This window comes from Desmodus rotundus, chromosome 13 (genome assembly GCF_022682495.2).
Source record: "Desmodus rotundus isolate HL8 chromosome 13, HLdesRot8A.1, whole genome shotgun sequence".
NCBI classification, from domain to species: Eukaryota; Metazoa; Chordata; class Mammalia; order Chiroptera; family Phyllostomidae; genus Desmodus; species Desmodus rotundus.
Genome location: NC_071399.1, coordinates 48847510 through 48966635, shown reverse-complemented (window position 1 = coordinate 48966635; position 119126 = coordinate 48847510). Strand labels below are relative to the sequence as shown.

General features: G+C 42.3%; 1 protein-coding gene across 1 annotated transcript; it reads right to left on the bottom strand.

The window, feature by feature from the left end:
- Nucleotides 1-1561: 1561 nt before the first annotated feature.
- ERICH6B (glutamate rich 6B) lies at nucleotides 1562-82089 on the bottom strand. The gene is made up of 10 exons (XM_053916366.1): nucleotides 81722-82089; nucleotides 60921-61105; nucleotides 40780-40868; nucleotides 27123-27259; nucleotides 24832-24893; nucleotides 19189-19358; nucleotides 10068-10153; nucleotides 9772-9924; nucleotides 4351-4576; nucleotides 1562-1816 (listed from the first exon to the last, which is right to left on the bottom strand). The coding sequence occupies exons 1-10, from the start codon at nucleotides 82087-82089 to the stop codon at nucleotides 1562-1564; spliced, it is 1731 nt and encodes a 576-aa protein (XP_053772341.1).
- Between the last annotated feature and the right edge of the window lie 37037 nt (nucleotides 82090-119126).

Sequence of the window (119126 nt, the reverse complement as noted above, 5' to 3'; positions counted from 1 at the left end):
ATTTGTTTGTTGCCAAGTGTGACTCAGGAGCTTTGTCTCTAGTCCTGGTGAGGAAAGAGGATTCTGTGCATACTGAGCAGAGGTGCAGAGCGAACAAGACACACTAATCCTGAGGTCAGCCTGTACAGGTACACTTCTCCAGTGGTCATTTGTCCCAATTATCTTCAGTGACGTGGCAGGAAAAGGTGCTTCTAGAAATGAAAACGAACTAAGTTGGGCTGTTTATCAATTCTAATCTGCACTTTTAGCTGATGATACTACTCACCAACAAAGTGTGAGAGTCAGAGAGGGGAAGTGACTGTGTAACACCCTTCTGGGCCTTACCACCCTAGTCCCACCTCAGCTGCTCAGCCTCATGGTCTGGAGTGATGACAAAGCATCAGAGGCAGGCAGTTTGAGGTCAGCAGGAGAGTAGGTCCAGGAAGGTGGGCTTGGGCGTTACTGTTCACAGCAGGGAAGGGCTAATTGTGAGAAGGGGTTTTCTGTCTCAGTTTAGGCTGTGGTTGAGATCACCCTGGGAAATTTGCTGTGTCCAAGGGATTGAAAAGGCACACTGTCCAGCTCCTGAGCTCTCCTTTTCTGGAAACCACCACCCCTCCCCATGCTCAGGCACCAACTAGGACCTATGTTTACAAGATACAACCCCACCCTCCCTTACCAGCCTGCATTGTACCTGATCAGCCAGGCCAATCAGAGACCACTGAGGTGTTTTGAGACAGATTAGGAGACAAAGTCATGTGAAATGAGGTATGTAGAAAACATGTCTCCAGAACAAGATAAGAGTGTCATAGAGATGGGAATTAAAGTCTCCTGGCTTTTGGAGACCCTTCCATCCTCCAGTCCTTTCTGAGACCCATTGTATCTTACATCCAGATTGCACAGTTCCCACTTTGTTTTACCTACTTGAGTGGGTGGCTATGACCAGTGACCAAAATGGTTCCAGCTCTTGGAGGCGGGTTACTGTGGGTCCTTTTGGGCTTCAGTTGCCTCCTGCTTTGGGGGACCTGCTGAAGGCTGCTGTTGGTTTGCTGTCTAGGTTTCCCTCTTCCCTGGTTGCAGGGAGAGGAGGGGGTTGTGATGAGGTCAGGGTTAGTGAGAGCTACTATTTCTAGACCCATTTTACAGACAAGGAAACTGAGGCATAAAGCTACTTGCCCAAGGTTCACACAGCAGGCACTCAGTAGAGCTAGACTTTGAGACAGTCTATGTCTAAGTCATCCCAAGTACAGGAAGGTCACAAAAAGAACTTCTGCATTCCAGCGACCGGTAGAAGCGAGCAGGACCGGTGTGGACATATATTGCCTATTGAAATAATTTGCTTCTAATGCTGTCATGTCAGGGCTGAATATTAAGTCTTTTCTGTCCCCAGCCACAGATTCTGTCAGAACCTCAAAACACTTTTCTTTTTCAAACCAGGTTGCTATGACAGGCCCCAAATTATAAAACAACTCTCAAAAGACATAAACAAGACTTTGGGTCTTCCTTGGCACTCCTGACAACTTCACTTCCCAGTGACACTGAGCAGGTGCTGGAGAAGCCCTGGGACAGTGTGGTGACTGCCTTAGTCTGGGATGGAAGATGTTTCCCTCAGACCCATGTCGTCCAGCAGATCCAGCGTAGGTAAGAAGGTTGGGACTTCATCATTTGGCAAGATCTTGGTGCCCTCTAAGAAGTTTTCCAAATCACAGATGGTCAGGAAATTCAGGATCCTGCTCATTTTCCGCAGAAGGATCTGGATTTTCCGAGCTGTTGAACTGAATTCTACCTCCAGGATCGCTTTCTTCTTCATTTCACTCAGCATCTCTGGGAGTATGAGCTGTGGGAATTCATGGAAGGCTAGGTGAGGATGTATGTGCCAGCACCATGCTCTCCCCACCCCAGGATTAGGGCCCCCTGACCAGAACTGAGTCTTACCCAGAAACCTCACTCTTCAGGGCAAATCTGTGCTCTAAGCCCTGCCAGCAGCAACCTTTCTGCTGCTTCCCAAGCACACTCACTGAGCCTGTGCCAGTGGGCACACCCCAGCCTGAACCCAGACCAAAGGATACCAGCTTCTGAGCCCTGGTGTGACCTGCCTTCCAAAGATTGTGCCCTCCTGGGGGCATCTGGCTTCTCCACATGGATTCCCTACCACACAGGCACTGCCAGAGCCAGGAGATTGTCCAAAGCATCAGCAGATGAGCCCCACTTCCACTTGGGCTCCCTTGGAGTGTGTCTGGGTTGTGCTGGGATGAGGCAGCACCCAGTGAGGCCACCTCTGCTCCAGCTCTGCCTTAGTTTGTAACTATGGAAGGCCGAGCAAAAGGTGCCCTGGAGTTGGGGGGGGAATAATAAAGGATCATACCAATATGTTCTATTTCTATGAAGTATCCAGTTTAAAAAATGCTTTCACATAAAGCATCTTATTGAAGCCTTACAACAATGTTTTCATTTTATAAATGGCAACAGGCTCAGAAAGAGCAAGAGGTCTGCCTGGTGTCACACAGGAAGAGGAGGGCCTGGCATGTTCTCAGGGAACACTGCTGTCAGGTCCGGGTGGCCCCTGCCAATGAGTTACATTTGTTTCATTTGGGGTCCACCCTCCACTGGCACCAGACTGACCACATCAGTCATTCATCTCCCTTTTGGACATTGATTTCCTTTGCTGCCCCTGCTCCTTCAGTGGAATGCCACTGTTTTTTGAAGGCCAGTGGCCCAAGTCATCATACCTTCTCCACTCCAGCTGCCCCCTCTTAGCTAGTCACCACTGTGCAGGGGCAAATGGAAAACTTGGTGTAGACTATGAGAATTCATCATCTCTTTCCTGGGTTGGCTGCTCTGGGAAACCCAGGGAAGGTAAGAAGGTTGAGACTTCATTATTTATCTTGTAAAATAGCAGGCCTTCCCAGGAAAGGGTATCTAGGGTGACCAGCTATCTGGATCTGCTTGGAACTGTCTCAGTTTTAGCTTTCACAGTCTCACGACCTGGAAAACCTCTTAGTCCTGGGAAAACTGGGTTGGCTGATCACCCTATGCCTACCATGTTCCCTCTTCTCATTTCAAATAATATTCATAGAGCTTAATTTTGCTTGAGTCTACTGTTTGCCTCTTTCTTCCTTCAACCCACTTCTCTGTCTGGCTCACTTCCTGAGAGACATGTCCATTTGTCTGTCTCCCAGGCAGTCCTGCCTTTGGGGGTCTTAAATGCCTCTCTGGTGGGTCTGTAAACAGCCTTCTGTGGAATAGGGGAGGGGAGCCGGCCCAGTGACGGGGTCTTAGTGGATCTCAGTGGGTGGCTAAGGAGATAGACTGGACACGGGGTATATGGACATAGAGGTTCATATCCCAGCCTTCTGTGGTTTGCCTTATTTTCTCCTTGAGTCTGGTCCCCGGGAAGGGTCTCAGTAGTCCATCTTCTTGCCCTCTCACAGTGAGCACTCTACGGTCTGGGATCACCATTTGTAGTGGGTTGAATTGTGGCCCCCAAAAGGCATGTTCAAGTCTCAATCCCCAGTAACCCATGAACATAACCATATTTGGAAATAGACTTTTTGCAGATGTAATTAAGAATCTTGTATAAGGACTTAGGGTAGGCCCTAAACCCAATCAATGTCTGGTATCCTTATAAGAGAAAGGAGAGGGAGATTTGGTACACAGAGTCGCAGAGGAGAAGGCCATGTTAAGATAGAGGCAGAGGTTGGAGTGACGCTTCTGCTGGCTGAGGAATGCCTAGAGCCACCAGAAGCTGGGAGAGACAAGGAAGGAGTGACTCTCCCTGAGAGCCTTGAGAAGGAGCGTGGTCTTGCTGACACTTTGATTTTAAATTTCTAGCCTCCAGAACTGTGAGAGAATAAATTTCTGTTGTTTTAAGCCCCTAGTTTGTGATAATTTATTATAGCAGCCTGAGGAAACTTACAGTCTTTTGTGACATCTTGCCTGGCCTAGGCAGAGGACCTTGAACTTCCAGGCAGTCATTTGCTTTGAGATGAGCAAGTTTGGGGAGGAGAGAAGAAGACACCAGCAGCAGGGTTGGTGACATAGATTTCCCCTTTGTTTCTGGCCCTGCCATTTCACACGATTGTAGTTAAGTGTCAGGCAAGATAACTCATGTTACCTTTTTTGGGGGTGGATGGGATCTGGCTTATGACTAAGCAATTTGAGGCTGTCAGTTTCCTCAGAGCAAAATGTCATGGTGTTGGGAAGAGAAATTAATGCCTCTGTGTGCATTAAGCAGCAGGTTAATGGAGGCGCCCTTGTTTTCTGTGGGTTGGAGTCATGCAGTAGAGGGCCCAGGGGCTCATGGCTTGGACCAGTCCAAGTAGCAGTGGCCTGTGTGCAGGTGGGCAGAGGTGTGGGGTGCTGAGATCTTACCTTGTACTTGGTGCCCAGGTTTAAGCGAATGTGCTTTGTTTGGTGGATGAAGTGGAAGATGATCTTATCTTGGCTCCTGATTTGTACCTTGATGTACTGGTTGATATTTAAGGAGATAGACTGGACAGGGGGTGCGTGGACATGAAGGTTCAGATTCCACCAGTTCCAGGCCTTCTGGGGTTTGCCTTTGGCAAAGTAGTAGCCCAGGTTTTGGCTCAGGTTCAACCTGGATTAAGAAGTCCCATCAGGTAATCAGAGCATCTCATTCTGGGACGACTGTCACAGCCTCTCCTGTGGCAACACAGGCCTGCTCCCTCCCTCCCTCCCTCCCTCTCTTTCCCTTTCTTGTTTCAACCTTTGCCCACAAACAGGCCACAGGTTCCCACAGGTCTTGGCAGATTGAAGAAATTCTGCCCAGGAAGGAAGCCCAAGATTAGGTGCCGCTCTTCAGCCCTGCTGTGTGGGACTGTGCCCGGCCCCTCACTCCCACTCTCTCCTTTCAGTCCCAGGGGCGTGTGTACTTGTCACCTTGTCAGGGCTTTGCCATATTGCTTCCTCAGACCCCCCACCCTCCTTGGTGGCATGGCTGGCTCCTGCTTATCTTTCATGTCTCAGCTCCAGTATCACCTACTCAGAGAGACCCTGTCCTGACCAGCCCTCTGGTCCCTATATCACTCTCCATCTTTGCCCCTTGTTAGTTTCCTCCATGTAATTTACTAACACATACAGTTGATTCTTGTTATTTGTGGTATGTAGTTAGGGTCTATAAAAGGCCTTGAATGCTTAGTGAATACTGAACCCATTGTTCCTAGGAGAAATTATATATATATATAATTTCACAGAGATATATATATATATATCTCACAGAGATAATCTTAAATCTAAAAGCAAACCCATCCTGGTAGATTCTACCTGGCCCCAGAGCTGAGGCTTCCTGTGCTACAGTGCCCTGCCCTCCTGTTCACACCCTCTGGGAGGCAGAGTCACCTTGTTCAGCCTCAGCTGGAAATGTGTGCATCAGATACCTCCACTTTTCACCCCCTGCTCATGTTCGTGACTCTATGTGAAAAACACACACATGCACTTCCCCCAGGAGCAGTGAGTTGTGTTCACTAATTCAGTGTTCATGGAAACTTTACAGTACAGAACTATCTTGAGTAATGAGAATCAACTGTACTTGTTTATCATGTTTTTCCTTACTAAAATGTAAATGTAAAACGTGGTCTTGGAGGGCAAAGGCCACGCGCCATCTGGTTGCCTGATGAGTTCCTGCTGCTCAGCACTGTGGCCAGCGCCCACATAAATAGGTGCTGGATGAGTGAGGGGTGGATGGCCTTCTCCCTCACCCAGCCCAGGCCCTACTCATTTATGAGCCATCCTTTCTTGCCTTTTAAACCCATTGTATCCCTCTGTCCCTGGCTTCTGCTTTTTGAATCCCGTCAGGGCTGTCCCTGGAATCTGTGCTGTTGGGGGAGCACCTTCTCTTGAGGACTGAATACAGAAGGAAGAGATCTGAGACCTGGGTTAATCAGAAGGATGTAGGGTTTGGGGGAGCCTGGATTACTCAGACTACCTGCCAGGTCTCTTCTGGGCTGTCCAGGGCCCTTGTAGGTCGGCTCAGAGAGGGAGGCCAGCTAAGTGCTGCCTTGTTCACCTCCAGCAGGAGCACTCCTAGTCACTCCCAATCTTAGTTTCTCCTGTTGCTTCCCATTGTTCATCAAGGAAAGTGCAGAAGTCCTAAGGCCCTCACCAGCAGGCCCCAGCCTGGCCAACCTCATTTCTCTTTACTTAGAAAAGAGGCTGTATGCCCGTGAGGAATTAAAAATGTGGGCGCTGGAGCCAGAGTCTACAGGTTCAAAGCCTGGATCTGCCACTTGCAAGCTGTGTGATCTTGAGCCAGATACTTAACTTCTTTATGCCTCAATTTCAACTGCCAAATGCAGATAATAATAGTACTTTACTCATAGGGTTGTTGTGAGGATTATATGCTTATATGTAGCAATAACTCCATCAATGTTACAATTTCCTTATTATCATTGATGGAGAGGGCAGAGAGGGGAGTTTTCTTTTGCCCTGTGGGGGAGCAGATCCTTCAGCTCTAACACTTTTGATGGCTCCTCTCAGAGTTCTCTCACTAGGCCTTTCCCGCTCCCTGGGGTTATAGATCTGCCATTGTGTGGGGGCACCCAGCTGTGGGCTAAGGTTTCCTCAGGAAAATGGGATCTAGAACACTCAGAGCTATCTGAATCTGGAGGTTCCTCTCAGAGGGTGTAAAGACCTCTCCAAAGAACCCTGAGTTTAGGCAGGTCTGGGGCCCCTTGCTGTATGGGCCCTGAAGCCTGGTGGGAGGTCAGGTCTGAGATTCCTCAAGTCCCAAGCCTGGAGGTTGGGGGTGATGCTGAGGTTTAGTTTCCTCCCAACCCCAGCAAAATACAAGTATGCGGTCTACCTTTCCCCGAGGAGACAAAAATGAAAAATGACCCAAGAAATATTTAGTTCTTAAAACAGTGTGTCTCTAAGTCCTTCCCAGTGCCTGGGGTGCAGCAGAGGATCTCTCTGTCGGCACCAGCATCAGCACTGAATGTGGAGATGGGGCTGCAACCTGGGGAGCAGCTGTGGAAATTTCTAGCAATTATTAGAGTCAGTGGGCCCTGACTGAGCAGGAGGGTCTTTTCCACAAAACTTTTCTCTCTGTGACAGTGGGACTGTGGTTCTAATGATGAATTTATTTGGGGACCTTTCCCTGGGATCACAGTTTAATTTGGTGCTGCTGCCCCTGGGGAGGGAAACAGCTTGGCCCATTCTGCCCTGTGGTATGACCTTTTGGGGGTGATGTGTGTGTGGGGGATATACAAGGACAGTTCTTTCATTCAGGTCTCTGCCTGAAGTGCCTGCTGCTTTGCTTTAGGTTAAGCCAAACTAGAGTATGACCCAGATAAGACGCAGTTGCTTTGTGGGGAGATAGGACACAAAGGTTGAGCACCTGCGTACAGCTGAGTGAGAGGAGGTGAGCAGTGAACCAGTTGTGTGCAGGGAGTCCCGGACATGCTGAGGAGAGAAAGGGGTGGTATCTTTGCCCTTTCTCTATTGCTTGCTCCTCCAGCACCAAAAAGGAAGGACAAGAAAAACGACAGTGATACTATGGGGGTGGGGCGTGCTGTCCTGCTGTGGGGGCAGCTAGGGAGCAAGGAGAGAAAGGCAGGGGTTGCAGAAGGTGGGTGGGCAGAGGGGCCAGGCCAGGTTGAGGACGAGTGGAGGCCCCTTGGGGTCTCCTGGGCCTTGGCCCCATTGGCAGGATGCTGCACAGCCATTTGCAGAGATTTACGAGGCCCACTGTGAGCCTAAGTGATCAGCTTTCACTGACAGCTCCCCATTTTCTCCAGCAGAGGAGGAGCTCAGGGTTAGAAGGGAAAGCAGCCAGTGTATCTCCCACTCTTGAGAACCCAAATATGGTGAGGTGGTTAGCAGTTTCAGAAAAACTTCAAGACAAGAAGATAGCAGGTCTCAAGGAAAGAGATGGGAAATGAGAAGTTCGGGACTCTTAGACTCTGAAATAGCTATGAGGCTAGTGCCTGGAAGCAAGGCAGAAAGATTGAACCACTGGCCAGTGCTGTCCCTCAGGGCAGGACCTTGGGTCCATTTTCTCATGAGGTTGGGGCTGACCTGGAGTCCCAGCAACAGTCTGAGGAGTCAGCACAATAGCCATCCACTCCTGACCTGAGGGGAGGACCAGAGGTGGCTCCTGTTGATTTTGATGAGAAGATGGAAGTATTTCCTTCAGGGTCCCTGTCTTTGTATTGTGGTCCTCCAGGGGGCCACGCCTGGCAGATGGGGCAGTGATGGGCCATTGCAGCTAGTTCATGGGCCTTTGCTGCTTTCTGAAGCCTTGAAGGCCCAGTGGAGGGCATACGGGCCTGGGTCCCACACTAGCTGACCTGGTGAAGACCTCCAGCCCCATGCCAACCTGACAATCAGAATCTGGAGTGTGGGGGTTCAGCCTTTCTCCAGTTCTAAGCACCATCCTTCCCCTGGGGTTTTTTAAAAAGATTTTATTTATTTATTTCTAGACAGAGGGAATGGGAGGGAGAAAGGGAGGGAGAGGAACATCAATGTGTGGTTGCCTGTTGCGGCCCCCACTGGGGACCCCACCCAAAACCCAGGCATGTGCCCTGACTGGGTATCGAACCAGGGACCCTTTGGTTCACAGCCTGGTGCTCCACTGAGCCAAACCAGCCAGGGCTCCCTTGGTTTTTGTTGGGCTGAGATTCAGAGATAAGATGTGATTTCTCTTATGAACCTTATTTAATAATTTTAAAAAATGCTTAATTTTAGCCTGAGTCAAAAATGTATGAAACTTCTTCCCAGTAATTTTATGTATGGTTCAGGGCAAATAACCTATTGGCTTCTCTGAGCCTCAGTTTTCTCATCAAGAAAGTGAAAGTAGATTTCCCCAAGGTCTCTTTTGGCCCTAAAAATATGTGTCATTACGGAGAAGAGGCCCACTTATATGTAGTCAGATGCCTTTTGGGATAATTGACTGAGTTTCTTGCCTCTACAACTCCGCACTTCTTGTATCCAGTGTATTTTCCCACCAGTTTCCAAAAACTTTCAGACATCAGTTTTTATATAAAGGGCCCTCTGGAGAGGGCAGACATCTCTGAGAACAAAGTAGTCAGGTAGGAAAAGGTGTTGAAATAACCCATAGCAGAGAAAATATTCTTAAAAACCAAGGCCTGGAGAGTGAAAATCCCCCTTTTTTAAAATTAAAAAGAAAAAGTTTGGCTTTGACACTAAGAAAGAAAGTATACATTGATGCAAGATAACATGCACTTCCCACTATAGGTCCACCTGGAATGCAAGGGGAACAGTGAATCCTGGAGAAATACAGTACTTACCCCAAAGAGATGGGGAAAAATTCTGAAGTGGCTGAATTACCTTAAATTGGTAAGATGAAGTTTTCCATCATCACTAGAAATGGGAACCTAAGAACTAAGTTCAGTTACAATGAAATATTTATAAGTTACAGTTTCGAATACAATACACATGCCTCCAGAGTGCTCGCCACACGCTCCTCTCTGAGGCCTCCAGGACAGAGGAGAATTATCCTATTTGTAGTTTGTAGTTTGTAGAGTCATGAAGTTTGACTCTCAAGAGATGTAGAGGAGATGAAGCCAATAGAGGTGGTTGCATTGAGTCTGTATTTGCTATTTCACCATAGGGAAAGCATTGCTCCTTGTCTGAGGTCAGGGACCTGTCTTAATGGTCCATCATGATACCCATGTCTGCATTCCAATATGTGTGAGTCAGATGAATGAATTCACAAATGAAGAAAGAGAGAGAGAGAGAAAGAATCAAGCCTTAACCATACTGCTTCTGCTTCTCCATGGGGAAAAGTGTTTGGGACTCATGTCTCAAGCTTACCAGATTTCTCTGTTTTCATCATAGAAGGTGGCATGGCCAGAGTTATTGATAAGGGCCTGAATACACATTTCTTCACTGTCTTCCAGAATGATATATGTGAACTTGCTCTCTTTCGTACTGAGGATGAGCATAGCCAGGTTTCCTGATGGATAACTGGGAGATGGTTAAGGCACAAGCAGTCCCTTGGGATCCCCTTGAAGAAGCCCAGCCCTGCCAAGGGTGCAGGCCTTAGTAGAACCCATGCCCCAGCCCTGAATCACAGACTTTTTAGGTGCCATATGTGCTCCAGTGGATACTGTATCTGGCCTGATCCATCAGGAAAGAGAATTTGGAAGATACTCTCATTGGGGTAGAGAATTAATTTTATATCTCCTTGAGGCACCTGGGAAGAAAAGACATGGCCGTGAAAAGTGCACAGGGGCTGATCTAATTTAGAGCATGGAGTTGTCACTAGAGTGCTTGGGACCTATCCGCTAACTCTGGATGCCCATCCCACCCATCACTACCTCCAACCAGCTAGGGAATCTGTACAAGAAACCTCACAGAGTATCAGTTTACTTGTCCATGTGATGAGGAGGCTAAAATGGATCATTCTGTGTGTGTGTGTGTATGTGTGCCCGTGTGCATGCAAATTTTAAACTGCCATTTCAATCACTCTAGTGGTTATTGCTTGTATTTGTTTCCTAGGGCTTCCATAACAAAGTGCTATAAACTGGGAAATTTGAGAATACAGGAATTTGTTCTCTCACAGCTGTGGAGGCCAGATTCCAAAATCGAGATGTCAGCAAGGTTGGTTTCTTCTGGAGGCTCTAAGGTAAAATTTCTTCAGGCCTCTCTCCTAGCTTCTGGTGATGGCTGAAGATCCTTCTTTTCCTTGACTTGTACTGCGCCTTTCCAATCTCTGCCTCCCTCTTCTTGTGGGCTTCTCCCCCTATGTCTCTGTGTCTTCAGGTGGCTATTTTCTTGTAAGGATACCAGTCGTATTGTATTAGGGTCCCACCCTACTCCTGTATGACCTCATCTTAAGAAATTATATCCGAAGAGACCAATATTCCAAATAGGGTCACATTCTAAGGCTCTGGGAGTTAGGATTTAAACAAATCTTTTTTAGGAGAATATTCAGGATTTTTATTGTTTCTTGAATCTGTTTGAGTGAATTATATATTTCTTGGAAATTGTACATTTTATGTAAATTTTCAAATTTATTATTATAAACATTTAAAATATAATGTGTCCCCTCCCCCATCCCCTCTGGCTATTGTTAGATTGTTCTTAACTTCAATGCCTCTGGTTATATTTTGTTTGCTTTTTTCTTTTGTTGATTATGTTCCAGTTAAAGGTGAGATCATATGGTATTTGTCCCTCACCGCCTGTCTTGTTTCACTTAGCATAATGCTCTCCAGTTCCATCCATGCTGTCACAAAGGGTATGAGCTCCTTCCTTCCTTCTCTCTGCTGCATAGAATTCCATTGTGTGGTGGGGGGAGGGGAGGGGAGAAAATACAGACAACTGTAATTGAAAAAACAATAAAATAATTAAAAATAAATAAATAAAATATAATGTTTAAAAAAACCTCTACTGCTTCTGTAGTTATGTCTTTGTCTTCATTCTTTATATTATTGGTATCTTCTCTCTTCTTTTTTTTTAGATCAGCCTTGCCTGAAGATTTGCCCATTTTATTAGTCTTTTTAGAGAACCAGTTTTGGTTTGTTTATTCTTTTATTTCTTTGGTTTCTGTTGTAATCAATTTCTGCTCTTATAATTATGATTTATATACTTCTAGTTTCTGTGGGTTTTCTATTTTACTATGGTTTATTTTTCTAATTCCTTGAGCTCATTTGAATATTGAGTTCATTGATTTTCATCTTTCTTCTTCTTGGTCTCCCTCCACCTCCTCCTCCTTCTTTAATACAAACATTTAACTATAACATTTCTCTCAAAACACTGTGTTAGCTGCTTCCCATGAGTGTAGATGTTTACCTTTCATTCCATTCTAAACATTTTCAAATTTTCAATATGATTTCTTCTTTGACACACAAGTTACTTACAAGTGCATTTTTAAATTTACAACTTACCAGTTGCTTTTGTTTCCATTATCATTACTAATTAAGGTGCACTGGGGTAAGAGACATAGTCTATATATCAACCCTTTAGTGTTTGCTGATTTTCATTTTGTGGCTTAGTGTGTGATCAATTGTTGTAGCTGTTTCACATGTGCTTGAAAAGGATGCACGTCCTCCAGTTATCTCATGTTCTTATCCTGCGTTGGAACCCAGGATAATTCTGGATTATTGGGATGCACTTTTTGCCTGCTCCTACCCCTCCCTTTCCCATCATACACCCCCACCTCACTCACGCTTGTTCACACTCTCACTATGCTGCTTTTTCAGTGTCTTTCTATTTCTGGTATTATTTTCCTTACTGTCTCTCTTACATATGCTGCTCTGCATTTAAAGGAATGCTTTTTTACATTTCATCTAAATTTCCTAAATGTTTGGAGACAGCTTTTTACATCATATAGGATTCCATATTACTTTAACTGGAAGTCAGACCAGTGATTTTCAAACTATTGTTTTAAACAGTTAAAGAGTCCTTTGTTCAGGAAAGCTTGCAGCCAATATCTAAGAAAATAAAAGAAAGAAATGCAGCTGTTTGAGGAGTTGCTGTGGCTTTCTCTCTAGGTCACAGCCTTTAATTTTTTTTAATTTACTGATTTTTTGTTTTTAGAGAGAGAGTAAGGGAGGGAGATGGGAGGGGGGGTGAAGAGAGAAACAAGCATTGATTTGTTGTTCCACTTATTTATACATTTACTGGTTGATTCATGTATGTGCCCTGACCAGGGATCAAACCCTCAACCTTGGCTTATCAGGATGACATTCTAACCAACCAGGAACCTTGGCCTGTGTCTACCTGGCCAAGGTGGACACAGCCTTTAAATGCCCAGGAACCTGGGCATTTGGATGAAAACCACTACAGGACATGAGAAGATCCTATAAATGACTATCCCCACACCCAGCACTAAACTGAACACTTTAGTGCCACAACACAGTGACCCAACAAAATAGGCACTGTCATTGTCCCTATTTAAAAGAGGCTTAATGATGTACACAGAGTTACCAGTGAGAGAAGAGCTAGACTCCTGCAATCCGCCCCATCCCCAACCTGTAGGCTTGTCAGTGGAGAAACATGCTACCTCTCACCATTAAGCTCCCAGTCACCTCACACATTTAGTTTACAAATCACTGCTCTTTTATTTTTAACCTAAAAAAGTGCCCTGTAAGAACATCTGTGGTTGGTTTGTTCCTGATGGTCTGTAAAAAGCCTCTAGACATTGCTCATGGAAGAGGATACTTGTATTTTTGGTCTTATTTTCAAAAGCTGCCTGGAAGCCAGACTTTCTCAAGAGGTTTTCTGCTTGTCAAATTCACTTGTCATGTAATGAGATTTTCCTAATGAGGAGGACCCCATGGGGAAAGCAAAATCTGACACAGAGATGAAGTCATTACATTTTTCTCTCACTGGGAATTTATAGGCAGGTGCCACTTAATGACAGACATGGAAATAGTGTCTTTTGGCCATTGTGGGAACACCTTGAAGTGCATGCACACAGCCCTGGAGGGCACAGCCCATTACTGTGCTGTGCGTGCTGTGCTTTCACAGGGCTGGCAGTGCAGTAGGTTTGTTCACACCAGCCTCACCACACACATATGGCGTAACATGCATGCACGATGTATAATAAATGGCGTATCTAAAAGCCTAAATTTCATTACCATTTGCTTGGGGACAGAGTAAGAGACTAAGACCTAAAAGCTAAGAGAGAAGGGACTACATCTCTGGCCCTTCAATTCCACTAGAGAAAAAAACAGTGCCTCACTGGTAGGACCCTGCACTGTGAGACAGCTGCTGTCTGTCTGTGAGCTTGCTCTGCTGCCATCCGTCTGTCCATGAACTCTACCTGGCTGCCATGGAGCTGCTGTCTCCTGGGCTGGCCAGGTTGGATGCTGCCTCAACATCAGTACACGCTTGTAAGCCGTGCTCCACATGACTCAGAAGACTACTCAAAATTTATTGCCCATTTGTAAAAACAAAAACCAACCAAATGTCCCACTCCTCATGGATGGTTTAGGTGGTCTGATGTGAATGGTGGGTTAGGAAGGATCCTCTGCTTAGAAATCTTGGTGAGAAACTTCCTCTTGGCTTCAGGGACAGCACTGAAGATTAGTTGAGGGACAGAGGCTTCAGGAGCAACAGCTTCAAGGTGGGACTGGCAGGGAGTTTACTAGCCTGGTTGGAGAATGAAACCAAGAAAGGTTTCATTAATAGACTGGAGCTGAGGCCAGGGAGATGAGGAAACTGAAGGTCTTCTCTTAGGCTTCCAACACCCTCTCTTATTCGTTACAATCTGAAGAGTCCCCCCCCCCGCTCCAACTTAATTCCTCTGTAAGAGTTCTGACTGGTCCCACTGACTTCCCTCCTATGCACAGGCCCAAGAAATGAAGGGATACTGAACTTCCCATTCCTACTCTGAGGCCAGAAGGGCCCACACCTTAGTTGACAGCGTCAGTTTCTAGCTCTTACATTTTTGCCACAAGTGAGGCCATCCTCATCACTTTAAGATGTTTGATTGCTTTTCCTCTTAGTGCACACTATCCTCATTTTTTTTTTCTGGACACACAGCTGGAGTACATTTCTCAGCCCTCTTGCATCTGGGTGGGGCCTTGAGACTCGTTTTGGCTAATGGAATTTAAGCCTGGATCTTGGCTTCACTTCTTGTGCATGCAACTGGACACAAAGAACTCCAAGATGGTGATGGATCTGTGATGAAAGGGTCCAGATCCCTCAGAGCCAGCCTCGAGGAGAGACACTCAGAGAGTTGCAAGACTCAATTCAGATGTGATGTGAGTAAGAAACTCAAATCTGGTTGTTAAACCACTTAACTTTGGGAATCACATGTTTCGGTAGCACAGGCTCTGTGTCCTGACACAGTCATGCATGCTTTTCTGGGTCTCACTTTCTTCAACTGTAAAGTGAGGATGATAATAACACACTTATGGCACAGGAATTGTTGGGAAAAGCTACATTTACATTATATGTGGAAGTGCTTTACAAACTGCATGGTGTTACATAAATGTTAGTTTCCATTAGTCTCCTTGTGTTCTCCAATTTAATAAATGATAACATAGCATTTATTCAGTTGCTCATGCCAAAATTCTTAGATTCACTCTTTTGTCTTCTTTTTCTCTCACACCCCACTTCCAATTCAACAGGAAGTCCTCTTGATTCTCCCTTCAAAAAATATCCCAAATCAAACTGCTTTTGCCTCCTCTACTGCTACCACTTAGTAGAGATGACCATCACCTCTCTCCTGAATTTATGCCTGGCTTCCAGCTGGACTTTCTGCCTTTATTTTTTCCCCTTAAACCTATTCTCTGTACAGCAGCAAGAAAGACTCTTCTAGAGCATATGTCAGATGATGTTTGTCCCCTGCTCTAGACTTTCTAATGGGTTCTCCTCATTCTTAGGATAAACTCCAGAGTCTTACTATGGCCCACAAGGCTCTACCTGATCTGGGCACCCAAACTCATTTGTTATTGCTCTCTCACTTACAGCCATCCTTGAGATAGAGGCCTCAGGGCCTTTGCACTTGTAGATACCTGCCTAGAATGCCCTTCCACCAAGTATATACACAGCTCATGCCATCATTTCATGCATGCCTAGGCTCAAATGGCACTTCCAAGATTGCTCTATGGGTATTAGAGCAAATCCTCTCTCAGCTCAACACCTCAAGAGCTCCTTAAGTTGCCTTGACCCCTGTGGCACCTAATACCTGGCATAGAACTGAATGGTATTTTCGTATATTGGCTGTCTCCTCAACTGAAACATAAGTTCTCTAGAAACAGGGGCTTTGTTTTCTTTACCTTTGTATCTCCAGCACCTAGACGAGGGCCTGGCAAGGTATATTCTCAAAAAATATATTTACAGAAGACATAAAATCTATCACATTTTTCTAATTCCTACTTTAATGCCTCCCCTTTGAGCTACAGACATGATTATTAACTCATTCTGAATAACTTTAATATTTTGAGACTAATTTTCACTTATAACTTCATGGTATACATCATAAATATTAGCATGTGATTGATTTTTTAAATAGACTTCACTTTTTAGAGCAGGTCACGGAAAAGTTGAGCAGAAAGTAGAGTTCCCCTATACCTCCAGTCCCACCACAAAGACACAGTCTCCACCACTCTTAACCGCTCCACACCACATGCACATTATACAGCCAATGAACTGACACTGGCACATTCTTATCACTCAAAGTCTGTAGTTTACATGTGGGTTCACTCATGGTGTTGTACATTCTATGGGTTTAGACAAATGTCTAATGATATGTATTCACTTGTAGTATCATGCAGAGTATTTTTACTGCCTTAAAAATTCTCTGGGCTCCATTTATTCATTCCTGTCTCCACCCAAGCCCCTGGCAACCACTGATCTTTTTACTGCCTCCATAGTTTTGCCTTTCCCAGAATGTCACACAGTTGATCTTTGAACAACAGGTTTGAACTGTGCAGGTCCACTTAGCTGCGTATGAGTAGACCTGTGCAATTCAGACTCACATTGTTCAGGGGTCCACTGTATTTTTGATCTGCAGTTGGGAATCTGTATATGTGGAGGGATGACTTAAGTTATACTTGATTTTGGACTGTGACTTTTGGACTGTGATTTCGGTGTTGTCCCTATTCCCCGCCTTGTTCAAGAATCAACATACTGTGTAGTAGAAATTTTACAGTATGTAGTCTTTCATATTGGTTTCCTTAATTTGGTAATGCAAATTTAAGGCTCCTCCATATCTTTCCATGGCTTGATAACTAATTTCTTTTTAGTACTGAATAATATTCCACTGCATGAATGTACAAAAATGTATTTGTCCATTTACCGTGAAATTATTTTTTTTAAAGATTTTATTTTTTTATTTTTAGAGATAGAGGAAGGGAGGGAGAAAGAGAAGAAGCAAAACATCAATGTGTGGTTGCCTCTCATGTGGCCCCCCACTGGGGACCTGGCCTGCAACCCAGGCATGTGCCCTGACTGGGAATCAAACCAGTGACCCTTTGGTTTGCAGCCTGTGCTCAATCCACTGAGCCCACCAGCCAGGGCTAATTATTTTTTTAAAATATATTTTATGGATTGTGGTATTTCAGTTGTCTGATTTACTCTCCTTATTCCCCTCCACCCTGCACCCCCACTCCCACCAGTGTTCCCCTCAACCTTAATTAATGTCCATGGATTGTACATATAAGTTCTTTGGCTTCTCCATTTCTTATACTATTAACTTCCCCCTGTCTATTTTGTACTTACCATTTATGTTTCTTATTCCCTCTACCTTTTCCCCCTCCTGCCCCTTCTGATCCTCCTCCTGCCCCCTCCCCACTGATAACCCTCCATGTGATATCCATTTCTGAGATTCCATTCCTGTTTTACTTGTTTGCTTAATCTTTTTTTTTTTTTTAGGTTCAGTTGTTGATAGTTGTGAGTTTGTTGTCATTTTACTGTTCATATTTTTGATCATCTTCTCTTTCTTAGATAAGTCCCTTTAACATTTCGTATAATACGGGCTTGGTGATGATGAACTCCTTTAACTTGACCTTATCTGGGAAACACTTTATCTGCACTTCCATTCTAAATGATAGCTTTGCTGGATAGAGTAATCTTGGATGTAGGTCCTTGCTTTTCATGACTAGGAATACTTCTTTCCAGCCTCTTCTTGCCTATAAGGTTCCTTTTGAGAATTCAGCTGACTGTCTTATGGGAACTCCTTTGTAGGTAACTGTCTCTTTTTGCTGCTTTTAAGATTCTCTCCTTATCTTTAATCTTGGCTAATGTAATTATGAGGTGCCTTGCTGTGTGCTTCCTTGGGTACAACTTCTTTGGAACTCTCTGAGCTTCCTGGACTTCCTGGAAGTCTATGTCCTTTGCCAGATTGGGGAAGTTCTCCTTCATTATTTTTTCAAATAAGGGTTCAATTTCTTGCTCTTCCTCTTCTCCTTCTGGCACCGCTATGATTCAGATGTTGGAATATTTAAAGTTGTCCTGGAAGTTCCTAAGCCTCTCTCATTTTTTTGAATTCTTGTTTCTTCATTCTGTTCTGGTTGAGTGTTTATTTCTTCCTTCTGCTCCAAACCATTAGATTTGAGTCCTGGTTTCCTTCCCTTCTCTGTTGGTTCCCTATATATTTTCCTTTAACTCACTTTGCATAGCCTTCACTTCTTCCTCTATTTTGTGACCACACTCAACCATTTCTGTGAGCATCCTGATTACCAGTGTTTTGAACTCTGCATCTGATATATTGTCCTAGTTGCTTAGTTCTTTTTCTGGAGTTTTGATCTGTTCTTTCATTTGGGCCATATTTCCTTGTCTAGTCCCTGTTACATTGTAAGGGGCAGAGCCTTACGTATTCATGAGGGTGGGGTAACCCACCTTGCTGTGGTTTGGTGGAAGAGGTGAGAGAGGGAACAATGCCACTTGCTTGGCTCTCATCTGGGTTTCAGTCACTTCCCCCGATACCAACAAGCCAACTGGGTCATTATGATGCTGATCCCTGGTGGGCTTGTGTATGTTCTAGGACCCTGTGGGTCTCTCCAACACACTCTCTTGTGAGTCTGGGAGTTTCTGATGCTGTTGCAACACCCACAGATTTTTACAGCCAGAGGTTTTTGTGGCTTTATGTCCCCATGTCGGAGCACTGGGTTGCGTGGTCTGTCTTGCCCCCCAGTTTTTCCTCCTGGTTTATCCACATGCAAATGTGGGACTGCCCAGTCCACCAGCCACTGCCTCGCCTACCCTGGTCCTCCAGCCTCTACCTTGCTGTGCATCCTCTCTGCCCTAGCTGCCCATATCCACCCCTCCTACCAGTCTGAATGAATGTTGCTTTAACTCCTTGGTTGTCGGACTTCCATACAGTTCGATTTTCTGCCACTTCTGGTTATTTTTTGTTTTTAAATTTGTTGTTGTCCTTCTTTTGGTTGTTTGAAGAGGCAGTGTATCTACCTACACCTACCTGGATGGAAGTTCTCAAAAGAACCTATGTAATTAATTTTTAATGTAGATTTAAAATTTATTAAGGAAGGGACCTATTTTTATGACATATATTTTCTTTACTCCCCTCCTAACCACATCCAGTTGCCAAATACAGGCCCTTCAGGGAGAAGAGTCTCAATGAACCTGAATAAAAGTCCTAGTGAATCAGTAATAACCCATACACTCACATGTGCCTCTATATATCGAACACATTTTTCTTGTTGGTATTCACATTGTGTATTGGTTTTGACAACTCCCTGATGGTGTGCGTGTCCCACCTGAGCCAGAAAAGAAAGCTTACACTAAGTAAAAATGCCAATGCACTTCCACACTCACCTCAACATTGTTCTTTGTCCACTCTGTATCTACTTCTAATTTCTTCTTATGATGAACAATATGATGAGGTTTTTTGGCTTCTTCTATCTCAGGCTTCTTGATTTGAGATGATTGATTCCATAAACACAATGAGTAAGTACGTGTCTCTGGAATCTTGGGATTGAGTAAGTCTTTGGTAGAAAAAAGAAAGAAAACTTACATCTATGTCTCTGAAGGCACCAACGAGAGTTTGGGGGTTTGGGACGTGGGCCATATTTCCCCAAGTAAGGAAGGCTGCCAGGAAAGAGCAAGTCCTTGAAGAGAGAAATGTAGAGGTTGAATTTACAGCTCTCATTTTGTATTCATTCATTCAACACATATTTCTCAGGGGCCTATGATGTGCCAACCCAGTGCTAGCTGCCGGATACCATGATGAAGACCACCCAGTCCAGACTTGGGAATGTGAGAAGTGACACACCAGCCACATGCCAATAATTAGCTAATTCAGTTAATTGAAAAAATAGGCTACAGTGGGGAGTCATTAAAAAAATAAAATATACCTTAACCATATTATTTGAACTTAAAACATAAATGTCTATTAACATATCACCTTAAGTGTAGGACAAGTCTTTCCTTAGTGTGTGGGCCTGATGATGGGCTCTGTGATCATTTTTGCTCAAATCACATTCATAATTTATTATCTATAATTTTCAGTTTGGGCAACTTCTACATAGTTTGAGCATAGAATTATAGTTTTAAAAATTTCTACATATACCCCAATCTTTTATGTATGTTTGGTACACATCTAGTTACAAACACTTTTTTTAAAAAACCTATTTTTTTACTGGGTCTTCTTCAAGCATGCAAAGCATCATTTAAATTCTTATGGCATTGGTTTTCTTAGCAACAAGTTTCTTTTTATTTTCATTTTTGTCTACTTTTTTAAACTGAAAACTGGAATTAAACTAAGGACAACTGAAGAACAATCCCCACTCCAAGTGATGCTGGGTTGATGTCTGACAACTGCTGGGAGCAGCAGTGACCAGAACACTAGGGCAGAGCTTCTAGCATCCTATCAGTTGGGAAGCTCTTCACTGGAAGGGGTGGCCCAGGTTCCCTGGCAACTAGGTTAAGAGGAAGTTGGTTAAGAGAACTTAGTTATCCCTTGGGGTCAATACAGTGTTGCAGGAGGTCATCAAGAGGACATGACTGCTGGCTGACCTGGGAGCTGGACCAGTGCAATCAGAGGACCCTCCCCTCTCTCCTTGGAATGTACTCTCTGACCATTGTTACCACAGCTGGAGCTGTTTTCAAGGATGCAGCCTTGAGAGAGCAATGTGCTGTGAGACCATCTGGGCGGAATAGTGACTGAACAAAGATGAGGCTTCTATATAAACTTTAAGATTCTCATGGGCAGAGATCTGGAGATAAAATTGTCTTACTACTGCCTAATACAAGCCTTGTAAGTAAGTTCTCTCACTCATTCAATCTGCCATTTAGCAATCCAAAGTGGCCTGCCTTTTTCTTCAGTCTCTTCTTGCTTTCTGTATACTGGGACCAGTTTCTAATTTCCCCTACGAAGCTCCCAAGTTTTCAAACCAACGAACAAAATGCCAGAAGAGCTCCCCAGAGGGAACTTTACCTGGCTTTGACTTCTGGTAAAAGTTAAGTCTTTAGCATGGGAAGGGGAATTCCCAGCATCGGCACTGTATGGTAGCAGGTTAGAGCGGGAATGGGGGAGTGGTGACTGATGACATAGGAGAGGCAGGGAGGGCTAGATCATTCCTTTATTCACTCACTCAGTGAAGAGCTATTGTGCTCTTCACCAAGAACTTTCCTAGTATCAGGGATGCCATAGTCCCTGCTGTCCATGCTAGCAGGGGAGATGGATAAAATGTAGTGTGCCACCCTGGCCAGTGTGGCTCAGTTGCTTGGAGCATTGTCCTGCAAACTGAAAGGTCACAGGTTTGATACCTGGTCAGGGCCCATACCTAGCTTGTGGGTTCAGTCCCAGGTTGGGGTGAGTATGAGAAGCAATCAATCGATGCTTCTTTCTCATGTTGATGTTTCTCTCTCTCTCCACCCCCACCCTTTCCCTTCTCTCTAAAATCAGTAAGCATGTCCTCAGGTGAGGATTAAAAAAACCCAAAATATGTAATATGCCAGATGGCTAGGAGTGCTCCAAAGTAAAATTAAGCAGGGCAAGAAGGATGGAAAATGATGTGAGTGTGTGTGCATGTATGTGTGCACATGCACAGGCTGGTTTTCATCGGCTGCCAAGGACCTTACTTCTGAGGTCACATTTAAGCAGAGGGAGCAGCCAAGGAATACCGGAGTAAAGCTCTGGACAGAGGAACAGCAAGTACAAAGACCCTATGGCCGGGATATTTGGCCCATTCAACTACTAACAAAAAGCCATTGTGTCTGGAGAGGAGAAGTGATGGTGTTCTAAGCCACATGAGGAATGTGGGCATTGTCCTGGAGGTGATGGAAGGCCAGTAAAGAGTTTTTAAAAGATTATACTGAAAACAGTGTGAAGAAAGGACTGAGAAGAGAGAAGACAGGAGTCAGGGAGACCAGAGAGATCTCCCAGGGGAGAGACGTGGGTGTCTGAGGTAGCATCCGTGAGAACGGAGACAGTGTGGGATGGAGCGCGGGGGGAGAATCAAGGGCCAGCGCACATCTGAATTAATCAAGAGGCCACTAATTAGAGTTCAGAGAGGGAGATCTTTCCTCAGGGAAATGAGAAGAGGAGTGGGCAGGGCAAGGTCACCTGGAGATCTTTGTAAGAAGTTTGCAATTGGGTCTCAGTTTCCCTCTCAAGAGCACTTTTTCCAGTGCTTGCTGACAGAATGGTAATGATCATCAGAGCGCAAAAACTGAAGTGAGCCCAGCTACTGTTCCTGAGTATCAGTTAGAAATTAATAGAAAGCACTTCTGAAATGGTAATGATAAAAAAGGACATTTATATACTCATTTTTTCCCTGTCGGAATGCCAAAATCATGAACATTCTGGCTTGTGCTATACACCCGGCTCTGCCTTTATTAGGTAAAGCTTTAGTATAGGGAAATGTTCCATGCGTGGGAAATGTAGCACAGCTCTCACTCGGAAAAGCCAGTGGGGAGCTAGTCGGCACACAGGAACCCAGCCCACGGATGGGTTCTCCTCTGGGTAATCAGGCCTGCATTGTACCTAGGCTGCTATGAGACTTGCTTTTGCTAAAACTCCCTCACCCTGGATTGAGGCAGCAAATGTTTGCTGAGTATCTTTAACTTCCTAAAGGCTGTGCTAAACCTCCCAAGTATGGAGTGTAACCAGTTCAACCACTTTCCCCCCTGATCTGTAACACCCTTCTCTTTGAAGTAATTAGCAGCATTCTCTCCTTTGTTGTCTGTAAAAGGTAATCACTTACAGTGAACCTGTGCATAGTAAATGAGGACCATCCTTGATGTAATGTGGCCAGAAAAGCAATAAAAGCCTGTCCAGGCAGGGGTCGGGCTCTCTTGGGCTCTCTCTAGCCCTCTCTCCCTCTCTCTCACTTAGAGAGTGGCCATGCTGTCCCTTTTTCTCCACAGGATTTCTGTAGTCCATGTGAATTTGTCCATTGCTGCCATAACACACGGATCCTGCAGGCTGGGATCCGCATCACTTTAGGCCACCTTTCTGAGCCTCAGTTTCCTTAAAGTGGTAAAGTGCTGCCTACAGTGACTTGTGGGGTTTCTGTGAAATAACACCTGCACCATACCTGCCTCCTATTGGTGTCATTTGCACAGGAACTTTGAATTTTGATGGTTCGTGATTCAAGCTGTGTAATGTTCTCTCACTTTCCATCAGACTAGATAGCTCTAACAGGAAAGGCTATACAATTTGAGGGGCCCTGTGTTCAATGAAAATGTAGTGATCCTTGTTCTAAAATTATAAGAAGTTAAGACAGTGAGAGCAGAGCCTTAAATCCAGTGCAGGGCCCTTATATGTGTGAGGGCCTGTGTGACTGCAGAGATCGCATATCCCTGAAGCCAGCCTTCTCTTGAAAATCAGTGTTTAGAGATATGGGGCTGTGTGCCTATAATATGTAATAATGGGCTGGACACTGGAAGTCCGTGAGTTTTCATCTCAAAGGAGACTGGGAGATTTCTTTAGGACATGCAACCAGAACATGGAAGGGATGTCTCTTATCAATGAAAAATATTGCTTTTCTGTATAAAAAGCTGAAACATTCTAGGCTTTATTTGTCCAGAGAAGCAGGGAATGGGATGGGTGGTGGTGAGGTACTATGGGGAACGTGACCATTTGCATTATATCAAATTTCAATCCCCAATTGGAAGTTCTACCCTGGGTATGTGACAATATAGTGTCTTGAAAGCCCTTAATTTCCCAAAAGGAGCACAAAATCATGCAAGCCTGTATTTGTTCAAGAACCACTTACTGAGTGCTGATTGTGTGCCTTGCCAAGGTACCAAGGAGTGGAAGACACAGGTATCTGTGGCCCAGAGGACACAGAAGTATAAAGAGAATACAGGTATAGTGAACTGAGTGTAATAGACATTTGTTATGTTCCTGGCTGCTGAGCATCTGAATCCCCTGCTTTGTTTGGGGCCACCCCATTGTGTGAGTCTTGGTGGGAAGCAGGGCCCTCTAACTGTAAAAGCTGAATGAGGGTGGTGATTCCTTCTTCTCCCTGCCTCTTAACTCCACTGAGGACATAAAACCTAGACTTAGAACTTTGTCTTTTCCAGACACATTGAATATGCCAAGAGGATAAGCCATGGGTTTGGCCTGAGAGGTTTTGGACAAGAGTTTGGCTCATGCTCACACAATGACTAGGTGATCTCAAGCAAGTAACTTAGCCTCTCTGAGACTTACTCTCTTTATGCTACTTCACATGGTTATGAAAATTAATTTGAATAGCATATGTGAAAATGCCTAGCCCATAACAATTATTTTGTAAGAGTTAGGTCAGGGGCGTAAATTGGTATTGGGGGACAGGAGTACTTCCTTTAGAGAGAATCTGAGGGTATGTCCTGGCTTGCAAGAAAAAGATTATGCTTGATTAGTTATGTCTGCCATTGTTATCATTGCCATTTCTATGTTAGTTGGATCTAGTAATCTGAGAGATACTCTATATCATGGTTTTGAGTTTCTGAATTAAGCAGCTTGATAACTTAGGCCCTTGGCTTAAGCTTTCTATGATGAGACCCAAAAAACTGGCAAGGTCTATGATTGGCAAATCTTAATAGCTGGACATCAAATGGTCTTCAGTATCTGGTAAAGGGGCTATTTCTTTCCCAGACTTTATGTTAATAATGACTTCTTGGAGTTCCCCAAATCTAGGTTAGATCTCTTTCTGTGTGGTCCCATAGCATCCCCTTCTCACCCTATCACTTAACCATTCCGTATGCTAAATCCTTGCTTTCTTGTCTATCCTCACCACCCCCACCAACCTGCCCCACTACCACAAAGCATAATCCCATTGAGATCCCAGACTGTGTCCATCTTACTCCATATTTTGTCCCTGGCAGCTAGGACCTTACTAAACCAGTAGGTGCTCAAGTGAGGGAGTGAGCATTTCTGCCTCCTGTTCAGACATGGCAGGGGGTGAGAGGCAGAGTGAGATGAACACAGGAGAACCAGTCACAGATAGATGAAAATAGAGTGGTCCTTACTTTCACGTTTCTTCATAATCCATTGGATCTTTCCCTTGTACTCTTCAAAATTTGTCTTCATCCTAAAAGGAATGTGGATAATCTTTAAAAACAGGTTAAATTCATGTTTATATGTCTTACTACACAGCGTAGACAGTGCTAGAACCTGCTGAGCCTTTATGGGTGGAAAGTTGAGCTGATTGCTCTTGCGGACTCACCTTTTCTTCCAGTCAGAGCTCAGTAGTAAAGGGACAGCACATGGCGTTGACTCAGTGCTTCCCTCCTGGCCTCTAACTGGCCTTCAACCTGGACTCCTGGACTAACCTCCAAATTTTTAAAAATAAATTTAACAAGGGTCATCTTGGGGGCTAGGACAGGGCTAAAAGGTCCAAATGCAAGGCTGGCTTTATGAGTTAAGATCAGTCAGCTTGATTTTTCTGTGGCTTGTGTGTATCCCACAGATACACACAAAAATAGCTTGGAAAAGCAACATTGTTTGTGAACTGGACACAGTCATTTGAAACCCTTTTGCATTTAGGAGGAAATTTTTCAATAATCCCATTCAGAATGACTCACCATGAAAGCCATGCCAAAGCACAGCTTTTTGAAATAATCGAGCCCTTAAAACCCTCTCATGTCTATACACAAAGCAAGTCATCCTGGCATTTCAATGGCTTGGACTGTTGTTCTTCCAAATTAAGATGGTCTCCAGGGGGAGTTGTGTTTCCTTGTTCTCAGATCAGAACACTTTTGAAAGGGAATGTGCCAGAAGGAGTGAGCTTCCCAGCTTCATTGGATCTGAGAAGAAGGCTTTTGACATGACAGGTTTTAAGTTCTCAGTTCAGATTCCTTAAAGAGGGTATAATAATTCAACCCCAAGCAATCCCAGAAGCAAATATTTTTTGCTGGAAAGGGCTGAATTGGTTCACCTGGCAGAAAGCCAAAGTTTACTATCTGTGCTTTAGAAGCAGTAACAGAACTTGAGAATGAGCTCTTCATGGCCCATTTGTACCAAATGTTATTTATTTTATTTGCTATCGCTTTGAATGGAATGGAAGCAGTCACCTAACTTACCACTACCTGTGAAAGAATGAGGACCAAGGAATAGGTGTGGTGATGCTTGTCCCACATGTCGAGAAAGTGTGCCAAATACATTCAAGGGTTAAGACAACTCTTAACTAAGAGTTAAGTCCAGCCAGAGGTACCCAGTGCCCTTTTGGGAAGGTTTTTCCCTTTGGTCCTTTGCCTACCTTACAAGGTAGCTCCTCAATGGCAGACTGGGGGGGTACTGAATAGATCAGCACACAGTAAATGCTCAGGAAATATTTGTTGAGTACAATTAGTTTAGAATGAGTCTCAGTAATAGGCTCAAATGGGAGGAATGGAGCAGAGGCAATATTTTATATGAGGCAGAATAACTTACTGGGGTGTTTTCTGGCATTTGTTTTTGCAGTTGTATAAGGATCAGAAAGCTTGGATATTTGCCTTCCCCTTTCCTAGAGAAACCTCAGGGGTCTCTGGTCCCAGGACACTGCTGAACCCAAAGCTGAAGTTGCTGGTAGTCAAGCTCTCTTAGTGATTTCTGTGAAAGTCTCAACTCACGAAGGAGATTATGCAGGAAACCCCATCCCCCATAGCCTGTTCCTTGGCCCCACAGCCAGAGAGTTTGTGATAGACTCACAGAAGTTGTCAAAACGCACCTTTCTCACCAAGTTTTTTGACAGCAGGATGAATGCAAATGCATTCACAGGGTGGATGTACACATGGGGTTTGGGAACATTTTGTGACTGGGGTCATGCCAACTAGAAAGGCTTGCTGCCAGCCACAGTCTGGAATAACTTTATCATTCTCCACTCCAAATAGGGCCTCTGGCCATGACTTCCAGGTCAGTGAAGCTCAAGGGTTTCCCTGTCCAAGAAGCATGAAAAAGCATTAGCTTAGCCTAGGATATGGCCAGGAAATTTCTTGGGCAGCTGCCCAGGATCTGGATTCCCCCACTGGCCGTTCTCTTAAAAGGCCCAGGGTTTTGAGCCCTGTTCCCCAAACTATTGTTCATGCTCATGGTTCCTTCAAGACTTTTCTTGCCCTGGATTTCCAACTTCCATCATTACCTGCCTTTGATCCTATCCTGGATCTCCCACGCTTATCGATTTCTTGCTCCTGTGCCTGGCTTGTGCCTGCTCTTTTGTCTGGGTGCCTGCCTGGCCCTGGCCTTGCTCTTTTCTCTGGTGGCCCAATTTACATTTTTCCTGCTGCTACCTCTGACCTACCTCAACCCACTGATGAATACCTCGATCTCTCCAGTCACTTACAGAATTCCCAGTTTCCTTCTGGTTTCACTTTCCAGATGGCCAGTCAGGGGAATGTCAATATCCTCTTCCAGTTCATTGCGAGCAGCCATTTCTTTGATCATGGTCCTAAATACTGAGTGATATGAGCTCTTAAAAAGCTAAAAAAGGATCGCAGAATAAGATATCCAGAAAACTGGAATTAACAATTTACTGATTAATCACTTTTCTGAATCCCAAATGTGCCAGGTGAGATTTCAACATATTATTCAAAAGCCACAAATAGTGGGTACAGTAGGGTGGCTAGCAAGATTTGTTTTAAAGAATATTTCCATTATTATCATACCTTCTTCCCAATTTCCTCAATATCTTTTTTTAACTGCAGCGTACCAAAAAATCTTTTGAGAGCATAAAATTGTGCTCTTTTCCCAAATGTGGAGATGGCTATAGAAAGTAAAAATGGCCCTGGCTGGTGTGGCTCAGTAGATTGAGTGCCGGCCTGCGAACCAGAGTTGCTGGTTTGATTCCCAGTCAGGACACATACCTGGGTTGCGGGCCAAGTCCCCATTTGGGGGCATGTGAGAGGCAAACACACAGTGATGTTTCTCTCCCTCTCTTTCTCCCTCCCTTCCCTCTCTCTAAAAATAAATAAATACAATATTAAAAAAAAGATACAGAGCTGAAGATAGTTTTAAAAAAAGAAAGTAAAAACGGATTCATGCTTTAAGAGTTTAACAAGCTTTCTGAGTTCCAGGAATGGCCAACATCTCAGTGGTTGCTCATTTGTTCAGTGTGAAGAATGACTGTCTTCAGGACAGCAGTGCAGCACCTGAATGAATTCTTTCCCTACTGGTCCAGACTAGTGGCTCTAATTTCCTGTGTTAGACCTCTAAGACAACTCCAGGTTTAAAGATTCTTCCAAAGTAATGACATTGCGAGCTGCCTTTTTTATTTTGTAAAGTTGATTGTTCTAGCCCAAGTTCATGATGCTAACCAGGACTGACCCATAGGTGGGTCCTCCCAAGAGTTTCTTTTTTTGGATCCCTTTCAATAGAAGATGGAAGTTGGCTTGCTAGTGAGGAAACCCATGGATCTGTCACACTGCACTACCTACACCTACAAGCTGAGGTCATCATTATTGTTGTCCAGCATCCCATAATGTATAGCATGCCATTAACTTATTGGTTTTTAATAGCAAGCAGAAGACCAACATATTTAGAGTTACATGTCACCTGGGACAGATATAAGAAGAAACTGTGTTTGGACAATTTTTCTAGGTTGTGGGGAAAGCTGAGGTGTCTCAGGTCTAGCTTGTCTGATTCCCAGCCTTTGCTCTGCTCCTCTGCCCTGTTTCTTTGCCCATTGCTGATGTTAAATTAACTAAACAAAGAAGTCATTATCCCAGGGTAGGTCTGAGGCTGTGGTGGCCTACATAAACAGACCGAAATCTAAGCCTGTCAATGCCTCAAGGTTACAAAATCAAACCCTAAGGACAACCAATCACAAGCAGCCAGCTTTTGGTTTGATGATGACCAGTTAGAATTGGTACATGCTCAAATAAACTCTTAAAATGTTTAATATACCTCAGTTTATCTTTTAACACTGGAATCAGTGTTTCAGGCCAGGTTGAATTAAGGCCTGTGGTGTCTTGTCTCTAAATTCCTCATTATTGACAATCCTATTCTTGGGTGGAGCAACTTCCTATTTGCCTAGGCTAGTGATCTCTCACCATCTGCTTTGGATTCTATTTTGTTCTGCAGAAAATGCAGTGCCTACTGTAGTACACCAGACAATAGACCCACTGAGTAGGCTGAGTTGAAGTTCTCATCCCATCTAGACTGTGCCACCCCACTCAATTTAGCCAGTGCATACACCACCTCATGAGGTTGGTCCCATTTGCTTCCCCAGCCTATAAAGTAGAACTATTCTCATCGTCATAGTAGGTGTATTGAGCACCCTAGGGCCAGAGACTCCTCCTGGGTGAATCTCTGGTTCTTATAACCAAAAGAGTTTGCATAGCAGGGTTTGTGATGCATGGATTTGTAATAGAAATAAAGTAAGCAAAATGAACTAAAAACAGCAAAGGAATCGAACTGTCTGAATAACCAAAGTATTGATTGATAGCTCCTATCCAAATGGGAGGATTTTACATCCTGCTCCCTAGTTTATATCCCAGTGGTTTCTGGTATTCCCCACAAAGGGGCTTCACAAGTCTTTCAGCTGTAGGTAGCCTGTGGCATTCATTCCATTCATCTTGTCCTCTTCTGGCCCCACTTGTCTACATCTACTGCTGATGATCTAGCTTGGAGAAGTACTGTTTTGCCTAGCTGTATAGCTGTCTATCACGAGAATGTCAGTAGCTGGGACGTGGATGCTGCCTGAGTGTCCTTCTAAGCTCCTGATCCTTGGAGGTAGAGTGATATAGACAGCAAGGGGGACGCATCTATGCGTACTTTGTCACCTGAGATGATGAGGCAAGGTGCTTGTGATTGGAGCTCGCCTGCACAGCCCACCTGTCCCAGGGCTCCTCCCAATGTGCTGTGCTCATCCAGAAGCTTACACAGCTGCACGGGAGATGTCTCATTTCTGTCTGTGACTGCAGCTTAGCCCAATACAGTAAAACCCCAGCTGACAGGCATGCTGAAGGTTTCTGAATAATTCAAGTTTCTAATTTAAAAAATTCCTTTAAATTTCAACTCTTGCTGAAAAATCTTTCTAAAAAGGCCGAATTTACTATCCTGTCTTAGTAAATCCAATGCAGTTGAATCTAAACTCAAGCAATCTTTCTTTTTCCTTGGGTGTGGTATTTCAGTATTTGAAAAGCAGATTCTTACTAATATACAGGGCTTGGCAGAAGTAGGTTTACAGTTGTGAGTATGCAAAACACAAGAGTTCATTCTTGTATTATTATTTATAATTATTGTATTATTTTCCATATGAACAAAAGTAAACGTACTTTTGCCCCACCCTGTTATATATGTAGAAGATAAGTGTGGAAAGTAAGGAATTTAGGGCCAAATATGAACTGAGACCAGAAAATTTCCCAATAAAAAAAAGACAAAAATAATTACCTAGGGGGTTCTTTTTGTGCCCTTTTGGGGGGTAAGTTTGGAAAAGTATATCTGCTTTATATTGAGTTCCAGGAACACACAATTTCAGTCTTATGATTGTAGTTAGTACCTATAGCCCTGAGAAAGTTTCTTAGCCATACTAGAGAGGATGCATAATAATGCTTCCACTTGGATCAACATCTGTTGTAAGTCTTAGAGGTCGGACACAGGAAATTAGAGCCACTAGGCTGTACCAGCAGGAAAAGAATTCATGCAGTAAAGACAACACCATACACCAGAGATGTGAGGCTTATTCAAACTATTATGACTTCCTATCTTATTTCTGGTTACTGGATACAGCTGGGAAAAGGGTGCCTCCCCAGGGATGGTTCCAGGCCCCCTGAAAGGGTGGTGTTAGCAGAACTGCAGACCTGGGGAAGTAGTTCAATGCTTTTTCTTGTGATGTTTGCTTATAGAGGTGATTGTGTAAAGTTTCTATGTTGCTAGACTGCCTCATTCCTGGTCCTTTGCTTAGAGACAGCTAGCCTTTCTTGGGGGTGTTGTTGTCTGTGCTTGTTGGGGTTTCTGGGTTGCTGTCTGTTCTAGCACCCAGTCAGGGACAAAAGGAGCAAAAAGAAAACTCAGGAAACTCACTGCCACGTTGTTCATTAACTCACCAGGTCCCTGCTTGGCCTGCCTTCTTCTTTCTGCCTTTCAAAAGTTTCTCATGTTTATTTTATATATAATGTCTAGCGTTTAAAGCTGTACTTAGTGGGAGAAATACATCTAGTTCATGTTTCCAGAATCTAACTTCATTTGACCTGGAGACTCACACAGAATGATTTTCCTTGACATCTGCATGACTTGCGTGTTTTGTTTTGGGCTTTCTTATCTTCAACAGCAATCTGGAGGGTGTTCGTTCATATTGCCAGCAGGGCGCTCTGAAACTAGGGTCTTGGAGTGCCGTATTTGGCTTTCTATGACTCTCTTTGATTGAATGTATGTCATTTAAATTTATATTTGTCCTAAGAAAAGCTCATTTGGGCTGTGCTAACAACAGAGTGAAGCTATCAATCCCATGACTCATGAGGAAGTTACCAGCTGGTGTTGGGCCACTTGCCCTAACATATGAAGCAAAGTGGTCTTATTTTTTTTTTTAATTCCTTTTTGGGGGTTGGGAAGATGGCAGCAAGATAGGTGGGAGCAGAGTCCACTTCCCCTCGGCACCAGTGAAACACCTTGCTGATCTGAGGAACAGAGTGAACAGCCAACAGTATTCCAGCATATATGAAGATCGGAGACCAAAGACTGTAGAGGAGATTGAAAGGTCAGATGGTAAGAAGAGTGCTTAAGGAAAATAAGGTCCTTGGGACCAGTGCAGGGGCACAGGGTTTGCTGCAGGATTCTTGGGAGAGAGCCAGGCTGGGCTGTGTGAGAGCCAGGTGCTTGTCTGGATGAGGGGGAAGGGGGATGCAGCTTGAATAGGAGGAATTTCTCGAAAAGAAAAAGAAAATAGAGACACTCAGTGGCTGTTTAGAGAACTCTCCGCAGCAACCATGGCCTCTTGCGTCCCCACCCCCTCAGCGCCTGGACTGTGAACACTGGATAAGCAGCCCCAGCACACCCCTGAAGCTGGGTTGGTGCAGATCCGATCAGCGGCCTGGGTACCCACACCTGAAACCCCGGTGGGTGCGCACCCTTATCAGTAGTCTGGGTGCCCACACCTGAAACCCCAGGTGGGCGTGCACTCTGATGAGCGGCCCAGCTGCCCCAGGTGCATAGGCCCAAAGCTGGGGATCAGTATGCACCCAGATTAGCGGCCCGGCTGCCTGGGCACACAGGTGCAAAGCCCCCGGGTGGGTACGTACCCCAATCAGCGGCCTGGGTGCCCACACCTGAAACCTCGGGTGTGTACACACTCTGATAAGCAGCTAGGCTTCCCCAGGCGTACAGACCCAAAGCCTGGGATTGGTGCGCAACCTGATCAACGGGCCTGGGTCCCACAGGCGACCACACCTGAAGCATCAGGGACTGAACACATCTCACCTAGCCCCTGCACACAGAGTCCTGCAGGGCCTACTCACTCTCTAGAAGGAAGGCAGAATGCCCAGCAGAGGGGAGCTGCAGGGCTAGGGGAGACTGCATTCTGTGGAAAGATGTGACCTAGTAGGGGGCTGAACCTGAAGGAGCACCAAGAGCCCCTAGCATCTAGGACAGCAAATAGCAAGAAGGTAGAGTGTGAGTTGCCCCTAATTGGTGCACCTCAAGGACAGTACAACTGGTGGACTAAAGGCTTAGGAGGGAGCAGAAGGACCCTGAGGACCTGGATTGGAGGCTGGACAACAGTGAAGAGTGTGGCTCAGGAAGGGAGAAAAGTGAAACCAGCCCTTCCAATCTCCCCCCTCCCATTTCACAGACAGGAAGACCAGCAGAACTGACCAGACCAGTTTAAAGCCAGCAGACTTTTTTTTTCTTTCTCCCTAGATTCCCTCTTCCTTTCTGTCCTTCTTTCTATTTTTATTCTGTCTTCCTTCCTTCCTTTACTTTTTAATTCCTTCTTCCTGCCATCTATTATTTATTTTTTTATTTTAATTTTTGTTAAAATTCCTTCTGATCTTTCCTCTGATCTTTTCTTATTTCTTCTTCCTTCCTTCCTCCTTTCCTTTCCATTTCTATTCTTTTATCCTTCCTTTCCTTCTCTTTTTTTTCCCTTCTCCTTTTCCCACCACTGAGACAATAAAACCTAGAGCTCTGAAAAGACCAGAGGTAGACCCTGTTAGACCCATAAACATCAGCTCAAGACCAGTGACTTCAGGAGATTAAGGGGACGGCACCATGGAATCCCACTGGCATTCTATCATAGAAGTTCATACCAGAAACCCAGGGAGTCAGAACAGATCAATTTAAGAAGCAGAGGCTAACAAGAAGAGTCTCACAAACAACGGGCAGACAAAGAAACAATCCCCAAATGAAAGTAAAGGAGGGAGCCTCAGAAGGAATGCTAAATGAAATAGAGGCAAGTGAACTATCAGATACTCAGTTCAAAGCAATGGTTATCAGGAAGCTCACTGAGCTCACAGAGAATTACCAGAAATGACAGGGAAACTACAATGAACTCACTGCAAACTATATCAACATGAAAAAGGAAATAGAAACTATCAACAAGGGCCAAGAGGCAATGAAGAATGCAATTTCTGAACTGAAGAACACAGTAGAAGACATCAAAAGCAGACTTGATGAAGCAGAGGATTGGATCAGCGAGCTGGGGGACAAAGTAGAAAAAAACACCCAGAAAGAGCAAGAAAAGGAAAAGAGGCTCAGAAAGAATGAAGAGGGATTAAGGGAAATGCAGGACAACATGAATATAATAATATCTGTATAATAGGGATACCAGAAGTAGAAGAAGAGGAAGGGTTAGAAAATCTGTTTGAAAAAGTAATGATGGAAAATTTCCCTAATCTGATGAGAGAAAAAGTCACCCAAATCCAAGAAACACAGAGAGTCCCAATCAAGAGGAACCCAAAGAGGACCACCGCAAGACACATCATAATTAAAATGGCAAAATTCCAAGACAAAGAGAGGATCTTAAAGGCAGCAAGGGAGAAACAGGAAGTAACATACAAGGGATAAGGATAGCATATCGCTTCTTAATGGAAATGCTCCAAGCCAGAAGAAAATAGCAAAAAAAATATTCCAAGTAATGAGAACCAGAGGCCTACAACCAAGGCTACTTTACCCAGCAAGGCTCTCAATCAAGACACAAGGTCAAATCAAGAGCTTCTCAGACAAAAGAAGTCTAAAAGAATACACCTCCATGAAACCAGCTCTGCAAGAGATGCTAAAGGGACTGCTTTAAGTAAAAGAAGGAAAACAGAAAGAGAGACGAACACAGGTATGAAAAAATGGCAATGAATAACTACCTATCGATAATAACCTTAAAAGTAAATGGATTAAATGCTCCAATCAAAAGACATCGAATAGCTGAATGGATAAGAAAGCATGACCCACACTTATGCTGCCTACCAGAGACCCACCTCAGGACAAAAGACCTACACAGACTGAAAGTGAAGGCTGGAAACAAATTTTCCAAGCAAACAGGCAGGAAAAAAAAAAAAAAGCCAGGGTAGCAATACTCACATCAGACAAAATAGACTTCAAAAGAAGGGCCATTATGCACCCCTGTGTTAATAGCAGTATTATTTACAAGAACCAAGCTCTGGAAACAGCCTACATGCTATAAATAGGTGAGTGGATAGAAAAACTGTGGTACATTTACACAATGGAATGCTACCAGACTGTAAAAAAGAAGGAAATCTTCCCCTTTGCAACAGCACGGAAGGACTTAGAGACTATCATACGAAGTGAAATAAGCCCGTCAGAGAAAGACAGATACCGTATGATTTTGCTTGCATATGGAATCTAATGAACAAAATAAACTGACAAACAAAATGGAAACAGAAGCATAGATACACGGAACAGACTGACAGCTGTTGGAGGGGAGAGTGGAAGCTGAGTAGAGGTGGGCAAAGGGAGAAAAAGCAGGGACAATTGTAATAGCATGAACAATAAAATGTAATTAAAAATAAAAACATGAAAAAAAAAAAAAGAAGGTCCATAAGGAGAGTCCCAGAAGGTCACTTCATAATACTCAAAGGAAGAATCCACCAAGAAGACACAAACGTTGTAAATATAAATGCACCCAATATAGGAGCACCCAAATACATAAAGAAAATCTTGGAGGAGTTCAAGAAAGATATTGACAGCAACACAATTATATCAGGGGATTTTAACACCCCACTGTCAAAAATGGACAGATCTTCCAAACAAAATATCAACAAGGATATTGTGTCACTGAACAATACCCTAGATGAAATGGACTTAACTGATATAGAGAGAGCTTTCATCCCAGAGAAGCAAAAAACACATTCTTTTCAAGTGTACTTGGAACATTTTCAAAGATAGACCACATGATAGGACACAAAGCAAGCCTTAACAAATTCAAGAAAATTGAAATCATATCAAGCATTTTCTGTGACCACAAGGGACTGAAACTAGAAACCAACCCCAAAGGAAAAAACCCCAAACACTCAAAATCATGGAGACTGAATAGCATGCTATAAAACAATGAATGGGTCAAGAACAAGATTAGGGAAGAAATCAAAAACTTTCTGGAAACAAATAAAAACGAACTCACAAGAACCCAATACTTATGGGACACAGCAAAGGCAGTTCTGAGAGGGCAGTTCATAGCAATACAGGCCTACCTTAAAAAGATAGAAACATTTCAAAAAAACAACCTAAATCTACTCCTACAAGAACTCGAGGAACAACAAAGACAGCCCAGAGCAAGCAGAAGGAAGGAAATAACCAAGACCAGAGCAGAGTTAAATGACATAGAGACTAAAAGGACAATCCTAAGGATCAATGAATCCAGGAGCTGGTTCTTTCAAAAGATGAACAAAATCAACAAGACTTTAAGTAGGCTCATCAAGAAAAAAAAAAGAGGATCCAAATAAACACAATTAGAAATGAAAGACAAGAGATTACAACTGATACCACAGAAATACAAAGGATTGTAAGAAATTACTACAAAGCACTGTATGCCAAGAAATTTGAAAACCTAGGTGAAATGGACACATTTCTAGGAAAATATAATCTTCCAAAACTTGGTGAAGAAGAAGGAGAAAGCCTGAACAGGCCAACAACAGCAGACGAAATTGAAGCAGTCATCAAAAAACTCCCAACACACAAAAGCCCTGGACCACATGGTTTCCCAGGAGAATTCTACACAGCATTTAAGGAAGAGCTAACCCCTATCTTTCACAGACTATTCAAAAAAATCCAAAAAGATGGAAGGGTACCAAACTCGTTTTATGAAGCCAGCATCATCCTAATCCCAAAACCAGATAAAGACACAACGAAGAAAGAAAACTTCAGGTCTATATCGCTGATGAACATAGATGCTAAAATCCTCAACAAAATATTGGCAAACCGCATCCAGCAATACATTAAACAGATAATGCACCATAACCAAGTGGGATTCATCCCAGGGATGCAAGGATGGTACAATATTCACAAATCAATAAGCAGAATACATCACATAAACAATAGCAAAGACAAAAACCCCTTGATCATATCAATAGATGCGGAAAAAGCATTTGATAAGATACAGCACCCATTTCTGATGAAAACACTCAGCAAAGTGGGAATAGAGGAAGCATTCCTCAACATCATAAAGGCCATATATGAGAGACCTACAGCCAACATCATACTCAATGGACAAAAACTTAGAGCTTTCCCACTAAGATCAGGAACAAGACAAGGATGCCCTCTCTCACCACTCCCATTCAACATAGTATTGGAAGTCTTAGCCACAGCAATCACACAAGAAAAAGAAGTAAAGGGCATCCAAATTAGAAAGGAAGAAATGAAACTGTCACTGTTTGCAGACGACATGATAGTGTACATGGAAAATCCTATAGACTCCACCAAAAAACTACTTGACCTAATAAACGAACTTGGCAAAACAGCTGGATACAAAGTCAATACTCAGAAATCTAAGGCATTCCTGTACACCAACAACGAAACTGCAGAAACAGAAATCAGGAAAAAATCCCATTTGATATAGCAACAAGAAAAATCAAGTACCTAGGAATAAATCTAACCAAGGAGGTAGAAGACCTTACTCAGAAAACTACACAACACTGAAGAAAGAAATTAAGGAAGACACAAACAAATGGAAGCATGTACCATGCTCATGGATTGGAAGAATTAACATTATCAAAATGGCCATACTACCCAAAGCAATTTATAGATTCAATGCAATCCCTATTAGAGTACCCATGACATATTTCACAGATATAGAACAAACATTTCAGAAATTTATATGGAACCATAAATGACCCCAAATAGCTGCAGCAATTTTGAGAAAGAAGAAGAAAGCAGGAGGGATCACAATACCTGATATCAAACTGTATTACAAGGCCACTGTAATCAAAACAGCCTGGTACTGGCATAAAAACAGGCATATAGACCAATGGAACAGAACAGAGAGCCCAGAAATAAACCCAAGTCTTTATAGTCAATTGATATTTGACAAAGGAGGCAGGAGCATAAAATGGAGCAAAAATAGCCTCTTCAACAGATGGTGTTGGGAGATCTGGACAGCTATGTGCAAAAAAATGAAACTCGATGAAGAACCAAGATGGCGGCGTAGGTAGACACACTGCGCCTCCTGGTCCAACCAGAACTGACCGAAAATCGAATGACAAGGAAGTCCGAAACCATGGAAAGAAAAGTAAACATTGATCCAGACTGGTAGGAGGGGCAGAGATGGGCAGCCGGGGCAGAGACGACTTGCGTTGCCGTGGCGGGACTGAGACTGGTGGAGTGTGGGACAAACGGGGCCGGCAGTCTGACCACTGGCAGACCATGTGGCCCCACATTTGAGCAGATAAACCGAGAGGGCCGGACTCAGAGTGGCAGAGAACGGGGCAGGCAGAGCGGTGGGTAGCACCCCCCGACCCCACATTCGCGCACAGATTAACCGGACAAACGGCGGGGAGCAAAGCAAACCGCACAACCCAGGGCTCCAGTGCGGGGAAATAATGCCTCAAACCTCTGAGTGAAAACGCCCGTGGGGGTTGGGGCGGCAGCAGGAGAGACCCCCTGCCTCACAGGAGATGTCATTGGAGAGACCCACAGGGGCCAAGGGCGTGCACAAGCCCACCCACTCAGGAACCAGCACCAGAGGGGCCCAGTTGGATTGTGGGTAGCTGAGTGAAAGACTGAGATCCGGTGGAGACGGGAGCAGGCGCCAGTGCTCCCTCTCAGCCCCTCCCCCACGTACAGTGTCACAGCTCAGGGACCAGCATTACCCCGCCTCGGGGAACACCTAAGGCTCCGCCCCTTAAAGTAACAATCGCGCCAAAGGAAAAAAAATGGCCCAAATGACAGAACACTTCAAAGCTCCAGAAAAAATACTACTAAGCGAGGAAGAGATAGCCCACGTATCAGATGCACAGTTCAAAACACTGGTTATCAAGACGCTTACAGAATTCGTTGAATTTGTTCGAAAAGTAGATGAAAAAATGAAGCCTATGCTAAGAGAAACAAAGGAAAATGTACAGGGAACCAATAGTGATGCGAAGGAAACTGGGACTCAAATCAATGGTGTGGACCAGAAGGAAGAAAGAAACATCCAACCAGAAAAAAAATGAAGAAACAAGAATTCAGAAAAATGAGGAGAGGCTTAGGAACCTCCAGGACATCTTGAAATGTTCCAACATCCGAATTATAGGGGTGCCAGAAGGAGAAGAGGAAGAACAAAAACTTGAAAACTTACTTGAACAAATAATGAAGGAGAACTTCCCTCATCTGGCAAAGGAAATAGACTTCCAGGAAGTCCCGGAAGCTCAGAGAGTCCCAAAGAAGCTGGACCTAAGGAGGAACACACTAAGGCACATCATCATTCCATTCCCCAAGATTAAAGAGAAGGAGAGAATCTTAGAAGCAGCAAGACAAACGGACACAGTTGCCGACAAAGGACTTCCCATAAGACTGTCAGCTGATTTCTCCAAAGAGATCTTACAGGCAAGAAGGGGCTGGCAAGAAGTATTCCAAGTCATGAAAGGCAAGGACCTACATCCAAGATTACTATATCCAGCAAAGCTATCATTTAGAATGGAAGGGAAGATAAAGTGCTTCTCAGACAAGGTCAAGTTAAAGAAGTTCATCATCACCAAGCCCTTATTATATGAAATGTTAAAGGGATTTATCTAAGAAAAAGAAGATAAAAAATATGAACTGTAAAAATGACAGCAAACTCACAGTTATTAACGACCACACCTAAAACGAAAACAAGAGCAAACTAAGCAAACAACTAGAACAGCAACAGAACCATAGAGATGGAGATCACATGGAGGGTTGTCAATAGGGGAGTGGGAGGGGGAGGGGGGGAAAGGTATAGAGAATAAGTAGCATAGATGATAGGTGGAAAATAGACAGGGGGAGGGTAAGAATATTGTAGGAAATGTAGAAGCCTAAGAACTTATAAGTATGACCCATGGACATGAACTATAGGGGGAGAATATGGGATGGAGGGGGTGAGCAGGATGGAGTGGAGTGAGGGGGGCGGGAATTGGGACAACTGTAATAGCATCATCAATAAATAGATTAAAAAAAGAAAGTTAAAAAAAATGAAACTCAATCACCAACTTACGCCATACACAAAAATAAATTCAAGGTGGATAAAAGACTTAATAAGTCATAACACCATAAAAGTCCTCGAGGAAAACATTGGCAGGAAAATCTCAGACATTCCATGCAGCAACATCCTCACAGACACATCCCCTAAAGCAAGGGACATAAAGGAAAGAATAAGCAAATGGTACCTCATCAAAATAAAAAGCTTCTGCATGGCTAAAGAAAACAGCACTAAAATACAAAGAGAACCAACAGTATGGGAAAACATATTTGCCAATGATACCTCAGACAAGGACCTGATCTCCAAAATATATAAGGAACTCACATAACTGCACTCCAGGAAGACAAACAACCTAATTAAAAAATGGGCAAAAGACTTGAACAGACACTTCTCCAAGGAAGACATACAGAGGGCCCAGAGATGTAGGAAACGATGCTCAGCATCACTAGACATCAGAAAGATGCAAATTAAAACCACAATGATGTACCATCTCACACCAGTCAGAATGGCCAACATAAAAAAAATCAACAAACAGATTTTGGAGAGGATGCAGAGAAAAAGAGAGGATGCACTGTTGGTGGGAATGCAGACTGGTGAGGCCAATGTGGAAAACAGTATGGAATTTCCTCAGAAAACTAAAAATGGAACTGCCCTTTGACCCAGCAATTCCACTGCTGGGATTATACCCTAAGAACCCTGAAACACCAATCCAAAAGAACCTGTGCACCCCAGTGGGCATAGCAGCACAATTTACAATAGCTAAGTACTGGAAGCAACCTAAGTGCCCATCAGCAAATGAGTGGATCCAAAAACTATGGTACATTTACACAATGGAATTCTATGCAGCAGAGGGAAAGAAGGAGCTTATACCCTTTGCAACAGTATGGATGGAACTCGAGAGCATTATGCTAAGTGAAATAAGCCAGGAGGTGAGGGGCAAATACTATATGAACTCACCTTTAATTGGAACATAAGCAATAGAAGAAAAAAGCAAAAAAAATATAACCAGAGACATTGAAGTTAAGAACAATCTAACAATAGCCAGAGGGGAGTGGGGAGGGGACAGTGTGGAGAGGGTTTTAGAGGAACTACTATAAAGGACACGTGGACAAAATCAAGGGGGAGGGTGAAGGTGCGGGAGGGAGGTGGTTTTGGCTGTGGTGGTGTGGAGGGATGGGGAGAAAATGAAGACAACTGTAATTGAATAACAATAAAAATTTAAAAAAAATAGTTACGAAGCCTTAAGAAAAAAAATATATTCCTTTTTGTTCAATTTATTGGGATGCTCCCTCTCTTGGTGGGATGGAGAATTGCACTCAGCTGGATCTGCCTCTATCCATACAGGCTCTGGGACCTTTCTGCCTGGTTAACAAAATTATGCAGGTTTCAGGCGCACTATTTAGTCTCAATTTTTTATCCAACTTACATTGTCATTGAAGTCTTCGACTTCCAGTGTGTCTATGGGCTCATTTAATATACCATCCCAAAAGTTCCTTTGAGAGGCAAACTTCATGGCTTTCAATTTTGGAAGACACAGCAAAAGGAAAGGCATATGGAAAAGGAACCAAAAACAAAACAAAAAAGCAAATAGATTTATAGCACTTACTCTTGCCCTTTTAAATAAAAATGTATATACTATCTATAAGAGTTTAAATAAATTCGTCAAATTTCCTAATCTTCAACTGGAGGATATTAATAAAATGGGAAGAAAAGGGTCAGTTTCAGTGACTAACTGAAGAAAGTGAGTGTGTATTCTTGGTGGATGGTGAAGATTCATTTGAAAAAGTGACATTTGAGTGAGTCCTGAAGGAAGCAAGGGGACAAGTGGGTAGGTAGCTGGGGAAGAGCATTGCTGCCAGGAGGCTAGGAGGTGCAAAGGCCCTGAGGTGAGAGTGAGTAGGAGTACGATTGACGTACTTGACAAACTGCAAGGGACACAGTATGCCTGGAGAGGAGTGAGCATGAAGGAGGGCAGCAGGAGGGGAGAAGGAGGTGGGGGAGGGCCAGCTCACCCAAGACCTTGTAGGCTGTGGGAAGAACTTTAGATTTTATTGTGAAAGAGATTTATTCTTAGTGTGATTTTCTCTTGGAAACCCTGAGAAATATTCCTACACCCTGCCAATTTTGTCAAAAATTGCCTATTTCTGGAATTGCATAGTTTCATAATAGCAAATTAAAGGTAAAAGGTGAATCCCCAAGCCACTGAGCTATGAAAAAGTCTACTGGAGATCATGAATGTCTGTTCTCAAGGTCCGCCACAGCCTGGCGACCATCTGGGCCAGAAAAGGGGCTTAAAGCCTCCACTGTTGCAGGGGTGCAAACTGAGTCGAGGAATTGACAATTACAACTTGGGTCTGGTTTCCCTGCTCCTAGGACAGTGTGGATCCTGAGGCAGAGCTGCAAGGAGGATCTCTCACATGGTAACTGGGCCCCTGGGGAAACTACAGGGGTGTGTCATCTCAGCTTCAGAGTGACATGAGCCACTTCAAGCTGGGCCACCCAGAGAGGCCTGAACATCCACCAGATTGGTACAGGGCTGACTTATTATGTCTAATTTTATGTCTGAGGGTGGAGAAGGGATATTCTTTGTGACTGCCACATGTATTTTTGTAATATTTGTTCTTCTTCCCAATTTTGGTTCAGTAATAAAAACTGACTCTTTTGGGCTCTTAGCAGGATGGAGAATTCCACTCAGCTGGATCTGCATGTATCCACACCAGGCTCAGGGGCCTTTCTGCCTGCAGTCCTCCTACCCAGCTTTGGTTTATTTCTGGTAGAAACCTGTGCCATCTGCTGTGTACCCCAGGCTATGAATCTCTCCAGCAGTTCTTTCCTGTAGATCCCTCAGGCACACACCAGCCCACTGTGATTCTGACAACTGGCAAAGGCAAGGGTCCCTTTCAGCTTAATTCCAAAAACACTGACTGAGAGAAGTTTTAAAAACCATTTGGGAAAAAACCAACAAAAATCCATGGAAATTCAAGCAGGCACTCAGGGAGCTCCTTTTGGTTGTCACGTTGTCACGGGAGAGGAGACCTGAAGGAGCTGGAGAGACTGAGTGGCAGTGCCTGCAGGTCTCTGAGTATGTGCTGCCTGAGACTGAGAATAGGAGTCTGGCTCTGGCCCTGAAAGCTTAGCAAATCCCAGTCATTTGTGATTGCTCTACTTTAATAGGTTTTACTGAATAATACATAGTTAAATTGAGGGGAAAAAGTAGGTGTTTATCAAGGGAAGAAGGTGACTTAGCAGTCCTGAATACTTTTGAACAGAGTGTTCAGAAGTGTCTGATTCAACATAATAATTAACCTTATTAACATCGATGGGCACCATCCACCTGTCAAGACAAGCATAGTAAATGCACAGTAACAGGCATAACTAGGCCTGAATGAGAAGGAAAAGCTTTACTCCTAATTAACTTTCCATCAACCTGTGTCTTTGTTGGAGTGACAGAATTATCTTCTCAGGAAATGGCTCTATGGGAGGATTGGTGAGGTGGGGGCAGGGAGTGTCAGGCCTGTAATTGAGGACCTGGGCCGCTCCCAGCATACCATACAGCACTTTCCCACTCTACTCCCCTCACCTTTGTGGTGGGGACAATAAGCCTCATCTTCAGGGTGTCTCTGAGGAAGCCATGCTAATGTAGGCAAGTGCCTGGCATACAGGATTCCCTAAAGTGGAGTGTGTCTTCCCCAAATCCAATTAAGAACAAATCCTAATTTTTCCCCATCCACTCAATGCTTGTCCTCTAATGTTTTTCTTGACAGAACTGCAATTCTTGGTTTGGGAGAGATATTGGAGCCATGTGTATTTGCTCTGCTGGGCAGATCCCCAGTTACAGATGATATAAGGGTGAGGAATAGCAGTGATTGACTAGCCTGGGGCCAGCTCTGCAACTCAGTGCTCTTTTCACCTCCTTGACCCTTCATGTACTAGATTTCTTGTTATCTTAGATGGTAGTTGCTAACGGCACAGATCTGCAGGCTGTTCTAAAACCTTGCTACTCAACCTGTGGCCCATGGATCAGCAGAATAGTTGCTGCTGGTGTTTGTGAGGAATGTAAGATCTCAGACTTCTGAGTCAGAATCTGTATGTTATAAGGTCCCTAGTTCTCTCTCTCCACATTAACATCTGAGCAGCACAAGTTCCTAATACCCTCCCTGATTGGAAATGGAATAAAATAAATTCTATTGATAAGTAACCTTTTGGGAGTGGTGGGGTAGCAGTTGGGATGCATAGTCTAGCAGGGGTGTCAAACTCATTTTCACCGGGGGCTACATCAGCCTCAAGGTTGCCTTCAAAGGGCCAAAATAATTTTAGGACTGTATAAATGTAACTACTGCTTAACTGTTAAGGAGTTGAAATTCCATTTGGCCCTTTGAAGGCAACCATGAGGCTGATGTGGCCGCCGGTGAAAATGAGTTTGACACCCTTGGTCTAGAGTTTGAAAGAGTTTGTTTGATATGCCATTGTATATCAGAATCAAAGCCTTGATTGCCTCCCCGCCCCCACGATGCTGAAAGTCCCCAAATTACTAATAGGATGGTCTGGTTAATTGCAGGGCTTTTGTTTTGTGAAGTGATACATGCAAGTTTGGATTCTACTACCATAAGGATTTCCCCTTGTTCTTTTGCCTTGTAAAATTCAACTAACCCTTAACAAAAATGTAATAAGTCTTTCAGGGCACCATGTGTAGGGGCTCCAGTTTATTCCCTACCAAGGTATGATTGGGTGAACTCTAGGGAGGGGCCCATGCATTCCAGTGGAGTCCTGCTGTCCAGACCTCAGGGAACCCAGCAACCAACTAGACCCTCTTTAAATGTGGGAGTCCCTATACCAGAGCTGGAGTGGAGAGATGGACTTTTGGTCCTATGCCAGGTCATTCTGTCTTGCTCCAGAGACCCTCTTTCTGCTTCTTGATCTATCCCCCTTCTTCAGAAAAAGACAAGGAAGGATATCCAGGTTCTGGGGCTGTGTGCTCAGCATGTCCCTAGGTCCTCTCTAGGACTTGGTACAGCCTGGACCAGCAGGGCACTCACCCATCTGGGGCACCATCCCCAACCCTGGACACTCTGCAGGGAACAGGGATCTTTGGATATATCATGTGTGACTCTCACCATTTTCTTCCTCTTGCAGCACTTCAGTGATAGCATACACTGAAAAAGAATAGGAACAATTTTTACTAGAATGTGGTGTGGTGAACTAGTCTAGACCTTTGGATCCCTGAAGGAATCAATTTAAAATCATCTTCTAAATGGCTCGGGAGACCAGGGTGGAGATCACATGTTTTGGGATAAGAAACTTCCATGATCTTTAGCAGTTTGCAGCCTGTAGCTTATGCCCAATAAATACTGTTTCTTCTCCCTTTGTTCATTTTTCATCTTGACTACTAGAATTTAAGTTCTGAGAGTGTATGATGGGTTTGTCTCTCTTTATATTCTGCCCAGTATATAGTAGGTGTACATTAAATGTCAGTAGGTATACGGTAAGTGTCGTGCAATGAACCGTTACCTTCCCTCCTAACTCCACTGGTAAATATTGTTTCCTCCTCTTCCAAAATTAAATTTTAATTCAGATTTAAAAGCACTTACCCTTTGGCTCAGTTTCTTACCTAATCCTTGAGCCTTGACACCAAGCCCTAGAAATAATGCCTTGGCCACTGGTCTTAATTAGGCTGCCCTAGTCTAAAATGGTCAAAAGACTTTTATGGTATCACGACTTATATTTAAGTCTTTTATCTATTTTTTATTCTGGTGTATGGTGTAACTTGGTGCTCTAGTTTCATTTTTTTGCATATACCCATCCAGTTCTCCCAATACCATTTATTGAAGAGACTATATTTACTCCATTGTATGATCATGACCCCTTTGTCAAATATCAATTGGCCATAGAGATATGGATTTATTTCTGGGCTCTCTATTCTGTTCCATTGATCTATGTGTCAGTTCTTATGCCAGTACCGGGCTGTTTTGATTACAGTGGTCTTGGAGTATAGTTTCATATCAGGTATTGTGATCCCTTCAACTTTATTCTTTCTCAAGATTGGTGAGGCTATTCAGGGTCTTTTTTGGTTCCATATAAATTTTTGAAGCATTTGTTCTAGATCTGTGAAATATGCAATTGGTATTTTAATAGGGATTGCGTGATACCATAAAAGTCCTAGCAGAAAACACAGGCAGTAAAATTTCAGAAATCCCATGTAGCAATATTTTTGCTGATGTATCTCCTAAGGCAAGGGAAATAAAGGAAAAAATAAACAAACAGGACTATATCAAATTAAAAAACTTCTGCATGGCTAAAGAAAACACCATCAAAATGAAAAGGGAACCGACCATATGGGAGAACATATTTACCAATGATACATCAGATAAGCGTTTAGTCTCCAAAATATATAAAGAACTCATATGACTCAACACCAGGAAGACAAAAAATCCAATTAAAAAATGAGCAAAGGACCTGAATAGACATTTCTCCAAGGAGGACATATAGATAGCCCATAGACATATGAGAAGATGCTCAACATCACTAGCCATCAGAGAGATGCAAATTAAAACAACAATGAGATACCACCTCACACCTGTCAGAATGGCCATCATTAACAAATCAACAAAAAACAAGTGCTGGAAAGGATGTGGAGAAAAGGGAGCTCTAATGCACTGTTGGTTAGGAATGCAGACTGGTGCAACCACTGTGGAAAACAGTATGGAGTTTCCTCTAAAAACTAAAAATAGAACTGTTTTTTGATCCAGCAATTCCACTGCTGGAAATATACCCTAAGAATCACCAACTCAAAATAACTTATGCACCCCTATGTCCATAGCAGTACTATTTACAATAGCCAAGTGCTGGAAACAGCCTAAGTGCCCATCAGTTGATGAGTGGATCAAAAAACTGTGGTACATTTACACAATGGAATATTACACAGCAGAATGAAGGAACTCCTACATTTTGCAACAGCATGGGTGGAACTGGAGAATATTATGCTAAGTGAAATAAGCCAGGCAGTGAAACACAAATACCATATAATCTCACTTATAAGAGAAATCTAATGAACAAAATAAATGAATGAGCAAAATACAACCAAAGACATAGAAACATGGAACAAGCTGACAGTGGTCAGAGGGGTGAGGTGAGGGGGACAATGGTGGAAAGAAGGGGGAGGGACTAGTCAAAGAACATGTATGAATGACCCATGGACAGGGACAATGGTGCGGGGATTGGCTGTGGGAGTAGGGTTTGGACTAGGAGGAGAAGGGCAAAGGGGGAAAATTGGGACAACTGTAATAGAATAACAATAAGTTAAATAAAAAAAAAATAAATAGTCCAAAGAGGGCTTTCTTTGGCTGGTGGCTTGATAATTCTGTGTTTCTTGTCTTCTCGTGGATTGTAACTTTTGAAAGTCATTTAAAATCATCATCAAATTATAAAATTAAAATGATACCTTCTGAATCTGACTTCAAGGTGGGTAGTATTGTTGTTGAGCCTTCTTGCTCCGTTTTCAGTTTTGATTTTGAAGGCGCTGTTAGAAGACAGAAGAGGGTGGCCATTAATTATTTTAACCTTACACATTCCAGTGGGTTCATATTGGACATTTAGGGTCTGAGGTTCTTTCTTGGCACTCAAGGCTGATCAATGGAGGGGGAAAAGTGGCTGAAAGGGACTGCTGTTATACACTGGATGCTCCCACTGCCCCTCCTCCTGTTTTCTAGGACTGCAATGAACCAGTGGTCGGGAAATGTAGCCCCTCCGTGGCCTTCTCCTCTGGTCACCATGGGGCCAATTAGGTCCCCAGGATAGATAGCATGACTGAGGTTGAGGGTGCACCTTGGAGATATTCTTTCTTCTGTAGGAGGAATATAGAACCATAGAGCCAAATGGCTCCAAGACTGTGATAAATAATGGGGTATGGCTGTCACTGTAGGAAGTGGGTGTTTCTGCTGTTCTTGCTCCCTAAGAGAAGCATAATGGGGGCTGTCTGGGAAACATGGGGTTGTCTAGTATAGACACACTAAGATACGCAATGGGAGGCTACTGTATTTTTTTTGAGAACTTTTCTAAGTTCTTGGTGATGCTTACTTTGTGTCTTCTGAAATTTTATTGTCTTCACTCCTGTTTGCCACCCTCATTCCCACCTCACCCTCTTCCTAAACATATGTGTGCACATGAGTACACATATAAATGTGCACAGGTGTGCATGCACACACATGCACACTCAAGGTTCCATGCTTGATAGCAGAGAGGAGCAGGCCCATGAGGAAAAAGCAAAGGCAAACTACTCCATCTGCTCATGGGAGTATCAGGCTTTGACCTGGTCTGCCATGTCTGGACACCTTGGCATTTGTGCATTGTCATTGACTGCTAGTTACTTCTTCCACTGTGGCCAAGCCCTCTACAGACAAGAACTTTCCAACTTTTAAGAAAACTAATTTCATTGTGGCATGACTCTCCTGTTAGGAAGAATTTCTTTTTCTTAATATATTTCCTGGAAGCTAGTGCTACTCTAGCCCTTCCACACAGATGGAGAGGTCAGGTCTTGGCTTTGTATAGCAGATCGCCAGGTATTTGCGGGCAGGCATGCTATCTCAGAGACATGTGTCTTCCAGACTTTACATGTCCTTTGCTTCAACAGTTCTTAGTATGGCATAGTCTCCTGGTCTGCCATAACAACACCTTCTGCAAATCCCACCAGTCTGCTTCTAGCCCTCATAGAGTGTGGTAGTTCTCAGATGGACCAATTGTCCCTAGGCTGACCCTCAGTGCAAGCCACAGTAGGACTAATCCCTCTGTATAGGATCTTTTAATTATATTTACTTTTATTAACTTTCCTGGCTCTCATATCAGTCATGTCATTGACTTATGAGCTTATGGTTGAGTAAAGCATCTACAATAAAGAGGGTTTCCCTACATTGTACCTCTCTATCCTATTGTTTTTGTGGGCCTAAAAACAGCATTTAATTATAAATAGTTCTGGTCCCATGTTTCTGCCTGTCAAGATCTTTTGGAATCTGATTACATTGTTCCCATCACCCAACAGCTTCAGGTCATCTACCAACACAAACCTTCCTAGGTCTATGATAAAATCTGTTGGACAGAGCCCTGTGGATCCCCACTGGAACCTGGTTTGACTCTAGTCCTTAAACAGTATCTCTGGGTCATCATTCAACAGTTATCACTCCATCATTTTACATTAGCATCCAACTGATATTTCACTCTCTTGGTCACAGGAACATCAGGAAGTCTTTGGAAATAAAAAACACTGTGGAATTTGAGTCTATTGGATTACCACCATTTCCTGACCTACTAATTATCAAAAAGTGACCTAAAAGCAAGTATTTCTTGCTTTGTTCTTGTGAATCCTATGCTGGCTTCCTGTGGTCATTTGGCTCTGAGTATTTGCCCCAGATTGGTTTTAGACTCATTTCCCCAATTTTTCACAATTCCTCAAAAACTATAAACATGATTAAGCTATGTTTCTCTCTCTGTATATTTTGGGTGTATTTTATTTACGTCAGCACACAAGTGTCTTCTGATCTTTTCACTAACTTTGCTTTCCGCTATATCTTCCTAATTTTGTTGTATCCGTTTCCTTCACAGTGAAGTCAAAATTAAACAGCAATTGAAAGATGTTACTTTCTCTGAGTCATTCCTTCACATTGCGCTAAACAGTGTCACTATCTGCCTTGATCTTCTTTTTACCCCATTCATACTTTAAAAGGGCCCTAAATTATTGTTGTTGTTATAGTAATCATTACTACTACTGCTACTTTGGGTAAGAATAAGTTTATCCTAGGTATCAGCTCTCCTGACGCTCTTCTTAAAGACTGAGACATTTTCCTACATTTATTGTAGGTAACATTTTTTTTTCACCTTTTGGTAAATATTTATTTCTCATGTTTTCTTTTTCTTTAATTTTTATTGTTATTGAATTACAGTTGTCTTCATTTTCTCCCCATCCCTCCACACCACCACAGCCAAACCACCTCCCTCCCCCACTTCCACCCTCCCCCTTGATTTTGCCCATGTGTCCTTTATAGTAGTTCCTGTATTCCCCTCTCCACACTCTCCGCTCCCCAATCCCCTCTCGCTATTGTTAGATTGTTCTTAACTTCAATGTCTCTGGTTATATTTTGTTTCCTTTTTTCTTTTGTGGATTATGTTCCAGTTAAAGGTGAGTTCATATGGTATTTGTCCCTCACCGTCTGGCTTATTTCACTTAGCATAATGCTTTCCAGTTCCATCCATGCTGTTGCAAAGGGTATAAGCTCCTTCCTTCTCTCTGCTGAATAGAATTCCATTGTGTAAATGTGCCATAGTTTTTGGATCCACTCATTTGCTGATGGGCACTTAGGTTGCTTCCAGTACTTGGCTATTGTAAATTGTGCTGCTATGAACATTGTGGTGCATAGGATCTTTTGGATTGGTGTTTCAGGGTTCTTAGGGTATAATCCCAGCAGTGGAATTGCTGGGTCAAAGGGCAGTTCCATTTTTAGTTTTCTGAGGAAATTCCATACTGTTTTCCACAGTGGCCTCACCAGTCTGCATTCCCACCAACAGTGCACTAGGGTTCCCTTTTCTCTGCATCCTCTCCAAAATTTGTTTGTTGATTTGTTTATGTTGGCCACTCTGACTGGTGTGAGATGATACCTCATTGTGGTTTTGATTTGCATCTCTCTGATGGCTAGTGATGTTGAACATCTTTTCATATGTCTCTGGGCCCTCTGTATGTCTTCCTTGGAGAAGTGTCTGTTCAAGTCCTTTGCCCATTTTTTAATTGGGTTGTTTGTCTTCCTGGAGTGGAGTCGTGTGAGTTCTTTATATATTTTGGAGATCAGGCCCTTGTCTGAGGTATCATTGGCAAATATGTTTTCCCACATTGTTTGTTCTCTTTTCATTTTAATGTATTTTTCTTTAGTGTACAGAAGCTTTTTATTTTGATGAGGTCCCATTTGTTTATTCTTTCTTTTATGTCCCTTGCTTTAGGGGATGTGTCTGTGAGGATGTTGCTCCATGGAATGTCTGAGATTTTCCTGCCAATGTTTTCCTCTAAGACTTTTATGGTGTTATGACTTATATTTAAGTCTTTTATCCACTTTGAATTTATTTTTGTGTATGGTGTAAGTTGGTGCTTGAGTTTCATTTTTTTTCACATGGCTGTCCAGATCTCCCAACACCATCTGTTGAAGAGGCTATTTTCGATACATTTTATGGTCCTGCCTCCTTTGTCAAATATGAATTGACTGTAAAGACTTGGGTTTATTTCTGGGCTCTCTGTTCTGTTCCATTGGTCTATGTGCCTGTTTTTATGCCAGCACCAGGCTGTTTTGATTACAGTGGCCTTGTAATACAGTTTGATATCAGGTATTGTGATCCCTCCTGCTTTCTTCTTCTTTCTCAAAATTGCTGCAGCTATTTGGGGTCATTTATGGTTCCATATAAATTTCTGAAATGTTTGTTCTATATCTGTGAAATATGTCATGGGTACTCTAATAGGGATTGCATTGAATCTATAAATCATTTTGGGTAGTATGGCCATTTTGATGATGTTAATTCTTCCAATCCATGAGCATGGTACATGATTCCATTTGTTTGTGTCTTCCTTAATTTCTTTCTTCAATGTTGTGTAGTTTTCTGAGTACAGGTCTTTTATTTCCTTGTTTAGGTTTATTCCTACCTACTTTTTTTTTCTTCTTGCTATATCAAATGGGATTTTTTTCCTGATTTCTGTTTCTGTTGTTTCATTGTTGTTATACAGGAATGCCTTTGATTTCTGAGTATTACTTTGTATCCAGCTGTTTTGCCAAATTCATTTATTAGGTCGAGTAGTTTTTTGGGAGTCTATAGGATTTTCCATGTACACTATCATGTCGTCTGCAAACAGTGACAGTTTCATTTCCTCCTTTCCAATTTGGATGCCTTTTATTTCTGTTTCTTGTGTGATTGCTGTGGCTAAGACTTCCAATACTATGTTGAATAGGAGTGGTGAGAGAGGGCGTCCTTGTCTTGTTCCTGATCTTAGTGGAAAGCTCTAAGTTTTTGTCCATTGAGTATGATGTTGGCTGTAGGTCTCTCATATATGGCCTTTATGATGTTGAGGAATGCTCCCTTTATTCCCACTTTGCTGAATGTTTTTTATCATAAATGGGTGCTGTATCTCATCAAATGCTTTTTCCGCATCTATTGCTATGATCATGGGATTTTTGTCTTTGCTGTTGTTGATGTGAGGTATTATGTTTATTGATTTGAGAATATTGTACCATCCTTGCATCCCTGGGATGAATCCCACTTAGTCATGGTGTATGATCTGTTTAATGCATTGCTGGATGCGGTTTGCCAATATTTTGTTAAGAATGTTAGTGTCTGTGTTCATCAGTGATATTGGCGTGAAGTTTTCTGTCTTCGTTGTGTCTTTGTCTGGTTTTGGGATTAGGATGATGCTGGCTTCATAAATAGAGTTTGGACTCTTTCATCATTTTGGATTTTTTTGAATAGTCTGTGAAAGATAGGGGTTAGCTCTTCCTTAAATGCTTTGTAGAATTCTCCTGGGAAACCATCTGGTCCAGGGCTTTTCTGTGCTGGGAGATTTTCGATTACTCCTTTAATTTTGTTTGCTGTTATTGGTCTGTTCAGGCTTTCTCCTTCTTCTTCACTCAGGTTTGGAGGATTGTATTTTCCTAGAAATGTGTCCATTTCACCTAGGTTTTCAAATTTCTTGGCATACAGTTCTTTGTAGTAATTTCTTACACTCCTTTGTATTTCTGTGGTATCAGTTGTAATCTCTCCTCTTTCATTTCTAATTGTGTTTATTTGGATCCTCTTTTTTTTTTTTTGATGAGCCTACTTAAAGGCTTGTCGATTTTGTTCATCTTTTGAAAGAACCAGTTCCTGGATTCACTGATCCTTAGGATTGTCCTTTTACTCTCTATGTCATTTAACTCTGCTCTGGTCTTGGTTATTTCCTTCCTTCTACTTGCTCTGGGCTGTCATTGTTGTTCCTCGAGTTCTTGTAGGCGTAGGGTTAGGTTGTTTGAAATGTTTCTATCTTTTTAAGGTAGGCCTGTATTGCTATGAACTGCCCTCTCAGAACTGCCTTTGCTGTGTCCCATAGGTTTTGGGTTGTTGTGAGTTCATTTTCATTTTTTTCCAGAAACTTTTTGATTTTTTCCCTAATCTTGTCCTTGACCCATTCATTGTTTTATAGCATGCTATTCAGTCTCCATGATTTTGAGTGTTTGGGGTTTTTTCCTTTTGGGTTGGTTTCTAGTTTCAGTCCCTTGTGGTCACAGAAAATGCTTGATATGATTTCAATTTTCTTGAGGCTTGCTTTATGTCCTATCATGTGGTCTATCTTTGAAAATATTCCAAGTACACTTGAAAAGAATGTGTTTTTTGCTTCTCTGGGATGAAAGCTCTCTCTATATCAGTTAAGTCCATTTCATCTAGGGTATTGTTCAGTGACACAATATCCTTGTTGATATTTTGTTTGGAAGATCTGTCCATTTTTGACAGTGGGGTGTTAAAATCCCGATATAATTGTGTTGCTGTCAATATCTTTCTTGAACTCCTCCAAGATTTTCTTTATGTATTTGGGTGCTCCTATATTGGGTGCATTTATATTTACAACGTTTGTGTCTTCTTCCTTTGAGTATTATGAAGTGACCTTCTGGGACTCTCCTTATGGACCTTCTTTTTTTTTTTTTCATGTTTTTATTTTTAATTACATTTTATTGTTCATGCTATTACAATTGTCCCTGCTTTTTCTCCCTTTGCCCACCTCTACTCAGCTTCCACTCTCCCCTCCAACAGCTGTCAGTCTGTTCCGTGTATCTATGCTTCTGTTTCCATTTTGTTTGTCAGTTTATTTTGTTCATTAGATTCCATATGCAAGCAAAATCATACGGTATCTGTCTTTCTCTGACGGGCTTATTTCACTTCGTATGATAGTCTCTAAGTCCTTCCGTGCTGTTGCAAAGGGGAAGATTTCCTTCTTTTTTACAGTCTGGTAGCATTCCATTGTGTAAATGTACCACAGTTTTTCTATCCACTCACCTATTTATAGCATGTAGGCTGTTTCCAGAGCTTGGTTCTTGTAAATAATACTGCTATTAACACAGGGGTGCATAATGGCCCTTCTTTTGAAGTCTATTTTGTCTGATGTGAGTATTGCTACCCTGGCTTTTTTTTTTTTTCCTGCCTGTTTGCTTGGAAAATTTGTTTCCAGCCTTCACTTTCAGTCTGTGTAGGTCTTTTGTCCTGAGGTGGGTCTCTGGTAGGCAGCATAAGTGTGGGTCATGCTTTCTTATCCATTCAGCTATTCGATGTCTTTTGATTGGAGCATTTAATCCATTTACTTTTAAGGTTATTATCGATAGGTAGTTATTCATTGCCATTTTTTCATACCTGTGTTCGTCTCTCTTTCTGTTTTCCTTCTTTTACTTAAAGCAGTCCCTTTAGCATCTCTTGCAGAGCTGGTTTCATGGAGGTGTATTCTTTTAGACTTCTTTTGTCTGAGAAGCTCTTGATTTGACCTTGTGTCTTGATTGAGAGCCTTGCTGGGTAAAGTAGCCTTGGTTGTAGGCCTCTGGTTCTCATTACTTGGAATATTTTTTTTGCTATTTTCTTCTGGCTTGGAGCATTTCCATTAAGAAGCGATATGCTATCCTTATCCCTTGTATGTTACTTCCTGTTTCTCCCTTGCTGCCTTTAAGATCCTCTCTTTGTCTTGGAATTTTGCCATTTTAATTATGATGTGTCTTGCGGTGGTCCTCTTTGGGTTCCTCTTGATTGGGACTCTCTGTGTTTCTTGGATTTGGGTGACTTTTTCTCTCATCAGATTAGGGAAATTTTCCATCATTACTTTTTCAAACAGATTTTCTAACCCTTCCTCTTCTTCTCCTTCTGGTATCCCTATTATACAGATATTATTATATTCATGTTGTCCTGCATTTCCCTTAATCCCTCTTCATTCTTTCTGAGCCTCTTTTCCTTTTCTTGCTCTTTCTGGGTGTTTTTTTCTACTTTGTCCCCCAGCTCGCTGATCCAATCCTCTGCTTCATCAAGTCTGCTTTTGATGTCTTCTACTGTGTTCTTCAGTTCAGAAATTGCATTCTTCATTGCCTCTTGGCCCTTGTTGATAGTTTCTATTTCCTTTTTCATGTTGATATAGTTTGCAGTGAGTTCATTGTAGTTTCCCTGTCATTTCTGGTAATTCTCTGTGAGCTCAGTGAGCTTCCTGATTACCATTGCTTTGAACTGAGTATCTGATAGTTCACTTGCCTCTATTTCATTTAGCATTCTTTCTGAGGCTTCCTCCTTTACTTTCATTTGGGGATTGTTTCTTTGTCTGCCCGTTGTTTGTGAGACTCTTCTTGTTAGCCTCTGCTTCTTCTTTTTTTTTTGATTTTTTTAAAAAATATATTTATTGATTATGCTATTACAGTTGTCCCATTCCCCCCCCCAACTCCACTCCATCCTGCCCACCCCCTCCCTCCCACATTCCCCCCTATAGTTCATGTCCATGGGTCATGTATATAAGTTCTTTGGCTTCTACATTTCCTACAATATTCTTACCCTCCCCCTGTCTATTTTCTACCTACCATTTATGCTACTTATTCTCTGTACCTTTCCCCCCTCTCCCCCTCCCACTCCCCTATTGACAACCCTCCATGTGATCTCCACTTCTGTGGTTCTGTTTCTGTTCTAGTTGTTTGCCTAGTTTGCCCTTGTTTTTGTTTTAGGTGTGGTCGTTAATAACTGTGAGTTTGCTGTCATTTTTACTGTTCCTATTTTTGATCTTCTTTTTCTTAGGTAACTCCCTTTAACATTTCATATAATAAGGGCTTGGTGATGATGAACTTCTTTAACTTGACCTTATCTGAGAAGCACTTTGTCTTCCCTTCCATTCTAAATGATAGCTTTGCTGGATACAGTAATCTTGGATGTAGGTCCTTGCGTTTATTCTTGGGTAATGTAATTATGATGTACCTTGGTGTGTTCCTCCTTGGGTCTAGCTTCTTTGGGACTCTCTGAGCTTCCTGGACTTCCTGGAAGTCTGCTTCCTTTGCCAGATTAGAGAAGTTCTCCTTCATTATTTGTTCAAATATGTTTTCAATTTTTTGTTTTTCCTCTTCTCCTGGCACCCCTATAATTTGGATGTTGGAACGTTTCAAGGTGTTGGAGGTTCCTAAGCCTCTCCTCATTTTTCCGAATTCGTGTTTCTTCATTCTTTTCTGGCTGGATGTTTGTTTCTTCCTTCTGGTCCTCACCATTGATTTGAGTCCCAGTTTCCTTCGCATCACTATTGGTTCCCTGTACATTTTCCTTTGTTTCTCCTAGCATAGGCTTCATTTTTTCATCTGGTTTTCGAACAGATTCAACCAATTCTGTGAGCATCTTGATAACCAGTGTTTTGAACTGTGTATCCGATAGGTTGGCTATCTCTTCCTCACTTAGTTGTATTTTTTCTGGAGCTTTGAAGTGTTCTGTCATTTGGGCCATTTTTTTTTCTTTTTTTTTTTTTTGTCTTGGCATGTCTGTTACTTTAAGTGGCAGAGCCTTAGGTGTTCACCAGGGCGGGGTAATGCTGGTTGCAGCTCTGTGACGCTGTACGTGGGGGAGGGGCCAAGAGGGAGCAATGGTGCCCGCCCCACTCTCCTCCGGATTTCAATCTTTCACTCCGGTACTCACAATCATATTGGGCCCCTCTGTTGCTGGTTCCCGAGTGGGTGGGCTTGTGCACACTCTAGGCCCCTGTGGGTCTCTCTAACGACCTCTCCCGTGAGGCTGGGAGTTTCTCCTGCTGCCACCCCAACCCCCACGGGCGTTTTCAATCAAAGGTTTGAGGCTTTATTTCCCCCAACTGTAGCCCTGGGTTGCGCGGTCTGCTTCGCTCCCCGCTGTTCGGCCGGTTTATCTATGTTCGAATGTGGGGCTGCGATGTGCTACCCGCACTCTGCCTGCCCCGTTCTCCGCCACTCTGAGTCCTGCCCTCTAGGTTTATCTGCGCAAATGTGTGGCTGCAAGGTCTGCTAGTGCTCAGACTGCCTGCCCCGGTCGTCCCACACTCCGCCAGTCTGGGTCCCGCCACAGCTACTCGAGTCCTCTCCACCCTGGTGCCCGTCTCTGCCCCTCCTACCGGTCCAGACGAATGTTTATTTTTTATTTCCTTGGTGTCGGACCCCCTTGCCATTGGATTCTCTGTCAGTTCTGGTTGTGCGAGGAGGCGCAGTGTGTCTACTTACGCCGACATCTTGGTTCCAGCCTCTGCTTCTTAAATTGATCTGTTCTGACTCCCTGGTTTTATGGTATGAACTGCCATGGTAGAATGCCAGTGGGATTCAGTGATGCCGTCTCTTTAATATTCTGAGCTTGCTGGTCTTGGGCTGTCATTTATTTTGGCTCTCTGTATGTCTTTGGGTTTTGATTGCTGTAGGTTCTTTCTCTGATGGGTCCTTCCCTGGAGCTGGTTAATTGAGGGTCATTCCGTCCACCACATCTTGTATTCTGTTGTGCAGATGTGAACAGGCTGTGTTGAAGCTGATTCTTCTGTGTGTACAAGGTTTTGAGGCTTCTCTCTCACTCTTGTTCTATTGTTTGTTCTCAGTAATTTCTCCATTATTTAGTTGTATTTCCAGATCAGTCCTGGATTGAGGTTAGTGTGGCTTGTATACCCTCCTTCACCCTCTTCTGTTGTTATCTGTTGGTGGTTCCTTTGTTGGTGGGTTTCCTCTTCCAGCAGGTGTATTGGTGTTCACTGCTCCCACCTTGCAAGTTCTCTGGAGTAGCAAAGTGAAATTTGTCTCACTGTCTCGGTTGTTAGGATGATCCCTGTTTGGGTCTTACTTGGGTCTTTTCAGAGCTCCAGATTTTATTGTCTCACCTGTGGGAAAAGGAGAAAAAACAAAAAGAAAAGAAAAAGGGAAGGAAGGGAAAAGGAATAGAAAAGAAAAGGAAGGAAGGATGGATAAAGGAATAAAAAAGATTGGAGGAAAGAAAGGAATAAGGAATTTTAACAAAAATTAAAATAAAAAAAAATAAAAGAAGGCAGGAGGAAGGAATAAAAATGTAAAAGAAGGAAGGAAGAAGGAATAAAAAAAGAAAGAAGGACAGAAAGGAAGAGGGAATTTAGGGGGAAATAAAAGAAAAATATTATGCTGGCTTTAAACTGGTCAGGTCAGTTCTGCTGGTCTTCCTGTCTGTTGGGAGGGGGGAGGTTGGAAGGGCTGGTTTCACTTTTCTCCCTTCCTGAGCCACACTCTTCACTGTTTTCCAGCCTCCAATCCAGTTCCTCAGGGTCCTTCTGCTCCCTCCTAGGCCTTTAGTCCACCAGTTGTACTGTCCTTGAGTTGCACCAGTTAGGGGCAACTCACACTCCCTCTTCTTGCTCTTTGCTGTCTTAGATGCTAGGGGCTCTTGGTGCTCCTTCAGGGTAGTTCATCCCCCTACTAGGTCAAGTCTTTCCAGGGAATGCAGTCTCCCCTAGACCTGTAGCTCCCCTCTGCTGGGCATTCTGCCTTCCTTCTAGAGAGTGAGTAGGCCCTGCAGGGCTGTGTGTGCAGGGGCTAGGTGGGAGTTGTTCAGTCCCAGGTGCTTCAGGCGTGGTCGACCACTGGCAGCCAGGCCTCTGATCAGGGTGTGTACCAACCCGGGCTTCAGGTGTTGGCACCCAGGCCGCTGATTGGGGTGCATATCTACCCGGGCTTCAGGTGTGTGCTGGGTCTACTTATCTGGTGTTCACAGTCCAGGGGCTGTGGGGGTGGGGGCGCAGGAGGCCATGGCTGCTGCGGAGAATTCTCTAAACAGCCGCTGAGTGTCTCTATTTTCTTTTTTCTTTTTGAGAAATTCCTCCTATTCCAGCCCTGGGTCCGAACAAGCACCTGACCTCTCACACGGCCCAGCCTGTCTGTCTCCCAAGAATCTTGCACTAGACCCTGCTTCCCAGCCTCGGGCTTCAGCTGCCCTGGTCCCTGCGCTGGTCCCTGGGATCTTATTGTCCTTAAGCACTTTTCTTACTGTCTGATTTTTCAATGTCCTCTACAATTTTTGGTCTCTGATCTTCATATATTCTGGAATAGTGTTGGCTGTTCGCTCTGTTCTTCAGATCACCTAGGCCTTTCACCAGTGCGCAGGGGGAAGTGGACTCCGCTCCCACCCATCTTGCCACCATCTTCCCGCCTTTCTATCCTCACCTACATTTTCTTAGACACTGTTCTCTTTCTAGTAAGACTTTTTTTTTTCTGATAAAAGGTGTACCCTTCTCTTCACCATGTCTGCTCTGAATCAGATGAGGATTCAGCAACAATTTCACAAGTATTTAACAAATATTTATAAGTGCTCTCTATATGCCAGGCACTAAGACTTGAGGATTTCTGTAAGCGTGGATGTAATGCTCTGTGTCAGAACTTTTGGTATACTGTGTTTATGATCCTGCTGTGTGTCTGGATAGGTGGATACTGGAGCCATCAATATCCTTTCTGGTCCTCCTTCAGCAGGCTTCCTCACATGGGTCGCAAGGCATTTCTGGTACTTTTAGCAATCCTTCCATGTTGGATCTGCCACTCTCTGTAGTAAGGTTTCAAGGATTTATCTGGGTGCTTTTCCTGCTCATTTGATTCAAAGTCTGATTTGTTGAGGAGGAATTTGCCATGTAAAATGCCATTTCTGGCCCACGAGGATTGAACAAACTCATAATAAAAAATTTTTTTTAAATAAGAAACTTTCACCCATTGTATTCATCCTACACTTGTGGTCTGTGGTTTTCCAATCATTTGACCTGAATCACTTTCCTTACCTCCTCTTGACACAGTTTTGAGCTCTTCTAGCTTCCTGGAGCTCCATATTTCCTGGTTTCCACTTGTGCACTTCCATCACTTTCTCTTATAACTATTCATCCTCTCAGAGAAGTCTTTTTCTTATTTGTTCCATTCCATTGGCTAGATCAATCATGTACCTATTATTGGCAAGTTTTGCCCAATTATTATCAATGCTCCCCAAACAGATAGGTTGTAAACCATAGGCAGAAGGAGAAGAAGAACCTCCGTGAACCTTTGTTGTAAAGACCATCTTCTCACATAACTGTGGGAACCTGGGGTATGTCATTGAGCCTGGTTTAAAGGTTTCTGTGTGGTCCACACCTTTGGCCCAGGGCACCCATGTCACAACATTTACAGTGGGTGGCTAGACTTTAACTAAACACAGAATATATTTTGGTATTAAGGAACTCAGTACTGATAAGACAATTGTAAAACTTGCCCCTACAGAACAAGTATGCAGAGTGCTTTAAACCTAAATTAGATAAAAACATGGCTAGCTCTGTAAATTAAACTTAGAAACCAGAAGGATCATGAATGAACAGGTCAAATCAAACAGTAATTTCCAGAGGGTTTTTTTCTGGAGGTGGGTCCACAGAGGTATGAACAGGCCCTGTGCCCCTCTTCCCACACCCTAGCCTTCTCTTATCTTCTTTTTCCTATTCCACATCCCTTCAAGCTTAGCATCGGCACTTTCATGTGATTACCCACTAAATGACTTTCAGGATGCTGCTTATGAATATGTAGAGAAATGCTGAGATATTTCCCAGCTGTCATGCTTACTGACTTTGACATAGTTCCAGTGGTTGGGGCCCCATCAGAGTGCATGTGCTGACAAAGGTCTAACAAGATCTGATTTGGCCTGTAAAATACTCCCCATCATGTGCTGCTTGTGCCACCAATCCTAGCTTGTATGGGTTGCCCTTTGCTTCTCCATTCTCCCGCATAGGTTCAGTCTCCTAATTTCATTTAACCACATTGGAGCTATGAAATTTAGCAGGCACAGATTGGGACAGAGAGATGAGGTGATGGGGAAATCTAATTTACTGCTGCCATGACTACAGATGTGAAACAAATCTGTGAATCTGTGATGGATCAATCTCACTAAGGCTGGATTTAACTTATTAATAGTGGTGAGAAATTCAGTGTTTCATCCCCAGGATCCTGAAGAGAGGGGCCTTTGGGTTTATTTGGGTAGAGGATTAAGCTGTCCACTGAAACCTTGCCAGACTGTCTCTGAGTGTCTCCCAGTTGTGGCCACAAAAGTTCACACTAGGCTGGTTTTGACTGGTCCTGAGTCAGGGCTGGCTTTGACTGCATGCTGAGATAGAGTTTGGGGTCATCTGGAGCTGCACCCTTGTCCACTTGATTATCTGGATAAGGCCCATCACCTTGGGGAATGGGCCTGTAATTGGGGAAGGAAATGGCTGGTGTCCATGAGGGAAATAGAGCTTGTGTTCACAAAGAACAAGAACAGGAAGATTAATGAAGAGACAGAAAAAGACTGAAGAAGGTAATTGTCTCAGTACTTTGCTGATGCTCTTTCTCTGAGGGGAGTCTGGGTTGGAGGAAGTTTGCAGCAGGACTAGTAGAAGAGTTTAACTTCTTACCCAAAATACAACTTCAAATGGCACAGGAAGCAGTACATACCCTCAGCATGAGAAATAATACTTGAGCCCTGGTCTTTCACATACATGGAATGCATTCCTCCCCTAACCCCCAGGGAGCCCAGCTGTGGGTGGGCAGCGGATGCAGTTCCCCTTACCCTTGGTCTCATAGATGTATTCCGTCTGTGTGCTCTGGTCCTGCCAGGACAGAGATTCTCCACCATCCTTCAAGAAGGATGTAGAAGGCTTCATGACATAATGAGGAGACTTGCTAGCAGGTTCAAAGGTGGGAGGAGGGATAGTGAAGAAGGTGGTCACCTGAGAGATGCCAGCAGGTGGGTTTCTGTCAGAGGGGAGCACAGGATTCAGTCAACTTCCAAACAGGGGCCAGGTGGGAACCCAGGGCTATGTCCTGCTGGGAAGCTGGGGTGGTGGTGGCTGCACTTCAGCTCCTGCAGACTTCTGCCCATACCAGATGGTGGTCACCACAAGGCAGAAGGGACCAGATTGTGGATTACAGAAAATAGGCCTGTGTGCCATTTTGGGTAACAGAGACCCATGTTGTCAAATGCTGCTTTACTTACAGTGGAAGAATCTGTGGGTGACTTCAGAGGCCAATGGGCCAGGCTTCTATAACTGACTGTCCAATGTTCCAAAACATTCTCTGTCTTTTCTGGTTCATTGCCCTGATAATTCCACTTGCCCTTCCTGCCTCACAGCTGCCTTAGACACAGTGGGAAAAAAAAAATACCAAAGTAGATGTCACAGTAGATTAACATCAAGCTCTGAGGTCTGTCCCCTCTGGTCTTTGTACTACAAATACTACCATCATTGAGAAAGGTTTCTGCAGGGCCTGATGACAGGGTGTTGGGTGTGGGGTACAGACCCTGCTACCTGGTAGCACGTGATGAAAAGGGAGTACCCCAACCCACTGACTCACACTGTGTCTTTCCTTAGGAATCTCCGACTTTTAATTGGGGGCAAGAAACTAATTCAAAAGAATGAGAAGGGTCTTTGGGGTGCTTTGGCCCTGAAGTCATCTCATATAAACCGGCCCAAGAGTTATAAGGGAAAATACCCAACATATAAATGGGCAGAAACTACGGTTGGTAGAAAAACATAGATTTTGATGTCAGATGACCCAAGCTTAAGTCTTGGCTCATACATGATAGTGGAGTAGCTTTGGGTAATTTACTTAACTTCTGTACCTCAGTTTTTGCACCTTTTTGAAAATCATACTTCCCCATAGGTGAGGACAAAATGAAGGTGGGGGAAATGTTGGCTGCTATTTTTCTCATAGGGGAAGTAAGAAATTCAGTAGCACTTCCTGAGAGAGGCTGTCCCCTGCCTGCATCAGGGCTCCCGGATGCAGGAACAGGGAGGGGGTCAGGGGCTGTGGTCTGAAAGTGTGGGTGAAGTGATTGAAGCAGAGAGGAGGAGCCACTCTTTCAAGCCTGGAGACACCACCAGAAAGCTGTTCTCTTTCAGCGTCTCTGGGTGTTACAGGCAGGTCCTGGGTCAGTTCAAGGGTCCTGTGGGTGGGCCTGGGTTTGTGCCAGCCAGCAGGCTGGGGCAGAGCAGCTCTTCCTAGGATGTGCCATTGAAAGGGGCCCTGGAGTCAAGCAGCAAGATGCTTGGGTGCTGGTCACATGACTGTAGGGATCAAGAACTAGTGGACACAGGTGGTTTTTTTTGGCAAGTGTTAACTCTTGCCCTGCTCCGGGCCTCAAGGATAGATCAGGAGCCTCCCCTGGACTTTTTCTTCTAGTGAGATAATGCCTGTCCTACCTCACTCACCAGGTGCCCACTGGGACCCAAGGAGATAATGCAAATCCCCAGGAAAGGACCTTGAGAAGTCAAAGCTGCCAAACAGACACAAGGATTATACTTAAGGTAATAATGGCTCTGGTCATCTCCATCTCTGGGTACATTTACTTAGCACCCTCCATGCCATGACTGCCCCAGTCTGGGATGTTGCAGGACCTTCTGGGGCACATGCCAGGGCTCTGCTGTGGCCTTAGCACCCACCAACCTGGGCTGACACCAGCTCCCTGCACCATCTGCAATGAGGAGAGTACAAGGAGGACCCATGGGATCCCAGATCCCAGGGACCTTTGACCATTCCAGGTCTGCTTCAGCAGCTCCTTCAGAGTGGGGAAGGGGCCTGGCATATGTTTGTGGGACCTTCAAGGCACGCATGTGGAGTGGGAGAGGGAGACTTCCTATTTATAAGAGAGCCGTGAAACTCTTGACTTGAACGCTCCCCTCCCTTTTTTTTCCTAGCTCCTTTATCTTTTTAAAAAAATTTTCTTGATTATTTATTTATTTATTCAGTTACAATTGTCTGCATTTTCTCCCCATCCCTCCACCCCACCCCAGCCAGTCCCACCTCCCTCCCCCACCTCTACCCTCCCCCTTGATTTTGTCCTTGTGTCCTTTATAGTAGCTCCTATGCTCTCCCCTTTCTCACCCCCTTTCTTAACAAACACAAGTGTAACACTGCTTTCCTAGAGGTTTGTGGAGGGTTCATTCTCTCAGCAACCTAGTGTCAGGAAAATTCAGGACCTGTCTAAGCACTCCAGGGTCCAGACCTGAAATTTGGGGACCCAAGCCAGAAGCAAATGGACAGACCCAGGTTAGGCCGTAGGACCTCTCTGATGGCTGTGTTTTCCTCAGGGCCCTAGGAATAGAAAACCCACTCAGCCAAACTATGAAGAAAGGTCAGGGCAGGTGGGTATGATTGGTACAAAGCTGACCAGGTATCATGATTCTCATTCTAGGCATGCTAAGTTCCCACGTGGTGGCTCATGAAGCTCAGAACAGAGAATAAAATGGTCCTCAGCACTTACTTAGCATGTCCTGTGTGCTAACCACTGTTCTAAGTGGGCCCCATGAGTTAATACTCATTTAATTCTTACCTCAGCCCCGTGAGGCTGAAGGTCACTGTTACCATGTTACAGATAAGAAAACTGAGGCATGGGGATACTAAGTGGTCACCCTGTGGCATGCAGCTGGCAGGTGGAGGAGCTGAGATTGACAACCAGGCAGTCTGGCTCTGGAGTTCCTCTTCTCAATCACTATTTTTCCAATGGTCTCTTCACTGTCAGGCCCCTTTACTGCCACATTGTGTAATACTATGTGAGTGTCAGTAACTGAGGTGATGAGGCCTTTGACAAGCCACTCCCTCTTACACATTGCCTTAATGCTGGGGGGCGGGGTGGGGGCGATCCTTTCAGATCCATGTTTCTGTGCTCCTGGAAGTGTGAAGCATGGAATGAGGTGGCCGGTAGAGAGCAGGGGTGTGGGGCTGGCCTTGCCAGGCCTAAGGATACCACTGCGTGGAGCCCTTAGTTCTAAGCTGTAATCTGTTGCTTCCCAATGCAGCAGAGCTGGGGGTTTATCCTTGCTTCTGACCATAACCAGCTGGCCTTGTGCTTTCACCATATCTAGTGTCAACCCACTTTCCAAATGGATAGAAATGATCCATCATCCTTTGGGAAGGGATTATAGGGGCCGAGAGTCAAGGACAAGTACTGTGAATCAGTAGCCCAGCCCCCCAACATTTAAGGCATTTTTATCATTTATTCCACAGGTATGTTATTGACCATCTAGTATGTGCCTCGTTCTGTGGCAGTTTAATGAATACTCACCGAATGATCATTTAGACCTTAAAAATATCCCTGAGCAAAGAAGATCACAAATTCCTTTGGGCATTCATTCATCTCCTAGTACAAGCATGTGGGGCCCTTTGCTCTCTCTTCCCAGTACCCTCTGCCTTTTCATCTCTGTAGTTCTAGGTTCCAGGGCTCTAGGCTTGGGACCTGTCCCTCATCCTGTGAGTAACTGGGTGGCAGAGGGGAACAATACTAAGAGGTCCTTTGTATGTGACTTCCAGAAGATGTCATCCTGATTGAGCTCCTTCTTCCTCAGGGGACCTGTTCCCTGCACCACCTTCCCCTCTCCCCACTCCCTGCCTTTGGAAACCTAAAGGTTCCTGAAGCATCATCCATAAGCATAAATTTCTACTGAATATATCCTACAAGAAAACTATTACCTTGTATTAAGATTAAGCAGGGTTTGTGATGAATAAGTCATCTTGAATTCTATTGGGAAAAAAGAAGAGAAAGAAAATTTTAGAAAAAAAGCCCATCTTTTTTCCTAGTTAAAAAAGTGTTGTTCAGTTTGTAATGCTGGGATTGGGGTGGAAAGACCCTGATTTATAATTTTCATTTTATTTTTACTGTCCCTTAGAGTTGTCTCTCTAAATGGTTTCCTTTAGAAATTATGGGATTGAAATTTTATAAAATCAACGAAAACTCAAGAAGATAATAGTTATGCAATCATAATTTTGGAATTTCAAGTTTGCTGTATTAATCTTTTATCACAGGTGCTCTCTGTGTCACAGGATGAAGGATATCTGTGCAGAAGAGGTGATTGAGGTTCAGAGAATATTTTTTATTCTCTGTAATTATTTTAGGAAAATAATTACAAATTATTTTTAGTTTTGAAAAACTGTGTCATTTAATCACCTGTTTGCCTTGAATGATATGATATCAAGAATTTCATGTACAATTGGGATAAAATATGACATGAATTCTAGTAACAGAGAATGGCACAGTGGAAATAGTAAAGAAATGAGAATCAGAAAATTTGAACTTGAAACTTACATGTTCAACACTTACACTTAATTTACTCATGTGACAGAACATTACTGAGGATTTTTACTTGGCTATTAAAATGATGTCTCCAAAAATTAAGCAACAAAAACAAATATTGAAGTCACAATACCAAGTTAGAAAAGTATAATTCAAACTTGTATATATAGTATGTTTAAAACAAGAAAAACAAAACAACAAAAAAAGGACCACTAGCACCCAATATGAAAACACTAAGAATGGGAAGCACAAATTAAAAATCACTAAAATGTGAACTAGCTTTATTTATATTTTGACGTTGATAGATTGGGTGGTGTTTTCCTACTTTTCAAATTTTCCGTTAAAAATGAACAAAGGTAGGTTTTATTTCTCTTTATGTCACTCTCTGAGATTAAAGTATGCACACAGTTTATTAAAAAGCATAAAAAATGATGGAAGGGGAAAGGAAAGGAGAAAAGAAAAGGAAGTCATCCTAAGAGAAAGAAGAGCTCTTCCTGGCTTTTCTAATTATTTTTCATGACCTTGGGGTAGTCACACACCCTCTCCCTAACTCCAGGTTCCTTGTTTGTGAAGTGGGAGCTAGATAATGGCTGGGAGAATTAAAGACAAAAATTGTGAAATATACTATATATACCCTGTGCCATTGGACTATGCTCCCGACCTTCTTCAGGGCAAGTAACACACAGAAAATGATACTGTTTGTATGGGAGCAGAGTGAAGGCTGGAGGCAACTGGTACTGGGGCTCAGCATCTCCCTCCACCAGTTGGTGATTCAAAGCACACTGGTTGGCAAGCTCTGCCATAGTCTGTGAACCTTCTTGCTTGACAGGTTGGCTGGCTCGCCCATCCCTTATCAGTATATCTTTCTTCTTAAATACATGATTTCTAGGTTCAAAATGGTCACCAGGAGACTCTCATTTGCAAATAGTAACTGAATTATAGCATTTAGGGTAAACAGCATTTGGAGCTGCTGAAGAGGAGCTACCAAGGGTAAATAAAATAAAATCGAGCAGAAACAGAATTTATCTTTAGGAAGCTCTTGGGTTCTCAAAAACAAAAAGGGCCTCATTACAGTGTGTGTTCTAGTTCTATGACAGTGTGATAGTAATGTAGATCATGCTTCTTCCTTCAAGCAACTTCCTGCACCTTGTGAGGTCAGAAGAGTATTTTCACACCTTACAATTAACTGTATGCTGTGGGAGAGCTTGCACAGCATTTTCAGATATGTTCTTTTATTTAATTAGCTGTGAATAAAGGTATTATTACACATAGAGAAGCTGAAACTTAGAGAATGTAAATGACATACAGGCCAAGGTCAAAAGCCCTACCGTGTGCTGGATCTTCTGACTCTGACCCCACAGCATTTATACATGTTTTACAAAAACTATTTGCTACATTCTGGGGAGATCAATCATATGTGGTTATTGGTTATTCAGTGGCAATCGATGCTGAATTTATATTCATGTTGCTCATCTAATTTTATTAGATGTTCCCACAAACTATTGGGCAAAGAAGAGAGGGGTGGGAGTAGTTAGTCTGTCCCTAACCCAATTTGTCTAGTGCAGTGGGAGTCTCTGAAATTTACCCGACTCTAGATAGTTGGGTTGGGGGCACAGATTCCTTGTACACTCTATCAGGAGAGTCCAACCTGTGGCCCACGGGTCACAGGCAGCCCAGGATGGCTATGAATGCAGCCTGACACAAAATTGAAAATTTACTTAAAACCTGTTATTTTTTCTCATCAGTTTTGGTTAGTGTTTATGTATTTAATGTGTGGCCCAAGACAACTTACTCTTCTTCTTCCAGTGTGGACCAGAGACACCAAAAGGTTGGACACCACTATGAGTTCATTGCATTTTCTCTTGTCTTTGTTATGTCCATTTCACAAAATGGGCAAATGTAGCCAGGGAAGGGGTGTAAACTACCCTTTACAAGGCAATGGTAGGAGAATATAAAATACAAAATAGTAATAATAATAATAATAATAATAATAATAATGGCTTATACTTGAAGAGGCTTCAAAGGCTATGTGCCTGGCATAGCTCGTGATGCTTTGTTATCTAACTCCTTTAATTTTCACAAACATCTTACAAGGTAGATCAATTGTTATTCCTAACTATACTTAAGAAAACCAAAGCAGAGAGGTTAAGTAACTTGCCCAGCCTTGTGTATCTAAGAGTGGAAGAGAGATGGTATTCAAACCTAGGCAGTCAAGCTCCTGAGAGAGGAAGAAAACAGCTATTTGTGACAGACTTTTATATCCATCACCAAGAAGACAAATAAATGGCACTTACGCTCTTCCCCCACACATGATCCTGTGGCAGACATCACTAGTTGATGATGGCACTCCTTCCTGCTGAGCCCAAATGGGGCCTCACAATCCATCTTAATATAGTGCTCCACCACTCACCTCTAGTAACTAATCCATCAGCATGAGAGATAGAAGCCCATTTGTCATCTCTTGGGCTCATTCTATAGGCTCCAATTAATTCACAAAGTTGTTTTTAAAAATAAATGTGGGTGTGTGCATGCATGCATATGCATGTATATATGTCTGACTGAAATGAATAAAATTGAACTGGATTCAGTTTGCATTTACTGAGCACCTGCTATATGCTCAGTATATGGGTCAGGAAGACACTCTTGTTATGCACTGAGGCTTAAAACAATGGATAAATAAAGTTATGTTTTAAAAAGGTGACTATTCCACATAAAAAAAATTTTGATGTAGAGACCCAAGATAGTGGAGGAGTAACTGGAAGCGACACTAACCTCCTCCCAGGACAAATCTGGAATAATAACTAAGTTTTAGACAAATCATTCTGAATAACCAACTGAACACGAGCTGGAGAGAAGCCTTATAACCATGGGCAGACAGAAGAAATGACTTCACCACAACATCAGTGGTAGGGAGTGTGGAGGAGATGCAAAAGGGTTGGTTTGGCTCTCACGGGCAGCAGCTGAAGTTCTGGAAGGATATTTCAGCGGCTGAGGTATTACTCCTGATAAGTGTGGGGTATAAACCCCAAGCTGAGCTCCTGAGCCTACAGCACCAGAGCCAGAAAAGAGCACAGATAACATCAGCTGTGAAGAGCAGGAGGGTTTCTGTCTGCCAGGAAGAGATGGATGGAGATGCAGAGAGACTCTTAAAAGGCCAACACACAAAATTACATTCGCAGCCACTTACCCTGGGCTCTGGCAGATGGAGGGCAGAGTGGACCAGAGATACATGAAGAGAGTCTGTGGCTGATGGTTCTGGTGAGCGAACTGAGGGAACAGCCACCAGGATGCCTATGCTGAGTCATTCCGCATACTGCATAAGCCATTTTTCTTGGGCAGAGCATTCCCCTCTTAGTGGCATCAGCCTGAGGGGAAGCAATAGCCCTGCCCACAGGAATTATTCTGCACCACACTGTGGAGCTTAAGCTGGACTGCTGAGTAAAGTGTGAGGCTCTATCACTGATTAACAATTAGGGTGGATCTTTGGGAGCTCTGAGACTTTAGCTGGTCTTACCCCGGCCTGGTGCTGGTAAAAGTTGGTCTTGGTTTGTAGCCTGGTTCATTGTGCACACAAACATGCCCAGCAGAGGGAGCCACAAGTAGTGGATCGCTAATAGCCCCAAACAGGTTGCCTGGGGCCAGTCACAATCAGCACCTGACAAAGATCTGCCCCAGAATCTTTGTAGGTCTACCTAATACACAGAAACAAACAAAAACAGGCAACCAAAGAATGAAGACAAAAAAACAGGCCCCAAATGAAAAAATTAGAGAATTCCGCAGAGGAAAACTCGATGAAATTGAGGCAAGCAATTTATGAGATAGTTTGGAGTAATGATTATAAGGTTACTTAGCAGCATGAAAAAAGACATAGAAACCATAATAAAGGACCAGTCAAAATGAAGAATGCAATATCTGAAATAAATAATACACAGGAGGGAATAAACAGTAAGTTAGATGAAGCAGAGGATCGAATTAGTGATTAGTAAGACAAGGTAGAAAAAAACACCCAAGCAGAACAACAAAAAGAAAAAAGAATTAAAAAAAAAAAGATTGCTTAGGAAACATTTTGGACACTATGAGGCACAACAGCATCCGCGTTATAGGAATACCAGAAAGAGAAGAGAGTGAGTAAAGGATCAAGAACCTATTTGAAGAAATAATGCCTGAATCTTACCTAATCTGGTGAAGGAAAAAAGTCACACAAGTCCAGGAAGATCAGAGAGTCCCAAACAAGTTTGACCCAAAGAGGCCAACACCAAGACACATAATTAAAATGTCAAGGCTAAAAGACAAGGAGGGAATCCTAAGAGCTGCAAGAGCGTGGCAGGTATATATCTACAAGGGAGCAGCAATTAGACTGGCATCTGATTACTCAACAGAAACATTTCAGGCCAGAAGGGAGTGGCATCAAATATTCAAAGTGGTGAAAAGCAAGGACCTACAACCAAGGACCTACTTTACCCACCAAAGCTATCATTTAAATTGAAGAAGAAATACAGAGCTTCCCAGACAGGAAAAAGCTAATGGAGTTTGTAATAACAAACTAGTACTGCAAAATGTTAAAGGGTTTGCTTTAAGAAGAAGAAGAAAAAGAGAGAGAGAAAAAAAGAGAAAAGTAGTCTAACAAAATAGTGCTACATACATATCTATCAATAATCACCTTAAATGTAAATGGCTTAAATGCTCCAACCAAAAGATATAGGGTAGCTGAATGAATAAGAAAACAAGACCCATATATGTGCTGCCTCCAAGAGACCCATCTTGGATTGATAGATACACTCAGACTGAAAGTGAAGGGATGGAAAAAGATATTTCATGCAAATGGAAAGGAAAAAAGCTGGGGTAGCAATATTTATATCCAACAAAACAGACTTTAAAACAAAAGCTATAGCAACAAAGAAGGACACTACATAATGATAAAGGGAAAAAGCCAGCAAGAGGATATAACCCTACTAAACATTTATGTATCCAATAGAGGAGCACCTAAATATGTAAAGTGAATCTTTTAAAAAAATATTTATTGATTATGCTATTACAGTTGTCCCATTTTCCCCCCTTCACTCCACTCCATCCTGCCCACCCCCTCCCTCCCACATTCCCCCCATATAGTTCATGTCCATGGGTCATACTTACAAGTTCTTTGGCTTCTACATTTCCTACACTATTCTTACCCTCCCCCTGTCTGTTTTCCACCTATCATCTATGCTACTTATTCTCTGTACCTTCCCCCCACCTCTCTCCCTCCCACTCCCCTGTTGATAACCCTTCATGTGATCTCCATTTCTGTTCCTGTTCTAGTTGTTTGCTTAGCTTGCTTTTGTTTTTGTTTTAGGTATGGTTGTTAATAAGTGTGAGTTTGCTGTCATTTTTACTGTTCATATTTTTATCTTCTTTTTCTTAGATAACTCCCTTTAACATTCATATAATAAGGGCTTGGTGATGATGAACTCCTTTAACTTGACCTTATCTGAGAAGCCCTTTATCTTCCCTTCCATTCTAAATGATAGCTTTGCTGGATACAGTAGTCTTGGATGGAGGTCCTTGCCTTTCATGACTTGGAATACTTCTTGGCAGCCCCTTCTTGCCTGTAAGGTTTCTTTTGAGAAATCAGCTGACTGTCTTATGGGAACTCCTTTGTAGGCAACTGTGTCCATTTCTCTTGCTGCTTTTAAGATTCTCTCCTTCTGTTTAATCTTGGGTAACTTAATGATGATGTGCCTTCATGTGTTCCTCCTTGGGTCCAGCTTCTTAGGTATTCTCTGAGCTTCCGGGACTTCCTGGAAGTCTATTTCCTTTGCCAGATTAGGGAAGTTCTCCATTATTGTTCAAATAAGTTTTCAATTTTTTGTTCTTCCTCTTCTCCTTCTGGCACCGCTATAATTCGGATGGATGTTGGAATGTTTCAAGATGTCCTAGAGGTTCCTAAGCCTCTCCTCATTTTTTTTTTTGAATTCTTGTTTCTTCATTCTTTTCTGGTTGGATGTTTCTTTCTTCCTTATGGTCCACACCATTGACTTGAGTCCTAGTTTCCTTTCCATCACTATTGGTTCCCTGTACATTTTCTTTTGTTTCTCTTAGCATAGCCTTTATTTTTTCATATAATTTGCAACCAAATTCAACCAATTCTGTGAGCATCCTAATTACTAGTGTTTTAAACTGTGCATCTGATAGGTTGGCTATCTCTTTGTTGCTTAGTTGTATTTTTTCTGGAGCTTTGATATGTTCTTTCATTTGGGCCTTTTTTTTTTTTTTTTTTTTTTTTTGTCTCTGCATGCCTGTTATGTAAAGGGGCGGAGCCTTAGGTGTTCACGGGGTGGGGTAATGCTGGTCGCTGTGCTGTGATGCTCTACGTGGGGCAAGGGCCAAAAGGGAGCAATGGTGCCGGCTCCACTCTCTGCCCGATTTTAGTCACTCCCTTTGCTACCCACAATCATATTGGGCCCCTTTGGTGCTGATTCTTGGGTGGGTGGATGGGCTTGTGCATGCTCTAGGCCCCTGTGGGTCTCTCCAACAAACTCTCTTGTGAGGCCGGGAGTTTCTCCCACTGCTGCTTCAACCCCCATGGGTGTTTTCAGTCAGAGGTTTGAGGCTTTATTCCCCCATGCTGGAGTCCTGGGTTGCATGGTCTGTTTCCATCCCCCCCCCATTCCTCCCGGTTTATCTATGCACAAATGTGGGGCCACGGGGTCTGCTAGCTGTTGTACTGCCTGCCCCATTCGTTCCACAATCCGTCACCTCGCTGGTCCACCAGCCGCCACCTTGCTGTGAGTCCTCTCCATCCCGCTGCCTGTCTCCATTCCTCCTACCAGTTTGGATGAATGTTCTTTATCTCCTTGGTTGTTGGACTTCCATGCAGTTCGATTTTCTGTCAGTTCTGGTTGTTTTTTGTTTTTAAGTTGTCCTTCTTTTGGTTATGCAAGGAGGCGCAGTGTGTCTACCTACGTTTCCATCTTGGCTGGAAGCCTGTAAAGTGAATCTTAATGGGCATAAAGGGAGAGATCAACAGAAATACAGTCATAGTCAAGGATTTTAACACCCCATTGATGTCAATGGATAGATCTTCCAGACAGAAAATCTACAAGGAGACAGTGGCCTTAAACAACACACTAGATTGAATGGATTTAATTGATATCTTCAGAGCATTTCACGCCAAAGCAGCAGAATATACATACTTTTCAAGTGAACATGGAACATTTTCTAGGATAGACCACATGTTGGGACACCAAACAAATCTCAATAAATTTAAGAAGATTTAAATTATATCCAACATCTTCTCTGACCACTATGAACCTAGAAATCAATCATAAGAACACTGAAAAGTACACAAAGATATGGAAGCAAAATAACATGTTATGAAAAAATGAATGGGTCAACATAGAGATCAAGGAAAAAATCATAACATACCTTGAAACAAATGAAAATGAGGACATATCAATCCAAAATCTGTGGGACACTGGGAAAGCAATCATAAGATGGAAATTTGTAATATTACTGGCCTATCTCAAATGACAAGATAAAGCTCAAATATACAAACTAAGTTCACACTGAAAGGAACTTGAAAAAGAACAACAAACAAAGTCCAAAGTGAAGGAAGTAGAAAGAAGGAAATAATAAAGATTAAAGCAGAAATAAATGAAATAGTCTAAAAAATGATACAAGAGATCAATGAAACCAACAGCTGGTTCTTTGAAAAGATAAACAGGATTGACAAACCTTTAACCAGACTCAAAAGGAAAAAAAGAGGACCCATATAAATAAAAGAGGACCCATATAAATAAAATCAGAAATGAAAGAAGAAAAATAACAACTGAAACCAAAGAAATACAAGGGATTGTAAGAAAATATTATGATCAACTATATGCCAACAAACTGGACAACTTGGACAAAATGGATAAATTCCTAGAAACACACAATCCCCAGAACTAACTCAGGAAGAATCAGAGAATCTGAATATACAGATTACATATAGTGAAATTGAAACAGTATATTAAAAACTTCCAACAAACAAATCCCTGGACCAGATGGCTTCCCAGGTGATTTTACCAAACATTCTGAGAAGAACTAACACCTCTCCTTCTCATACCATTTCATAAAATTTAAGAGGAGAGAAGCCTTCCCAGCTCATTTTACAAGGCCAGAATTATCCTAATTCCAAGACCAGATAAACACACTACAAAGAAAGGAAATTATAGGCCAATATCCCTGATGAACATAGATGTTAAAATCCTCAACAAAAATATTAGCAAACCAAATACAGTAATGCATCAAAAAAAATCATACACCGTGATCAAGTGGGATTTATTTTGGGAATATGAGGTTGGTACAACATTTACAAAACAGTAAGTGTGATTCACCACATAAACAAACTGAAGGATAAAACCCACATGATCACATCAATAGATGCATAAAAAGCATTTGATAAAATCTAGCACCGATTTGTGATTAAAAATTCTCAGCAAAGTGGGAATAGAGGAAACATACCTAAACATAATAAAGGCCATATATGACAAACCCACTGTAAACATCATATTCAATAGGCAAAAACGACAAGCATTCCCTTGAGACTGGGAGCAAGACAGGGATGTTTGCTTTCACTGATCAATTCAACATAGTACTAGTAGTCCTAGCCACAGCAATCACACTAGAAACATAAATTAAAGGCATTCAAATTGGAAAGGGAGAAGTAAAGCTGTCTTTATTTGCAGATGACATGATAGTGTACATAGAGAATCCCAAAGATTACACCAAGAAACTACTAGAACTGATCAATGAATTCAGCAAAGTGACAGGATACAAAATAAATATCCAGAAATCAGTAGCATTTTTATATGCCAATAACAAACTAACAGAAAGGAAAATTAAGAGAACAATCCCATTCACAATTGCTTCAAAAAGGATAAAATACCTAGGAATAAACCTAACCAAGAATGTAAAAATCTGTACATGGGTAGTTATAAGACACTGAGGAAAGAAATTGAAGAAGATACAAATAAATGGAAACACATGCATTGTTCATGGATAGGAAGAATTAACATCATTAAAATGCCATACTACCCAAAGCAATCTATAGATTCAATGCAATTCCTATCAAGATTCCAAAGACAAATTTCACAGAACTAGAATAAATATTTCAAAAATTTATATGGAACTACAAAAGATCTTGCATAGCAACAGCAATCCTGAGAAAGAAGAACAAAGTTGGAGGAATCACGCTACCTAATATGAAACTATCATATAAGTATATAGTAACTAAAACATCGTGATACTGGCATAAAAACAGACACATGGATCAATGGGACAGAATAGAGAGCTCAGAAATAAACCCACAACTTTATATCAATTAATATTTAACAGAGGAAGCAATCATATACAATGGCCTAATGATAGTTTATTCAATACATGCTATTGGGAAAACTGGACAGATATGGGCAGAAAAATGAAGCTAGACCTCCTTACACATCACACGAGAATAAATTCAAAATGGATCAAAGACTTAAATGTTAGACCTGAAGCCTCCTGGCCAAGATGGAGATGTAGGTAGATATGCTTTGCTTCCTTGCACAACCAAAAGAAGGATAACAACCAATTAAAAAAAAAAAAAACAAAACAAGAACTGCCAGAAAATTGAACTGTATGGAAGTCCAACAACCAAGGAGTTAAAGACGAAAGATTCATGCAGACTGGTAGGAGGGTGGAGATGGGCAGCCAGGGCAGAGAGGATGCATACCAAGGTGGTGGCTGGTGGATTGGCCAGTCCCACATTTGCATGTGGATAAACTGGGAGGAACAAATGGGGAGCGAGAGAGACTACACAACCCAAGGTTCCAGCATGGGAAAAGAAAGCTTCCAAACTTCTGGCTGTAAAAACCTATGGAGGGCACAGTGGCAGGAGACTCTCCCAGTCTCACAAGAGAGTCTGTTGCAGGGGCTCACAGCATCCTAGACATATACAAACCCACCCACTCGGGAATCAGCACCAGAGAGGTGCAATTTGCTTGTGGGCAGTGGGGGAAGTGACTGAAAGTGTGGTGAGAGCTGAGCAAGTGGTATTTTTCCCTCTCCTACCACCACCTCCCCCACCACATGCAGTACCACAACCTGAGTGAAGAAGGTTGCTTCACCCTGGTGAATACCTAAGGCTCCACCACTTACAACATAACAGGTGCTCCAACATGAAGAAATATGACCCAAATGAAAGAACAGATCAAAGCTCCAGAAACTGAACTAATGAGGAGATAGCCAACCTATCAGATGCAGAGTTCAAAACAGTGGTAATCAGGGTGCTCACAGGAATGATTGAGTATAGCTGCAAAATAGCTATACAAAGCTATACAAAGTGAAATAAAGAAAAATATACAGGGAACCACCAGTGATGGGAAGAACTGGGACTGAGATCAACAATTTGGAACAGAAGGAAGAAATAAACATTCAACCAGAACAGAATGAAGAAACAAGAATTTATAAAAATGAGGAAAGGCTGAGGAACGTCTGGGACAACTTTAAACATTCCAACATCCAAATCGTAGTGATGCCAAAAGGAGAAGAGGAAGAGCAAGAAATTGAAAACTTACTTGAACAAATAATGAAGGAAAAACTTCCCCAATCTGGTGAAGGAAATAGACATGCAAGTCCAGGAAGCTCAGAGAGTTCCAAAGAAGTTGGACCCTAGGTGGAGCACACCAAGACACATCATAATTAAATTGCCAAAGATTAAAGGAGAGAATCTTAAAAGCAACAAACGTAAATGGTTACCTCCAAAGCAGTTCCCATAAGACTATCAGTTGATTTTTTAAATTACTTTTTTAAAATTGTTGTTCAACTATAGTTGTATCCATTTCCTCCCCACCACTTCCCCCCACCCCAGCCATCCCACTCCCTCCTCTGATCCCATTCCCCCCTTGGTTTTGTCCATGGGTCCTTTGTAGATGTTCTCGAAAACCTTTCCCTCTTTTCCCCCAATTATCCCCTTCCATCTCCCCTCTGGTTACTGTTAGATTGTTCTTAATTTCAATGTCTCTGGTTATATTTTGTTTGCTTCTTTGCTTTGTTGATTAGGTTCCACTTATAGGTGAGATAAAATGGTATTTGTCTTTCACTTCCTGGCTTATTTAACTGAGCATAATGTTCTCCAGTTCCATCCATACTGTTGCAAAGGGTATAAGCTCCTTCTTTCTTTCTGCTGTGTAGAATTCCATTGTGCAAACGTACCATAGTTTTTCGATCCATTCATTTACTGATGGGCACTTAGGTTGCTTCCAGCACTTGCCTATTGTAAATTGTGCTGCTATGAACATTGGGGAGCATAGATTCTTTTAGATTGGTGTTTCAGGGTTCTTAGGACATAATCCCAGCAATGGAATTGCTGGGTCAAAGGGAAGTTCCATTTTTAGTTTTCTGAGGAAATTCCATACTGTTTTCCACAGTGGCTTCATCAGTCTGCACTCCCACCAACAGTGCACTAAGGTTCCCTTTTCTCCACAACCTCTCCAACACTTGTTTGTTGATTTGTTTATGATGGCCTGTATGTCCAGTGTGAAGTGGTACTTCATTGTGTTTTTAATTTGCATCTCTCTGATGGCTGGTGATGCTGAGCATCCTTTCATACGTCTCTGGCCCCTCTGAATATCCTTGGAGAAGTGTCTGTTCAGGTCCTTTGCCCATTTTCTAAGTGGGTTGTTTGTCTTCCTGGAGTGGAGTTGTGTGAGTTCTTTATACATTTTGGAGATCAAACCCTTGTCTGAGTTATCATTGGCAAATATGTTTTCCCATATGATTGGTTCTCTTTTCACTTTAATGCTGTTTTCTTTAGCCATGCAGAAGCTTTTTATTTTGATGTGGTCCCATTTGTTTTTTCTTTCCTTTATGTCCCTTGGTCTAGGGAATATATTGGTGAAAATATTGCTGTGTGGAATGTCTGAGATTTTCCTGCCTATGTTTTCATCTAGTAGTTTTACAGTGTCACAACTTATATTTAAGTCTTTTATCCACCTTGAATTTATTTTTGTGTATAGTGTAAGTTGGTGATTGAGTTTCATTTTTTTGCATGTAGCTGTCCAGATATCCCAACACCATTTTTTTTGAAGCGTTTATTTTTACTCCATTTTATTCTTCTGCTCCCTTATGCTTCTGACCCCTGATCATAGAGACTTGGGCTTATTTCTGGGCTCTCTATTGTGTTCCATTGGTCTATGTGTCTGTTCTTATGTCCGTACCAGGCTGTTTTGATTACAGTGGTCTTGTAATACCATTTGGTATCAGGTATTGTGTTCTCTCCTACTTTGTTCTTCTTTCTCAAAATTGCTTTGGCTATTCAGGGTCATTTATGGTTCCATACAAATTTTTGAAATGTTTATTCTATATCTGTGAAGTATGTCAATGGCACTTTAATAGGGATTGTGTTGAACCTATAAATTGCTTTGGGTAGTATGGACATTTTGCTGATGTCAATTCTTCCAATCCATGAACATCAAAAGAGATTTTATAGGCAAGAAGGCTCTGGTAATGAGTATTCAAAGTCATGAAATGTGAGGATCTGTATCCAAGAGTACTCATTCTAGAAAAGCTATTATTTAGAATGGAAGGGCTGGGAATAAAGGGCTTCCCAGCCAAGAATGTACTAAAGGAGTTCAATATCACCAAACCATTATTATATGGAGTCCCTTATCTAAGAAAAAGAAGATCAAAACTGTGAACAGTAAAATGACAATAAACTCACAACTTTCAACAACTGAACCTAAAAACAAAACAAAACAAATACAAACTAAGAAAACAAGTAGAACAGAAGAGAGTCACAGAAGTGGAGATCACATGGAAGCTTATCAATGGGGAGTAGGAGGGGAGAGAATGGAGGAAAAGGTACAAGGAATAAGAAGCATGATTGGTGGGTACAAAATAGACAGGAGAAGGTTAAGAATATTATAGGAAATGGAGAAGTCGAAGAACTTACATGTATGACCCATGGACATAAACTAAGGGGGTGGAATGCTCGAGGGAGGGGAGTACAGGGCAGAAGGAGATAGATGGGAACAAAAATGGGACAACTGTAATAGTATAATCACTAAAGTTACTTAAAAAGTAAATGTTAGACCTGAAATTATAAAAATCCTTGAAGAAAATATAGGCAGTAAAATCTTGGACATTGCTCAGACATAGTAATACATTATTGGCTATATCTCCCCAGGCAAGGGAAAAAAAGAAACAAATGGGATTACATCAAACTAAAAATTTTTTGCATAGCAAAGGAAGACAAAATGAAAAGACAACCCACTGAATGGGAGAACATATGCAAGTGTGTCCAACCTGTGGCCCGTGGGCTGGATTGGGCCTAGGATGGCTATGAATGTGTCCCAACACAAAATTGTAAGTTTACTTAAAACTTTTTCTTTGCTCATTCATTTTCGTTAGTGTTTTTGTGTTAATGTGTGGCCCAAGACAACTCTTCTTCCAGTGTGGCCCAGAGATGCCAAAAGTTTGGTCACCCCTGTAAAGGGTACTATCCAAAATTTATAAAGAACTTACAAAACTCAACACCTAAAAAACAAACAACCCAATTAAAAAATGATTAAAGGCCCTAAATAGCCACTTCTCCAAGGAGGACATATGGATGGCCAATAGACATGAAAAGATGCTCAACTTCACTAATCATCACAGAAATGCAAATTGAAACCACAATGCGATGTCATCTCACACCTGTCAGAATAGCTATCATAAAGAAATCAACCAATAACAAGTGTTGGCAAGGTTGTGAAAAAAAAGGAAACCCTTTTGTATTGTTGGTAGTTATGCAGATTGGTGCAGCTACTACGGAAAGCAGTACGGAAATACCTCAAAGAATTAAAAGTGGATCTGCCTTTAGACCCAGTGATTCCATTTCTGGGAATATATCTGAAGGAACCCAAAACACTAATTCGAAAGAACATAAGCAGCTCTATGTTCACTGCAGTGTTATTTACAAAATCACCCAGTTATGGAAGCAGCCCAAGAGTTCATCAGTATCTGGATGGATAAAAGAACTATGGGACATTTACATAATGGAATACCTCTTCACCATAAAAAAGAAAAATTTTCCCTTTGCCCAACAGGGTGGGTGGACCTGGATGACGTTGTGCTTAATGACATAAGCTGGTCAGAGAAAAAGAAATACCATATGATTTCACTCATATGTGGAATCTCATGAACAAACTGAACTATCAAGGGAAATAGAGACAGACTCATAGACAGAGAGCAGGATGACAGCTAAGGGAGGATTGTTAGGGGGAGGAGGGATTGAGCAAAAAGGAAAAAGGACTCATGGACATGGACAACACTGTGGTGATTGCAGGGGGGGTGGTGAGAGTATAAGAGGACTACATAGTAATGGAAAAAATTTAAAAAAATTTGATGTATATTCTTTTAAAAAGTTGAGAATCCTCTTGTAAACCTTGTGTATAATGGGTTTTCATAGATGAAGATACTCTTCCCTGTGCCTTTAAAGGTATTTTAGCATTCTCCTACAGTTTTTTCAGTGCCTGTCCTGACAGAGGCATTTATTTTCAAAGCTCTTGCTTTATACACAGTTCTATTCTTGACAGCAATGTATTTGTTTTATTATAGTGGGTGATATGATTACAAAGGTGCATAGAGGGGGCATGTTAAGAATGCTTGATTCATACTGTGCAAAAGAAATGACCTGAATCCTATTTTTCACTATTAGAACTACACTTGGTACTTAATCAGCAAGGATATTAGTATTCTGAGAAGGAACTTAATGGTAGAGGCACATAGAAAAGAGGGTTTCCCAGAAATACAGAAATTATCTCTTCAATGCCCCAACTAAATGTCCATGAGGGTCATAGCAATCAATGCTGATAAATCTGATTTGATGAAGAGGGACATAAAGGTGAAATGCCTCAGTGGCTGCAGAGAATACCCAGCTTTTAGGATATAGGTTGTATGTAATCAGATGGAGATATAAAATTCAAGCTGCCTGAGATGCTTGTAGTTGGTAGCAAAACTGGATCCAGAAAAATAATTTAGTTCTATTGTACTTTCTAGTCAACACTAAGATGCTGCCCCTGACCTGGGCTTTTAAACTCTCTGTAACTAGTTGGATATGGCCCTACAGTCATGACAGCAAGGGATGACACCATGTAGGCTTATGAGTGAATGCATTTCAACCACATCTCACAACAACATGCGGAGACCACTGCCAAGTAACAAAGCCCAACTTAGGCAGAAGTTGCCAACTGCAGAAACAGTATTGGAAGAATGTCAGCATAGGATGAGAGGAATAACTCCAAAGTATGAGTATTTAACTAATGAGCTAAGATGATGCCTTCCAGGGGCCAAATAGGCAGCCTGAGAAGCATATTAGTGTCTGTTGACCTAGCAACAGATTGTGGGAATGTATTGTAGGAAATAATGAGAGGTCACTGATACAATTAGCTCTAAGGATGTTTTTCAAAGTGCTGTTTAAAAAAGTAACAAAAATCAGAAGCAATGAATGATCAATAATATGGGATCAATTAAACTGTTATGGTTTGTATTATACAATTGCATTACACAACACAATGCAATACAGCCATTAAATGATTTGTAGATAATAAATGAAATGATATTCATATAAGCATGTAATATTTATATATAATTACAATATATAAGCATATAAATAAATGTATCTTAAAAAGAAGGTTACAAACAGTGTGTGAAGTCTGAGAAGGAAATAACCAAAACTGTGAAAGATATTATCACTGGATGGTAGTGATTAAGACCAATACCATATGATCTCACCTACAAATGGAACCTAATCAACAAAACAAACAAGTAAGCAAAATATAACCAGAGACATTGAACTAAAGAACAAACTGACAGTAACCAGAGGGATGGGGGGAGGGGGATAATGGGGGAAAGAAGGAGAAAGGTCATCAAGGAACATGTATAAAGGACCCATGGACAAAGCCAAAGGGGTGGGTAGGATTGAGGGTGGGAGATGGGGTGGGAGAGGCAGGGGACAGTGGTGGGAGGAAAATGGAGACAACTGTACTTGAACAACAAGAAAAGAGTAATTTTTTTTCAAACATCCAAAATGAACATGTATTACTTGTACAATGAGGAAAAGATACAAATTATGAGTTTTTGAATGAATGGGTGATTTATGTCATTGGATCTCCCTGTCTGCTCTGTTGACATGGTGCTTTGGGTCATGGCTATTGAAGCTGTGAGTAGAACTTGGTCCGTCATGAGTCTTCCTACTTGTCAGTACCATTGGTAGGGTTGATAATTTGAACTTTGGCTAGTTCTCAAGTTTGTTCTTTTCTCCTGGGCACCGTGGTGAACTAAATCTACCATCTTTTGGGAGGTCCTCCTCATTATACTCACCCCTTTCCAGATATTCTTCTTCATACAAATAATTTTTTTCTTTCAGACTCTTTTCCTGCTGCAGATACTTTTTCTCCTTCAGATAATCCTGTCCATACAGGTACGCCCCTCCCTTCAGACATTTTTCTTCCTCCAGATACTCATACTCCTCCAGATACTCTTCCTCTTCATAAAATGGAGATTCTTCCTTTGAACTCTCCTCTTCTCCCTCAGTGTCCTCTTCCTCTGAAGATAAGGTCTGTGTGGATTGTTGGGAAGTGGTAGAAGGGTGAAGAGATGATGACTCTCCTGAAGACTGATTACTTTCAGCAGACATGTTGGGGAAGCATTAAGCAGATGAAACCCTTCGGCAGCAGGTAAAGTCACTTCATCATCCTGGTAACCAACAAAGAGTAAAAGTTCATTGGTTAGTAATTGCCTACTGCATATGATTATATCCATTTTTGTTCATTTTATTCCATAGTCTTTGGGTGGCCCTTTGAGTATGCAGATCAGTACATGGTGGCCCATGAAAAGGCACAAATGAAGGGGACAGGAGTTTTACCCTCAAGGACTAGTGGAGAGACAACACCTGAAGGCAATACCTTTAAAATTACTGCACAATATGAAGTAAATAAGAGGGGCTGAAAAGTGAAGGCGTGATCAGTGTTTACTGGTGCAATCATTAGAGAAGCCTTTTATTTATTCATCAAGACATATTTACTGCCACAATAAACAAGACAGAAACTGTCTTCCAGGAGCTTGAAATCTGGGGAGAAAAACAGTCATGCAGATTTCTGTTTATAATGGGACATGCACAGTGGAAGAGGTACAGACAGGATAGTATAGACAGGGTGATTGGTCCTTGGTCAGTGAAGACCCCTGTAGGTGGAGGCCTGTGAGGCATGTAATCATGGCCACCATACACACTGCCACCTCTGCTGGAACCACCACCCACCATTAGTTTACTTAGCACATTGCTAATGTTTGAATCCCCAGCTTCAACAGAACTGTGAGCACCTTGGCTCCTCCAGGAAGTCTTCCATGCTCCATGCTATGCTCTGTTTGTACCATCTTGATTTTCATTCAAGTAACTATTTTGCTATACTACATAATTTATTTGTATGTCTGTCTTTCCAACACAGTGTGAACTTCTTGAGGGCAGAAAGGATTGATTATTGTTTAAAAATATGTTTTGAAGCCTTCCACTCTTCTCCATCTTCACTGTATCCACAGTGAACCTTCATGTCATCTCTAGTTTGGATTGCTACAGCGCACTCTTAAATGACCTTCCTGTCACCACTGCTGGTGGTCTGCTGGTGTTCTTGTGAAAATCATATCATGATATGCATTGCTTAAATCAGGTCATGATATGCATTGCTGAAATTAGATCATGATATGTATTGCTTAAAAATCTCCCAATGGCTTTCCCTTGCACTTAGAATAAAAAAGCAAACACCATTCCATGCCTTCCATGGCCCAGTGAGATCTGTTGCCTGCCAGTCTCCATTCCCTACTCTCTTACCCTGTTATTCTCTCCCATAACACTTACCACTATTTCTAATTATGTTTCTGTTTCTGTGTTTACTTGTTCAATCTTTCTTTTCCACTAGACTCTAAGTGTCTGGGTGACAGTGACCTTATGTGACCCATTCCCCATTCTATCTTCAATGGTTAGCTTGGTGTCTGATGCAGAATAGATGTTCAATAAATATATGATCATGACTGAATGATAGGCCAAAAATAAATGGCTTTAGAACAGTGTGCCCCATAGTTTTAAATATTATAATATTTATTCTGCACAATGAGATAAATTGGAAAGCTTGCTCATTGTGGAGGCCACCTGCCCAGTGTCTTCCTGTTTGCTCCAAGGACTTAAGAAATAAATATCTTGGCTTACCTTTTTCTAGACCTCTGATTGGGAAGCTCTTTTCTAGGGACCCAACCAGATAAGATAATTAGGATCATTTTTTAGCATATATGCAACATGATGCCCAAAGTGAAGGAAGTGATGTGTAAAGACATTCCTAATGGAGCAATGGGCATATTTTGTCCACTTGCAGAGTTGCTAGAGCTCTTGGGTTATTGGATTTTAATAGGATTAGCTTGGGGCTATGTGGTGTACATAGAGGTGTGCTGCCTGGAATTCTTTTCCAAGAAGGACTTGCTTCCCATCTGTAGAAATGTGGTCAACAGATAGCCACAAGCCACCAGCTCTGTTAGGATCTGCCTCAGCTGCAAAGAGCCTCCTTCTGGAAGTCATGCCCTTCTCAGGGCCTACTGAATCGGGTGACTAAGCAAGGTGGGGATATAAGAGTCCAGCCAACCATAGCTGGGACAGCTCTGAGAGGTGGTATTCACCCCAGAGATTTGCACCAGGCTAGCCAAGCTAGCTAACTATTCCACAACATGGACTCCCTGCCAGTCCTGTGTCCTCGCCCTTCCTTTCTCAAGTGTTGGTCCCTAATGAACATTTTGCATCTCAATAGGTTGCATCTCAATAGTTTGTACCTTAGAGTCTATTTCCAGAGAACCTGCCCTGTGACAGGCAGCTTCACAAAATGTAAATCTGGAAAAGAATTGACCGTAAGCTTGGGGAAAGAGAAGGGAAAAGGCCTCATGGATAGTTTGATACTTTAGAAGTTGGCAGGGTGAGGAGCAATCAGACCTGCTTGGGTCAGGGAAAACTGACCTGGTGAAGAGATGACAAGGCAGTAGAAGTAAAGGCAAAGCCAGGACACAGAGAACTTTAAAACCCATTACCATGTTAAGCATCTTGTTTTGGGTGGTGATTGGGAAAATAATAGGATTAAAGTGACCCTGGATGGAACAAGAGGATTCTTCTGGTCATTCACCAGGTGGTTAGAAAAGAGCAGAGACTGGAAGCTCCACCTGCAGTTGACTTCCTCTTTTCTCCATCACTTCACAGCTCTGTAGTATATGCATGCCTTTGCCTGTAGGCTACCTCAAATGGTTTTTTGAGGTGAGGTGTAAATCATACATGACATGAGGTTGGAGGGTAGTGTTTTTGCAGGAAAGGGTGAGCCGCAAGAAAGCTTTGGGGCCAATATCTATGTCTACAGGAGCCCTTCCAAACTTATTTTGATTTAAAATATAAACATACAACTATAGTTGTCACTTCTGTCACCACTTGCTTCTGATGTCCTATCTGTGAGGGAGAGCAAGGAGGAAGGGGCTGGAGATGGAGAGAGCAGTTGGAGAGGGCATCTGTCTAGCTCATCTGGAAGCAGTGAAGGTGCATACTTAGGCACCAGCCACTCCTTCAGAGATGTGCTTACACTTCAACAATCCTCTACCTTTCATATTTTTTAGCTGCTTAAGATAAAAGATAAAAATCAGCTGGTCCCCTGGACAGCCCAGAATACATTTATCAACAGCATTTTGTCACTTTTCTTTCCATTTTCTCAATAGGCCTTGTAAAAGGCTCCAGTCAACTGCAATCTGGTGTCAAAGATTCTACAAGAAACTGTACTCTAGATAATCTCTCTTTAATTATCTTTGAGATTTATAAGAAAAGCTGTTAGGCAGAAATTAATAGTAATGGCAACCAGATACCCAGTATCTGAGGCAAACATCCTGGAGTTGATTTGTGATTTAGATCTTGACTCATTTTGACCCTGATTTCTGACAGATCACAGGCTAATTTTTGAAGTCTCAACAGGAAATGTCAGCTTTATAACAGATGATTATAACCAGCTGATTGTAGCTCATTAATCTCTAGACTAGCTTCATAAAATGGCTGTTTCAAAGTGGGCTGGCAGACATCTTACTCAGCTTAAATAATTTATAAAAATTAGAGTGAATATTTAGTATTGACAGAATTCACAAAAAAATCAAGGGTTCTAGCTTCTCTTGGAAATAGCAGTCTGGGGGCAACTGTGGACTGGTTTTCCCATGTGGAACCAATGATGCTGCCCTCTTTGAATGGGACAGAACTTGAGCACTTCGCATTTCTACCTCTGTTCCTACTCCTGATCAATTCTCGGATAGTCTTATCATCACACGTGTACTCTTGTTTTCTGTTTCAATAAAAAAAACGAAGCCATGTCTCTATCAAAAGTGGGAAAACAGACCTGGCTGGTGTGGCTCAGTGGATTGAGTACTGGCTTGCGAACCACAGGGTCACTGGTGCGATTCTCAGTCAGGGTACATGCCTGGGTTTTGAGGCAGGTCCCCAGTAGGGGGTGCGTGAGAGGTAACCACACATTGACATTTTTCTCCCTCTCTTTCTCCCTCCTTAACCAGCTCTCTAAAAATAAATAAATAAAATATTTTTATTAAAAAGTGGGAAAACAGAAATGGACTTAACTGTTATATATAGAGCTTTTCATCCCAAAGAAGCAAAATACACATTCTTTTCAAGTGTCCATGGAACTTTTTCAAAGATAGACCACATGATAGGACATAAAGCAAGCCTCAACAAATTCAAGAAAATTGAAATCATATCAAGCATTTTCTCTGACCACAAGGGACTGAAACTAGAAACCAACCCCAAAGGAAAAAACCCCAAATACTCAAAATCATGGAACTGAATAGCATGCTATTAAACAAAGAATGGGTCAAGAATGAGATTAGGGAAGAAATCAAAAAGTTTCTGGAAACAAGTGAAAATGAACTCACAACAACCCAAAACCTATGGGACACAGCAAAGGCAGTCCTGAGAGGGAAGTTCATAGCAATACAGGCCTACCTTAAAAAGATAGAAACATTTCAAACAAATAACCTAACCCTACGCCTACAAGAACTCGAGGAACAACAACAAAGACAACCCAGAGCAAGCAGAAGGAATGAAATAACCAAGATCAGAGCAGAGTTAAATGACATAGAGACTAAAAGCACAATCCTAAGGATCAATGAATTCAGGAGCTGGTTCTTTGAAAAGATAAACAAAATCGACAAGCCATTAAGTAGGCTCATCAAGCAGAAAAGGGAGAGGATCCAAATAAACACAATCAGAAATGAAAGAGGAGCGATTAAAACTGATACCACAAAATACAAAGTATTGTAAGATATCACTACGAAGAACTCTATGACAAGAAATTTGAAAACCTAGGTGAAATGGACACATTTCTAGAAAAATATAATCTTCCAAAACTGAATGAAGAAGAAGCAGAAAGCCTGAACAGAGCAATAACAGCAGATGAAATTGAAGCAGTCATCAAAAAACTCCCAACACACAAAAGCCCTGGACCAGATGTTTTCCCGGGAGAATTCTACAAAGCATTTAAGGAAGAGCTAACCCCTATCTTACACAGACTATTCAAAAATACCCAAATTGATGGAAGACTCCCAAACTGTTTATATGAAGCCAGCATCATCCTAATCCCAAAACCAGATAAAGACATAACAAAGAAAGAAAACTTCAGGCCAATATTGCTGATGAACATAAACGCTAACATTCTTAACAAAATATCGGCAAACCGCATCCAGCAATACGTTAAAAAGATCATACACCATGACCAAGTGGGATTCATCCCAGGGATGCAAGGATGGTACAATATTCTGAAATCAATAAACATAATACATCACATCAACAATAGCAAAGACAAAAATCACATGATCATATCAATAGATGTGGAAAAAGCATTTGATAAGGTACAGCACCCATTTATGATAAAAACACTCAGGAAAGTGGGAATAGAGGGAGCATTCCTCAACATAATAAAGGCCATATATGAGAGCCCTACAGCCAACATCATACTCAATGGACAAAAACTTAGAGCTTTCCCACTAAGATCAGGAACAAGACAAGGACGCCCTCTCTCACCACTCCTATTCAACATAGTATTGGAAGTCCTAGCCACAGCAATCAGACAAGAAAAAGAAATAAAAGGCATCCAAATTGGAAAGGAGGAAATGAAACTGTCATTGTTTGCAGATGGCATGATAGTGTATGTGGAAAATCCTATAGACACCACCAGAAAACTACTCGACCTAATAAATGAATTTGGCAAAACACCTGCATACAAAGTCAATACTCAGAAACCAAAGGCATTCCTGTATAACAACAACGAAACTGCAGAAAGAGAAATCAGGAAAAAAATCCCATTTGATATAGCAACAAGAAAAATAAAGTACGTAGGAATAAACCTAACCAAGGAAGTAAAAGACTTTACTCAGAAAACTACACAACATTGAAGAAAGAAATTAAGGAAGACACAAACAAATGGAAGTATGTACCATGCTCATGGATTGGAAGAATTAACATCATCAAAATGACCATACTACCCAAAGTGATTTATAGATTCAATGTAATCTCTATTAAAGTATCCATGACATATTTCACAGATATAGAACAAACATTTCAGGAATTCATATGGAACCATAAACAACCCCGAATAGCTGCAGCAATTTTGAGAAAGAACAAAGCAGGAGGGATCACAATACCTGATATCAAACTGTATTACAAGGCCACTGTAGTCAAAACAGCCTGGTACTGGCATAAAAAGAGGCACATACACCAATGGAACAGAACAGTGATCCCAGAAATAAATTCAAGTCTTTACAGTCAATTAATATTTGACAAAGGAGGCAGGAGCATAAACTGGAGCAAAAACAGCTTCTTCAACAAATGGTGTTGGGAGATCTGGACAGCCATGTGAAAAAAAATGAAACTCGAGCACCAACTTATGTCACACACAAAAATAAATTCAAGATGGATAAAAGATTTAATGTAAGTCATGACACCATAAAAGTCCTACAGGAAAACATTGGCTGGAAAATCTCAGACATTCCACGCAGCAACATCCTCACAGACACGTCCTCTAAAGCAGGGGACATAAAGGAAAGAATAAACAAATGAGACCTCATCAAAATAAAAAGCTTCTGCATGGCTAAAGAAAACAGCATTAAAATTAAAAGAGAACCAACAGTATGGGAGAACATATTTGCCAATGATACCTCAGACAAGGGCCTGATCTCCAAAATATATAAGGAACTCACATAACTGCACTCCAGGAAGACAAACAACCCAATTAAAAAATGGGCAAAGGGCTTGAACAGACACTTCTCCAAGGAAGACATACAGAGGGCCCAGAGACATAGGAAAAGATGCTCAGCATCACTAGCCGTCGGAAAGATGCAAATTAAAACCACAATGAGGTACCATCCTACACCAGTCAGAGTGGCCAACATAAACAAATCAACAAACAAATGTTGGAGAGCATGCGGAGAAAAGGGAACCCTAGTACACTGTTGGTGGGAATGCAGACTGGTGAGGCCACTGTGGAAAACAGTATGGAATTTCCTCAGAAAACTAAAAATGGAACTGCCCTTTGACCCAGCAATTCTGCTGCTGGGATTATACTCTAAGAACCCTGAAACACCAACCCAAAAGAACATATGCACCCCAATGTTCATAGCAGCACAATTTACAATAGCCAAGTACTGGAAGCAACATAAGTGCCCATCAGCCAATGAGTGGATCAAAAAACTATGGTACATTTACACAATGGAGTTTTATGCAGCAGAGAGAAAGAAGGAGCTTATACCCTTTGCATCAGCATGGATGGAACTGGAGAGCATTATGCTAAGTGAAACAAGCCAGACGGTGAGGGACAAATATCATACGATATCACCTTTAACTGGAACATAATCAACAAAAGAAAAAAGCAAGCAAAATATAACCAGAAACATTGAAGTTAAAAGCAATCAAACAATAGCCAGAGGGGAGTGGGGAGGGGACAGGGAGGAGAGGGGATTACAGGAACTACTATAAAGGACACAGGGACTAAATCAAAGGGGATGGTGGAGGGAGGGAGGGGGGTTCAGCTTGGGTGGGGTGGAAGGATGGGGAAAAGGCATAGAATTTAATTGAATAACAATAAAAATTTAAAATAAAAAAATAAAGTGGCAAAAAAAAGTCGGAAAACAAAAGATACACCATGTATTGATTTTTCTCACTCTTTTTAGTCACACATTGGCTTTAATTTTCCGGACCCCATGGAGTCGTGGTGGCTTTGCTCCAGGCTATTTGGTGGCAGCATTTACCTTGATTATACAGTTCTACTAAATGCCAGCACCCAGTAGGGTGTTTGGCACATAATAGGCACTTAGTTATAGTTAATTACCTTATTGAATCAATAAATGAATGAGTAAGGAAAAGCATTAATAATGTGTTATGCACTTTGCCAAATATTTTACAGATTATGCGCATATGCTTATTTACTGAAGAGGGGTAAAACTTTGTAAGAGGTTGACATACTACAATAGTCTTATAGATTTATATCTTGTAACCCCTCCCACCACCCCAGCTGGTGCTGTGAGAGGCCGACTGACTTCCCTACAGTGAGGTTTTCTTTGGATTCCATTTGTCATGCTGAGGGGTTGAGGCCAGGATCTTTGAAGTGTTCTTAGTTGAGATTAATGAGGAAGACACAAGTCCCTAAAACAAAGAAAACAAAACATTGCCTGTGTAAGTGGCTGATTTAATGACTAGACTGAAAAGAGGAAGAATAACATCAGCTCCTGAGACTTCCAGCCAAGATGGAGGCATGGGTGGATGCACTTTGCTCCCTCACAGAACAAAAATAAGGATGACAATAAATTTAAAAAGAAAAAATAACCAGAACTGCCAGAAAATCGAACTCAATAGAAGTCTGACAACCAAGGAGTTAAAGAAGAAACATTCATCCAGACTGGGGAATGGGGGAGACTGGCAGCCAGGGCAGAGAGGACCTGTGGCAAGGCAGTGGCTGGAGGACCAAGATGGGCAAGTTGGCAGCTGGTGGACTGGGATGTCCCACATTTACATGTGGATAAACTGGGGGGACCAAGTGGGGAGTGAGATACCCCTTGCAACCCAGAGTTCTAGCATGGGGAAATAAAGCTTCAAAACCTCTGACCTAAAATCCTGGCGGGGGGGGGAGGTGTGTGGGAGCAGGAGAAACTCCCAGCCTCACAGGAGAGTTTGTTGGAGAGACCCACAGGGTCCTAGCAAGTACACAAGCACACCTACCGGGAAATCAGCACCAGAAGGGCCCAATTTGCTTGTGGGTAGCAGGGGAAGTGACTGAAAGCCAGCCAAGAACCTAGCAAACAGCATTGTTCTCTCTCAGACCCCTCCCCCACATACAACACCACAAGGCATCAACGTGGGTTGCCCCACCCTGGCCAATGCCTAAGGCTTCACCCCTTACTATGTAACAGGTGCACCAGGAAGAAGAAATATGGCCCAAGTGAAAGAACAGATCAAAGCTCCAAAAATAGAACTAAGTTATAAAGAGATAGCCAACCTATCAGATGCAAAGTTCAAAACACTGGTAATCAGGATGCTCACAGAAATGGTTGAGTATGGTTGCAAAAAGGAGGAAGAAGTGAAGTCTATGCAAAGTGAAATAAAGAAAAATATACAGGGAACCACCAGTGAAGGGAAGCTCATCAGTGACTGAGATCAGTGATGTGGAACAAAAGGAAGAAATTCAACCAGAACAGAATGAAGAAACAAGAATTCAGAAAAATGAGGAGAGGCTTAGGAACATCTGGGACAACTTTAAAAATTCCAATATCCAAATCAGAAGGACAAGGTGCCAGAAGGACAAGAGGAAGAGCAAGAAATTAAAAACTTATTTGAAAAAACAATGAAGGAGAACATCCCCATTATGGCAAAGGAAATAGACTTCCAGGAAGTCCTGGAAGCTCAGAGAATGCCAAAGGAGTTGGACCCAAGGAAGTACACACCAAGGCACATCATATTTACATTACCCAAGGTTAAACAGAAGGAGAGAATCTTAGAAGCAGCAAGAGAAAAGGACACAGTTACCTACAAAGGGGTTCCCATAATACTATCAGATGATTTCTCAAAAGAAACCTTACAGGCAAGAAGGGACTGGCAAGAAGTATTCCAAGTCATGAAAGGCAAGAACCTACATCCAAGATTACTGTATCCAGCAAAGCTATCATATCAAATGGAAGGGCAAATAAAGTGCTTCCCAGATAAGGTCAAGTTAAAGGAGTTCATCATCACCAAGTCCTTATATGAAATGTTAAAGAGACTTAGAAAAAGATGATCAAAACTATAAAGAGTAAAATGATGACAAACTCACAACTATCAACAACTGAACTAAAAAAATTACAAAAACAAAACCAAAAACAAATGAAGCAAACAAGTAGAATTGGAACAGAATCACAGAAATGGACATCACGTGGAGGGCTATCAGTGGGGAGGGCGTGTGGGGAGGATGGGGGAAAAAACTACAAGGAATAAGAAGCATAAATGGTAGTTACAAAATAGACAGGGGGACATTAAGAGTAGTATGGGAAATGTAGAAGCCAAAGAACTCATATGTATGGCCCATGGATGTGGGGAACTGTTCCATGTGTGGGAAATGTGGCTCAGCCCCCACTCAGAAAAGCCAGTGGGGAGCGAGGTTGGCAGGCAGGACCCATGTCCATGGATAGGTTCTCCAGTGGGAAATCAGGCCTGCATTGTATCTTGACTGCTATGAGATTTGCTCTTGCTAAAACTCCCTCACCCTGAGGCAGCAAATGTTTACTGAGTATCTTTATCTTCCCAAACTCTGAGCTAGACCTTCCAGGTATGGTGCATAACCTGGTTTGGACCATTTCTCCCTTTACATTGCAAATATCCTTCTTTGATGTATTCAGTGACATCCTCTCCTTTGTCTGCAAAAGATAACCACCCAAAACAAATCTATGCATAGTAAATGAGGACCATCTTTGATGTAAAGGGCCTAGAAAAACAATAAAAGCCTGTCAAGGCAAGGGTTGGGGTGCTCTCGAGAGAGTGGCTGAGGCGCTCAGAGGCACTCTGCTCTTGAGAGAGTGGCCACGCTGTCCCTTTTCCTCCACAGGATTTCTGTAGTCCATGTGCATTCGTATATTGCAGCCACAACACCAGATTCTGCAGGCTGGGATCCGTGTCACATGGACATGAACTAAGGTGGGGGGAATGCTCATGGGAGGGGGGTTGCAGGGTAGATGGGAATAAAGGAGAGAGAAAAAATGGGACAATTGTAATAGCATAATCAATAAATTGTATTAAAAAATAATAATATCAACTCCTATTTCCAGATGAAAGACCTAAGGGCTGCATGTTTAGCATGTTGTGTGTTTTAGTTAAGAGGTTAGCAGGGTCTCCTCTGGTTTCCAAGATTGTAGGATGATACTGTTCCTGAGTTGTTCTTTGTCCCTCTCACTGGGGCCATGGCCTTACTGACTTGCTGAAAGTCTTGTGCTTTGAGAAACCAAATAAACGTATGCAAAGGGACTTAACAGTTGGGTAGAAAGAAAGTCCTTGGGGCAGGAAACCAGGCTGCTCCATAAGGATGAGCAGGTTTGCTCTGTACAACTCATGGGGCCATAGGTGGTGGCCCTGGACAGAAAGGCATACAAGGACATGATTTACTAGCTTGGCCAGCACACCTATCTTTCCCTTATGCATTCGTCTGCCCTCCTCTGCCTTCTGGAACATTAGGACTGGTGTGTTTCCCAGGAAACAGCCCAAGGACCCCATTTGACCCCCAGTATCTCAGCACCAAAGTACAGTTTTTGTCATCACCATCTTTTCCTTTACTTTCTGAAAAGGAAGGAAAACTCTGACTTCTTCCTGACAAGGGGGGCAGAAGAAGGCCCTCTGTCAAAGATCCCGTATGTCCTCTGGTCCCTGTGCTGGTCTGTTTAAGGGGCCTTGGTTCCAGTGCACAGCTTCTTGCCACAGCTGGGGCTCTTTTGCCTGACATCCCCTCACCAAGGATCCTACACACGTGGGGTGGTGGACCCTTCCAACCCTGCCAACTTTCCTGCATTCTGGCAGGAAGCACAGACTTATAGATTGGTTGTGTCCCCTATCAATAACTTGACCCAACCATTTTAGATAATCAACGAGGAAGGGTCTGTGTGAAAAAGGAAATTGAAGCTGGAATGAGAAATATGCCTCTGAAAGAGCAGAATGGTAGGGTGGTTAGGATCTGGGGCCATGTTTCCTGGGGTTAAATGTCAGCTCAACCACTTATGAGCTGTGTAATTTTGAGTGAGTTTCTTAACTCTCCTGTGACTTAATTTCCTTAACTGTAAAATGGGTAGAAAAATAGTAACAACCTCTTGTGAAGATTCAACGTGGCAATATATGTTTGCATAAGTAGTGCCAGGCACAAATGTGGGGCTATGTTGTTATTATTGCATACTCATTCCTAACCTGCACTCAAGGTGTGTGTGTGCACCAGTGTACATGTGTGTGAGTGTGTACCTGTGAGTATGTAGTGTCTGTCTTTCCTGGGGAGAAAAAAAGACTGCTTCCTGTGACCTTGCTCCCTGGTTCTGACTGAGTTTCAGAGATTCTGGTCCATCTGTCTTTTCAGTGTGGGTCCTGTTGGCTAGGCCCCAGGGAAATGATGGCCCCCAGGTAGGGGCAGAGGTGAACTCCCTTATTTTTAGGAGGCTGGAACCTCTCTCTGGGAAGCCTGCCTGGCCCAAGGGAATTTCATGGTGATGTTTTCTTCGTCGGGACAGAAACTCCCTCTTAATGGGTCACTCTGTTTCCTGATTCTCAGCCCTGATTACAGGAAGTTGTTATATATGAACATAAGAGAGCCTTTCTGAGGTTACCCATTCAAGATTCAGGCAGCCTCCCTCAACCAAACTTCCACTCCTTCATCATCCCTTTTCATTCCCAAGGGAACTTCAATGAAGCATTTACCTCTTCTACTTGAAAGTCTTTTAAGGAGCTGAAGAGAGCAATCACAGCTTTCTCCAGGACTCCAGGCTCATCCCTCCAACTGCCTCCTCAGGACCTTTGCTCCAACCTCTAACAGATATGTCATACTCACTGTGCCCAAACTGAGACCCTGGTCTTCTTCCCCATTCCTCTCAGCTGATGGCAAAGCCCTTGGAATCATCGTCAGCTCTTCTCTTTCTTCCTCACCCTACATCAAATCTACCAGGAAATCAGGCCGGCTCCTCCTTCACAGGATTTCACCACTTCTACCCACTCCATGTTTCCATACTGGTCTCAGCCACCATCACATCTTGCCTGGACTACTGCAGTCAATTCCTAGCAGGTCTATTCTTTACATGGTAGCCAGCTTTTAAAATGTAAGTCAAGTTCTAGCCAGATACCTCAGTTGGTTGGAGTGTCCTCCTGATGTGCCAAGGTCATAAAAAATTAACCAATGAATGTATAAGTGAAACAACAAACTGATGTCTCTCTCTCTTCAAAATCAATAAATAAAACTTTTTAAAAAAGTAAATCAAATCACCTCATATTCCTGCACAAAATCCTACAAAGTCCGCCATCTTGTAGATTAAAAGCCAAAGCCCTTCCAGGGCTTCCAGGTCCTTCCTCACTGGCCTGCATAACCTCTCTGACCTCCTTTCTACTGCTCTGACTTCCTTCCTTGGTTCCTGCTGCACTGGTCTCAGCGCTGCTCCCAAATGCCAAGTCCTGTCCCACCTGAGGCCTTTGTTCTGCCTGTTCCCCAGGTATCTGCCTGGCTTACCAGTTTACCTCCTTACCACCATGGTGTCAGTGAGGTCAGCCCCTGCTATCCTATTTACTACCATGTGCCCAATGATGGCACTTCTAATCTTTAACCTGCTCACTTTCCCCCCTTTTTTCTAGAGTGCACTTATCACTTTCTAATATACTAAGTACTTTAGTCATTCATTATGTGTATTGTTTGTCTCCTCTCACTAGTAAGTTCCCTGAAGGCACATATCTTTTTTTATTCACTGATTTTCCCAAATATCTACAACTATGCTCAGCACACAGTAGGTAATAATAAATATTTACTGAGTGAATGTGTGAATTATGATTCCCTCCTATTCACATTTAATTTGACCACTCGGTAGCTGCCCTCTTGATGGGCTGTAGTGTGTCAAGAGCTCTCTAACATGCATGGCCTAGGGTAGAACCCAGAGCCCCAGGCACAGCCTGACCATGTAGCCATCTCCCCAGCACTGTTGTATGTCTGAGAGCACTTAATTCAGCTCTGTTCATATGTTCAGGCTGCTCACTTCAAAGGGCAAGTGGACTTCTTTCCCCACTAACTGGGACTTTACATTTTCTCTAACTTGTTCTGATAGATTTTTACTCGACTTACAGCCATTTCTTATCATGTATGTCCTCATCCAAATCATCAATACAAACATCAAACCTGAGAGCCCTCAGGACAGAGGCTAAGACCCCCATCTAGCTGATCTTCATCCATCAGTCAGAAAGGGAACTAGCATTTTTATGTGAACCTCCTTAGACTGCAACCTCGATGTAAGCATAATTATCCCCATGTTATAGATGAGGAAATAAGGCTCAGTTTTTAAGGGAAACAAAAGGGTTTATAAGAGAACCAAGATGGCGGCGTAGGTAGACACACTGCGCCTCCTCGCACAACCAGAACTGACAGAAAATCGAAAGGCAAGGAAGTCCGACAACAAGGAAATAAAAAATAAACATACATCCAGACTGGTAGGAGGGGCGGAGACGGGCACTGGGGTAGAGAGGACTCACGTGGCCATGGCGGACCGAAACTGTCGGAGTGTGGGACGAAAGGGGCCCGCAGTCTGACCAATAGTAGACCCTGTGGCCCCACATTCCCACACAGATAAACCAAGAGGCTGGACTCAGAGTGGCGGAGAACGGGGCAGACAGAGCGGCAGATAGTACCCCGTGGCCCCACACTCACGCAGAGATAAACCGGGATGAATGGTGGGGAGCGAAGCAGACCCCGTAACCCAGGGCTCCAGTGTGGGGGAAATAAAGCCTCAGACCTCTGATTGAAAGAGCCCGTGGGGGTTGAGGCGGCAGCAGGAGAGACTCCCAGCCTCACAGGAGAGGTCATTGGAGAGACCCACAGGGGCCTAGAGCATTCACAAGGCCACCCACTCGGGAACCAGCACCAGAGGGAACCAATTTGATTGTGGGTAGCAGAGTGAAAGACTGAGATCTGGTGGAGATTGGAGTGGGCGCCATTGCTCCCTCTCAGCCCCTCCCCCACATACAGTCACAGCGCATTGACCAGCATTACCCCGCCCTGGGGAACACCTAAGGCTCTGCCCCTTAAAGTAACAGACGCGCCAAGACACACACAAAAAAGGCCCAAATGACAGAACACTTCAAAGCTCCAGAAAAAATACAACTAAGCGAGGAAGAGATAGCCAACCTATTGGATGCACAGTTCAAAACACTGGTTATTAAGACGCTTACAGAATTGGTTGAATTTGTTCGAAAACTAGATGAAAAAACGAAGGCTATGCTAGGAGAAACAAAGGAAAATGTACAGGGAACCAATAGTGATGCGAAGGAAACTGGGACTCAAATCAATGGTGTGGACCAGAAGGAAGAAAGAAACATCCAACCAGAAAAGAATGAAGAAAGAAGAATTCGGAAAAATGAGGAGAGGCTTAGGAACCTCCAGGACATCTTGAAATGTTCCAACATCCGAATTATAGGGGTGCCAGAAGGAGAATAGGAAGAACAAAAAATTGAAAACTTATTTGAACAAATAATGAAGGAGAACTTCCCTAGTCTGGCAAAGGAAATAGACTTCCAGGAAGTCCAGGAAGCTCAGAGAGTCCCAAAGAAGCTGGACCCAAGGAGGAACACACCAAGGCACATCATAATTACATTACCCAAGATTAAGCAGAAGGAGAGAATCTTGAAAGCAGCAAGAGAAAAGGACACAGTTACCTACAAAGGAGTTCCCATAAGATAGTTAGCTGATTTCTCCAAGGAGACCTTACAGGCAAGAAGGGGCTGGAAAGAAGTATTCCAAATCACGAAAGGCAAGGACCTACATCCAAGATTGCTCTATCCAGCAAAGCTATAATTTAGAATGAAAGGGCAGATAAAGTGTTTCTTAGATAAGGTCAAGTTAAAGGAGTTCATCATCACCAAGCCATTATTATATGAAATGTTAAAGGGACTTATCTAAGAAAAAGAAGATAAAAAATATGAATGGTAAAAATGACAGCAAACTCACAGTTATTAACAACCACACCTAAAACAAAATCAAAAGAAAACTAAGCAAACCACTAGAACAGAAACAGAACCACAGAAATGGAGATCACATGGAGGGTTATCAATAGGGGATTGGGAGGGGGAGAAGGGGGGAAAGGTACAGAGAATAAATAGCATAAATGATAGGTGGAAAATAGCAGGGGGAGGGTAAGAATATTGTAGGAAATGTAGAAGCCAAAGAACTTATAAGTATGACCCATGGACCTGAACTATAGGGGGGGAATGTGGGAGGGAGGGGGTGGGCAGGATGGAGTTGTGTGAAGGGGCAGAAATGGGACAACCGTAATAGCATAATCAATAAATATATCAAAAAAAGGGTTTATAATTTTTATTAAGAGGGTCAGTGACAAATAGTAGTTTGAGATAATAATTTTTATGTTTCTGAGCATAAAAAATGAACCAATGTGAGGAGAAAGAGGATCCTACTATAAACATTTTTTGTTGAAAAAAATGGGAAGGCCTTGAGGAAAACAGCTCTTTCTCTGGGCAAGTGGCTGGGCCAAGCCTTTGAAGCCCTTCCCCACTGACTCTCTGAGCCCAGCCCCCCGACTCATGAGGCCTCCCTCCTTGACTGTCTAATGTCCCTTCCTCTCAACTTTCTGAGGCCCCTCCTCTCTGGGTCCCTGAGACTCAAGCCCCATCAAGGTTTTTCCCCTTTCATAAAGGGTTGTCAGAGAATTCCAGTTCTGTATGACCTACTCCGCAGGAATCTATGCTGCCTGTCACCTCTCTCAAGTGCTCCCAAACAAGCAGGAAATACCCTAGAATTCTGCCCAGCATCAATATCAATCTTACTGGGTTGTAATTTGCCTTATCTGCCTTTTCATCTCCTTTTAATTAAATTAGGAAAATGCTCTCATTCTTCTCTATGTTTCAACTATTCATATAATACTTTTGAGTTTCCAAACGGATGTGCCCTATTGAATTTATTCATCATGGCAGCCTTGTGCAGCAAATGCTACTATCTCCGTTTTGCAGACAACACTAAAATTCAGAGAAATCAAATGACTTGGTTCAGGTCAGCCAAGTAATTAGTAGCTGAACTAGGATTTGCATTCAGGTCTGCTGTCATGGAGTACAGTGTTTTTTCCTGACACCAACAATTATGTGAACTGAGAGACTGGTGTTCTTTGGTGAGAGCTCTTCTTAGGGCTCTAGCTATTGTTCTCACTCTCCCTGACATGTTCCAATTGAACAATCATTCTCCATGATTACGGGGAAGAAGGGGGAACTTGGGTTTCTGTCATTTACTGAGCATTTACTATATGCCTGGAATAAATAAAGTATTTTACATTTAAAAAAATTTAAAGATTCACAAGAATCTGCTAAAGTAGTTTTCAACGACAAAATCCAGGGCTCATAGAGGTTAGGTAATTGGCCTAAGGCCATAACTACTGAACATAGTACTTGGGATTCCATGCTAGGTCTGCCCAATTCCAAATCTAAACCACACTGCAATGGAGGAGGTGAGCAACATAAGACATCTTTCCCATGTTTGCAACTCAAGTTCTTAGCTATTCTGTCAAATATTTAGAGGCTCTAAGTAGCAATTAATTGAAAGAAAAAAATATTTAGTTTCCACTTGCTGAAAGGAAATTCATTTAGATGAAAAGACATCATCAGTTAAATGTTTACTGGATTAATTTTCAAGAATCATACAGAGCGCCTTTGAATTGACCTCCCTCAAATATTCAAAATTATTAGAAACAAGGTGGGATTATTAATAATTATTATAACAGATGGAATATTAACTTTCAGATAGCTCAACTTAGGATCTCAGTTGAAGCATATTTTGGGTATGCCTTGTTGACAGTAATGGTGTATTGAGGTACCTGTATCCTTAGCACGTATGAGCACATGTATGGGCCATCTTGTGAGGCTGTGGGCAAGCAGGTGGCTGGAGAAATAACACTGTCTTGGCTGAGCTCCAAACTGAGTATGTGATTCTGAACATGTTCCCTGCTCCCCCACACATGTCTCATCTTCTCTTCTCATTTATACTGTTAATGGATTGATCTAGAAGATCTGTAGATTCCTTCCTGCTTGGTTTATAAAGACTAACTGTCCCTTATTCAAAACTCCCTGGAGCCAGTTGTGTTGTGAAATTCAGATTTTTTTCTGGTGTTAAATGGCCTTAAGGTAAATCTATCATAGACTATAATAACCCTAAAGGGGTCTGTGGTAGCCTTGTAGTGAATCTTATGAGTATTTTTGCAGCAAAACATGTAAATTTTCACAATAAAGAGAAACTTTAGCCCCACTTTAGGTTGGATTTGGCTTCCAGCTGAGTTCTTATGGATCAGAGTTTGTGCCCAAATGAATTTACCACAAACTTACCATAAAGACTTTCAGTTTTCAGAACTTTTGGATTGCAGAATTTGTGCATAAGGGATTTTAATCCTGCATCTATATTTATTTGGATGCCCTAGGGTAGTCACATCTAGAATTTATCTAATACCATGCTCTTGATGGGAAATGCAATACATTTAAAATGCAATTACTGTAGGAAAATATAATCCAGTTCCTGGAGATTTATTTTGACATTGGTATTTCTTGGATCTCAGTGTGGCTAATAGGGAGGACAATAAGAATTATTTGCAACCATGATTCTGCAGCCTTCAAGACCTGGAAGAATGCAGGAGCAGTTATGCCCAGTTATACTCATGGCTCTGTACTTACAGTGTTAGGGAGTGAACTGAGTCCAAGCCAGGAGATTTTTCAACAATAACACCTGAAAGGAAAACATTTTCTGGTTAGCTCTTAGTTACCCAGAAAATTAGCCAGAGAACACCTCATTCCCTAAGAACACTAAATAATGGATATTTTTATATACTAATACTTAATGCAATTAATTTTTGTAGTGCACGTGTCTTCCTTAGCCTTCCTTGGTCAGTCACGTTCTCCTTAAATGTCCACCTTGGAAATCAAACCTAAGCAGTCCTCACTTATAGTGCCTCCCCTCCATCCCCATCCCTTTCACTAAGTGGCATGATCAACCCGAGCACCTAGACTCCCTGGGCACTGCAGAGAACTCACAGTGATATTATTTTAAATTTTTGAGGAAAACAGCAATACTTGACATCTGCTGGATAGTGTATGAACTGCTAACTTTTGAATACTGTATTCATTCAATGATGGCATGTTTTGCAAAGCTGTGTTTTTAACAGTTGTTGAGATAAAAAGCAAAAATCAATGTAGAACAGGAAATGAGGGGTGGCCATGTTCAATTGCTCCATGACTAGAGAAGTTGTGAAATGCTCATTGGGCACACATTCCATTAACAAGTGATCGTGGCTATTTAAGAATGAAATAAAAGTATTCTTTTTCCAATTTCTGTGTATTAACTTGTGACATAAATATGTGATATAAAGATGTGACACAAATATTTATTAAGTTATTTGGGTGTATCCAATAAATGAAAACTTACAGATTTCTGTTGGACTTGTGATACACTCTGAAAAATTCAATGACTGTAAGGGTGCCATGATCTGAGAAACTTTGGGAACCTCTGGTATAATTCACACAGTTGCTCAGACATAGAAACTTGGATTCACCCTTGTTTGTTCTCTCTTTTATCCTCCCAAATCTGTTAAACAATCTTCCAAAAATGTCCTGAATCCATATTTTTTCTCCATCACCACTGTGATTATCCTTGTCCAACCCTCCCTCTCCACAACAGCCTTCTTGCTTTGGTTATTTATTTATTTTTTTAATTTTAATTTTTTATTGTTATTCAATTACGGTTGTATGCCCTTTCTCCCCATCCCTCCACCCCACCCTGGCTGACCCCCCTCCCTCCGTCACCTCCACCCTCCATGTGTCCTTTATAGTAGTTCTTGTAATCCCCTCTCCTCACTGTCCCCTCCCCACTCCCCCCTGCCCATTGTTAGATAGTTCTTAACTTCAATGTCTCTGGTTATATTTTGTTTCCTTTTTTCTTCTATTTATTATGTTCCAGTTAAAGGTGAGATCATATGATGTTTGTCCCTCACCGTCTGGCTTGTTTCACTTAACATAATGCTCTCCAGTTCCATCCATGCTGTTGCAAAGGGTATAAGCTCCTTCTTTCTCTCTGCTGCATAAAACTCCATTGTGTAAATATACCATAGTTTTTGGATCCACTCATTTGCTGATGGGCACTTACATTGCTTCCAGTACTTGGCTATTGTTACTTGTGCTGCTATGAACATTGGGGTGCATAGGTTCTTTTGGATTGGTGTTTCAGGGTTCTTAGAGTATAATCCCAGCAGCAGAATTGCTGGGTCAAAGGGCAGTTCCATTTTTAGGTTTCTGAGGAAATTCCATACTGTTTTCCACAGTGGCCTCACCAGTCTGCATTCCAACCAACAGTGCACTAGGGTTCCCTTTTCTCCGCATCCTCTCCAACATTTGTTTGTTGATTTGTTTATGTTGGCCACTCTGACTGGTGTGAGATGGTACCTCATTGCGGTTTTAATTTGCATCTCTCTGATGGCTAGTGATGCTGAGCATCTTTTCCTATGTCTCTGGGCCCTCTGTATGTCTTCCTTGGTGAAGTGTCTGTTCAAGCCCTTTGTCCATTTTTTAATTGGGCTGTTTGTCTTCCTGGAGTGGAGTCGTATGGGTTCTTTATATATTTTGAAGATCAGGCCCTTGTCTGAGGTATCATTAGCAAATATGTTTTCCCATACCGTTGGTTCTCTTTGTAATTTGGTGCTGTTTTCTTTAGCCATGCAGAAACTTTTTATTTTGATGAGGTCCCATTTGTTTATTCTTTCCTTATGTCCCTTGCTTTAGCGGACATATCTGTGAGGATGTTGCTGCGTGGAATGTCTGAGATTTTCCCATCTCAGGATAAAAGACTTACACAGACTGAAAGTGAAGGGCTGGAAACAAATTTTCCAAGCAAACGGACAGGAAAAAAAAAAAAGCAGGGGTAGCAATACTCATATCAGACAAAATAGACTTCAAAAGAAGGGCCATAAAGAGAGACACAGAGGGTCACTTCATAATACTCAAAGGAAGAATCCACCATGAAGATATAAACAATGTAAATATATATGCACCCAACATAGGAGTACCCAAATACATAAAGAAAATCTTGGAGGACTTCAAGAAAGATATTGAGAGCAACACAATTATAGTAGGGGACTTCAACACCCCACTGTCAAAAATGGACAGGTCTTCCAAACAAAATATCAAGAAGGATATTGTGTCACTGAACAATACCCTAGATGAAATGGACTTAACTGATATAGAGAGAGCTTTTCATCCCAAAGAAGCAAAATACACATTCTTTTCAAGTGTGCATGGAACTTTTTCAAAGATAGACCACATGATAGGACATAAAGTAAGCCTCAACAAATTCAAGAAAATTGAAATCATATCAAGCATTTTCTCTGACCACAAGGGACTGAAACTAGAAACCAACCCGAAAGGAAAAAACCCAAAACACTCAAAAACGTGGAGACTGAATAGCATGCTATTAAACAATGAATGGGTCAAGAACGAGATTAGGGAAGAAATCAAAAACTTTCTGAAACAAATGAAAATGAACTCACAACAACCGAAAACCTATGGGACACAGCAAAGGCAGTCCTGAGAGGGCAGTTCATAGCAATACAGGCCTACCTTAAAAAGATAGAAACATTTCAAAAAAACAACCTAAATCTACTCCTACAAGAACTGGAGGAACAACAACAAAGACAGCCCAGAGCAAGCAGAAGGAAGGAAATAACCAAGATCAGAGCAGAGTGAAATGACATAGAGACTAAAAGCACAATTCTAAGGATCGATGAATCCAGGAGCTGGTTTTTTGAAAAGATAAACAAAATCAACAAGCCTTTAAGTAGGCTCATCAAGAAGAAAAGAGAGAGGATCCAAATAAACACAATTAGAAATGAAAGAGGAGAGATTACAACTGATACCACAGAAATACAAAGGATTGTAAGAAATTTCTACGAAGAACTGTATGCCAAGAAATTTGCTTTGGTTATTGAATTCCAATAATCCATTCTTCAGAGGTGATTAAAAAAAATTTTTTTTATTGTTTTCAATTACAGCTGTATGCCCTTTCTCCCCATCCCTCCACCCCACCAGAGGTGATTTTTAAACATACATATTACATCATGTCACTCTCTTTTATCAAATCGTCCAATGGTTTCCACTTCACTTCCAAAGGTTTCCACAACTGGCCCATGTTTACCCTGCTTCCTTTATGGGCCTCCTGTAATCCCACTTATCCCTGCTTACCATGCTAGAGCCTGACCCAGCCTTAAAGTTCTTCCATTCGTCTTTCCCATTGTCTGCAAAGCTCTTCATTCAGATCTTCATCCTTCTCTTCCTCAAGTTTTAGCTCAATTATTACCTGCCCAGCAAATTGATGATCTAAAATTGCACCATCTCCACCTTCACTCCCAATCACTGTGTATTTTATCATGTTGTTTTATTTTCTTCATAACATTTGTATCGTGTTCATTGATCTGTATATTGGAGAATAAGAACTTTGCTCTCTTGTTTGTCAATGTAGACATGCCACTGAAAATAATAATGCCTGGCACATAGTAAGAGGTCAATTAATATATGTTGAAATGAATATATGAGTGATTATTTCATATGGTTGCATATTTGGATCATTTACTGATGGATCCTGAAAAATCCAGAAGTATGTTGTGTGGGGAACTGTTCCAAGAGTGGGAAATGTGGCTCAGCCCCACTCGGAAAAGCCAGTAGGGAGCGAGGTTGGTGGGCAGGCCCCACGTCCATGGATAAGTTCTCCAGTGGGAAATCAGGCCTGCATTGTACCCAGACTGCTATGAGACTTGCTCTTGCTGAAACTCCCTCACCCTGAATTGAGGCAGCAAATGTTTACTGAGTATCTTCATTTTCCTAAAGTCTGTGCTAAACCACCCAAGTATGGAGTGTGAGCAACTTCCCCCTTGAGCTGTAACATCCTTCTCTTTGAAGTAATTAGCAGTGTCCTGTCCTTTGTCCTCCTTAAAAGGTAATCACCTGTGGTGAACCTGTGCATAGTAAATGAGGATCGCCCTCAAGGTAATGTGCCCAGAAAAACAATAAAAGCCTATGCAGGCGAGGGTTAGGAGCCCTCTCTTTAACTTGGAGAGCGGCCACGCAGCCCTTTTTCCTCCACAGGATTTCTGTAGTCCGTCTGTATGTGTGTTTGAATATTGAAACCTCAACAGCAGATCTTGCTGGCTGAGATCTGCGTCAATGTTGGGAGGAAGAAAGTCAGTAATTTTATTTGATATATATGCATATATATTTCTATATATAAAACACACATTTGCATACAAAATATATTTCACAAACTAGGTAATATAATCAAGGGTTTCCTATGTTCTTTGGGAAAAGACAATATAGAGACATATGGTTATGTTACATGAACTCCATTTTTCTTAGCAATACTGATGGTTTATCATAAGTAATTCTATTGAGTTGGATAGTTAATGAGGCAACTCCATCATTTCATTTGTTATTCTTCATAACAGGCAAGCTCCTCCTACCCTTTCCTTTTTCTTTCTTTAAGAAATTGAGATAAAGATATAAGGAACATTTCTAGGACTACAGCATTAAATCAGCTGGGAATGCCATTGTCCAGCCTCAGCTTGATGATGTGTTTTCTTGGACAATGCTAAATCCAGGAGGGCACACAAGAAAGCAGCAATAGGAACCAGCATGGAATTGTTCAACTTCTCTGGCAAACAGCAGTGGGATTAAACAGAATGTTCTAATAAGATTAATTCTGAAATACTATGAGTGGTTTGGCAATCCCCAGAGACACAAGGCATTTGTATCTATATAGGATTTAAAGGAGCTTTCACGTAAAGCAATTTTATTTTTCAACATCAAAGAGATGCTTTGGAGTGGCTGCTTGAAGGAAGCACACTACAACAAACACGGGAGATGCAAGAGCTTCTTGATATAAAAGACAGTTTTCTCAGCCAGGAGTTGTGTCTGTAGCTTTCATTTCCCAGGGCATACAGATCATTATTCTTTGAATTACAGGATTATAGAGGAAGGGAGCCAAGGGTTAGGAATCAGGTGGCAACTTGGTGATAACCTTGGATTTCCTGAGGCGAATGTGGGACAGCTCTTGTAAACAATAAATAATGATGATGATGTGTAATAATAACAATAAGAAAGATCACAGCCATTGTTTCTATGTGCCAGGCACTGTTTTTAGTATGTAACAAATTAGACTTCTGCTGCTAAATCTTGCTCCCTTGCTACCAGCTTTCCCAGTCTGTTCTCTGGAGCTACACACAATATGCTGCAAATATTTTGAAGGTAGTTTTCATGTTTTTATCTGTGGGTTTTTTTGTGCTAAATTTATTTTTGAATTGCATGCAGATATTTATATAGGTCAGTATTAAATTTCATCTTGCTGACTTTGTCTAACCTTTATAGGCTTCTCAAATATTTGTTAATCTGATTCTATCTTTCAGTGTATTAACCAGGCCTTGTAAAATGTGCCATTGAAAATGATAAGTTTTCAAGTCTTCCTCTGGTCCTTTTCTCTTTCTTCTTTTCCTCGTTCTTTCTGTGAACACTTGAGGGCTTTCTATGTTCCAGACACTGAAGCACTGGAGTTGCAAGGTTGCATTAGGTATACCTCTAGATCTCAAGAAAGCTTCTTGCTTAAGCAGGGAGAGAGAAAAATAAATTGAAATATAGTACAGTGTGATTATATCATGAATTAAAAAGGGGGAGAAGAATTTTAACCTGAGTTGTGAGAGTGATTATAAGGGGAGGATAGGAGCTAGGAGAATGCTAGCATTAACTCTGGCCTCTACAATGTGGGTCTATGAGGGAAATGGATAATCCCCACTTAATTAAAGCTAGCCAGAGGATGTGTGGCAAAGTGGGGAAGGCTTTAAACACTGTAAGGAAATGGAAAGAGAATTAAAGGTAGAAGATGAAGGTGAGGGGAGGTTATTTATGGAAGGGGCTAGTAGGTCTAGGTTTCATGTGGTGGACTGGAGAAGCAGAAAGCATTTTAGATTTCAATTAGAAACCAGAAAGGGACAGGATGAGAAGAAGTGGATTATTTGTGACCTGAAGCTGCCCAGATAGTCCCTGGGAAGGCTGACAAGATCAAGAGCAAAAGGACTTTTTGTTATGACTGTTGTGAGTTCTTCCAAGTGCAATTACCCAGTCATTTAGAAGCCATCCCCAATGTGAAGACTGGAATCCTCAGTAGTACAGGCACAATGGCTTGTTTGCTCACACTGCCAAGCTCAGGATGGTGCTGGAGCCTGCATGTTCCCAGGCATTAGGAATTTTGTAGGACAGAGAATAGGTGAACTTGGTAGACCTATTATCCCATGTTGGACTGATGTCCTTGTTCAAAGAAGGATATCCATGAAGCAGTGTGCCCATCCTAAGGAAAGAAACCTCTACAGTAAGGAGATGACAGAGACCTGGGAACTATTGGGTTCTGGGCCAGTGTCAGATGCCAGCTGAGAGCTGTCCTTGAATCTCTCCTCAGTGTTTCCTAGAATCCCTGAAATCCTGTAGAAAACTGATTGTACAGACTAATTTGGTTAGGGCTGCTGAGCCACATCTGTTGCCAGGAGTTCGGAAAAGTAAGACCTGAATGAGAAGTTCTTATTTTCTTAGTGTTTAGTTTCCTTAGAGAGTGTGTCCGTGAACATGATTAGATGTAGCTTCTGAGGTATTGAGTACGTTGATGGATGCAAAATACACTCATATAGCTCAGCTCCAAAAGCATGACTCAAAGCTGTGAACCAATATAAAGGTGAAATTTATCACAACCACTGGTAAAAAAAGGAGTGGTGATCTTCGATGATTTGTAGCTGAAAGGCAGGCTCAGGTTTGGGGTGTGCTTCCTAAACATCCCTTTCTTCTAAAAGACTGAGACATCAATCTAAAAAGACACAGATGTTTAGATCCACATTTGGAGTTTGGAAGGATTAAATATGAAAAAGAATTAACTCTGTTATTAGACTAATACCTCCTATTTTGGGCAGGACAGGAAGAATATAGGCTAACATTTCTAGAGTAAGAGATTTTGAGCTACACAACCAAAAGTGAAGAGTCCAGGTAAATCCCTAAGATGCAGGAGGTGACCAGTAGGTACTGGGTTGAGGACTAGTATATACAATCATAGGCTGAGGAGTGTGAAGGGTGAGGAATGTGCTGCTGGGGCCTTCTTAACAGTATACGTACATCAGCCCCAACTACATTAGCACTGATGGAATGGCAGAGCACCACTCTCTCAAGATAAGGGAAGCCTCAAGCTTTTGTAGATAGCTGTATGTGTTCCTTCCAACAGGAGACGGGAGAGAAATTTGGTTCTAAAACAGGCCAGTTTGTTCAAAACTCTATCTGTAGGGCTCATGTCTTTCCTGTCAATACTGTTACATTCTTTAACATGAAGAGTCAGCTTAGAAAGAGGCTAGGTTTTTGGGCCAGTCCTGGATTAGCTCTCATCAGATTGGGCACTGCAAGCCTCTCAGAGATACAACCAAGGGCTTTGTTTACTGAGCAGTCCTCCTGCCTGGCTTCCTCCTGGCCCATGTCTCCCAGTCTCCTCTTGGTTCTCTACTCCAACATATGAACAGTTCTGCTTTATTTTCTGGAGAATGCAGTTTACATTTTTGCCAGTTGTTCCACAGGGGGATTTCTTTTTGGGGTTCCATCATTGTTTTTGAATTTCCTTATCACCTTAAATCTGTTTATTCTTGTCACCTTAAGTCTGTTTATTCTTTAAAACACAACTCAATGTCACCTTCTCTGTGAAGACATGCAGGCTCTTCTGGACAGAGTCTTCTCTCTTTTCCCACAACTCTGTCATCTGCTGTTTGTGTTTGTTTGCCTGTCCTACCCATAGGACAGTAGCCTAGCACAAAGCCTGGCATGCAGCAGGATTTCAACAGAAGTTTGTTGACGGAATGGATGATTCACAGGAAGAAAGGCACACAAGAGACTGATTGAAAGTCAAGTTTCTGGTTTGGACTTTGTAGGCCCCCATCCTTTGCTATGGAGGGAGAGCCCAGAGATAAGTTGAGGGCTTGGGCAGCAAAGATGCAGCTAATGAAGAGAATAGGTGGACCATTGGTCCCTTGGGTACAGCTCAAGTGCTGTCAGCCCAGGCTTGGAAACACTAGGTGGGGCAAGGGGAGAAGTCTTATTTCTGTGAAGGATATGGGTATTATTCTAAGTGTTCTGTAAATGCAAGGTCCTGTTTTTGTTTTCATCCTCAGTAGCTGTTTATAACCTCTCTAACTGCTAGGATTCTTGGCTGAAGACAGTTGCTTTTGTCCTGGGGAAACAGATGACCTACTTTGTGAGTTCCATGGTACCATGGCCCCACTGATTGGGATCCACATGAAAAAATGTCATGAGGCAAACACCAAAGTCAAAAGTTCTGCTATTTTACTTAGACCAATCTGTGCTGTTTTTAGCAGTATAGACACTCCAGTGCACTCGGGCCTTTTTTAATAAATAGAATTTCAAATGTATTCAGGTTTGAACTTACAAGGAGGGTGACCTTGAGCTATCAGAGAACACTTATGGGGCACCATCCATTGGCCAGTACTCACTATCTCCTGGGAAGCTTAGGACCTCCATTTCTCTCAAATTTTCAGTGAGGGGGAAGCACTGATTTGCTTTGGGTTACAGGGGCTGGTTTGGAGGTGGGACATTTTTTCCCTGCTTAGTTGACTGGTCTATGCAGGCTGAACTCAGTCAGGTCCAGGGCTCCCTGGAGTAAAAGGGACCCAGTCTTCCCTTATTTGCAGAAGTAAGTGACCCAATACCTCCTTCACAAAGGATAGAAACGCGGTCAAAGCTGGGAGCAGGGAGGTGAACTGAGGGACGGACAATGACGGAGAGAGAAACAGAGAAGTCTGCTGTTGATGTTTCTTTGTTCCTCAGACCCTCCACGCTGCCCCCCAATCCCTCCTGCTGGGTGTGGGTGGGGTGGAGGGATGGTTCTTTTTGAGTACAGGCGGCCAATGACCACAGCCTTACCCTAGCCTGACTGGCGCAGATCCACTGTGCAGTTTTGGTCGCCCGCCTTTGTTTCCGCTCCCAGTTACCATGGCAACGGAGTCTTCCTCTCTGGAGCCCATCTAAGGTTCGAAGCCGCTGGACCTGACTCGGGCTTCCCTTTCTCAGCCTCCATCCTCGCAGGGGAAGTGTTTGAGCTGAGCATCAGAGGCTCAGATAGTTTTCTCACTATTTGCGTCATGACCCCCTGTGTCAGGTGTTCACTGGAATGGGGACTCTGGGCGCACACTCTCAGTGTTTGGAGGCGGCTGGCGCTAGCCAGGCCACTCTGCTAATCCATGCCGGGCTCCTGGGCCCGGGAGGGGCGGCCAAGACTGAGTGGAGTTTTATTATTTGTTTAAGGGTATCTAATTTTTATAGCTCGTTTTTTCTAATTATAATATCATGCAACATGAGCTTTCCTGAATCCTGAGGCCCCGTGCTGAGAGCTTTTAGGTGGCTGCTGAGGTGGAGACACTGGGTCTGTGAGGGCCCCGGCTGGGTTGGCTGGGGTGATATTCACTTGAGGCACCCTGAGTAGATTCACTTGGGCAGGTCCCCAGGACAAAGACCTTTAAGCAGCCTGGAGGACCTCCCCTTTGTTTTTTCTAAGTACTCTTGGGGGTGGTAGTGGTAAGGAGCTGCCTGAGGGGACAGAGTTGGGGTGCAGGACTTGATCTGAGGTCAAAAATTGGAAGAAGCCAATGAAGTTCACATGCTCTGTTTGCTCCGGGTGGACTTGCTGGCAGTTGCAGAGTGGCCCAGGTTGCAATCTGTGGAAGCATATCTGGTTAATTGTCACAGAGAGAAGAAAAGGACCCGAATCTTTGAGGTGCCAGTAATTTTCTATGATTTCTTTTCCCATTCTAAATAAATATTCACTTTGCTCCTAAATTCAAACATATAATTTTTAAAATTTTTCTCAAAGAGGATCCACCAAATTGTATAAGCTCCAGGTATCCACAAAACCTGAAGAATCATGAGTATCCCATGCTTACCAGGTATGTGTGTTCTAGGTTTCTTCATTTCATCTCTCAGTAGCCTGTGCCAGGCTCTTGGGAAGGGAGAGAGATTGACAGAAAAGGGAACTCCATTGGGAGAGGCATAAGACACAGAGTATCTTGGTGGTTCTTGGTGGTTCCAGCTCTATTCGGTAGTTTCATAGGTAATAACAAGTGGAAGGTGAACTGATAACTATTTCTGCCTCTCCCTTTTCCCCTCAATATGGAGGGAAAGTTGAAGAAAAGCAGAAAAGAGGCCAAGTTTATACAGTACTATGGGATGACATCAGGAGCCTCAGTGAGTTAGGGAGGAGAAACAAGAAGACAGACAATGTTGTCAGGTGTCCAGAAAGCTCTTTGGATCTTTGGTTCCCAAGGATCCCTTAAAACACAAAGGAAGAAATTGAGGCTAGGTTATTATAATTTTTGCTGGGTGGGACTGGTGAAAGACTACTTCTGAGATTTATACCTCTCAATTTTTCTCGGGCAGTACCAACAGTTGGTTTGGGGGAATTCTATAGACCCCCATAATCTCCATCTGAATCTAAGTACTTGTTTTTTTTGCAAACATAGCTTGAAGTCCACTGCTTCCAACAGTCCATGTCTCCTAAGGCCCAGTCAGACAGAAATTTCAGTGTTCCATGCCCAGCCTAGTGACTGAATTTCTGGATGCATCATGGTAAGCTCTTCCACAAGATGGTGCTTATGGGTTTTGTTTTCATTTTTTTAAACGTTGATTGATTATTCCTTTGTCAGTATTTCACTGAGTGGTTACTATGGGCTAGTATTGTTCTGGGAGGTGCTGGGGATACAGACTGAACAAGACAAAGTCCCTGGTTTCAAGGAATTTAAAAAGTTTATGATTTTTACACTTTCAGAGGCAAACTCAACTGTGTTTTCTTGTTTATGTTACTAGTATATACTTTTGATAGTGCTGCTACATTTCCTAGGGTTGCACATTTTTCCCTCATCAAGACTAGTATGGCCCTGAAGAACTGTAGACATTTTTATTATTTGCCTGGGGAAAGAATTGATTTGTATCTGTCTGCATAAGCCACTGAGATCCACCTTTTTGCCAGGAAAACATTACATCTTAACTTGAATAATCCCAAATTGTTGCTAAGCACCAATTTATCATTCTAAAATCTCAGTTTGGGATTTGTCTGCCATTTGAGTAAATTCACAACTCTTTTTCAAGAAAAGTTCTTGTAGATCTTTCAGATATCCCAGTAACCTGCCTCCAAGTAAAGGTGAGATGGATCTTATCTAATTCTTTTGCTTTTCATAACAAAATGCCAACTCTGAGACCTGACCATTTTCCCCTGAAAGTACAAGGAGCTCACTCTTGCCAAAGGCAAATCTGAAATCATAGTTGAGGGAGACAGGCAGAAGTCTGTGTGAACTGCCCATTCCTCCAGCTTCATTAAGCTCTTGGTCTAGATTCCCAAAGGCAGCATCTTTTAGGACATTTACTGCACTAACTTAAATGCTTCCAGAAATGCCTGCACGTAGATATGATTAAAGAGTATGCCCTTGATTTTTATTGCAGACTGATATAAAAATAGTCATAAAACAAATGTTTCTGTACTTTTGGCAAAAATAACTGTTAAAGACCTCATTCACTTCACCATTCCATGTTTTTATGTAAGGATTCTTGAGAACTCAGACTCATCTGACTACCTGCTTGACTTGACACCCATTTCTATTGGACACTTGGGTGTCCAATAGGCATATCCCACTTAACATAGTCAAAACCAAACTCCTGATCACTGCTCACCATCTGATCCTCCCTCAGTCTTTGTCATCTCATTAAACAGTAGCTCACTGCTCAGCCAAACACCATAGAACCACATGGACCACTATATTTCATCTCACATGTTACCTGTTATGAGATCCTGTTGCCTCTACCTTTAACTCATACCCAGAATCTGATCATTTCTCATCAATTTTCTTGTCTGGAAAAATCCACAAGCTTTGTCACTAATCTCTCTACTTTTATGCTTTGTTCCCCTACGCCTATACTTGACATAGCATCCAGAATGATCCTTCAGAATATGTCAGGTCCTGACACTTCTCAGTGTCATGGTAAAAATTTTCCAATGACTTTCTTTCTTATGGGAAGAAAAAAACTCAGTATATCCACTTTCTCTCTCTCTTTCCATTTATGACTTGATGTCTTTGAAGTCTACTACTGATTCACATCATAGGAGCCACACAGGTCTCATGTACCCCCATTTCAGGGCATCTGTGGGGAATACTTTTCCCTAGATATGCACATGACTGCTCCTTCTTCCCCTTCATGTCTCTCCTAAAAATGTCACCTCGGCAAGGGGTTTTATAACCACCCTATTAAAGCTGCAGGCCCCACCCTGAGCTCTCTGTTCCAGCTTCATTTTTCTCCATAGCACTTATCATTATCTGACCCACTATATATTTTATTCATTGTCTGTCTCACTATACTGGAATCTCAGCTCCCTGAGGGCAGGGAATTTTTGTCTGTTTGTTCTCTTTTGTTCACTTCTGTATCTCACCATCTTGCTCACTGCCTGGGTCAGAAGGTGTTCAGTAAGAATTTATTCAACAAATGATGAAATTCTATGAGAGTTAGTATCAGGAGAAAAAGCACCTTTTGTGTCGAAGATGTATTTCCTTAGGTGATACAATTGATGTGATTCATTGTAATTTACTTTTTGGTTCTGCTACCAGGAAGCTAAAAGTCAAAGACAGAAGGAGTTACAATTACTTTTTCATCCATGGTCTCTTTTCAGTAGTCTTCCTCCTCTGTATGGTTTTTTATTGTCTTTACTCTTAACTTTTGTGTGTGTGTGTGTGTGTGTGTGTGTGAACACTGGTTGTCAAAATTTTTATTTTTATTTTTTTTCAATTTTTAAATTATTTTATTGTTGTTTAGTTACAGTTGTCTGCATTTTCTCCCCACCCCTCTACCCCACCCCAGCCAAACCCACCTCCCTCCCCTGCTTCCACCCTCCCCCTTGGTCTTGTCCTTGTGTCCTTTGTAGTAGTTCCTGAAAAGCCTTCTCCCCACTATCCCTTCCCCTCTCCCCTCTGGCTATTCTTAGATTGTACTTAACTTCAATGTCTCTGGTTATATTTTGTTTGCTTTTTTCTGTTGTTGATTAACTTTTATTTGAACAACTTTGAGCATATTCCCAGATAGTACTCATAGAACTTTAGGCTTGGTAAATATTTGTTAAGTGAATGCATTGAATGCATGGTCTACCATTTTAATCCTCCTTGGAAGTAAGTGGGATATGAATAATACATTATTAATGATCTTTGATAGGATTTGAAAGTAATGGGCTAGAGAGGAACAAGTGATTGCTAGGAGAGGAGATGCTGTCAGGAAAACAAGCACTGCAGGTGTCCATGGCTGGGCTGAATGCATGATCATCACATAGATTGGGACCCTATGTTAGGGAGAGGGGAGTTAGGGATAATTTTGCTGGGACAAGAAGCATAAACTAGAGTTCTGGCCAAGATGGAGGTGTAGGTAGAAACCCTTCACTTCCTTCACAACCAAAAGGAGGGTAACAACCAATCTAAAATCAATAAACAACCAGAAGTGCCAGAAAATCAAATTGCATGGAACTCCAACAACCATGGAATTAAAGAAACAGTCAAACAGAACAACCAGACTGGTAAGGCGGTGGACAGAGAGAAACAGAGGGAGCTGGCGGACTGTGAGGGCAGGGCTGGATGCAATGAGGGGGCAAGCTGTGCAGGTGGGGCTGACTTAAGGAGAAACTGAGACTCAGAGTTGACTGTGGAATACCGTGGTTGCTGCGGTGGGAGAAACTCCCAGTCTCACACGAGAGTCCATTGGAAAGTGCACCAGAGACAAGCAGGTGAGCTGCATTGTTCCCTCTCTGGCCCCTCCCCGCCATGCAGCACCCCAGCGCAGCAAGGAGGGCTGCCCTGCCTGCACAAAAACATAAGGCCCCTCCCCCTTACAATTTATCAAGTGCACCAAGACAAAGAAATATGACCCAAATGAAAGAATAGAGCTAAATTTCAGAAAGAGAGCTAAGCAAAGAGGAGATAGGCAACCTATGTGATGGAGAATTTAAAGCCCTGGTAATCAAAATGCTAGCAGAACTGACTGAGCTTGGTCAAAAAATGAAAGAACAAATGAAAGATACCCAAAATGAAATAAAGCAAAATATTCAGGGAACCAACAGGGACAGGAAGGAAACCAGGACTCAAATCAATGATTTGGAACAAAAGGAAGGAATAAACATCCAACTGGATCAGAATGAAGAAACTAGAATCCAAAAAAATGAAGAGAGGCTGACAATTCTCTGGGACAACCTGAAGTGTTCCAATATCCGAATTATAGGGGTGCCAGAAGGAGAAGAACAACATCAAGAAACTGAAAACTTATTTGAACAAATAATGAAGGAGAACTTCCCCAATCTGGTGAAAGAAATAGACTTCCGGGAAGTCCAGGAAGCCCAGAGAGCCCCAAAGAAGTTGGACCCAATGAGGAACACACCAAGGCACATCATAATTATATTACCCAAGATTAAAGATAAAGAGAGAATGTTAAAAGCAGCAAGAGGAAAGGAAAGAGTTACCTACAAAGGTGTTCACATAAGGCTATCAGCTGATTTCTCAAAAGAAACCTTACAGGCAAGAAGGGGCTGGCAAGAAGTATTCCAAGTCATGAAAGGCAAGGACCTCCATCCAAGATTACTGTATCCAGCAAAGCTATCATTTAGAAGGGAAAGGCAGATAAAGTGCTTCCTGGATAAGGTCAACTTAAAGGAGTTCATTATCACTAAGCCCTTATTATATGAAATGTTAAAGGGATTTATCTAAGAAAAGGAAGATAAAAAATATGAACAGTAAAATGACAACAAACTCACAACAATCAACAAATAAACCTAAAAAAAGAAAAGAAAGAAAAACAACAAAAACTAAGTAAACAACTAGAACAGGAACAGAATCAGAGAAATGGACATCACAAGCAGGGATTTCAGTGGGGAGGGGGAAGGCAGGAATAGGGGGGAAAAGGTACAGGGAAGAAGAAGCATAATTGGTAGACATTAAATAGATGGGGAGAGGTCAAAAATGGTATAGGAAACAGAGAACTCAAAGAACTTAAACGTACAACCCATGAGCATGAACTAAGGGGAGTAGGGAATGCTGGAGGGTGCGGTGGTGCAGGGTGGAGGGGGGATAAAGTGGGAAAAATTGGGAAAACTGTAATAGCATAAGCAATAAAGTATGCTTAAAAAAAGAAAAGAAGCATAAACTAGCCACGTTGATGAGACCAAGAAAAGCCACTGGAGGTGCCACCAGCACCAAATGAAAACATAGCTCAACTCTTTACATTAGAAAAGAGTTAAATAACAGGTTCACTTTTGTTGTTTGTTCTCAACATTAACTTTGGCAGACCAGTTTTAAAACCTGGAAAAGGGGGAACAGTGGATGCAATGGGATAAAGGGGGATGAATCAGAGGATGCCAAATACATTCTTCCCTGGAGCCCAGGGAAATCCTGCTGCTTTCTGCAGGCACCACCCCCGAATTCCTGGGTGCTCTTAGAGTGGGGTCTGCTGTTCACCTATCCCTGAAGTAAGACAGAGGTGAGGGAGAGACCCTTGCCCTCTGTCCCCTTTTTATTTTCAAGATGGGCTTTCTGTCCTCTTCAGCTACTACCTCTAAAATCACTCATTCGATGGCCAATTCCTTAGGTGACTGGTGGCATGAGAACCCAGAGCTTACCTGAAGTTTTTGGAGATAACATCTATTGCTTTCTACGACACCTGTTACTTTGCCTTAGAGCCAAATTAAGTAAGCTTGGTAACAATTTTCTTTTCATAAAACCATGCGTTCTTTTGACCTTATATTGTTCCACGTGACTGCAAATGGATGCACAAAGAATCCATTTTACTATCTCTCCAGTTACTATGGTTCCACAGAACACTCTGCCATTGCCAAGGGCACCCTTTCTCCTTATAAAGCTGGGCATCACCTATATCCTCTATTAGAATTTAGGCACTGAGGACTTTGCTTAACCCTCGCCAGTGTCTCACTTTTCATGGAGCTCCATTCATCATCCTGTCTAGTAATAATTCTTTTATAAAAACAAATTATTATACTTCTTTTAAAAATATTTATTGATTTTTGATAGTAAGAGGGAGAGAGAGAGAGAGAGAGAGAGAGAGAGGAGATTTATTGTTCCTCTTGTTTATGCATTCATTGGTTGATTCTTGTATTTGTTCTGAGCATGGATCAAACCTGCAACCTTGGTCTATCAGGATGATGCTCTAACCAACTGAACTTCCCTGCCAGGGCTAATAATAAGTTTTGATTCTTATTCTCATTCCAAGGCTAGCTGGCTCTGACAATTGAAACTCATATTTTTTTTCCTAAAGGACAACAGGAGCAAAAAGACATTTAAAATATCCTGCCTTTTCACATATGAACCATTAGCTTTCTTCCCCCAGAGTGATGTTACCCTTGTTCCTTCTCTAACTGAAGAATGGAGGAACATCCTTAGAATTGAATAGTTCTTTCATACATTTTTTTAATGTATTTCCAGCTGGAAAGATTGTGCCCCAGGGAACAGAGGTCAGGGATAGATTTCCAGGCCCAGAGATAGGAAGAACAAACAAATTGGCACATTGCTAACTTGGCTCTATCAAGTCCTTAATCACAGTTGAGGATGTCACAAAAGAGAAGTAATTGCTGAAGAATAGATTTAAAAAAAAAGGAAAGGAAAAACAAAGAAAGAACTCAAACACCATGTGAGAATCTCCCACTATGACATGTTCTACGACAGGCCTAATTCTGCTATATATGGTGGCCCTTTTTGGAAGTTTTTTCTTCTTGTTTTATCATCTGCCTGGGAAGCTTCAAACTTCTTAACAAACTAGAGGGCAATGAGTTATGTTCAAAGCCTCTTTACTTTCTTTTTAGCAGAGCAATCAGCCTTCACTTCGGATACTCACAAGTTGTGTGTGACTTTGCAGGGAGCCAACAGCATGTGTTCCTTGTAGATTGTGGGGACAGGGTCTCAGTTGAACACCTTATGGTATGTGTTAGGGAGTCAATGACCCAGAGTCCCTTCAACAGGACAGACAAATGTCAACTCCAAGAATGCTGCTTATTTGCAGACTGACTCATGAATTGCTTGATCTGAAACAAGCTTGACTTTTGTCCCAACCTACCAGCCCTCTGCTGCCATCCTGGATGTATCAAACCCCTTTTAAGATACAGATGACACCATGGTTACCAAGGAAAATCACGAGCTGCCCCACTTCTGGGTGCCATCTGGGAGCAAGCCTTTTTCAAAGTTCTTCCTGAATGTTTTTTGGAAAATCTCTCTGGAAACTGCTGGCAGCAGCCTCTTTTTTCTGCACCTGTTTGCTACACGGTTTTTGATTTTCTGCTTGTTTGAGGCAGGGGTGGACTTCACATCACCTGCATTATCAGCACAACTGATTAACTGCATCTGGGGACTGAGAGACATTTTCAAAGATTTTCTTTCTTGGCAAAACTGAGAAGACAAAATATTTTTTTTTAGAAATCAAGAAATATTTGTACTTCAAGGCAAAGCTTCACTGTAATAAAAGGATGGTGTTGGTTTCCTGTAAAATGTATTCTCACTTTTGAGCCACAGTCAAGAGGATCCTTAGATGTAAGGATAAAATCCTTACACTTTGCACCATCCTTGGATATCAGGTGTGTTTATGCTAAAGCAGAGCTCTGTTAAATTGAGGACAGGTCCCATTGCAGGGTGTGAGCATGGATCTGAGGGTTGTCTTCTTGATGCAGGAATAAAGGGAAGGCTCTGTGGAACTTGGCTGCCCCATTTGTCTGTAGGCTCACTAGGTTCACCTGGGTGAATAGTGAACTGCAGTGTGAAATAAAGGGCCTTTGAATTATTATTTCAAAATGTGAACAATTTGTATAACCTATTCTAGGAGATGATGAACTCATCAAAGGAAGAACGTTGTCTCGCTTTGAGAGATCTTGGCTGTGATTGGATGCCTGTGTTCCAGTGATTTATAGTCCCTTTTAATGGTGTTGGGATTGGGAGCAAAGGTCATTGTGGGTCTTTTAGTAGATGTATGAGAATGGATTTTTGGTATAAATTATGCAACACTTGAAGTTCAACACAGATACAAATTGAACAGCTCCCTGATGACATTTGGAGAATTATGACTGATTTGTGGTCTGCTTATGAATGACAGTCGGACACCCTTCAGTTACAAAAGTATTTTGCACATTAGGATATCCATAATTAATTACATGTTCATGTGGTGAGGTCATGAATGGAAATGTGATATGGACTCCGGCCAGCAATATCCACGGTGTTGTGGATGCAACAAACAAATTCACA

Coding starts and splice junctions, on each gene's coding strand:
- ERICH6B (XM_053916366.1), bottom strand. CDS start 82,089: ATGTCTGCTGAAAGTAATCAGTCTTCAGGAGAGTCATCATCTCTTCAC. Junction 61,106..81,721: donor GGTAGATTTAGTTCACCACG/GTGCCCAGGAGA, acceptor CCCCTCTGACAG/AAACCCACCTGCTGGCATCT. Junction 19,359..24,831: donor GATTATGAAGAAACGTGAAA/GTAAGGACCACT, acceptor TTTCTACCAAAG/ACTTACTCAATCCCAAGATT.